This window comes from Podarcis pityusensis (genome assembly GCF_964106645.2).
Source record: "Podarcis pityusensis genome assembly, chromosome: W".
Classification (NCBI taxonomy): Eukaryota; Metazoa; Chordata; class Lepidosauria; order Squamata; family Lacertidae; genus Podarcis; species Podarcis pityusensis.
This window is the reverse complement of record NC_138045.1, coordinates 17,263,794-17,407,972: the sequence shown is the minus strand read 5'-3', so window position 1 is coordinate 17,407,972 and position 144,179 is coordinate 17,263,794. Positions and strand designations below refer to the sequence as shown.

At 46.1% G+C, this 144,179-nt stretch overlaps 2 long non-coding RNA genes across 2 annotated transcripts; both read left to right on the top strand.

The window, feature by feature from the left end:
* Positions 1–19,256: 19,256 nt before the first annotated feature.
* LOC308467844 lies at positions 19,257–28,454 on the top strand. Its single transcript, XR_013981339.1, has 2 exons — positions 19,257–19,457; positions 28,090–28,454. It is a non-coding gene; the product is annotated as an uncharacterized lncRNA (long non-coding RNA).
* A 28,370-nt stretch (positions 28,455–56,824) lies between these two features.
* Positions 56,825–119,709, top strand: LOC308467795. The gene is made up of 2 exons (XR_013981289.1): positions 56,825–56,947; positions 119,492–119,709. It is a non-coding gene; the product is annotated as an uncharacterized lncRNA (long non-coding RNA).
* Positions 119,710–144,179: the final 24,470 nt, after the last annotated feature.

Genomic DNA, 144,179 nt, shown 5'->3' with positions numbered 1-144,179 from the left:
ATTTTGAGAAATTGACCAATCTGAGACTTGCGCCTGATGGAGATGTTCAAGCGCACCTGACAGAAATGAAGTTTCTGCGTCAACAGATGGTGGAACGCAATTTCCGTCTTCAGGAGGAAGTGTTTTGCTTCATGATGATAAACAGCCTTAGCCGCACCTACAAGGTTGTTGCCAGTCAGCTTGGTTCCCTACCGGCCGCGCAGCTGACCGCGGAGAGAGTTTGTGCTGTGGTCCTGAATGAACACGACAGACTTGCTGCACTGGAAGAAAAGGACAGGGGGAGGGAAGAACAGAGTTCTAATTCCCCCACTGCTGATGCTACTGGGGAGCATGGTGTAGCATTGAGTGCTGTCCGATGCTACAATTGTGGACAGACTGGGCATCTACAGCGAAACTGTAAGAAGCCGCGCCAGTCAAGAGGAGCAAAGAGCAGCTCTACGAAGCCTCAGGCGTCAGGCAAAAGCCGTACCAAGTGCCAGGTGAAACCTGCAAAGGCTATGATGGCGAAAGGAACCACGCCAGATGTTGGGAACTCGTTCATAATTGACACGGGCGCAACGGTTCACATGTGCCCGCACAGAGGACTGTTTTCGACGTTGAAGAAGCAAAGCTTCACTGTGAAACAGGCCAACGGTCAGGAGTTGGAAGCGACTGGAATTGGGACTGTGTATCTTGAGAGTCTGAACTTGACTATAAGTGGTGTTTACCTGGTTCCAGAACTGAGATTTAATCTGCTGAGCGTGTCGCAGATTGCAAAGAAAGGACTGAAACTGTCCTATGATGCTAAAAGCTGCAAGATCTACAAAGATGGAGAACTGTTTCTTACTGCCAAAGAGAAAGATGGACTGTATTTGTTGACTTTTGATCAAAGTGATTACATGAAATGTAATTCTTCTGATTCTAACGAAATCTCTCTTGCAGGTGTGACCAGTGTGAGCACCAGGAAGGTGACTAAGACCAAGAAGGTCGACAGAGCATTTCAGCGGGTGTATGCTGATGTGATTGGTCCTCTAGATCCATCTAGAGGCGGTGCACGATTTTACCTTGTGTGTGTGGATTGTTTCACTAATTATTCTTGGGTTTATATGATGGAGAAACCGCAAGAAACTTTAGAAAAGTTTCAGGAGTTTTGTGACAAGGTTAAAAATATGCATGATGCTAACATTGATTGTCTTTTCACAGATGAGAAGCAAATTTTTCTGTTACAGAAGTTTCAGAAGTTCCTGGATGGAAAAGGGATAGACCACAAAGTTGCAGTCTCGCAAGAAGCGTGGAACAGGGGGGTCTGTGTGAGAGTGAACAAAGAATTGCAAAAGGGGATGAATGCGCAATTGCTGAGTTCACATTTGCCACATGAATATTGGGCCGAATCACTAGCGTCCTATCTTCATGTGTGGCTGAGAAAAGTCTCAACAGAGTTGGGATGTTCTCCTTTTGAGAAGCTGTTCAATAGAAAACCTTCTGTTGCCTATTTTAAGGTTTTCGGGTCTCATGTGAGAACAGAAGCTCCAGGTGGAGTAAAGAATGCCAGAGGCATTTTTGTGGGTTATGAAAAAGGTCTCTACAGAGTAATTTTGTCTGAATCTGGTCAGGTGATTCTCACAAAGTTCCTAGAGAGTGCTCCAAAGCAAGAGCGGGTTGTAGAACACACATTTCCCACAGGAAACGATTCAGATGATGATGATGATGATGAGTTTGATCTTATTGAGTTCAGTAGTACTGATGATGACAGCGATAGCTCAGACAGCTCAGTTGTCACAGTCATTGAGAGGAAATCTCACATAATGACTAGACCCTCAGAAGAGGAGGATGAACCATTGATTAAGCTTAGTACTGGTTCTCCAGAGAGTTCAGAGGCTGAACCAGAAAGCAGAGAAGAGCAGCAACTTTTACGTAGGTCTGAGAGAGCAACGAAGGGTGTACCACCCAAGAGGTATTCAAAGGAGTTTGCTAACCTTGCATATGTTGCTATTGTAAACGACCAAGGACAGATTGAAGCTGTGTCTGAGTCAGAGACAAAGGCACAACAGAGAGTTGTTAACCAAGGTAATGCGAAGTCACACAACCAGAGAGGTACATTGGTTAAACCAGTGGCGGGTAGTTCCAAGGGTGGAACTGAAACAACAGGGGAATGTTATAAATATAACAACTGTTTGTTTTCTTCTCTGGATGACGCTTTGCTCGCGGCACACATTGATACTTTAGGGGGAGTATGTTACCATAAAGCACCAATGCTGCAGCAAGCAAAGGCTCTAGCAGCTCAGCCAGCTGCTTGTGGCTGGAAAGCCAGACAGGATGTTTGTGACTGTTGCCATGGGAACAAAGGGGCAGTCCATTCTGTACTGAGCACCGGATGTTAGCTCAGTGTGTGTGTGTCATATGACCAGTACTGGATGTACTTGGGAGGAGTTTCTTCTTGCTGTTGTTGAGTGCAGACATGATTCTCTGTACTGATGTAAGAGGCAGAAATAAATGATGTAAATAGTTTTCTGTCTGCTTCTTTCCCCTCCCTGGGGACACCAAAGGGGGAGGGAAGAACGGTGTGTTCCTCTCATACATCTGAGAAGAATCGCCGGACCTCGCCTGCTTATCAGCAGAGTAGAGACGCGGGGAGGTCGACAGGAATATCTGCCGGTGCCTACGCTCTGGCACATTCCTCTGACCCAGGCAGAATTCCAACAGTGGTAGCAGAGGATGGTTGCGATTCATCGGACATCTGCATGAGAGGCTGGTGGATTGTCCTCCTCTGCTCCAAGGAGGAAGAGAAGCGTCTGATAGAAGCCAGAGGCTCCACAGACAGCTGGTGGAAAGAAGAGGTGTTTTCCAGAGCAACAAAGTTCAAGGTATGCTGCATTTCGGGCTAAAAGTGTGAACGCAGGAAGATTAATTCCCTGGTTCACGGAGCTGCGTTTCAAAGAAAACAAAAGCTCCGGAGGAAGAGGCCTGCAGCTTGAAGGCTGAAGCCTGCATTCCACAAATTTTTGTGGTAGATAAGAAGTCCTATTGAAATGCATTGTTGCTAGGTAACGGAAAGTTGTAAAGTTACTGGCAAAGGGGCTGGACTCTGCGTGTAAGCCTGGGAAAGCGAAACAAAGCCACAGAATGTTTTGGTTTCGATCCATCGGACATCTGCATGAGAGGCTGGTGGATTGTCCTCCTCTGCTCCAAGGAGGAAGAAAAGCCAGAGGCTCCACAGACAGCTGGTGGAAAGAAGAGGTGTTTTCCAAGCAACGGAGCTCAAGGTATGCTGCATTTCGGGCTAAAAGTGTGAACGCAGGAAGATTAATTCCCTGGTTCACGGAGCTGCGTTTCAAAGAAAACAAAAGCTCCGGAGGAAGAGGCCTGCATTCCACAAATTTTTGTGGTTAAGATAAGAAGTCCTATTGAAATGCATTGTTGCTAGGCAACGGAAAGTTGGAAAGTTACTGGCAAAGGGGCTGGACTGTGAGCCTGGGAAAGCGAAACAAAGCCACAGAATGTTTTGGCTACAAAGTTTACGAGCTCTTGGAAGGGACTTTCAATAGCAGCCAGAGTTTAGCTGCCAGGTGCTAAAAGAGCGTAAACAACTTGCAGTTTTGCCTGCCTGAAAAAGGAAAAAAACAACTGTTGGATTTTACAGTTTGTTTGACAGTGTGAGCTGGAGGCTTGGCTTCAAGATGGATGCCAAGAAGAGGGGGAGACTTGCCTGTTCATCTCCCCTGACCAGAGACAGTTATTCATCAGGGTCTGGATGGATAACTACCCCAGAAGGGGTGAGCCAAGATGATGCTGGCCAAGTTCCTAAGAGCTCAACGAAAGCTGAGGAGAGCTTTGACCCCAGAGGGGAGAGTGCAGGAACTGTGGCTGTTGGAACTGTTGGTGTTCCTGAACAAGGTGCAATGAGTGTTGCTGACAGGGGGAGGGAAGAACAGAGTTCAAACCTCCCCACTGATGATGCTACTGGGAAGCATGGAGTAGCATTGAGTGCTGTCCGATGCTACAAGTGTGGACAGACTGGGCATCTACAGCGAAACTGTAAGAAGCCGCGCCAGTCAAGAGGAGCAAAGAGCAGCTCTACGAAGCCTGAGGCGTCAGGCAAAAGCCGTTCCAAGTGCCAGGTGAAACCTGCAAAGGCTATGATGGCGAAAGGAACCACGCCAGATGTTGGGAACTCGTTCATAATTGACACGGGCGCAACGGTTCACATGTGCCCGCACAGAGGACTGTTTTCGACGTTGAAGAAGCAAAGCTTCACTGTGAAACAGGCCAACGGTCAAGAGTTGGAAGCGACTGGAATTGGGACTGTGTATCTTGAGAGTCTGAACTTGACTATAAGTGATGTTTACCTGATTCCAGAACTGAGATTTAATCTGCTGAGCGTGTCGCAGATTGCAAAGAAAGGACTGAAACTGTCCTATGATGCTAAAAGCTGCAAGATCTACAAAGATGGAGAGCTGTTTCTTACTGCCAAAGAGAAAGATGGACTGTATTTGTTGACTTATGATCAAAGTGATTACATGAAATGTAATTCTTCTGTTTCTAACGAAATCTCTCTTGCAGGTGTGACCAGTGTGAGCACCAAGACCAAGAAGGTCGACAGAGCATTTCAGCGGGTGTATGCTGATGTGATTGGTCCTCTAGAACCATCTAGAGGCGGTGCAAAGTTTTACCTTGTGTGTGTGGATTGTTTCACTAATTATTCTTGGGTTTATATGATGGAGAAACCGCAAGAAACTTTAGAAAAGTTTCAGGAGTTTTGTGACAAGGTTAAAAATATGCATGATGCTAACATTGATTGTCTTTTCACAGATGACAAGCAAGTTTTTCTTTTACAGAAGTTTCAGAAGTTCCTGGATGGAAAAGGGATAGACCACAAAGTGGCAGTTTCGCAAGAAGCGTGGAACAGGGGGGTCTGTGTGAGAGTGAACAAAGAATTGCAAAAGGGGATGAATGCGCAATTGCTGAGTTCACATTTGCCACATGAATATTGGGCCGAATCGCTAGCGTCCTATCTTCATGTGTGGCTGAGAAAAGTCTCAACAGAGTTGGGATGTTCTCCTTTTGAGAAGCTGTTCAATAGAAAACCTTCTGTTGCCTACTTTAAGGTTTTCGGGTCTCATGTGAGAACAGAAGCTCCAGGTGGAGTAAAGAATGCCAGAGGCATTTTTGTGGGTTATGAAAAGGGTCTCTACAGAGTAATTTTGTCTGAATCTGGTCAGGTGATTCTCACAAAGTTCCTAGAGAGTGCTCCAAAGCAAGAGCGGGTAGTACAGACATTTCCCACAGGAAACGGTTCAGATGATGATGATGATGAATTTGATCTTATTGAGTTCAGTAGTACTGATGATGACAGCGATAGCTCAGACAGCTCAGTTGTCACAGTCATTGAGAGGAAATCTCACATAATGACTAGACCCTCAGAAGAGGAGGATGAACCATTGATTAAGCTTAGTACTGGTTCTCCAGAGAGTTCAGAGGCTGAACCAGAAAGCAGAGAAGAGCAGCAACTTTTACGTAGGTCTGAGAGAGCAACGAAGGGTGTACCACCCAAGAGGTATTCAAAGGAGTTTGCTAACCTTGCATATGTTGCTATTGTAAACGACCAAGGACAGATTGAAGCTGTGTCTGAGTCAGAGACAAAGGCACAACAGAGAGTTGTTAACCAAGGTAATGCGAAGTCACACAACCAGAGAGGTACATTGGTTAAACCAGTGGCGGGTAGTTCCAAGGGTGGAACTGAAACAACAGGGGAATGTTATAAATATAACAACTGTTTGTTTTCTTCTCTGGATGACGCTTTGCTCGCGGCACACATTGATACTTTAGGGGGAGTATGTTACCATAAAGCACCAATGCTGCAGCAAGCAAAGGCTCTAGCAGCTCAGCCAGCTGCTTGTGGCTGGAAAGCCAGACAGGATGTTTGTGACTGTTGCCATGGGAACAAAGGGGCAGTCCATTCTGTACTGAGCACCGGATGTTAGCTCAGTGTGTGTGTGTCATATGACCAGTACTGGATGTACTTGGGAGGAGTTTCTTCTTGCTGTTGTTGAGTGCAGACATGATTCTCTGTACTGATGTAAGAGGCAGAAATAAATGATGTAAATAGTTTTCTGTCTGCTTCTTTCCCCTCCCTGGGGACACCAAAGGGGGAGGGAAGAACGGTGTGTTCCTCTCATACATCTGAGAAGAATCGCCGGACCTCGCCTGCTTATCAGCAGAGTAGAGACGCGGGGAGGTCGTCAGGAATATCTGCCGGTGCCTACGATGTGGCACATTCCTCTGACCCAGGCAGAATTCCAACAATGACAATCTGTCTTTAACCCTCGAAGCTATGCCCCCAGCGGATTTGACGATGCAGCATGTCTCAGGATGCTTGTGCAATGAGCAAGAACGTCGGCAGAGAGGGGCGAGCTGGCTCAGGTTATCCTGCTTCCAAGGGGGGGGGGCAGTAAAGGCAGAAGACACCGTGAAAGCTTTTTCTACACGTCGTTTTCATTGTGGTTCCGAAAACCACCTGCACCGAGATTGCCTGAAGGGAGCTGTGATGGCCTGGGAATCCGATTCAGAGGCTGAACCGGAGGAATCCCAGCCTGCACAGGAGTCCCCGCCTCCGGGGCCGGCTGAGCTGGGGCAGGGCCTTGACTCTGAAGCGCCTGCATCTGTGCCGGATCCTCAGGAGCAGGCACCAGGTGAATCCACTCTGGCTCCGGAGGCGATTGAGGACCCATTGCCTACAGGTGCGCCTCTCCCAGCCCTGTCAGGGGAAACTGAGTCTCCCCCTGGGTCCAATAACCCACCGGCCTCTCCTGAGCTGCAGAGGCTCAGGGCAGAGAGGCGGAGGGAACTGGTTTCTCCCAGGAGGAGTGCTCGCCTTAAGGCCAGGAGAGGCGGGTCACCTGGGGGCCGGGACCGCCCCTGGCCTCAGAGAAGATAAAGGCCAGTCAGCCCGGTCCCAGGTTGCGGGAGCAACGTCATTGAAGAGCTGTTTCAGCCAGACCCAGTCCTGTTCCCCCAGAGTTCCTGTCCTTGCCCGGCTCCTCGCTGTGGACCCCGCTTCGCCCGAGGAGGACTGTCTGCCGACCCTCGACTCAGGTCCTGGACCTCGCCCCACGGTAACCTCCCCCCTGGACCAGCACAGGAGCCAAGGAATCTGCACAGGTTGCCTCCAAGGCCGTTCCCCATGGCAACCAGATAAGAGGTGCAGCCCGGTGTGGGAATGCAAGGAAGTGACAGAGACAACACGTCACACCATCTTGCTGCGTCCATGGCAACAGTGAAAGACAGCAACAGTGAGGTCAGCGTGCTGTGTTGGATCATTGACAGTGGTGCCAGTCATCATCTGATGCCATCTAGTGGACAAATGCGGAACTGCAGAGCTGTTTATGAAGGCAAAGCTGTGACACTTGCCGATGGATCCAAGCATCAGCTGACCACGTCTGGCCATGTTTGTTTCTTTTTTTACAGGCAGAATTGGAAATATTTGTTTTGCCAGGAATGCAATGTTGTTTACTGTCTGTATCTTCTCTTGTCAGAAATGGGTTTGCTTTGAGAATAATGTGTGCTCTATTTCCAGGGGTGGGAAGCAACTGGTCAGTGTTGAATGTCAGAACAGGCTCTTTGTCCTGGAAACACCTCAAGCAGGTAAAGGTAACACTGAGACAGCGCAAGCACAGTGTGCAGACGTTCCCACACACAATTTGTGACAGCATCTGTAGCACAGAAGGATGTCACACAGCAATTGGGGGTATGTCAAGAAGCTTCCAGAATGCACTGAGGGATGCAAAATAAAGGCGTGTGATAAGTTCCTGGATTGCAGAGCCTGCAAGAAGGCAAAGGTACAAAGGTGCAGTTATCCTAGGTCTGACAGGGTAACCACAAAACCTTTTGAGTTGGTCCATGCAGACCTCTGTGGCCCTATGTCAGTTGCAAGTCTGGGTGGGGCTAGATTTGTGTTATCTCTGATTGATGATTTCTCTATAAATGGTTGGGTAATAACTCTTAAGGACAAGAGTAAAGCTGCCAACATGGTAAAAGAGTGGGTTACTGCAGCGGAGCTGCAATTTTCGCTGAAAGTGTGTAGCTTTTAATCAGATCATGGTGGGGTCTGGGTCTGTTTTGCAGGGTTTCTTTCACCAGAAAGGGATACGTCAGTAGCTGACAGTTGCACACTCACCACAGGAAAATGGGATGGCAAAACGTAGGAACCGAGCACTTCAAGAAGCCACAGAAGCCATGCTTTTTGACGCAGGGTTACCACAGCGCTTCTGGGCGGAAGCTTGGAAAACTGAGAGCTTCACACTGAATCATCCATACAGTTCTGTTGTAGGGGACACCCTATTTTCTGCTGCATGGTAAGAAGCCCAAGGTGCATTTCTTCCGTGTGTTTGGGTGAGAGGCTTGGGTTCTTGTGCCAAAGGCCCAATGCAGGAAAGGTGGCCCCAGGTCCCGGAAAATGATCTTTTGTGGGTATGAGCCAGGGACAAAAGGGTGTAGATTTGCCTATCCAGAGGGAAATCAGCCAAGGGTTCTAGTCAGCAGGAGTGCTGATTTCTGTGAGCAGAATAGGTGGACACGCATCCATGGGAATCCTGAAATTCTCTCAGACATTCTCTGTTTGACTCTGCTGAGGAGGGAGAGGTAGACACTGAACCTGCTGCTGAGGATCAGGTCCCTGACCAGGAGCAGGAACAGGAAAGGGCCTCTCCAAAGGCGGTAAAGTTAGAACAAAGGAGTGCACCTTCATCTCCCACCAGTCCAGTGCAGAAGTCCAGAAGACGCAGTAAGTCAGAGGGGGAGTCTTCTGATGACAAGGATGCACTAGCTGGCCCCAGTGGGTCAGAGGGGCACCTGAAGTAGTGCTCAGGCATTCAGCACGCACTACGAAAGGGAAGCCACCCGAAAGGTTTGAGGTCACTAGCGTGTGGGTTGGTTTGGCACAATGAGAACCACAGAGTTTTGAGGAAGTTCAGGAGTTGCCTGAAGCAGAAGCCAGGTGCATCACTTTGATGTGGATGTCGCTTATTTGAACTCAGACCTAAAGGAGGATCTGTACATGCTACCTCCTCCAGGGTTTGAGGGCAATGGGCCAGATGCAGTGTGGAAGTTGCACAAGTCCATTTATGGCCTGAAACAATCGGCCAGAAATTGGAACATGTGTCTGAATGATCCTTTGCAGAACATGGGTTTCAAGAGAAGTCTTGCTGATAGCTGCCTGTACCTGAAGGGGTCAGGACAGACACAGGAGCTAGTCTTGGTGTTTGTGGATGACATCATCCATGTGGCATGAACAGGGAAACAAGTGCAAGGTTTTGCAAAAGAGATTGGAAAGCATTTAAAGCTCAAAAACCTAGGTCCAGTGAAGGTTTACCTAGGTGTCCAAGTTGATAGAACTGAGGGCGGCAGCTTTTTGCTTAGTCAGAAAGGCAAGATTGAGCAGTTACTTGAGAAGTTCAGAATGGCTGAATGTGCAGGGGTCAGACCTCCATAGAAATGAGCTATGTGAAAGACAGTCAGCTCGGGGACCATTCTGAGTTCCAAAACCCTGAGGTTTTTCAGTCAGCGCTAGAGAGTCTGTTGTATCTCTCCCAGTGGAGCAGACCTGACATAGCGTTTGCTGTGAATCTGCTCAGCAGGGAGGCTGCAAAACCAAGTGTGACTACCTGGAATGGCATTAAGATTAATGGCATTAAGATTAATGGCTCAGGTATTTGCAGGATACCAAAGATTTCTGCCTCGAACTGTCAGCTGAGGGCGAAGCACAGCTCACGTGCTGGACTGACAGCAATTGGGAGAATCTTGGGAGACAGGAAATCAGTGTTTGGGATGGTAGTGAAGTTTGGAGAATCTCTAGTTGGGTGGAAGTCCCAAAAGCAAAGTCTCATTGCGCTTTCCTCTACTGAAGCTGAGTTCAGTGCATTGTCAGAGCTGTGTAGAAAACTAGAATTCTACCGGTGTTTGGTCCAAGAGATCTGTGGGGATTGTTGCTTGCCCATCACTGTTTGGGAGGACAGTCAACCCTGCTTGAAGTTGGCACAGTCTGGACAGTTTAAGTCCAGAACCAAACATTTGGACGTACATTTCCAGAAAGTGTGTCAGAGTGTCCAGACAGGCTTGGTGAAACTGAAGTACTGTCCCAGTCAGGAGAACCTAGCTGATGGGTTCACTAAACCTCTGAGCTTCCAAAGACATGAGGAGTTCTGTGAAGGTTTGTGTTTGGGGTAAGTGGTTATACTTACAGTTCCTCCAGTGTACAGGATGAGAGGGGGTGTGAGGAGAATCAGAGCTTACAGGGTTAACAGCTCAGAGTGTGCACCTTGCCCACTGGGGGGTGGTCCCACATAGGGGGATTGTTCTTTGTCTGTGAGATACTTTCGGTTTTGCTGACGACCGGGAACCAGCAATGTCTGCTTGGTCTCCCAGGAATGCTGATTTATTGTTGCTGTATAAATAAACACTTCTTAGATTAGGAGAAGCTGTGCATGGACTGTTATTTCTACACCCACACAAGGCATATACCATTGTTTGCGATACTCTGCTTGAAGCTGGGAAACGTCCAGAGGCACAAGGAAGTGTGCAGGATGGCCAGTTTATTTCACAATTTAAATCCTAAGCAGGAAACAAAGCAAACTGCCATTCAGCCCACCCACCCCCACTGCTCCCTCTGTGTCTTTCTGCTTTTGTTCCACTGTTAATGAGGCACCAGTTTTCAGCTTGCTTTGTTATTTGACAATAAGTTTACTTTGTGGGCATTTCTTTCTTGTTTACACAATGAGGTGCTGGAAGGCTTCTTTGGAGAGGTTTGGGACCTCTTTTCTTCCCCCAATATTTAGTAGAAATATTATGGCATTTTAAAACTTAGCACATTTAAACCCAATTAGTAAGTCTGACATCTCCTTGTTGTCCCATTGGCTGGGACAAGAAAACACTCTTGAGAGGACATGGGCACCCATCAAAGGAGAGGGGGAGGATGGTGCTTACATTAATCTTTTAATGTTTTAAGAGATTCTCAGATTCTGGATATTAAAAGGAAGGCCTGCAAAATGCACTGTTTACACAGTTAGTTTGCCACAATAAATGTGGCATCCCAGGTACCCAGAACCTTTCATGTAAAAGAATTTTGAAGGCTCGTGTGTACAGGCAGTACTGCCAGGGGGAAAAAAAAGTTATCTTGTGAATGGAAATTACTGCTCAAAAATAATGAATCCCAATCCCATTTGCTAGGATCTATTTCAGGGAGATCTATTTCAGTATAGAAATGGTTAGGATTATACTGTTAGGCCTGTTCTTGCGTGGCAATTCCCGCCCCCCACCAGTTGGAATAATAAAGACACAGGACACCAAAATTTTAGGTTAATGGGCGAAAAATGGCCACAACTTTATTGGTTACAGGTAAGAGCGGTATTGGCTTTAGGCATTGATCCTATCAGACTATCCGGCATGAGAACCAGAAGGGTTAACACCAGCAGGGGGAGCCCCTGAGATGCACATCCCTAGGCACTCCCCGAGGGGTCACCGCTCGGGGGCGCGCTTTAGGCCCTAGCCTCCATAGGTTTCGGACGAGGCAACGCCCCCCGGAATCCTTTATCAGACTACCCATAAATATTTGGGGGAGGTGATGGCACTCCTCCCCCCCAACTCATCAGCATAATAATACCCCTACGAATGCCTAACCGCCGCATGAGCCCAAGCTCGCCGCCAATACCCTCAGACCTGCAACCAATCCCTAATCCCAGTGCAAATATCATCAAGCCATATATCGTTACCAGCATCAGAAAGATGCACGCCACCCTCGCGGTAGGGGGCCTCTTTGCAAAACCGGATGCCAGGGTGGTCAATGACCCACCCCCCCAGTGCTGCCACTCTACGCACCACCGAGCGCTCCAGGATCTTCCTGGCCTTATTCACAGCTAAGGGGTTTTTGCAATCTCTCCCAGTGCGCCTTTCGAGCAATGATGACCAGATTATTGTTAAATTGGGGAAGGTAGCCCATAACTCCCCAAAATCGTCGAAAATATTCCACATTAAGTCCACCCCCTTCCAGTAGGCCAGGTCGTTCTCGCCCAGTTGGATAACCACTGCCTCCGGGGGACCCTCCAGGGCGGCTTTAGCTTTCATTGTGGGGAGGAATTCAGCCCAACGCATTCCGCGGTGCGCGATCCAGGATATTTCGACGTTGTTTGGGAGTTCTAGACCGTCACCCCAGCCCCTGGAGAAGTCCCGCCTTCTGGCCCAATGGACAATGCTGTGTCCGATGATCCACACACATACTACCCCGGCACCTGAAAGGGAAAGAGCAGGAAAGTTGGGTCAGGGGTGATGGGGACGATGGGAACGGGGATTTTTTAACGTGGATTGCAGATGTACCCTCTGCATGCGTTGGATTTCCAACTACCCAGATCCATTATCCTTTCTGACGGCAAACCCAGGTGTACAGCCATGGTGCTGCACCAATGCAAAATGAGTGTGCGGCATACTCCTCAGATGGAAGCCCAATGGCGGCAATTGCTTTGCGCATAACCCTTGTAAATTGATGTTTTGACAGGCGAGAGCTGTCCGCATGTATGAAAAAAGGGCCATGGGTGTTAGGTCTTAAATATAAATATCTTCTTGTGTCTTTTACAGGGTAAGGACCAGACTTTTGGGTAGCTTGCAAGCGAATCAGGGCCCCTCTCCCAAGCTGATCGGTTTTTGAACTGCAAATTTTTAAAATCATGTCTGAGCGGGACAAGGTCACGTCCTCCAAGAGGATCCCTCTGTTAGTTAAATCCGGCTGGTCTTCGCAGACCACCTCACCTATGCGTAAGGCACCAAAGAAGGCAAATGAATAAGCTGCTGAAAATAATCTGGCCTCGTACTTGGTCCAGCAGATGGCCCTGAGTTTCTTGTGTATTTGAAAGAGTATGTCATATGTTATAGGCCTTCTGCTATCGGAGCTAGGGGGCTGTAGTCTGTGCCAGCCCTCTAAAGACTTCCGCACAACGAAGTGCACATAAGGGTCGACTGAGAACATGGCTTTGCAGAAGAATGATATTTCTGCGGATTGAATATTGAGAGTCTTAGGTGCGCGCCCCAAATCATGAAGGTGCACGAGGTATTTTAAAACCTCTGACTTGGTAGGGGGTTTGCCCGGCCTATTCAGCCCCTTTTTCTGGTGGAATGCTGCGAAGTCCGGCCACGCCTTTTTATAAGATCTTAGGGTTGAGGGAGCGACTGATGCCAATACTCCCTTTAACACTTCTTGTTCCCAATGCTCCAGAGGTGCTCCGGAAACGGCTGAGGCAGTTGTTGCGCATCCGGCGCCAATAAGCGAAAGCGATCCATCTGGAAACGAGACAGAGCATCCGCAATGCTGTTATTAACGCCAGGTATAAATTTGGCCGAGACATACATATTTTGCTGCAGGCAGGAACGAACAAAGGACCGCAAAAGAGCCGCCACCCTGGAAGAGTGCGAGGATTGCTTATTCAAAACTGAAACCACTGCCTGGTTGTCCGTCCAAAAGCACACCCTATGGTCTTTGAACTGCTCGGCCCATAAATGAATTGCCACTACAATGGGGAAAAATTCTAAGAATGTTAAATCCCGCAATATAGGTTTACCCTGCCACAATGAAGGCCACCGCTGCGTGCACCACTGACCTCTGAAGTAGACGCCAAACCCCAAGGAACCTGCTGCGTCTGAGTGAACCTGAAAATTGGCCTGAAGAGCCATGCTATCTTGCCAAAGAGAGATGCCGTTATATTCTTCCAAAAATTCTAGCCAGACCCCAAGATCTGATTTCACTGCTTTAGAGAGACACACCCTATGGTGTGGTGCCCGTAAGCCTGCTGACAATTTCGCCAGGCGCCCGCAAAAGGGGCGGCCCGGGGAAACCACCCGACATGCAAAGTTAAGGTGACCTAGGAGGGATTGGATTTGCTTAAGGGTAACTTTCCTTAGGGGTAATAGCTGGGAAATAAGTTCTTTCAGAGTGGTAAGCTTCTCGGAAGGGAGGCGAGATGTTTGAGCAATTGTGTCAAGCTCAATGTCTAGGTAGGTCAAAGTAGTGACTGGGCCCTCGGTTTTTTCATTTGCCAAAGGGACACCCAGCTCCTTGGCCAAGGACTTGAAAGCCTGTAACAGGGCCAGGCAGTCTTGTGCATTACTTGTGACGAGAATAAAGTCGTCCAAATAATGCCCCACCCCCTCAGAACCGGTTCTAAATTTCAGCGCCCAGTCCAGGAATGTACTAAATGTCTCAAAAGCCGCACAGGCAATCGAGCAACCCATGGGCATGGCTTTATCTATAAAATAAGCCCCTTCAAATTTAAAACCCAACCAGCGATAATCCTCGGGGTGGACTGGAAGAAGGCGAAAGGTCAATTCAATGTCACACTTGGCCAAGAAGGCGCCCCTACCAAAACTGTGAACAAGCTTTACCGCCTGATCGAAAGATGCATATTTTACTGAGCACAGTTCCTGAGGGATTGCATCATTAACTGAGGCACCCTTAGGTTATGTATCATCCAGAATTCCCCAGGGGCCTTTTTGGGCACGATGCCTAGCGGTGAAATGTGAAGATGATCTATGGGGGGTTCAGAAAATGGGCCAGCTATCCTTCCCGCTGAGATTTCCTTTTGTATCTTTTTTATGGCAATGTCAGGCCTATCCATTACTGACTTTTGATTGGGGGGTTTTCCGGAATTGGGTGTGAATAAGACTGGTATTCTAAAACCGTGGGAAAACCCTTCCCATAGGAGAAGGGTGGCTTGCCTATTAGGATATAAATCTAGGAGAGTTTTTAGGGGTTGTAGTTTGATGGTGGAGTAGGCTAGCGTGGGGGACAAATTAGTAGTGATTGCCTGCTGTGCTCTGGGAGGGTCCAGGAGTACCTGCGGGGGCACCTCGGTTTCCCTAATGGAGGTGACCCCTGCCGCCCCGAAAGGGCTGCTGCTTACTCTTATAGCACGCTGTTGCTGGATGGCTACCTAAACACTTTTCGCATTCGTGCAGGTACTTACAAGATGGGCGTTGGCAGGCTCCCCTATTAAAATCCCAACATTGCTTACTACGTTTTGTGTCCACCTTACTGGATTTAGCAGGGTCCTGCGTTTTCTTTTCGATGTAGGGACCCACGTGCTCCATCCAGTAGTTCTGGTCCCTCAGGTCCCAGCGGGTGGTCGGTAACAAAGAGGCATTTCTACGAAAGTCCTCATCATACATTAGAGCAGCTTCCTCCCCCGCCAATTTACGGGCCCTTCTGACATGCGCCATGTAGGCAGCCAAATGTAACCCGCATTTGGCATAACATCCCACAACCACGCCCATGAAGACCTGGAACCTATTAAGCCAGTTCTCAAAGGTGCGCTCCGCCCGGGGTGACCTATGCCTTTTCTTCCCGTAATACCGCTTTTTCTCCCCTTTCCCCGTCATTTGGGCTGGTGGTAGCAATGTAAACATATCTATGTAGTCACCATTAAGTATCTTAGTCCTTTTCTTTTTCGAAAGGTGGTTACCCAAGATGAAATCAGTAGACAAGTTAGTAGAGATTTTAACATCTTCCACTAGCGCACCACCCTTCCACTCCAGGGTACCGTTAAAGGTTTTTCGGTGTGAATTGGCCCTCCTCTCGTGAATCCATAGGGGGACCCCAGTATCCTCTCTTTCCCCCCAGTAGCCCTCCATGGGGGCATCGCTATCACCCTCTGATGAAGAAGTACCTGTTTCATCCTCTGAATCAGACGGGTCGCTTCTCCTACTCTTCTTGGAGGTATGCTTCCTCTTAGCCTTTCTCTTTCCTCCCTTGGTACCGCTGCCCTCAGGGGCTGGGTCACCAGATGCCGATGTTGACTGTTGAGGAGGTACCTCGTCCTCTGAGGAGGACCCTGACACACCCTCGGAAGGAATGGGTTGAGATGGTGAATCCTGAAATACACTAGGAATATCGGTCACCTGCTGGTTAGAGTTAGAGCGGCCCTGTCTTGATGGTTTGGAGCCTGCCCTGGACGTGCTGGCCTTTGCAGCACCGGACTTCGACTTCTGAGCACGCGAAGATTGAGATCGTGTTTGAGGCCGATTGCCAGACCCGCCAGCAGCTTGTGCCATGCTGGGAGCAGAACCTGAAGATCCTGCACGAAGCCGCTCACTGGGAAGGGTGTCCGGGATAAAGTCCTGTGAGGCCGCCACTGATGAGGAAGCACCAGCAGCCGCTGGCCTGCATTGCAGATAAAAAGTTTCAATAGCAGAAAGAAATTGAGCTATAGCTTGAGGGTTGCAAGGTATGGCAGGAGTTTGAGCACCACTAGGCCCTGCCTGGGGAGCCTGAGAATTAGCCCTGTTAGCCATGCCTACACCACAGCTGGATGCAAAATAAATCACCGTAAACAGTGAAATGTATAAGCCGGTAACTCCTTTAAAAAGGCACAGCAACCCAGAGACAGGACCACTCAAACGTAAACAGTGAAATGTATACCATAAGCAGAACTGAATTGCTTTTAAGAATCCCTATGAGAACTTGACTGTAAAATAAACTTTAAATGAATTCAGAACACCCAAATAAACCTTATGAAATACCTTATAGATTACGAATTAAGCCTACACTTATGAATTACCCTTGTAAGATGGCACTGAATGGATAGCCTTGAATGAATTAATCAGTATTTTAAGGCGTCCTCTGAATTGCGGTGCGCAAGTTGTGCCTCCCGCGCCACCAGAATAACAAATGATGTTAAATCAAAAGCACTTTACCGTAGTTCAAATCAATTAAGTAGTTGGAATGAATTAAATGAATAAAAGTTGTAGGAATAAATTTTAAATGAAATGCAAATGACAGCAGTTGGAGCAAATTTCAATGAATTAAATGAATGAATTGGATGAATGGATTGAATAAAGTAGAAGGCTACAACCACGCAGCGATGCCGAAGAAGCTTAATCACAGCTGCACAGCTCCGAAAATAGGCACAAAGTATCCCCCAGTGGACACGACGCTGTAAGGGCAGATTGCCAGCGACGCTGGAAAGTGTAGCCCTAATCGCACACAAAGTAACTGTGGTGGCTAACACTATGTAACCCTTAAGGTTAAAGAAACAATCGAATGGCAGGCAGAGAGTTGCCTCACTTAAAATGGCCCCTATAGAGCGACCACGTGGTCCGTTCGAAATGGCGGCCGCAAGCATCTGCAACCTAGGCAACCGCCAGCGCTCCGCTCAGCACACACAACCCCTGAACGTTGCGACCACTAGAGCAACCAGTAAAAGAACCCCGGAAGCAAGGGAAAAAATTGAAAGCCACTTGTAAAAAGCCCCCTTTTGATCCCCGGCGTGTGTTTTTAAGCTCCTGCGTTACGCAGGGAAACCGAGATGTTACCGTAGCAGCACTAATCACAGCTGGCCTCACTCCCAGATAAGTGGAACCCCTTCAGCCACTAGCCAGCCCGATGGGCTAAAAGCTACCTAAGAGCGAGTGCGATCGGAAAAGCGCAGCACCTCCGCCAGCCCCCGGTGCGCCCCGGCGCCGTTTAAAACCGCACTAGGTCTTTCGAGCCCGTAGGCCCCCCCCCGCCGCTTGCTATCTTCGATCTTTCCAACCTTCCATGAGCGCTGCTGCAGCTCACGACCGTGGATCCAATGTTCGAGTCCTTGCAACTGGGAAGCGAGGTAGTAGGGCGATCCCAGGAGGGCAAAGGGGAACTCCAAGCAAGCCGCTGCAGAAAGGAGACTCGGCAGAGGCTTAGAACCCGAGCGAAGGCTGGCAAACGGTGCCCAAGGAGCCTCAGCGCTGGCGTACCCAGCAAAGCCTCAAGAATTGAAGATGATAAGAAAAAACCCGTCGGCACTCAGCAATAGGACCTCAGCAGAGCGCGATCCCTTTGGCGACCGGGAGAACAGCGCGCAAAGGGGACGAGCCGGCCGGCTTGAGCTCAACGTTTCGAGAGGCACCCACAGCTTCCAGACGGCAAGATGGATCCTCGCCAGAAAACCAGCAACAAAAACCTGCAAAATACAAGGCAAGATCAAATGCAACCACAAAACAGCAATGAAAACTAGCACAGAGAACTAAGAAGACCAATCCGCAGCTGTGGGCGAGGACACAAAGGGGAGATCCTGGGCCGCGCCGACCTTAAGTGACCCAGGCCCCGCCCCAGCAGCCAGCCAATTGGCTGGCCCTGGGGCTGATGCGGCCTGAGGATTCCCCAGATCACGCAGGGCCGAAGCCAGCCCCGCGCGGATGTTGGTGGGTGTGAACCCGCAACCCCCCCTTCCTTATTTCGGGAGTGGCTTTCTAATAAGTTTGGTATAATAGGCATATTTAACTGTGACTGCAGTACTTGCTGAAGCTGTGACACATATTGAGCGCTCTCTCTCTCACACACACAAGTATTTATAAATACTTACGGTTAGCCACTATTGCTGAGGCTGAGCCCCATTTATGTTTGTGGTGTCAAATTAAGAACTGCTATTAAAAATGTGTTATTAACAACGTGTCACTGATGTGAATTGTGTATTGGTTCATGTGTTTCAAAAAAATAAATAGAAAGTGCTGCTGCATGGCGGGGGGGGGGGGGGTGACTAGCCATTCTGCTTTTACCCCTGTAACCCAGCTTCCAGGAGCCATTTGGCTCCTAGCTTTTCTATCTCAGTTTCTAACACTGCTGGCTTACTAGTACTACGTGTGAATCAGATCTAGGGGTCTTAATGGACCACAAGCTTAACATGAGTCAACAGTGTAATGCAGCAGCAAAAAATGCTAATGCTACTCTAGGCTGCATCAACAGAAGTATAGTGTCCAGATCAAGTCATAGTACCACTCTATTCTGCTTTGGTCAGCCCAACCAGTTGATCAAGGGTCTAGAAACAAAGCCTTATGAGGAATGGTTGAAAGAATTGGTAAGTTTAGCCTGAATAAAAGGAGACTGAGGGGAGATATTATAACCATCTTCAAATATCTTAAGGGTTGTCACATGGAAGAGGGAACAAGTTTGTTTTATACAGCTCCAGAGGGTAGGACATGAATCAATGGCTTCAAGTTACAAGAAAAAAGACTCCGATTAAACATCAGAAAGAACTTTCTGACAGTAAGAGCTGTCTGACAATGGAATGGACTCCCTTGGGAGATGGTGGACTCTCCTTCCTTAGAGGTTTTAAAGCAGAGGTTGGATGGCCATCTGTCAGGGATGCTTTAGCTGAGATTTCTGCATTGTAGGGGGTTGAACTAGATGACCCTTGGGGTCCCTTCCAACTCTATGATTCTATAACTATTGCTCTACCATTGAGATTTTCCCCACCACCAAAGACTCTCCTCCTGCAAGAGAGGGGAGTGGTTGTGGTCGGGAGCCGGACTCCGCCTCAAGCAGGGGGCGTTAGCCCCCTGCCTCCCACTCACCTGGCTGGCCTACGCCCACGGGCAGGCACCCAACCAGGTGCCTGCGAGGGGGCGTGTTTAGCAGCCCAAATTGCTGCGGCACCAGCCTTCCGGCCTCACTTTTCATCGTCCCGTCGCGAGTCATCAGCTAGGAGTCATCACAGTCATCACAGGGAAGAGCCACGAGGTTTGGAGTCGGGGGGGGGGGTTGTCTGTGTGTGTGGAGGCTGCCTGGTTCCTGGCTTGCCTTTTAACTTTAGGAGGCTTGCGTGCGCTCATTGCTTTACTGCTTTTAAAAACCCAGGTATCCAGGTTTGCCTTGCTGTGTCCTCTTTTCCGTGTAAAAACCCACATTTAACCTTCTATTTCCCCCCACTCCTGGTGCTTGATTTGTTTGTGCGGTCTGAGTGCGAATTACCTTTCTTAAGCTGCAGCTTGTTCCCTTGCCCAGCACGTGCACCCCAGCGAGGTCTGAGTGTGAGTGTGGCTCTGTCTTTCTTTCTCCCTCGTCTCCTCGCTTTCCTTCCCCTGCCTCTGCCTCTGCCTTGGTGGCTGTGCATTTTTATTTAATTTTTGGCCAGGGTGCTTGTACGTTTTCCCCTCTATTGCCCTTGCCTGTCCAATTGCATGGCTGGTCTGGGTGACTGAGTGGGTTTGCCTTACATTTTAATTTGTTGGCCAGGGTGCTGGTGCGTTTTCCCCCTCCATTGTCCTTGAGAGCCTGGATAGCTCAGTTGGTTAGAGCATGGTGCTGATAATGCCAAGGTTGCAAGTTCGATCCCTGTATGGGACAGCTGAATATTTCTGCATTGCTTGGGTTAGACTAGATGATCCTCAGGGTTCCTTTTCCTGTTCCTCTCTAATTTTAAGTCGTGTGTGTGTGTGTGCTTGCAGCGTGTGTTTGTGCCTGCCGTTTATTGATTTATTACTCTTCTAGTGTGGGTTTAATTTACCCTGCCATCCCTTCCATTGGTACCACTTAAATCGGGAGCCCCCTGTAAAATTTTAAAGGCTGTCGGGGCTTGGAATAGACTGTGCACTTAAACCTCACCCCTCTTGGTTTCTCTAAGCCACCCCCCCCCTTCTCTTGATGTTTGGGGGAAGAAATAAGGCAGGGCTTGGGGTGGACAATTCAGGGTTTCTGATCAGGGAACCATTCCTCAGCACTGCACGTTTATACGTTTAGAACCTTTGAAGGTGTGCCTTTGCCTGGTTCTTGTCATTGGCTTCACTTGCCAGTACAGGCTCCCTAAAGAAAACCACTTTTAAACAACAACAACAAAAAAGGTTTCGGCTTATAGTACCTTACTGAAAAGTCCAGGTTAACCCACGGTTTATATTTCCACTTCATTTTGGCTCACTGTAAAGGACAGCTATTTTCCTTTTCTTCAAAAACTTTTCCTTGCCCGGCATGTTCATTTTACTCCCCCCACCCCTCCTCCCTCCCAACTCCCCCCCCCCACGCTTTCCTTCTCCTCCCCCCACCCGTCCTCCCTCCCTCCACCCCCCCACCCTTTCAGGAGATACATCGGTCTTTGGAGTTCCCTTTGCTTCTTGCCTGAGTCATCACAGTTACCAGACAGGTTTTTCAACTGCTGGGGCAGGCTTGATTGCTCTCTGAGTGACCGGCAGTTTGTGAGGCATTGTCTTTAAGCACCTGGCAGTTCAGCAGCTCTAGTTGCATTGTCAGTTTAACTAACCAGCAGTTTGACCAATTGCAGTCTTTTGTCTGTTTAAGCACCCTTATTTCCCTCAACTGGTCTTGAGCCGACCTTGTGGGCAAAGATTTACTTTTCTTTGTTTGGCAAAGTTTCCTTTGTTTGGTAGAAGTTTCCCCAGCAGTGAGATATTCCCCTTAAGAGCAACCTCACCCCTCCTTTTCAGAGGGCCGCTGGTGTGGGCCTGGAATCTTACTGATTTCCTTTTCTCTTAATTTGGCTGCAGCTTCTGAGCATCTCCTTGTAAGCAGTTATTTTCAATTCTGTTTGATTACTTGGCAATGCTTTGTGCCTAGATTTGCCTATCATTTAAAAGGGGCAACTTTTACTGTAGGCAATTATCTTCTAATTCTGTCTGACTGCAGTTGGGGTTGCTTTGTGTATGGGATTGTTCCTTGGAGCCAGGTGCTAATATGTAGCTGAGCGCTGCTGCTTGAACTCTTGCTGGGTTGTGATTTAATAAATATAAATAAATACAAGCGGTGCAGTTAAGTGACGTATAGCTTGTTCATTTTGTCAGCAGTTACGCGGAGCAATTGATAATAGTAATTCCTACTCATAGCTATAAATCCATTGGTTATTAATTGAGATACTATCGATTAATAATTAATTCATCAACAGTGCTCCGAACTTTATTGATGCACAATAATTGTATACTAACATTTAATTACAGTCAAGTTATTAATTGATTGGTGATATTAATACTAATTAAAAAATAACAACAACAATAATAAAATAAAATAAATTTGAAAAATAAATAAATAATAATTGATAATAATAATAAATAATTATAATTATAAATAATAATAATAATAAAATAATAATAATAATAATAATATTAAAAATATAAATAAATAAATGAAAAATAAATTTAAAATAAAATAATTAGTGACGAAATAAATAGTAGGCGCATTTTACTAGTGCACAGAGCAGCTCATGGCGCCCAAGAGGGAGCGCACGGGTGCAATACCAGCACACACTGCAGCTGGCAACCGTCGTAATAATAAACCCAAACCCATTTCGCAGTTCCTCAATGCCTTCAGATCATTCATTGTTGACTATGAACAGCGCTTTCTCTTAGCTATTCTTTAGTTCTATTTGCCTTGCGTTTCTTACTTCCTTGTTTCGCAAACCAGTGGCCAGCCTTTAAACTACCCAGGTGCAGGCCCAAGCCCTCAGACAGGAACGGTGGCTGTACAAACTAGGTCTCAGGCTTGCTCGCCGACTTTCAGAACCGCACCGGGGCGCCTGCGTGGAGGCTGCAGCTTATAACCCGGTTGCTTCCAGTTCTTCTAGTTCTTTGCAGAATAAGCAGCCCAGGGTCCAGCTTCCAGAATCAGGCACCTCATCAGCCGGTGATGATGAGTCAGAATGGCTTACGCCCTTTCTGGGGAGGCCGCCACTATTAGCATCTGGCAGTTAGCCCGTATGTCAAGAAGAAGCCATCAGAGGTGTGTCGCACTGGAAAGCTGGGCCTTAGAAAGGATTTAAAACGTAAGGTGTGCTGGTAATTCAATAAGGGGCAATGCCAAAGGCAGTCTTGTAAGTACCCGCACGAGTGTGAGAGATGTGCAGGGGCTCACCCAGCCACAGCGTGTTACAAAGGGAAGCGGCCCTTTTGGGGAGGTCGGGGCTTCCACCACTCTAGTTCCAGACGAGCCCCCGCAGCAGGGAACCATCGATAAAGTCCTTCTGGGTCTAGCATTTTCTCCAATTCAGCTTTCTCCTCTCCTCAACCTCTTGTCTATCCATCCGGACGGAAGTGCAGCATCCTATCTTTGGAAGGGTTTCTCAGAGGGTTTCAGAATCCCAGTAGTTGGCTCCTTAACCGCGAAGGACTCTCCTAATCAGAAGTCAGTAAGGGAAAGGACGCTCGCCTCACCCAACGGGTAGCTAGCCCCACCCCTGGGTGCACACTATGTGTGCCACTCCGGGTGCCAGAGCAGCTAGCTCTGCCTCTGGAGTCACACTATGGCATACAGCTAATTGGGATGAACCCAACAGGGCCGCCACTTAGCCCCTGCTTGGTCTCCAGGACAGAGGCACTCCTTCCCAGACCCACCCCCCTTTTGAGATTATTAGGCAACCAAATGTATCATTCCATAACACCTCCCACAGGAATTATTATCCCCCCCCCCCCGGGGAACCTGCCTTTTTCTCCCAGATCAACTACAAGAGCAAGACCACAGCTTTAACAAAATGACAGCCCAAACAGGAAGACACATGGGAGCAATGGTACTGGTTTGAAGTGTTCCAGATCCATTTCCTGTTCTCCCAATGAGCAGGGCAGCTGTGGGCAAAATTGCAAAGAAGTACAATAATGATTTAGTCCTTAGTCCTAGAATCTAGTAAGCCTTTAAGCCCAACAGTCGAAATCGCATAATTTCAATGCTTTAACTATATTAGGGAACATGTATAGTTAGTAAACAAATTGCTAGTTTGGTGAGAAATAACACTTCACTGAAGTGGATAACGCTTTGGCCAAGAGCTCACCTTTGGCAATCTTCTAGAACATGTTGCATATGTAGCAGTTCTTTTTCTAGCTAGAGTGAAACTGAAACCTGACATTTACAGTACCAGATAGAAGTATTCTGGAATGTCCTGGCTGTGTCTAGAATGTCCTGGCTGTGAACTTCCGGAGGTGGCGCCAACGGCAATGGCGGAATCCCTCTAATCCAGAGGGAGACCGCTCCACAGAAATCGGGTCTAAAACCGCTTCGGCGCAGCGGGGACCCTTTAAACCACAGGCGGGTGAAGCCTGTGACCCTGGGACTCGGCGGGCACTGTTTGCGCCCCCCCAATCTTCAAAGGAGCTCGGCAACGGGCTCCGGAACAGAGCGGGGAAGTGAAGGCGCTGTGCTGCGAGTCGTCTGCTTCTTTTGTGGAGTGAAGCCGCGTAGCTGTTGCCGGAGAGCGCTGCCTTTTTTCCTGGACAATTCGGACTTTAAAACAAATATCCGTGAGTACCCAGAATTTGAACAAATTGGGATATTAAATGAAGACTAGTGAAAAGGACAGAATTGGACTATAAAAAAAGGGAAAAAAAAGAAAAATTGATTGAATTTGGTACGGAGCGGTAAGGGCTAAACAGGAAGTCACCCTTCCGTTCTTTTGTAAATATAACAAAGCAAAGACAACTTATACTAGAGCTTTGAAAATTGCTTTTAAAAGAGTGGATTCCAACATTTCAAATTGGGAATATTTTTTTTATTGGACTATTTGAAGCAGTAAAAGGAAGTTATTTTCGTCCTGATCCTGGAGCGGGGAAGTCAGGACTGACGTGAACCAATCAAGGTATCTGTGTGTGACAGATAGCTAAAAGAAGAGAATTTTCGTGACTCTACTGTTCCCTTTCGCATTTTAAAGGAATATATATGGATAAAGTATTTTAAGTAACATGGAAATGTATCAGAAACAAATATAAGTCTTCTCCCTAGGGGGAGCCTTAGAAACTGTAACTAATGCCAAGGACTTGACAGCTGTTACAAAGAATCGTGGGAGAGTGCAACAATGTTTTCAGAAGTTGTGATTTGCCTGCTCAATAAAACAAATATTCTACTGGAAGAACTACATGATAAGGTGAACCAGATGGCCAAGTCGACTGGAAATCTCAGACTGGCAGTGGAAGGCGTTGATCAAACTGTGGGAATAAATGTGGAGTCTATTCAGGACTCAAACCAGGAGTGTGTTTTGACAGAACAGGGGTTTGTGGCATTAAATCAGGAGTGTGGCTTGACAGAACAGTCTCAACAGGAGCTTGATCCTTCGGATTTGATAATGGAACTTGGGGAAAATCAGATATGGGAAGGGAAAGTTTGGTGTGGTTTGGAAATGGGGGGCTGGATTGACCCCCCCTATGTTGGGATATCTGGACTCTTTAAATACAGTAACAGGCTGCGACATGTTTGGAATTGTGGGGGCCCACAACTTCGGAGGGCCCTTGAAGTATGTTCTTAAATACTACATGGAATGCAGCGATGAACAGGGAAAAGGATCTGATTTGATGAGAAGGGTTAAAAACACTATTAAGTTGTAGCTACTACGAGCAAGTGACTATAGCCACAAATATGAAGAAAAGCTGCGGAAGGGCCATGGAAGTGACTTGAGGGCCTCGGACATAAGGTCACCGGGTTAGATTGAGGAATAAGGACTGACAAATCCCGAAACCAGGAGGAAGGGACGTTGGATTAAGATTGGACTTGTTTATATGCTTTTTTCTCTTTTTTCGTTTTGTTTTTTTTTAACTAATAGAATGTTTTATAAAGTTGATGAATGATAGAATGATAGAAAAATGAATGATAGAAAAATGTTGGAAGAAATTACCTGGCTTTAGTAAAGATGTATAAAGAATTATGAAAGAACATTATGAATATAAGAAGCTGGTAAAGTTAAGATCTAAATTTTAAATTTTAAGGTTTATTTTATAATAGAAAGATGGAAAGGATTTGCTGGGATAATTAATAACTAGAATACAAAGGAAGGGAGGAGGAGGAGGTCTAATGTTTTTTCTTCTTTACTATTATTTTTCTTCTGTATTTTTTTACTTTCTCATATTTTTATTTTTTACTTTTGTATCTTTTTCTTATTGTGTGTAAGTTTTTGTATTTTCTATTTTTTGTTTTTGTGTAATTTTTGTATTTTTTTGTTTTTTTGAAATCTCAATAAATATTATTTAAAAAAAAAAATAGAATGTCCTGGCTGTGTCTGTAGTACAACAGTTTTGGAAATCTGTAGGAGAGCATCCCACCAATCTCTTGTCATACTAACAATCGTGTTATCAACTAACAATCAAAAGTGCAAAATTTTAGCTACATTGGCAACAGGATGTTGGCTAGAAGCAACTGGTTTTCTGAAGCTAAAACTTACAATTTTGTTCTAGGAGTTGCTTGATCACAATATAGAACTATTTGTTTATTCCTTATGAGTTTTACACCTGATGAAAACGTATACTCAAGCAGATATTTTATAATCACTGTACTATACTATGATACAGTGCATAATGAACATCCACATTCAGTTAGTCTGTGTGCCAGCCCCCCTTCAGATTCAGCACAGAGAGCACCAAGTGACTCAGAAACAAATCAGAAGTTTAAAAGTCATGATACAAAATGAGTCTTGGGGCCTATGTGCATACCTAACCTTAAAAATAAAATAAAATAACAAACAAACAAACAAACAAACCGCACCACAGGGTAAGACTCCCAAAATTGGTTAAGACAGACCTTGAGATCTGGATCACGTTTCTGGAACGCTACAATGGAGTCTCCTTATGGCAGGAAATCCTCAACCTGTCCTCAGATTTCCAGGTTCACTGATGCCGCTGGGTCCTTGGGCTTCAGTTTATTCTTTAGGGGATGCTGGTGTGCTCAACAATGGCCAGCAGAGTAGCAAGGCGAGGCTATCACGTGGGATCTCACTTTTCTGGAGTTTTTTCCCCTTAGTTGTGGCTGTTCACATTTGGACTGAGGAGTTCCAGAATCGCCGGGTGTGCTTCAGAACCGATAACCAGACAGTGGTCAACATACTGGCTAAACAGTCATCGCGTTCCGAGAGGGTGTCGCGCCTACTCCAATCATTCGTCCTCCAGTGCCTCGCTTCCGAGCATTAGCTCCCAGGGCTCAGCCACTGCCAGAACCCGTTTCGGAGCACCTGTGGAACCTTGGAGACGTGAAGTGATTAAGGGAGTATTAGCATCTGTCACACCCTCTACACTTAGATCATATAAGAAGGTCTGGTGTGATTTCATGGGGTTCAGGTCCAAAGTATCCTCCCTTTCCACTAATGTTACACCCTCCACAGAGAACATTCTGCAATACTTAACACACCTTCATGGCCTAGGTTGAGCCTTGAAAACTTTGAGGATACACATAGCCGCTATCACATTCTTTAGTAGACCCATGTTTTTCCACCGATTCGTGCTGTGACTTCATGGTCCGCAGGGCAATTGAAGGTTGGAGTTGACTGCAGCCTCCAAGTAACAAAGGCCACAAGCCTATTTCTTACGAGCTGCTGTCCCAAATCCGTATGAACTTAGGTCAATTTGCTGGTCCAAGTTCGAGGCCCGGGTGTTCTCTGCGGCATACGTTATAGCCTCCTTTAGGCCGGGCCCCCAAAACGTTAAAGATACACGTAGCCGCCATCAGCTTCTTTGTAAAGCCATGTTTTCCTCTGACCCGTGCAGTGACTTCCTGATCCGCAGAGCTATTGAAGGTTGGGGTAAGCTGCAACCCCCTAGAGCCGAGGGCCATAAGCCAATTTCTTACAGGCTGCTCTCTCAAATACGCATAAAGCTTAAGTCGATCTGTTGGACCAAGTTTGAGGCCCGCCTCTTTTCTGCAGCATATGCTAAGCCAATTCCTTACGGGCTGCTCTCTCAGATATGCACAAAGTTTAGGTCAATCTGCTGGACCAAGTTTGAGGCCCGCCTCCCCCCCCCCCCCGCTGCATATGCGATCGCCTTTTGGCTCCTTGAGGGGCGGTGAAGTAGTAGCCAAGGTTAATGAAACTGGGTCAACGCGCGGCCTCCTCACGGAGGGCGTGCAGTTGTCCGAAGCTAGCACGACGGTGTGGATACATCAATCCAAAACGGATCAGGCAGGTAGGGGTTGGGAAGAGCTTGTGCCATTGCTGAGGGAGAAAGTCGCCATGTTTGGCCCTCCCGACATCCTTATCCTTCAATTAGGGGGAAATGACCTTGTTAACAGAAGAAGTGCGGACTTGTCGTGGAACATAAAAAAAGATTTGGATGAGATTGCTGCCTTGTGTCCCGGAACAACGGTGTTCTGGTCCTCCTTCCTGAAGAGAATTGTTTGGCGCGGTGCGCAGAACTGTATGGCCATTGAAAAACCCAGGAAACTCTTAAATCGTACAATAGCCCGTTGGGTGCGCTTTATGAATGGCCGAGTCATTTTTCACGACCATATCCGGATTGGCGATCAGGCCTTGTACCGGAAGGATGGGGTTCATCTTTCAGACCAAGGGAATGACATTTGGTTAAATAGCATCAGCAGAAGCATCAGGGATTGGTTACAGCTGTGAGGGTATTGGCGGCGAGCCTTTTTGGGCTCGGGTGGCGGTTAGGCATTGGAATAATGTGTTGTGGTGTGTCGAAGGGCTAGGTGTGGCCATCGCCTATGCCTTCAATTTTTGGGTATTCCGTTAAAGGAATCTGGCGGTCGTGTATTCTGTCCGATGCCTGCTTGGCGGGAGGCCATGGCACGACCCTCGGTGACATCAGGGGAGAGCTTATAGTTGGATTAGCATCAACAGGCTCCACCTACTGGTGAATAAACCCCCCTGTTTTAGACTCACCCCTCTCTGAGGGGGTGGAGTCAGCTGACGTAATCCAATGCCTAAGCCAATACCTTTTCACTTGCTGTAATCAATAAAGTTGTGGCCTTTTCTTGCCCATTAACCTTATATCACGTGTCCTCGTGTTTTCACTCCACTACGCGGGGATCGGGTCCTCGGACCACAATATGTATGATGTATCTGCACCCATGGAGGCAGACCTCTGCTCAGTGAGTAGCTCTGACTGCTAAATTTAGCTTCTGTATTCAGGAGCAGTACACCTTTGATTACCAGGTGTTGAGGGCAAAGACTCATCTTGCTTTTGATTTCTCCCTATGAAGTTGGGTTGGTCACTGCTGAATATAGGAGATTGCTAAATGGACCATTGGATTCACCCATTTCTTAAGCTGAATAGGTTGGGTTGGCCCACCCAAGTAACTGACACCACAGCTCATTAGTACAGCACTACTTTGAAGCCATTTTACCCACTTACCTTTTTAGCTGACAAGGCTAACACATGGGTTTATAGAAGTCCCTGCCCCAGGCTTACAGTCTAAAAGACACAACACGAAAGAAAAATGGATAATAATAATAATAATAATTTATTTATACCCCGCCCTCCCCAGCCAAGGCCGGACTCAGGGCGGCTAACAACCAATAATAAAAACAAGTTGAATGAATACAACTTAGAAAACAAGATTAAAATACAACATTAAAACATTAAAACATTAAAATGCAGCCTCATCACAGGAGGAGAAAGGAAAAAAGAAAGAGGGGGAGGGAATCAAATTGACTCCAAGCCAAAGGCCAGGCGGAACAACTCTGTCTTACAGGCCCTGCGGAAAGAAATCGGATCCCGCAGGGCCCTGGTCTCACGAGACAGACTGTTCCACCAGGCCGGAGCCAGTGTTGAAAAAGCCCTGGCTCTGGTTGAGGCTAATCTAACTTCCTTAGGGCCCGGGACCTCTAGGGTGTTGCTATTTATGGAACTTAAGGTCCTCTGTGGGGCATAGCGGGAGAGGCGGTCCAGTAGGTACGAGGGTCCTAGGCCGTGAAGGGTTTTAAAGGTCAAAACCAGCACCTTAAATCTGACCCTGTACTCCACCGGGAGCCAGTGCAGCTGGAAAAGCACTGGGTGAATATGCTCCCATGGCAGAGACCCCGTGAGGAGCCTTGCTGCAGCATTCTGCACCCGCTGGAGTTTCTGGGACAGCTTCAAGGGCAGCCCCGCGTAGAGTGAATTAGAGTAGTCAAGCCTGGAGGTGACCGTCGCATGGATCACTGTGGCCAGGTCGGGGCGGGAAAGGTAAGGGACCAACTATTAGTTTCTTTTTGTGCCACTGTGCAGTTGCTTTGGAGTCACAAGGCTCTGTTTGCATTCCAGACATTCCAGACTGTCGGAAGTCTCATGGAAGATGGGAGACGGATGTGATGTTATTTTTTCCTGATCCTTTGTTTTCCAGTTGCTCTCTGCCTTTCACAGAGAGAGGATGTTTTCTTTTCTGTCTGCGTAGTTAGGAAAATAAAGCATAGCGATGTAGCTCATAAATCACGTCACTTCTGCTGCTTTGATTCTCTACTGAATGGGGAAATGTCCCTAGAGGCCCATCAGAGGCTCAGGTCGTAACACTGGTCAACAACAAATTTGTTGTCTGCGTTTTTTCAGTTGATTTAGGACGAATCTGATGCGCTGAATCCAAAAATCACATCGGTTTTCCTCAATCAGGTCAAGTTTTTGAGCTATGGCTACATGTCTTTTTTTTACGTTTTTGTTCACATGTACGCTTGTGTGGAGCATTTTAGAAGAAGTTGGTGGGGGTAAAATGCCATGTCGAATAATTGTTTTGATTGGAAATGATTATTTTAATGACAAGAAGTATTCAGGTCTTACTTGGCCCAGGGTGGTCTCCTATCATTAGAATGGCTGCCAGAGACTCCAAAATTTAAGCGCTTGTTGCTCAAGTTCGACTCTCCCAGGCTTCCTGCACTTTTGAGCAAACTTCAAAATCGTCTCAACTGGTTTGGAATCTTTCCACAAAGATGCTTCTTTAACAATTGTAGGGGCATTATTGGGAAAATCCCAAATTCAGCAAATTTGGTTAGCCGGCCTACAAGGAGGACTGAGGACCGGAATTCGCAGCAACGGACCCTTCCTACGAACCCCTCCCCACGATTTACTAGCCGACCATCTCACCAGCAAGAAGGGACTGCTTTAAGGGGTAGAGCTTTGACGGGTCCAGCTTTGGCCACTATAGATGCTTCTAAAGAATGGCAGACCATCTGGAGATAAGACCTACAGCCCTTAAATGGACCTCCAATTCGGCCCAGCAGCTGAATGAACTTCTCTGGTCTGATCAGCTCCAAATAAAAAGGGCTTCCCTTATGCAGGCGGATGACCCTCTACCAATGTATGACGATTTAGTAGAACTTCTAAAACCAACACTTGCTCGGTCCCCCACAAAGCATGGTAAACAGTTTTTCCACAAAAAATGGTTCGATGAGGAATGCAAAAACCTCAAGAATCATCTGTATAATGAATGGTTGGCATACAGAGCATCAAATGACCCCATGCCAAATAACCGTCTTATCACCCTCAGGAGAAGTTATAAAGCCCTACTAAAGGAAAAGAAGCTCGAGGCAGAAAGAAACAATTGGAACAACCTCTTGATAGCTGCAGAGAATAGAAATCCAGCCTCTTTTTGGCAGTTAATTTCCAGATACCTGGGTAGGCCGCTTGCAAGAATAGAACCCCACATCTCAGCGGACACTTGGGAAAGATACTTCGCCGATCTGTATGCAGCTCACGATGCCTGCGGAGATATGGTGGAGCCGGAAGCCCTGCCCGATTGGGACCCAGTTACATGCCCTGAAGTTGAAACTCTCATAGATCGATTTAAAGCAGGCAAGGCCCCCGGTGATGACCTTATATCCATTGATGTCATCAAAGCAAATAAAGATTGGTGGATCCCACTTTTAGCAGCACTCTACACGCATATAAACAAAACAGCAAAATTTCCCTCAAGCTGGAGCTCTGCGTTGATTGTATTAATACATAAGAAAGGACCACGTACAGAGCCGAGCAACTTTAGGCCAATCAGCTTGCTAAATGTCATTGGGAAGATTTACTTGGGATACCTGCTAAACAAACTATCGAAATGGATGGAGGACGACAATATCATTGCCGATGAACAGGCGGGCTTTCGCACTGGAAGATCTACCACAGACCAAATATTAACCTTGAATCACCTGGCGGAAAAGTATGCCGGCAAAGCCCCAAAGGTTCTTCATGTGGCCTTTATTGACCTTAAGCAGGCATTTGATCGAATCTCTAGAAAGCAGCTATGGACAAAACTGGCCGCTACAAAGATCGATCGCCGTCTCCTCCACCTGATTATCAGCCTCCATACAAACACCTTTCTGAGAATCAGGCTAGACAATAAAGGCCTAGTCTCCAACCCGGTTACCACCACTAGAGGGGTAAGACAGAGTTGTCTATTGGCCCCTGCATTATTTAATTTTTACATTAACTCACTGGTAACTCACATGGCCAATGATGCTTTCCACCCCCCCAAATTAGCAGGCCGATCTCTGAACGTTCTTCTGTATGCGGATGACGCCGCACTTCTTGCCAGATCCCCTATTGGACTGAGGAGAATGTTGCAAGCTCTACATGAATACTGTGATCAGCATGAGCTCCAACCCAACTATGTTAAGACCAAGATCATGGTCTTCTCTGCCCGACCGAGACTCCATCGATGGTCGATAAACGGGATCCCCCTAGAGCAGGTTAACTGCTTTAAATATCTGGGACAAGTAATACGGTCAAATAGGTCTTTTCTGGCCCATAGAGACTATATAACAACTAACGCATCTAAAGCAGCCATCCAGATTAGATCTCTATATGCTAAGAATCAGGCTCAATCAGTCAAGATAGCTTTGAGACTCTTTCAAATGAAAGTCCTCCCCCTTCTTTTGGTGGGCATCTCTTTAGGCTCCCGTAGGGATTTTTTGAAACTGGACTCTATCCAAACGCGATTCCTTAGAGCCATCCTTAGGATTCCCCCCTCGGTAGCGGGCGCGGTTATGACACTAGAGGTCGGCTGGCAAGCTCTACGGTATGTGGCCTTGAAGACGAAGCTCTGGCTATGGCTCAAGCTTTGTTTTAAACCAGTGGGTATTGCCCCCTTGATATTGAGGGACGATTTCCAATCATCGTGGGAAAGGGAGGTCATTAATGAGGTTCAATCCTGCGGATTGTCTCTCCTTTACTTTGAGTCCATGACGTACAATCATGCTAGAGCTGTGATCTCCCGGAGACTGAGTGACATTGCCAGACAAGAGGACATAGCCCAGGTAAAACCAGGGATGTTCCTAGGGGACCAGATTTATCGGACCATACCAGCCCCCTACCTTGCAGAAATCCACTATGTGGAATACCGTAGACTCCTTACAGCGGCTAGATTAAATGTCCTTGACTCTGCGATATTGTGGGGAAGGTACAGGGGAGTACCATACGCCCAGAGAACCTGTCATTGTGCCATGGGTGTGGTTGAGTCCACCGAACACATTCTCTTGACTTGCCCTTCTTATGCAGAGCTTAGACAAAATTTTATAGACCCACTCTTATGTCAATTCAGCTTCCTACCTGGAGAAAACCAGGTTTTACACTTGCTGAATAACGCCACTAGAGCTATACCTTCCTTGGTGGCCAAATTTCTCTTCTTAGCTTTTAAGCGTCGCAAGACTATAATTGACTGTATTGATATGGGGCTACCTGTTTAGCCCATTTTAGTGTTGACTAAGTTTTAAAATCTTCCTGGATGTTTTTAACTGTGTATTGACAAAATGTACTTTTTTCTGACTGACGGTCGAATAAAAAGGATGATGATGATTCAGGTCCGATAGTTCTGGGTGATTATGTCGAAAAGGGATCAGTTTGAAGTCATAAAACCTCGAAATCTTCCATAAATTGGTGTGGCTGGGATCAACAGAAAGAACTGGAGCAGCCTCAAGTATCCTGATCTTCAATCAGCACGTCGTCCTGTAGCTCATTGTGATGAAATTCCAGTGCCTATCTTCAGAGAACTTCCTGACATTAGTGACGAAGATGCCTCCAGTGTTGAAGGACATGAAGAAGAAGAAGAAGAAGTGGTTCTTGAAGATGATGCTCCACATCCATTTTCCCAAAAGGAGTTGAATGATCTAGTTCGCAACCTCAGCTTGTCAAAGGACTCTGCCGAACTGTTGGCATCCAGATTGAAGGAAAAAACCCTCCTCTCTGACAGTGCTCGCATCAGCTTCTTCCGCAACAGGCATTGTCAGCTAGCCAGCTGCATGCGTTGCTGCACTTAGCAGAAAAACACTCCCGGCAGCCAGCCATAAATTGCTTTCTTTATTTTCTTCTGACAAGATTACATGCAGAATAAACAAAGCATCCCGTCTCTCATGACGCGTTGCTCTAACTACTTTCTCTTTTCCCTCTCCCTCGAGACCAACAGAGCCAACGGCTCAGCCCCTTCCGTTTTCCCCTGTGACGTGGATCCCCCTCTCTCTGAAGCACCCCTTCCTCCCCAGACTCACTATCCTCTTCTCTGTCTTCTGAAGAGGACTCAGTACTGAGCAGTGGAGATCGTTCCCTGTATCCTCTAATTCTTTCCTCCCTCGCTGCCTGCAGTTCCCTGACATCCACCCCCTCCTCAAGGGCCCCCCTCACCTCCCTTTCCTGAGGAGAAGCCTCCCCCGATGCATTCTCCTCATGCTTCGCGGGGGTAAATCCTAGGAAAATCTCCTCCTCCTCCTCCTCCTCCTCTTCGGTATCATCAAAAACGTTACCCCAACCTCTAACTCCTGATGGACCCGGACGCTCTTCACTCACTCCTCCTCCCCCCTGTGTTTCCTCTTGGTCCGAGGCGGAGAACCCTTCAAAATCCTCTTCATCGTCCGTCAGCCCAAACGCCCTCTCAGCGAACCTCCCTGCTGGTTGTGGCTTATGTGGAAATAGCTCGTGGAACCTCCGTGACCCAATCTGACGGCACCCATGTGTTATCCGAGCTGGGAGCCCCCTCCCAAGCTACAAGATACTGCAGCTGATTACCCTTCCAACGCGAGTCCAATATTTCCTCTATCTGGTGTCCCCGCTCCCTTTCCTCGACTTCTGACAGTGGCACCTCCCCTCCTCTTCTGCCCGGCCGGTAAGCCGACAATAGCGACCAGTGGAACACTGGATGAATTTTCATGTTCTCTGGCAGCCTCAACCTAAAGGCCACCGGGTTGACTTGCTGTATGATTTCAAAGGGACCCACCCTCCTGGGTTTGAGTTTCTTACAACCCCCTTTCCAAGGCAAGCCTTGCGTTGATAACCACACCTTATCCCCCACCCGGAGGGTTTCCCCTTCCCTCCGATGCTTGTCTGCTTGCCTCTTGTATACCTCCTTGGCCCTTTCCAAGTTCAACTTCAGTTGTTGTTGAATTGCTTCCATTTCCTCCGCGAACTGTTCAGCGGCTGGCACACTCCACGATTCCTCCCCCCTCCCCGGGAAAGCCCTAGGATGGCACCCGTGATTTGCAAAAAATGGAGTCATCCCTGTGGACACATTCTCGGAGTTGTTGTATGCAAACTCCGCCAGCACTAATTTGTCCACCCAATCGTTCTGCCTCTCCCCCACATAACAACGCAGGTACTGCTGTAATACTGCATTGACCCTTTCCGCCTGCCCATTGCTTTCGGGATGTCTGGCGGTGGTGAAACTTACCTCAACTTGCAACAAACTCATGAGTTTGCGCCAGAACCTTGAGGTAAATTGTGTCCCCCTATCCAAAATGACCCTCGAAGGGACCCCATGCAACTTAAACATGTGCTCCACAAACAATTTGGCTGTCTCCTCCGCAGTTACCGCATGAGAACACGCCACAAAATGGCACATTTTGGTGAGTAGATCCACCACCACCAACACCGCCGTTTTCCCCCTGGACCGGGGCAGGTCAGTGATGAAGTCTACTGATACCACCTCCCATGGCCTCCCTGGTGTTGGCAGAGGCTCCAATAACCCTGCCGGAGCTGCCCTCTCCCCTTTGGCTCTCTGACAGGTCTCACACCCTCGCACATATTCCTTCACATCTTTCCGCACCTTAGGCCACCAAAATTCCCTGGTGACCAACAACATGGTCTTATGTTGCCCAAAGTGTCCTGCCGTCGAGCTGTCATGCAGTTGTCGGAGGATTCGGGCCCGGAGAGCTTCCCCTGGTACATACAAAGCCCCTCAATAAAACAGTAGCCCCCCTTTTCCTCAAAACCTCCCTCAGCCCCTCTCCCTTGCCCAAGTTCATCCAACTTTCCTCTGGCAAAAGCATCGTCCCGCATCAAGCGTAGCAGTTCGTCGTCCTTCACCAATGTTGCCCCGCAAGCCCACCTCTGCTCGGGGAACATGAACCGCGCTGTCGGCAGTCCTTCCTCTGCCAAATACTCCGGTTTACAGGACAAAGCGTTCGCCCTCACGTTCTGCTCACCCGGTACGTACTGAATCCTGAAGTTGAAGTTGGCAAAGAACTGTGCCCAGCGTATTTGCCTCTGGCACATCACTCTCGCCGTCCGCCAGTACTCCAAATTCTTGTGATCCGTGCACACCTGTATCTGATGCTTCGCTCCAATCAAAAAATGTCGCCATTGCTTGAACGCAGCCACAATAGCAAGCAATTCCTTATCATAAATACAATAGTTCACTTCTGATTTATTGAGCTTCCGGGGAAAAAAGGCACACGGACGCCATTCCCCCTCCCCATGAGAACCGCTCCAATCGCTCGATCAGACGCATCTGTCTCCACCTGTAGTGGTAGTTCAGGGTTGACATGCAGCAGTTGTTCCTCGGAGGCAAAGACTCTCTTTAGACTCTCAAAGGCCCTCTGCGCCTCATCCGTCCACTCAAACTTCTTCTTGCCACTGAGGCAATCCGTTATGGGGGTCGCCAGCCTTGCGAAGTCCTTGATGAATTTCCGGTAGAAGTTACTGAAGCCCAGGAACCGCTGAACATCCTTCCTCGTTTTGGGGCTTTTCCAATCCACCACCGCTTTGACCTTCTCCGGGTCTATTGCCAGACCCCTGTCCGACAGCCTATAGCCCAGGAACTCGACCTCTCTCGTGTGAAACTGACACTTCTCCAGTTTCACCCATAGGCGATGCTCCTTGAGCCGAGCTAGAACTTCCCGGACATCCTTAACGTGCTGTTCTTCGCCTGGAGAATAAATAAGTATGTCATCCAAAAATGCTGCGCAGTTTTTGTAGAGCAAAGGTCCCAACACGTGGTGCATGAAGGCTTGGAAGCACGGACTACCACACTGTAAACCGAAGGGCATAACAAGATATTCAAATGCCCCTAGTGGTGTGAACATGGTTGTCTTCCACTCGTCCCCCTCTCGCACCCTGATGAGATTGTAGGCTCCTCTCAAATCCAGTTTGGTGAAAATTTTCCCCTTTCGCACCCTCGCCAATACGTCATCAATTCTTGGCATTGGGAAGGCCATGGGGAGCGTCTGGGCGTTGATTCGCCTGAAGTCTATAATGAGACGTTTCTCTCGCGTTGCCTTTTTGTCCACAAAGAACACGGGGCTTCCGCCTACTGCCCTAGACTCCCTAATGAAACCTCTCCTTAAGTTCTTGTCTATAAATGCTCTTAAGTCCTCCATCTCCTGATCGGACATAGAGTACAGTTTTCCTGCCGGTAACTTGGCCCCCGGGATCAAGTTGATCTGACAATCGTAAGGCCTGTGCGGCGGCAGCGTGTCTGCCTCTCTTTCGCTGAAAACCTCTGCCAAGTCCATATATTCTGGAGGAATGCCGCCCTTCTCTCCTGCACACGTAGCTGCCACTCTGGCACTACCAACTCACGGCTCCTTTAACCCCAAACAGTTCTCCAAGCAATGCGCCGATCCAAACGCTGATGCCAGGAGACCACCGGATCGTGCATGGCCAACCAACTCATGCCCAAAATGATGGGTGGGCCCGCCAGCATGGCCACATGGAAAGCAATCGTTTCGGAATGCGTTGAAATCCTCATTCTCATGGGGGGGGTCTGATGGGTCACTTCCCCTCCCAAAAGTTCCCTCCCATCAATGGTGGTCACTTGTAACGGAAAGTCCAAAGGTAGTAAATGCAATTGGTGCTGCACAGCGAAGTCCCTGCTGAAGAAATTGGCACTCACTCCTGAGTCCAACAGGGCATGGACCTCCATAGCCTGTCCATTGGGGAGATCCAGCAACACCCTCACAATTATGCCTGGTTGGAGACGTCCTGGTCGGGGCTCTGGTTCAGTTTCCTTCCTCCCTGGCTGCTGCCCCGCTCCATTCCCAGCCAGGCACTGGGGTTTCCCTGCTTTTGGACTCCCCCCTCTCCCATCTGGAAGGAAGCCCCCACCATTCCCTGCCAGTTGCGATGTTCAGGACACACTCTGGCAAAGTGCCCTGGTTTCTGGCAGATAAAGCATTTCTTGGCAGCCTGCCCGTTTTCTGCCGCCTTGTGAGTTGGCCGTTGAGCTTTTAAATCCTCCCGCACGCGGGCAGAGTCAATTTCCCTCAGCTCCGAGCGAGAGTAACCTTGCTCTCCCTCACTTGGTATGCCAGGAATGCGATCACCATGGGAACGCTGGCCTTTACTCTCAGCCTTCTCTAGCTGCCTCAGCTCCTGCCTGCTGCCCACCGCCAGAGCAGCCTTAACGAGGGAATTCAAGTCCTGGTGTTGGGGGCCCCTGGCAAGCTCATCTTTCACCTGAGAATTCAGTCCGGCCTTAAACAGAGCTTGCACAGGTTGAGAGTCTAAGCTCCAATCAAGCTTGTGGACCAGCATCGCAAATTGGGACCAGTACTCCCTCACAGTTGAGTTCCCCTGCCGGAGATCCAATAGCTGCTGCTGAGTCACCTCCTCCTCAGATCCAAATGAAAACATAATGTCCATGGCTTCCCAGAATTGTTTGAGATCACTGAGCGCAGCATTGTGGATAGCAAGCAGTGGGCGTACCCAATCTCATGCTGCCCCGTCAAATGGCCTATAAAGTACCCCACCTTGTCAGCATCCCCAGCAAAAGCAGCTCCTTGTAGTTCCAGGGCATACTGCATGTCAGGTTTGAAGCCCGTGTATAATCTGGGGTCCCCATTGAATTTCCTTACCAGCGTCAAAGACCGGTTCAGTAAGCCCCCTCCAGAAGCTCCTTCAGATCTGGCCCTGGCTTCTTCCAAATGAATACTTAATTCCTGTGATGTAGCCAATAAATCATTCCTCTCTTTTTCCAACTGTGCAAGGCGAGCTTCCATCCTGCTTTCTCCTTGCCGACACTCTCCTCTCGAGTGCTCATTAGCTGGGTGTTTTGGAGTTAGAGCAAACTGTCAGCTAGCCAGCTGCATGCATTGCTGCACTTAGCAGAAAAACACTCACGGCAGCCAGCCATAAATTCCTTTCTTTATTTTCTTCTGACAAGATTACATGCAGAATAAACAAAGCGACCCGTCTCTCATGACGTGTTGCTCTAACTACTTTCTCTTTTCCCTCTCCCTCGAGACCAACAGAGCCAACGGCTCAGCCCCTTCCGTTTTCCCCTGTGACGTGGATCCCCCTCTCTCTGAAGCACCCCTTCCTCCCCAGACTCACTATCCTCTTCTCTGTCTTCTGAGGAGGACTCAGTACTGAGCAGTGGAGATCGTTCCCTGTATCCTCTAATTCTTTCCTCCCTCGCTGCCTGCAGTTCCCTGACAGGCATCAAGAGTACCTCTGTTTTTTCTCGGAAGAGAAGGACTTGGTGTACTGTACAGATATTGCGCAGCTTCTGCTCAAGCTTGGAGTGCCACAGTACGAACCCAAAGATTGGAGACTGTTCATTGACAGCAGCAAGCGATCACTGAAATGTGTTCTGCTACACAACGGCAACCAGTTTGCCTCTATACCCCTGGCTCACTCGACTACACTGAAGGAGAACTAGGAAGCGGTGAAGTATGTGCTGGAGAAAATTGGTTATGATCAGCATAAGTGGTTTATTTGTGTTGACCTGAAGATGGTGAACTTTTTGTTGGGACAACAGTCTGGCTTCACCAAGTACCCACGTTTTCTGTGCATGTGGGATAGTAGGGACCGTGCTCAGCATTACACGAAGAAGGACTGGCCTGTGTGGGAGGAATTGGTGCCTTACAAAGAAAGGAACGTCATCAACGACCCTCTGGTGGACAGAGACAGAATACTCTTCCCACCGCTGCACATCAAGCTTGGCTTAATCAAGCAGTTCACCAAGGCTCTGGACAAGGATGGTGACTGCTTCACTTACTTGTGCCAGGCTTTTCCAGGATTGACCATGGAGAAGTTGAAAGCTGGCATCTTTGACGGTCCTCAGATCCATCAGCTCATCAGAGATCCAGAGTTCAGAAACTCAATGAACGAAGTGGAACTGGAAGCGTGGAAGGCATTTGTTCTGGTAGTGAAGAACTTTCTTGGCAACAATAAGGCCAGAAACTACTCAGAACTTGTCAACCACATGCTGACTGCTTTCAGAAACCTGGGCTGCAACATGAGCGTCAAGTTGCACTACCTATTTTCACATATGGACCGGTTTCCTGAGAACCTGGGTTCAATGAGTGATGAGCAGGGGGAGAGATTCCATCAGGACATGAAAGAGATGGAGACCAGGTATCAGGGTCGCTGGGACGCAGTCATGATGGCTGACTACTGTTGGACTCTGAAGAGAGACCTCCCTGCTGCTGAGCATTCCAGGAGTTCCAAGAAATGGAAGTTCAAGCCCTGAAGTTTGAAAAAAGATGAAGCAACATGCAATTTACGTGTACTTACCTTTATCAATGCCCACCATTCAGTTTACAGAAAACCTGACCTGATGGAGAGAAACGGATGCCATTTCCTGATTCAGCAGTGCAAAAATACCCTAAATCAGTTGTAGAAATCTAGACAACATTCAAAAAGTAAAAAATTGTTACCTAGTGTATTGTCGGAGGCGATTCCGAAGGACTCGACCGGAGCATGAGCTTTATCAGCTCTGTTGTAGCGGAGGCTCTGACACCAACTGCTTGATGTGGCGAAGGTGGAAAATGTCGTCTTGGCTGTTGCTGTAACCTGTGCCTCCATGGAAAGGGAGGCGTCAAGGATTACACCCAAACTCTTAACAGAAGACAATGGCACTAATTGGGCCCCCGCAAGAGAAGGGAGTTGGTCCCTCATCTCCATACCATCCTGACTCAGCCAGAGGACCTCTGTCTTCGAAGGATTTAGTTTCAATCGGCTCCCACAAAACTATCCAGCCACAGCTTCCAAACATCTGGTCAGTGTGTTTGAGGCTGAGTCAGTGTGGCCATCCATCAGCAGATAGAGCTGAGTGTCATCAGCATATTGGTGACAACCAAGCCCGAAGCTCTGGACAATCTGGGCAAGGGGGCGCATAAAGATGTTAAAAGCATCGGGGAGAGGATTGCGCCCTGCGGCACTCCACACTCCAAGGAGTGGCGCAATGACATCTCCCTCCCTAGCGCCACCCTCTGTCCTGACCAGAGATAAAAGAGCACAGCCATTTACGGGCTATGCCCTGTATCCCCACGTCGGCGAGGCGGTGGTCCAGAAGATCATGATCGACCATGTCAAAGGGTGCTGATAAATCTAAAAGAATCAGCAGTCCCAACCCGCCTCGATCCAGTTGTCTATGGAGATCATCTGTTAGGGCAACCAGAGCCATCTCCATCCCGAAACCAGGACAGAACCCGGACTGAAATGGATCTAAAGCCAATGTTTCCTCCAGAAACCTACCAAGCTGTTCAGCAACCACTCACTCAATTACCTTACTCAGATATGGAAGATTTGAAACTGGGTGGTAATTGGATAGGTCTAAAGGATCTAGTGAAGTTTTCTTTAAGAGCGGACAGACCACTGCTTCCTTCAGCTCCCCTGGGAATGTCCCCATGCCAAGGGACAAATTGATAATTTCAAGCAGGGGGGTCCGCGCGACATCTGGGCACGCCCTAATCAGCCAAGATGGGCACGGATCGAGGAGGCAAGTGGTGGGCCTACCAGCTTGGAGGAATCTATAAACATCAGCAGGGAGTATCTGATCGAAATGGTCCAACACTGGACCCAAAGACAGTCGAGGGGCCTCCAGTTCTGTCACTGTATCTACCGTATTTTTTGCACCATAGGACGCACCGGACAATAGGACGCACCTTGTTTTAGAGGGGGGAGAACAAGAAAAAAAAAATCTCCCCCTCTCTGCCCAGCGCCCCTTCAGCGAAGCGGCAGGAGGTGCTGCGCAGAGAGGGGGAGAATTTCCCTCTCTTGTTTTCCCACTCTAAAACAAGGTGCCATTTAAGGTGCGTTCAGGCGGCTACCTTGGAAGCCTGGAGAGCGAGAGGGGTCGGTGCGCAACGACCCCTCTCGCTCTCCAGGCTTCAGGTTCCTTTCAACCTGCTCTTTGGGGCTGGCGGGGGGAAGCCCACCACCAGCCCCAAAGAGCAGGTCAGGGAGCAGCGGAAAGGCACAGCGGAGAGGCTGCTGCCATAGTCGCGCGTCACTTCTCCAGCTGGGAGAGAGTAAGCGGGGCTTCTTTAGCCAGGAGAGGGTCGCGGTGTTGAATGGTTTCTTTAAATGTAAAGGTTCATCATTGTTCCACCCGATGTGTATGTCTTTAAGGGGCCAGAGCAAGGGCCAGAGCAAGATAATGAGACCCAGCTTTACAGCTGTGAAACATAGCAGGTGCTGCTGAGTTTTATTGATTAAGCTGTGTTGGCAATTGGGTGTAGTATATAAGGAGCAGCACCTAGCTCTCCCATTACCCTGGGGGATGGGTTGGTGGTTGGGTCTGGTTTGGTTGTTGATGTATTTAGTGTATAAGGAGTTTTTGGTTTTGTAATTAAAACCTTATTTAAGTTATTTTTGAGTCCCTTTTTAATGCATGGTCTCCCCAGCAAGCTCTCTGCAGCGCTACCATACTGCAAATAGCCAACATCTTTGGTTATGGGCCCAGCTGCTGAGTGGATGACTGCATATTTTTGGACTCTGAGAAAGGTTTGAAAACTCCTTCTCCTGTTAGCGTAGTTCTGTGGGTCTGGAAGATTTCCAGAATGGTTGACCGGGTTCCTGAAGCTGAGAAGGCTCTGGTCTTCCCACAGCTGACAGATGAGAACTATAGTTTATGGTCTTTTCGGGTGGAGGCGCTTTTGACCTCTAGAGAAGTATGGACCTATGTAACTGATGACCCTCCTAACCCTGTAACTAATGCTTGGTCGAAAGGAGATGCAAAAGCCAGGGCAATAATTAATTTGGCAGTCAGCGACCAGCAAGTAGTCTATATAAGAAATAAGAAAACTGCCAAAGAAATGTGGGACAGTCTTGCAGCAGTGCATGTTAGAAAAGAGTCAGCTTCTGCACTGAAGTTTTTCAAGCAGTTGTACCAGACGAAGTTGCAGCCTGGTGGTGATTTGGCAGCACACTTGAGACGTCTGGAGGCGATACGCAGCGAATTAATTCGAAGGGACATGGAGATACCTGATATTCAGTATGTTTTTATCATCCTTTGTTCCCTTAATGAGGACTTTGATGGTATAGCTAGCCAGATATCTGCCGTTCCACCAGCACAATTAACTGTGGAAGGGGTAACGGCAAGATTAATGGGTGAGCTGGATAGAAGGGAGGCTTGTGCCATAAGCACTCCTATTTCCAGAAAGAATGAGGAACACCATATACAAACTGGTGGTGATACAACTGCATTTAAAGCTGCAAAGCGTTGTTGGTTCTGCAATAAGCAAGGACATTTTGCAAAGGACTGCAGAGCCAAAAGAAAGCAAAGAACTCCCAAGACTGTTTCTGTTCGTCAGTCACGGTTGTCAGCTCAGCAGCCGACATCGTACCGTAAAGACAGAAACGAGCCGCGAGCTTTTCACGCTAGCACAAGAGATCGTAAAAGAATTAAAGGTGCTTCCGGGGTGGCGCCATCGGTAATGGCGGACTCCCTCTGATCCGGAGGGACCAGCTCTACGGGAATCGGGTCTGTTCCGCTACGGCGAAGCGGGGACCCTTGAAAAAATCACAGGCGGGTGAAGCCTGTGACCGTGGGACTCGGCGGGCACCTTTTGCGCCCCCCCAATTTGCAAAGGAGCCCAATTACGGGTTCCGGAGTGAAGCGGGGAAGCGGCGCGGTGCTGTGAGTCAACTGCTTCTTCCGTGGAGCGAAGCCGCACAGCCATTACCGGAGAGCGCTACCTTTTTCCTGTGACAATTTGGCTACGAAACAACTATCCGTGAGTAGGTTAATTTGGGAAATAAAGGAGAACAAAGAAGTAATTTGATACCGAAGCGGAGAGGCACAAACAGGAAGTCTGCCTTCCGTTCTTTGTAAATAGAGTAAAGCAATGAACTTGTAAGCTGAAACCTTGAAAGACGCCTGAAAAGGACTATAATTCTAACATCAAAACAAGCGATTTCCCCCCTTGACTGCAGGAGAGGAGGGGGGAAAGGTCTGAACTATATTTCCCTGCAAAAAGAGAGAAAAGGAAGCTAAAATCCACCGCTTAAAACCTGGGAACGGGCTGCCAATGAATAATAAGAATGCCGTACTGTGAAATGCGCTGTTGGTGAAAGTACTTTTTGACAGCTAACTCTGCAAGTGAGATACAAGTGAGATACAATATTTCTGGCTGGCTTCTCCTGGTTTTAAAGTAACTAGAAAATAACTGAAATTGAAACTGTCGTCTTTTTTGTGAATTGGGGGATTAAAAGAAAAAAAGGTTATTTATTTTAAGGCAACAACTTCTGACTGCTATTGTGTCCCCCTAGAGGAAGTTTGAAATTGTTACAATAACAACTGGGCCAGGAGAATTTTCCACTTCAAAACAAATTCTGGTCGTGGGACTGACCTTGGGCCTTATCTAGAGTGTTATGGCAAATGGAAAAGAGAAAATAGATTTGCTTCAGGAAAAAACAACGAGGTCTGGTAGATCATTTCGCCCAGACGCTGGGCTGCAGCGAAGAGCATCAAAATCTGGCCCTTCTGGCTCATTAACAGGGGCTGCATTTGTACAATCCAAACCCAAAGGAATGGCATCCGAAGATGTTTTAGCTCAGGCATTAGGCAAAATTAATGAATCTTTGGAAAAACTAAGTAAACAAGTAGCTGAAGCATCAGTTAAAATTGATCAAAATACCACAAGTATCAACAATTTGGGACAGAAGGTAAATACTAACACAGAAACTATTGAGAAATTGCTACAGGAATCTACTTTGACCCGAAAGACAGCTGAAGAAGCAAAGGAAATAGCAGTTGCTGTAGAAGAGAAGATACCACCGATACATAGACAACTTGAAGACCACAGGTCAATATTGTCTATGATTGAATTGAAGGAGAAACAAACGAATTTGAGGATCAGGGCCATACCTGAACTTGAGAAAGACAACCTGACTGACTTTCTTATGCAGGAATTTGTAGACTTTTGGAACCCAGATTTGGAGAAGGAAAACTTTAAGATAGTGCTTTCAGGCTTGGAAGAGGAGGGAAGAAGAACAGGGTGAGAGACTGTTTGATTACCCTCTGAACAAAAGAGGAGAGAAACAAAATCTTGAGTCTGCACTTCCAGAAGACTTTGAAAATACATCAATCAAAAGTGGAGATATTTAAAGACATTCCGAAATATCTTTTGCACCTTAGGTCCAACTATAGAGATTTGGTTGCCCTGCTGAGAAGCAACAGAATCATCTTTAGGTGGGAATTCCCCCAAGGCCTATCCTTTAGCTTCAAAGGAAGAAAGATAAAAATAAGATCAGTGGACGACAAAGAAAGATTTTTGAGAGACCACGGAGAAGACCTGCAGAAAGAAGCTGGAGAAGAGTTAAGAGTACTAGAAAGAGGAATTTTAGACATAGTAAAACTACCTTTTGAATTAAAAGACTGCCTAGAGAAGGTGATACCACCGACAGAGCAGGAACAGGCACTTGGTGCAGTTGGAGGAGAAGTAAAGTAACTACATCATGGCTCTGCAACTATTAAGTTGGAATTGTAATGGTCTCAACTCCCCTCAGAAAAGGAAAACTGTGTTTCATTTATTAAAAAAGGAACAATTGGACTTGATTTGTTTACAGGAAACACATGTGACAAGGCTACACAGGAAAGTCTTGATCAATAAAAGACTGGGCCAGGAGTTTATTTCATCGGATAAAGTTAAAAAAAGAGGAGTAGTGATTTATGCAAAGGAGAGACTATTACCGAAATTTATCTTCAAAGATGACCAAGGAAGATTTGTGGCAATTGAAATTCAAATACAAGGAGAGAAATTCTTAATAGTAGGAGTTTACGCACCAAATGAGGGGAAATCTGAATTCTTTATAAAGTTGCATGAGACCTTGATGGACTATTTCGACTATAATGTGATTTTGATGGGAGATATGAACGGAGTGGTATCTACACATATGGACAAGGCACAAAGACAGGTAGTCACTAAGGACGGCAGACTACCGAAAACCTTTTTAGAGATGACAGACAACTTGGACTTAGTTGATATTTGGAGAACAAATAATCCCTTGGCTAGAGAGGGAACCTTCTTCTCTGAAGCCAAACTGACATGGACAAGAATTGACCAAATATGGGTAACTAGAGGAATGGCACCAAAGACAAGAAAAGTGGAAATGTGCCCAAAAACCTGCTCCGACCATAATGCTGTCAAGATGGAAATGAAACTAACACCAACTGGCTCCTTTAGATGGAGGATGAATGACACCTTATTTAGAGATGAAGAAGTGCTTTAAGAAGGCCCAAAAAACCTTGAGAGACTATTTTGAGATAAATATGAGCACCAATGTGGAAAAAAGAGTAATCTGGGACGCAAGCAAAGCGGTTATGAGAGGGTTCTTGATACAACAGAATGCATTAAAGAAGAGAATCCAAAATGAGAAGAAGGATAAAATATTGGAGAAAATAAAGGAAAGTGAAAAAAGATTGAGAACAAAACCAAAGTCTCAAGAGATTTTGAGAGAAATAAAGTTATATCAAGTGCAATATATGAAAATGATGAATCAGGAGATAGAATGGAAAATTAAACAAATGAGACAAAAGACATTCGAGTCGGCTAATAAATGTGGGAAATTGTTGGCTTGGCAAATGAAAAAAAGACAAAAATTAAATACAGTTACAAATTTAGAAGTGGAAGGAAGGAATATACAGAACCCAGCTGAGATTAGAAATTGTTTCCAGAGGTACTTTAAACAACTATATACACAAGGGCCATTGAAAGAAACTGATGTAGATCGATTTTTGAAAACAAATGGATTACAAAAAATCTCTCAAGAAAATAAATTAATGTTGAACTATAAAATAACTGAACAGGAGATAGAAGGTGCCATTCAAAACATGCAATTGGGTAAATCTCCAGGACCGGATGGACTGACTTCTAGATATTACAGATCTTTGAAAGAATGGCTAGTACAACCTTTGAAAGAGGTCTGTAATGAAATAATGGAGGGGAAAAGGGCACCAGAGTCGTGGAAAGAAGCTTATATCACACTTGTACCGAAAACAGAGACTGAAAAGACGCAGCTTAAGAACTACCGTCCCATATCATTACTTAATGTGGATTACAAATTTTTTGCAGACATTTTGGCTAAGAGATTGAAAAAAGTGTTGATGGAAGAGATTCACAAAGACCAAGCGGGCTTTCTCCCGGGAAGACACTTGTCTGACAATATGAGGAATATAATTGATATTTTGGAAAAACTAGAAGTGAACATAAATACTAAAGCAGTTTTGATATTTGTGGACGCGGAGAAAGCTTTTGACAACATTTCTTGGAGTTTTATGAAGAAGAACCTACAGGGTATGGGGGTAGTCCTGATCTCCCTCATAAATTTTCTCAGGGGGCCCTGCTAATGCCGAACCCACACTTCAACATAGTAACAGTCATAGTCCTCCTCCCCCTGGATTCCTGCGGGCGAGCCTGCCATGATAAATCTCTTTTTATAGCTGCGTCACAAAGGACTTACTTTCGTTTCCCGGTGCTCCCATAAGCCACGTCCTTGCATAGTAACTAATTTCCACACAGTTCTTATTTCTCCTGCTTGTGATCAGTAATTGCAACGATTCTTTTTTTTTGGGGGGGGGTTATTGGGTACGCACATAAGACAAAAAAAGAAGGTTTTTCTCCCCCCCTCCTTTTCAGTCTCGCTCCGACATACCGATCTTCTTGATTTATTCCACTTCTTGATTTATTATTTAGTCCAGCCCGTCGCTCCTCTTCCCAGAGATCCCTTTAGTTAGCAATCCTTATTCCCGATCATCGCTTGAAGTATGTGCGTTTGCTTCTGTTCCGATTGTTTATTTTGAGCTCCCGCAACTAGCTGCGCAGATCAGAGACTGCGTCCAGGAGAGCCGACCCACACGAGGGCTTTTGTGCCTAGTGCCCTCACCCCCTTTCGAATCTGGGGGTGAAATATGGGCACAGCAGGCAAGGCAGCGTTCCCCATTCTCTTGGGGTAACAAGGGAGGCTGCATACTCCCATTACAGCCTCTTAATTACCTCGTGTGAGCCGGAGAGATGGTATTGTCGGCCATCTTCCGATGCGCCCCCCTCCCAAGTCTGTTTCTGTTCGTCAATCACAGTCGTCAGCCCAGCAGCCGACATCGTATCGTAAAGGCAGAAATAAGCCACGAGCTTTTTACGCTCGGACAACAGATCGTAAAAGAATTAAAGGTGCCAAGTGGAATTCTTTTATTGTGGACTCTGGAGCATCCCAGCATATTTGCAACGATTGAAGCTTGTTTATTTCTTTCGAAGAGGAAATTGGTAATGTACATTTAGCCAGTTCACAAGTCTTGCAGTCGCTTGGCAGGGGTACTGTTAAACTTGACTCTTTAAACATTACAATAGCGAACTGCATTTACTGCCCATCAGTAGATAATTTATTGTCAGTAAGGTGTTCTGCTCGTCAAGGCATAACTGTGCGTTTCTTAAAGTCAGTGTGTGAATTTTTTGATGGGAACAAACGTCTATTGTATGCCCGGGACTCTGATGGTTTATATAGACTGTATTTTCGCACCTACTCACAATCGCCTATAAATTGCAGAGCAGCACAGTCAAGCCAGGGGTTGAGGAATGTAAGGCCACATTCCGGATGTGTCCATGAGGCACACAGACTTCTAGGACATCTGAATTTTGCTGATGTAATTAAGACAAAGAATATTGTTAATGGCCTCAACTTAAAACCATGTAAATTCTTTATGCAATGTCTATCCTGTTGCAAGAATAAGATTAAGGTTGCACGCAAGGGTAGGTGCTCAGATAGGAAAGTAACTGAGCCATTTGAGTGTGTACATTGTGATTTAGTTGGGCCATTCCCACCATCATTAGGAGTTTCTAAGTACTGGCTTACACTGATAGACCAATATAGTAGATATTGTTGGACTTGTGCAATAGCTGAAAAGTCACAAGCATTTGAGAAGTACAAAGTTTTTTTGCAGCTGGGTAAAAATGCATTTTAAGAAACCTATTAAGAACCTGTTTTCTGACCGGGGCAGGGAATTTGTTTCTGAGGATTTTGAGAAATTCCTGGAAGCGCAGGGGACTACTCATGAGTTATCTTGCCCCCGAAGTCCCTGGCAAAATGGGCTTGTTGAAGTTGTGCAGCGTGACTTGCAGGCAGGGGTTAAAACATATCTGCACGATGCTAATCTGCCCGAGGTTTTCTGGGCTGAAGCACTCAATGCTTTTTGCTATGTTAAAAATTGTAGTTATAATTCTGGTTTAGATGTCACCCCCTATGATATGTTGTTTAAAAAGCGCCCTAATCTGAAATACCTACGCATTTGGGGTTCAGATGTAATTATGCATTATCCCGCTAAGCAGAAACTGGGTGAGCGTAGTGTTCAGGGAAAATTAATGGGCTACCAGCAGGGGGCGTACAGAATTTACATACCAGCAACTGGCAAATTTCATATTACCAGAAGCATGATACAAACTGTAAATTGGAATGGAGTTGCTGTTTTCCAAGATACTAACGGTATAGATAATACTGAGGAAGAAGCAGCAGCAGCAGGGAATAATAATAATGATTCTGAATTAATGGAAGAAGACGAAAAGCCTGTTGAATCTGATAATTTGTTTGATGATTTAAAGTTACATACACCCGAGGGGAGGTTAAGTTCTCTTGAGTTTTCTGACCATGAGCTTAGCCTACAGGCATCTCTTCAGTCTGACAATAATGATTTACAACCTGAAACTAGTAGTTTACTTAGTCCCATTAAGTCTGAGGAATCTGACTCTCCTTCCGGACTGAGACGTTCAGAAAGAAAGAAACAGAAGCCACAACGTTTTGCAGATGAACATTTTAATACTGTGTATGCCAATAAGGTGGTTTTTGAACCAAAAAGCTACAATGATGTTCTGAATTTACGTAAGCAGCAAGCTGTAAATTGGTATAAAGCTATGAACTCTGAGATAGCTTCTTTAAAAGAGCATAACACTTGGTCTCTTGTACCACAAACCCCAGATATGAGACTTATAGATTCAAAATGGGTTTATAGAGTTAAAATGAATGACAAAAATGAAGTCGTAAGGTACAAGGCTAGATTAGTTGCTAGGGGTTTTCAACAAATTCCAGGCGAAGATTATGATTTGTGTTATTCACCAAGTGTAAAATATGAAACAGTTAAACTTTTGTTAAAAGATGCATCACAACGTGGACATTCTGTTTATCATTTAGATATAAAAACTGCATATTTGTTTGCAGGTTTAAAAGAACAATTTTTTATGCGTGTCCCTGAAGGCATAGACGCCGCTGAAGGTTTGGTATGCAAATTCAATAAATCCCTTTATGGTCTGCACCAAAGTGGAAGGAATTGGCACCAAACTTTAGCAAAAGAATTGCTGGATATTGTTTTTTCACAAGGAAAGGCAGACAATTGTGTGTTTATAAAGGAAAGGGCAAACTCTGTAACAAAAATATGTGTGTATGTAGATGACGTGTTACTTTCTACAAAAACTAAACAGGAATATGAACAGGTAGTATCACAGTTACAGAAGAAATTTGACGTGGTGGAATTAGGTAGCTAAAAATTACTTATCCATGCAAATTGAGAAAGGCAAAAATGGATCTTTTCTGGTTCATCAAACTGCAAAAATTGATGATCTTGTTGAAATGCTATGTTTAGAAAATGCAAATGGGAAGGAAACGCCTATGGCGTGTGGTTTCACCTTTACAGGTGAAGATAAGCCATTTCCTAACAAAACTTTGTATCGTTCTGCTATAGGCAAGCTAAATTTCATTCAAAGAATCTCGAGACCAGATATAACTTATGCTTTTCACTTTCTGGCAAAATTTGTGGAAAAGCCCACTATGCAATGTTTCTCTGCTCTTAAGAGAGTGGTAATGTACCTTAAACATACCAAACATTATAGGTTACAGTTTACGTCAAGTATCTGAAGAAGATTGATTTATTGCTCAGATAAATCCTGGCGTCCAGCCCGCTTCGGCTGCGTAGCTCTTGCCAGGCCTCTGCATTCCAAACTCCACATTCCGATGCTCTGAGCAAAAGCAGAGATCAGCAGCGGTAAGAGAAAGCTTCAAAACTCCAGTGCATTCTTCAGTGTGCTTAAATACAGTAAAGTCCACTCAGGATATTAGCAGCTAAAAGCAGTTTTATTTACAGCAGACTATCCATTATCTATCACAGCAAACAGCTACAATCCCCATAGATCTCTTGCACCAAGTATCTATAGAACTCTAGTTCCCGGCACAAATCTGACAGTGCACTGAATTCAGCCTCAGTGGGAGACAGCGCAATGAGACTTTGCTTCCGGGACTTCCACCCAACTAGTGACTTCCCAAACTTTACCACCAACCCAGACACAGACTTGCGGTCCTGCGAATTCGCCCAGTCACTGTCTGCATAGCATGTGAGCTTCGCCTCACCTTCAGCTGGCAGCTTAAGACAGAAGTCTTTGGTATGCTGCAGGTAGCGCAGTACCCGCTTGATACAGTGCCAAGCACTCACACTGGGCTTTGACGCTTCCCTACTTAGCAGGTTGGTAGCAAAGGCAATGTCTGGTCTGCTCCATTGGGACAGATACAACAGACTACCTAGAGCTGACTGAAAGAGCTCAACATTCTCGAACTCAGCACTTTCTGCTTGCTGGCTATCTTTCACGAAGTTCGTCTCCATGGGTGTCCGAACTCCTGCACAATCGGACATTCTGAACTTCTCAAGCAACTGCTCAATCTTGCCTTTCTGACTGAGCAAGAAGCTACCATCCTCAGTTCTCGCTATCTGGACGCCTAGGTAGATCTTTACTGCACCCAGGTTCTTGAGCTGAAACCCTTTCCCAAGCTCTTTGGCAAACTTCTGCACCTGTTTGTCTGCCTTTCCAACATGGATGATGTCATCAACGTAAAATAACACCAGTTCCTGTGAGTCTCCTGATCCTCTAAGGAACAGGCAACTGTCAGCAAGACTCTTCCTGAAACCTAGCTTCTCCAAAGCTTCATTCAGGCACAAGTTCCAATTCCTGGCCGATTGCTTCAGGCCGTAAATTGACTTGCGAAGTTTCCACACAGTACCTTGCTCATTGCCCTCAAACCCTGGAGGAGGAAGCATGTACAGATCCTCCTGGAGGTCTGAGTTCAAGTAAGCAACATCCACATCAAAGTGATGCACCAGCAAACCTCTTTGTGCAGCTACAGCCAAGACCAAGCGTAGAGATTCACTCCTAGAGGTGGGAGCATAAACTTCCGTATAATGCAACCCCCTGCGCTGCGTGAATCCTCTCGCCACTAATCTGGCCTTATACTGCGGTTCTCCTGTCGCTGTGGGCTTAAGACGGTAAACCCAGCGGCTACCCACGGCCTGTTTGCCCACCGGCAACTTCGTGAGGGAGAACACACCTAGAGACTCCATTGAGTTCATCTCCTTCTGCATCGCCTCATGCCATTTCCTGGCTTCTTCCTGAGGCAGTTTCTGAACATCCTCAAAACTCTCGGGTTCACACTCTGCCATTCCGACCCACACGCTAGTGACGGCAAACCTTTCAGGAGGTTTCCCCTTGGTCGTCCGAGTTGAACGGCGCAGCACTACTTCAGGAACCCCCTCTGACCCACTAGGGCCAGCCAGAACATCCTTGGCATCAGAGAGCTCCCCCTCTGACTTACTGCGCCTTCTGGACTTCTCAGCCGAACCTGTGGGGGAAGATGGAGCACTGCGTTGCTCAATCTTCACAGCCTTGGGAGAAGTTCTCCCCTCTGCCTGCACTGGGTCTGGACTCTGAGCCTCAGTAGCAGGTTCAACCTCTTCCTCTTCTTCATAAGCAGAGTCTAGCAGACTCTCTGACAGGATATCAGGGTTCCCATGTATCCTTGCCCAGCCACTCTGCTCACAGAAGTCAGCACTGTTGCTGAGCAGAATCCTGGACTGATTCCCTGACGGATACGCAAACCTCCACCCCTTGGTCCCTGGCTCATACCCACAAAAAGTCATCTTTTGGGACTTGGGTTCACCTTTCTTGCGTTTGGCCTTTGGTATGAGGACCCAAGCCTCACAGCCAAAAACGTGGAAGTAGTGCACTTTCGGCTTCTTTCCGTGCAGCAAGAAGTACGGTGTGTCACCTACCACTGAATTGAACGACCTGTTCAGAATAAAGTTGGCCGTTCGCCAAGCCTCCCCCCAAAAGCGCTGTGGGAGCCCGGCATCGAACAAAAGAGCTGCGGACATCTCCCCTAGCGTCCTGTTTCTGCGTTCCGCGATCCCATTCTGTGTGTGGAGAAGTCAACCTGTGTTGAATCCCCTTTTTGCGGAAGAAACTTTGCAGTGCAGACCCGGTGAACTCCCCACCGCGATGGCTCTGAAAGTTTTGCACCCGTGTGGAAAACTGCAGTTCCACAGCCGCAATCCAGTCTTTGATTAGCGGCGCAGCTTCATTTTTGTGTCGGAGCGTGAAGATCCAGGAGTTCCGCGTATGGTCATCAATCAGAACCAGCGCATATTTGGCTCCGCCCATGCTGGTCACAGACATCGGACCAGACAAATCTGCATGAATTAACTGAAAAGCCCTAGTGGTCACCCTCTCAGACCTTGGGTATGTGCACGTTTTCACCTTTGCGGACTTGCACGCTCTGCAATCTAGAAACTTAGCACATGATTTCATTTTGCACCCTTGCGTACACTCTGGGATCTTCATCACTGACCCCCAGGACACGTGTGCCATGCGTCGGTGCCATAAGTGAGCACACGCATCATGAACTGGAACATTGGCACACTGTGCTTGAGCCTCCTCCATGTCACCTGGACCTGCAAAAGAAGCATCTATCACAAACAACCTGTCTTTACATTCAACACTAACTAGCTGCTGTCCATTCTTAGAAATAGAACACTTATTGTTCTCAAAACACACACTGTAGTTCTCAGCAAGAAGTGCACTGACAGACAGCAATGCGCAGGACAGTCCTGGAACAACAAAAGCCTGGATTGAATCCTGTAAGAAAGAACAAAACAGTGAGCCAGTCTGCGTGAGTGGGTGTCGAGTCCCATCTGCTAAACAGACAGTCTTCCCAGAAGTTACAGAGGTGCAGTTCTCCAGGAACCCTGCAGATGGCACTAGATGATGCGACGCTCCACTGTCTATTACAAAAGCCAGCACAGCATCCTGTTGACAACTCTTGACTACAGCCATAGAGGCTGCCAAATGTTTATGTTCAGTGTCTCTGCCAGCTGCCTTCGGCTTGCCTTTCCCACGCTTTGAAGAAGAGCCCTTTATCTGGTCGCTATGGGAGACGGCCTTCGGCTGTTCCTGTGCCTCCACAGGACATTCTCTCACCAGATGGGAGGGGGAGCCACAGCGATAACAGCGGTGACGCGTAGCAACAGCTCTCACAGCTCCCTCTGCAGCCATTCCTTTGTTCCCAGCACCCCCACCTTTGGGTGCACAGCCTGGGCCTGCACGTTCCCCAGCACTCTGGTTGTAGGCCTCAACATCACACGGCCCCTCGGAGACAAAGCAGCTACTCCCAGCTGTAACTTCAGGAACATGGCCAGCAGCCCCCTCTGGGCTCTCGGCTTCCTCCCTGCTCTCGGCTTTCTCCCGGCCCTGGGCTCCTGCTGAGCTCTCACACAGACTCCTCAGCACCTGCCAGGCGGCCTGAGCCGACTCAACGCCCTCCAGGTGGGGCAACAGCATAGCGTCCACGCTTGCTCTCAACATGCAGAGCTCTCTTTGCATTCTCTGCTCTCTATCTTCCAGCAAAGCAGCCTCCAGGTCTGCTGCGCCATCTTGAGCAGCAACTGGCATGGGTGGGGCCGGCTCCTTCTGGGCTATACTCCAGAGCCCTGTGGCCAAAAACCACCCCCTTACTCTTCTAACCCAGATATCCCAGGACTGGGTTGTGAGCTTTTCAAACGGGACATCATAAAAGTCCTGGAGCTCAGCCATCTCCTCCCCCAGTGCTCCCATTGGGGCTTTGAAGTACTCACGCGTACCAGCCAGCTCCGAGGATAGGCCTCCGGCGTCCCTTTGCAGCACACAGCTTGCAGCCAGTCTCCCTGCTTTTCTCCCAGGCAAAGCCTCAAAGCAGGACTTTTTTCTTCCGGCAGCAAAAACAGCAGCTTGTCAACTTTCTCAGCCTTTTTAAGCACACAGCACTTCAAAGCAGGCTTCAAAGCAGCTTCCTCTAATTGCAGTAACTGTCGTCCATAACCTCTGAAGAAGATTGATTTATTGCTCAGATAAATCCTGGCATCCAGCCCGCTTCAGCTGCGTAGCTCTTGCCAGGCCTCTGCATTCCAAACTCCACATTCCGATGCTCTGAGCAAAAGCAGAGATCAGCAACGGTAAGAGAAAGCTTCAAAACTCCAGTGCATTCTTCAGTGTGCTTAAATACAGTAAAGTCCACTCAGGATATTAGCAGCTAAAAGCAGTTTTATTTACAGCAGACTATCCATTATCTATCACAGCGAACAGCATCGTGAAAAACACATCCTCTCTCCTCAAAAGCGAAAGTAGAGAGAAAAAAAGGCTGGAGGCTCTCGGAAATGACGCAGAAGTTCCCCCCTCCCAACAGTAGGCAGGGCGTACACTCTGAACTGTTTAACCCTGTAAGCTCAGGTTCTCCTCACAAAGTATTGACAAAGGTTTTGAAATTTTCTGTGATGCATCTCATGCAGTGGAACAAAATAATTGCAGGGGTGTGTCTGGTATGGTGTTTTGTTATAACGGGTGTCCATTTGAATGGAAGTCCCAGACACAAACCATTATTTGTCTCTCCACAACGGAGAGTGAATTATGTGCATGCATTCAGGCCACTCGTGATGTGGAATGGTATCTGCAAGTATTTGCAGATCTACAGATGCAAGTAACACTACCAGTAAAAGTTTACCTTGATTCCCAGAGCGGACTCGCTATCCTGTGTTCAGAGACCAATACGCAGCGCACTAGAGTCTTAAGATTATCTTTACAGTTTGTAAAGAAGCTAATTGCTGACAAAATAATTGTATTTCAATATGTTCCAGGTGACAATCAAATTGCCGACATTTTTACTAAAGCACTTCCAAAGGTTACACATGAAAGACATGTACAAAATATGCTTTATGTTTTTGTTCCACAATAATGAACCGCAGGGGAAATGTTGAATGGTCTCTTTAAATGTGAAGGTTCATTATTGTTCCACAAGATGTGTATGTCTTTAAGGGCCAGAGCAAATAACGAGACCCAGGTTTACAGCTGTGGAACAGTATAGCAGGTGCTGCTAAGTTGTGTTAATTAAGCTGTGTCAGTAATTGGGTATAGTATATAAAGAGCCGCACCTAGCTCTCTCAGTACCCTGGGGGAAGGGTTGGTGGTTGGGTCATGCTTGTTGATATATTTAGTGTAAAAGGAGTTTTTGTTTTTGTTATTAAAACCTTGTTAAAGTTATTTTTGAGTTCCTTTTAATGCGTGGTCTCCCCAGCAAGCTTTCTGCAGCACAACTAAACTGCAAATAGCCAACAATACTTGTTCTAGCCATCTGAGATCCCGCTTCATTTTCCAGAGCTCCTCAGTAAACCAAGGGGCCTGGTTTTGATGGGGTCGCAGAGGGTGCTTAGGCGTGATCTTATCGATGGCCGCCAAGAGCCGGTTATTCCAGTCCTCGGCAAGGTCATCTAATGAGTTGCCAGGAGGAGCAGGGTCCTGCAAAGCCTAACGGAATCTATCAGGATCCATCAGCCTTCGCAGGGGAGGAGTGGGAAGTCAATCTTGGCTTTCAGAGCATAGTGATCAGACCATGGCATTTCCACAGAGGGGAGCATGGTCACATCTATGCCAGCACCAAAGATCAGATCCAGCGTGTGGCCTGCTTGATGAGTGGGGCCCAAAACAAACTGGGAGAGCCCTAGTGTTGCCATGGAAGAGGTTGGAAAGAGGAAAAATAAGTAGATACACTCTTCTGGCTGTGTGTTATCCTTCAGCAGAAATGAATTTTAAGTGTCCAGTGTGTTGGAAAAACTTCTGAATTCAAGTGCCAGCTTTTGGCTGTGCTTTGCACTGAACCATAAGTCTCTCTTTCTGCCCCTTGCAGCCGGGTGGTTCGCAAATCCATTGCCAGAGTGCTGACAGTCATTAACCAGACCCAGAAGGAAAACCTCAGGAAGTTCTAAGTTCTACAAAGTGAGTTTGAAGTTTCTTTTAAATTTTACTTTTCTGTGGCCCACCCTTTTTCTTGCAGTTGTTTTTGGTGGATCAAGGGGGGGGGGGACTCCCAGTGAAAGTGTTGGCAGCATGTTCATAATGGGTTGCATCAAATGTTGGTCATACTCAAAAGAGCACATGTCAGGGATCGGTTTGCAAGGGAGGGGGGAGAGACAGGAATGTACAGAGAGCCTCCCCCTCTGCTGAGCAGCTGCACTTCGTCAGAGTCGGGGGAGGAGAAACTTTCAGGAGACATGGAAGATGAGAGAGAAAGAGAAGCCCAAAGGCTGCTACCAAAGAGAAAAGAGCAGTTTCTGTTGCTTAGTTTTCCACGTAAGGAAAAGAAGAGGGGGGCTTCTGGGGGTTTTCTGCTGGAGGGGGAACAGGCGAGGACCACTTCCGGATACTGCTAGCGATTGAGGCAGGCATGTTTTTAAACCTCTGCACTGTACATAAGTTTTGCACTCAATAAATCCTGTAAAAGACAGGCTGGGGTCCCGGGCTGTTATATTCGCAAGCATCCACATTCCGTTCTGACAGCTATTCAGAAGTCATTGCCGGCTGCTTGTGAGGGAGAGAGACAGTGGCGTGATGGATGAGGAGGCAAAGAGGCAGTTCACAGCTCAAAAGAAGAGGAACGAGGAGTTGGAACAGCACACGCAGGAATTGAGAATTAGACTGGAGGAGCACAGGAGCCAGGACCAGGAGGGGAGGACTGTTCCGGTGGGGAGAAAGGTACTTTCCTTGGTCAGTAGGTTCAATGGCAACCCCCAGAAGTATTTGGGCTTTAAAACTGAGATTAGATATGCCCTGGATTTGCAGAGAAATGAATTTGCCAGCAATGCACAGAGAATTGCTTTTGTGGTCAGTCACTTGGAAGGGGCGGCTAGAGAATGGGTGAGGCCCCTTATTGCCACCGATAAGGATGCACTCTGGGACCTGGGGAAGATTTATGAGGCTATGGATGCCATGTTTACTAATGAAAGCCAGACTGATGTGACTCAGCAGCAATTACCGGATTTGAAACAAGGCAGTTTGACTGTCTGCAATTACTGGTCGCAATTTGCGATGCTTGTGCACCAGCTGGGCTGGGACTTGAGCTCTGAACCAGTGCAGAAGCTTTTTCTTTTTTTTTTTTTTGAATAATTTTTTATTAAACTTTCCACCGTAATAACACAAACCACAAAGCAAAATGATGCACAAAAACAGAAAAGGAAAAAGAGGAGAGAAAAAAAGGGAGGGGGGAAAGGGGGGAACAATAAACAGACAATAATAACAAACTTAATTCTTCACAAATCCAACTTTTTAAACATCTTAATTGACTTCCTCAAATCCCTCCTATAATGGTATGGGGTTGCTCGTGCGTAAGTTGCCGCCTCTCATGGCTATGTTGCCTTGTTAAACCTTTCTGTCTGGACAGCCCTTCAATTCGTGGCTGCCTCAGTCGCTAGCAGAATCCGTCAGTGGGCGTTTCTTAAACCTTTTCCAACATAAAAGTTGTTTGACACCCAGTCTCCTCCTACTTTCTCTGCGCGGAAGTCTCCTGCACAGGGAGGGCATGGGTAGCGGAGGACCAGTGCTCTCCCCGCTGGTGTCCGGTGAAGAGTCTGGGAGCCCTCTCTCCGATTTCCCCCATCTGCCCCTCCTTATTCCTGGTGTTGCACTGAATTGCTTCCCCATCTGCTGAGCTGCCTCTCTCCCTGCTGGGCCCTTCTCCAGCATCATTAGAGAGCCTCCCCTCCACCTCTAGCTCCGATGTCAGTTCCCTGACACCTCCCTTCTGAGTTTCCTTGTAACTTAAAAGTAACAGCTTTCCAATATCATTATTAAACTAAAACAATTTCCAAGTATAGTCATCTTATTCACTTTTCTTGACATTCTGAATCCCATTTATTTAATTATAACTTAATTTGTCCTAGGCCTATTTGTTTCTTTCAAGTAATTTCTAAATTTTTATATTACAATATTTGTTCAAATAGTCCTTAAATTTCCTCCAGTCCTCTTGAAACTCCTCTTCTTTCTGGTCACGGATTCTTCCAGTCAGGTCAGCTAGCTCCAAAAAGTCCATCATCTTCATCTGCCAATCTTCCACTGTTGGTAGTTCTTGTGTTTTCCAATTTTTAGCAAGTAATATTCGAGCGACCGCTGTGGCATACAAAAATAATTTAACATCTTTCTTGGGCAATTCTAAACCTGTTATTCCAAGGAGAAAGGCCTCTGTTTTCTTAATAATAATAAAAATATTTCAACATTTTTTTCAGTTCATTATAAATCTTCTCCCAGAAGTGTTTCACCTTGGGACAAGTCCACCACATATGGAAAAAAGTACCTTCCATTTCTTTACATTTCCAACAAAGATTATCACTTTTGTGATAAAGCTTTGCTAGTTTTACAGGGGTCAAGTACCATCTATACATCATCTTCATAATGTTTTCCTTTAACATTGTACATGCAGTGAACTTAACCCCTTTCCTTCATAGCCTTTCCCAGTCCTCCAACATTATATTATTTCCCACATCTCTTGCCCAATCAATCATGACCGATTTAACTTGTTCATCCTTTGTATGCCACTCCAACAACAAACTGTACATTTTAGACATATTCTTATCATTAGTATCTAACAACTCCGTTTCCAATTTGGTTTTTTCTGTTGCAAAACCATTTCTCTTATCCATCTTACACAATTCGTTAATTTGATAATATTGCAACCAATTCACTTTATCTTTAATTTGTTCAAATGGTTTTAATTTAAAACCTTCCTGATTCTCTAACAACAAATCTGAATACCTCAACCATTTGTTTTCCATATTTAACTTTTTTTGGGCCTGTGCTTCCATTGGTGAAATCCATTTTGGTGTTTTTCTTACTATGAGATCTTTGTATCTAGTCCATACATTGTATAACGCCTTTCTAATTACATGATTCTTAAAACCACTGTGGGCCTTTACCTTGTCATACCATAAATATGCATGTCATCCAAATCGATTATCCAGTCCCTCCAAAATCTAACACATCATCATTCTCTAATTGAATCCAATCCTTGATCCAGCAGAATGCGGCAGCTTCAAAGTATATCTTCAAATCTGGCAGGGAAAAGTCCCCTTTTTCTTTTATATCTGTAAGCAATTTATATTTAATTCTAGGTTTTTCCCCCTGCCAGATAAATTTAGACAATACCTTCTGCCATTCTTTAAAACATTTAACATTATCAATGATTGGTAAAACTTGAAATAAGAACAACATCTTCGGCAATACATTCATCTTAACCACTGATATTCGGCCCATCAATGAGAGTTTTAGGTTTGACCATACCTCAAGATCTCTCTTGATTTCATTCCATAATTTTTCATAGTTATCTTTATAAAGATTCAAATTCTTTACCGATAAATTCACACCCAAATATTTAACTTTTTTTTCCGAAACAAGGCCTGTCCTTTCAAAAAGGTTTTTTCTTTCCTCATTATCTAAGTTTTTTTTCTAAAACTTTGGTTTTGCTCTTGTTTAATTTAAATCCTGCTACCTGCCCAAACTCTTGAATCAGCTCCAGTGCTTTTACTGCACTGGTTTCTGGATCTTGTAAAGTTAAAACCAAGTCATCAGCAAAGGCTTTTAATTTATATTGCTTGGATCCTACTACAATGCCTTTAACCTCCTCCTCTTTCCTCAACATGTTTAAGAAAACCTCCAGAACAGAAATAAATAGCAGAGGGGAAAGCGGGCACCCTTGCCTGGTTCGCTTCTCAATTCTGATTTCCTCTGAGACCACATTATTACCTATGATTTTTGCTTTTTGTTCAAAATAGCATTAATACCATTAAAAAATTCCTTGCCAACCTCAATTCTTTCTAGGTTTTTCATCATAAATAACCAAGAAACATTATCAAAGGCCTTTTCAGCATCAATAAACATTAACATTGCTTTACAATTTCTTTTCGCTTCCAACCTTTCTATTATATCAATTATATTTCTAATGTTATCTTTCATATGTCTCCCAGGCAGAAATCCTGCCTGGTCCTTATGTATATAATTTGATAGAACCTTTTTTAATCTATTGGCCAAAATGTTTGCGAAGATTTTATAATCCACATTACGTAATGAGATTGGTCTATAATTTTTTACATCGGATCTATCTTGATCTATTTTTGGAATCAGAGTGATAAATGCATCTTTCCAGGTTTCAGGAGCTTTGTCCCCTCTTAGAATCTTATTACACACATCTGCCAAAGGATGAATTAGCCAATATTTCAATATTTTATAATATTTTGGAGAAAGCCCATCCGGTCCCAGGGCTTTGCCTGACTGCATCTTATTTATTGCCATCTCAACCTCCTATCTTGTAATCATGCCATTTAGTAGGAACCTTTTATCCTCGGGAATTTTCTGCATTTCATTTGCCACAAGAAATTGCTCAGTTTTATCCTGATCTTCTTTACCTTTTTTATACAGCTGTTTAAAGTGTTTCTGAAAACATTTTCTTATATCTGCAGGGTTTTCCATAGATTTTCCATCAGATACAATGTTTGTAATAGTACTTTGCTTCTGTCTCTTTTTTAATTGCCAAGCCAACAATTTCCCACATTTATTCGCAGATTCAAAATTTCTCTGTTTCATCATTTTAATTTTCCATTCTATTTCCTGGTTAATAATTTGAGAAAATTGAATCTGCAATGCTTTAATTTCTTTTGGAATCTGTTGACTCTTCGGCATTAATCTTAAACTCTTCTCTTTATCTTTTATTTGAGACAGAATTTTCTCTTTTTTCTCATTCTGTATCTTTTTCCTTATCGAGTTCTGTTGTATGTGGAAACCTCTCATTACTGCCTTACTTGCATCCCAAATGACTCTTGTTTCAACCTCTGTGTTCATATTTAGTTCAAAATAGTCTTTTAGAGTCTTTTGGGCCTTACTAATCATCTGTTCATTCCTCAACAACTCATCATTCATCCTCCATCTAAAGGAACCCTGCAGGTATAATTTCATCTCCAAAACCACTGCATTATGATCTGAGCAAGTCTTAGGACAAATTTCTGTTTTAGTAACCTTAGGAACCAAGTCTCTGGATACCCATAAATAGTCAGTTCTCGAGAAAGATTGATTCGAATTTGAGAAAAAAGTGAATTCTCTCTCCATTGGATTTCGTAGCCTCCAAATGTCCGACAAATCGTATTTATCAGTCATATCAAAGAAAATCTTTGGTAGTCTGCCAGAACCTGGATTTTTCTGTCCCTGTGTTTTATCCATTAATGTTGATGCTACTCCATTCAGGTCTCCCATTAAAATCAATTTGTAATCCATATAATCCATGAGTTTTAAGTCCAGATTCTTAAAGAATTCCACTTTGCCATCATTTGGTGCATAAATTCCCAGCAAAAGAAATTTATCGCCTTGTGCCGTAATTTCAACTGCAATGTACCTCCCTTCCTCATCTTTAAACAACAATTTGGGGTTCCATTTTTCTTTAACGTAAAAAACCACGCCTCTTTTTTTCACTTTGTCGGATGAAATAAATTCCTGCCCAAGTTTCTTATTTTGGAGAATTTTCCTATGGAGTCTTATAACATGTGTTTCTTGTAAACAAATTATATCCAAATTCTGTCTTGCCAGTACATGATAAACTTGATTCCTCTTAAAACGTGAATTTAGACCATTCACATTCCAGGAGTAGATTTTCAAAGACATCCTGATTTGTTAGGGGCCCACTGCCCCTGCCCCTGATGGAGAACTTTCTAATCCAAGTTCTTTTGTGTTTTTCTCCAGAAATCTTTCTTTCCGACAGTTGTTATTCTTTGTTTCCTTCCTTGAAATTTAAAAGATAGTCCTTCCGGGAACTCCCACCTGAAGAATATGTTCTTTCTTCTTGGGGCACTGGCCAAATCTGTATAATTATTTCTCAGGGCCAAAAAGTATGTTGGAATATCTTTAAACAGAATTATTCCCTTCTCATCTATCTTTAAACTTTTTTTATAATGGTGGCCTAAGATAATGTCTCTCTGCTCTTTAGTTTTAAAAATCACCATTCAGTCATGTGTGATCTTAGTATCTTTTTAGGTCCAAATCTGTAGGCCTTGTCAATCCAGGAATTTAATTCTTCTTTTGAGAGGCCCCAGTACGCTGCAAATTCTTCAATTAACCAATCCTTCAAATTATCCCGCTCTATCTGGGGTACGCCCCTCAATCTCAGATTACATTCCCTCTGTTTAACTGAAGAGACGCAATTGAAATTTGAGATTGTCGCTGAATTGCCTCTAATTCAGCAATTCTCAGTTTCCAAATGCGCCAGTCTTGACTCATGTGCTGATACATCTGAATTAACTTGCGTCAAATCTTGTCTTAATTGAGCAAAGTCACTTTTTAATTCCTGTATAGACTTTTGATTTCCTCTTACTTCTGTTTTAATTTCCTGAAGCAATTGCAACACAGAATCCTCAAAAGATGGTGACTTAGAATCCCTCCTTGCTTTGGTTTTTGTTTTCTCTGCCCTCTCTCCTTTCTCTCCCCCATCCATAACTTGCAATTCTTTTGTTCAAGGTCAATCTCAAACACAAAGGGGAGATAAGGAGACAGACAGTTTCTCTTCTCAAGCCTCTCCACCAGTCTTAATATACAAGTCAGCAGTCTCTCTAACTTGTGATCCTTTCTTAATTCCCCAGAAGTTAATAACACAGTCACAATTTACAATTTATATCTGGGGGTAGGGGTACTGTTTAAAAGAGAAAGGGAAAAGAAAAACCTTTGAGTTCGGGCAACTGCAGTTACTTTTTCCCCCAAGTAGGAAAACGAAAGTTGAAAGTGTCCTTTCCTTTTCGACATCACAATGGAGTCTAGTTCTCCCCGACTGAGTAGTCCGCTTCCACAAAGAAAATACCTCGTAAATCCAAACTGTCCGCAAGGATGAAAAAAGTCTGAAAAGTATCTTCCCCCTGCTAGAAGGAGGAATACAAAGGTTAACTTGAAAGTCTTTAGAAAGTCGTAAATTTTAGATCGCGGCTTCGGCTAATGTAGCTGTTTTGTCTCTTAATCAGAGGAAGGGGCTGACCTCTGTGTGGTTTTTTTTTTAGACCCCTGTCCTTTAATAATAATAATAATAATAATAATAATAATAATAAATTTTATTTATACCCCGCCCTCCCCAGCCGAAGCTGGGCTCAGGGCGGCTAACAACAATCAAAATAATCCAACATTCTAAAAACCTTTCATTATAAAAATTAATTAAAATCAAATTGATGGCAACCATTAAGCAAAATTCTGTGCAGATTGCCAGAGGAGGGGGTCAGGCTGCGCCCTGACCAAAGGCCTGGTGGCCTTTGCTCTTTCTTACAGGCCCTGCGGAAAGATGTCAGGTCCCGCAGGGCCCTAGTCTCTTGTGACAGAGCGTTCCACCAGATTGGAGCCGCAGCCGAGAAAGCCCTGGCTCTAGTTGAGGCCAGCCTAACCTCTCAGTGGCCTGGGATCTTCAGGATGTTTTTATTTGCAGACCGTAAGTTCTTCTGTGGGACAGAACAGGAGAGGCGGTCCCGTAGGTACGGGGGCCTAGGCCGTATAGGGCTTTAAAGGTTAGCACCTTAAACCTGATCCTGTACTCCACCGGGAGCCGGTGCAGCTGGTATAGTACCGGATGAATGTGATCTCGCAGCAAAGACCCCATAAGGAGTCTCGCCGCGGCATTCGGCACCCGCTGGAGTTTCTGGGTCAGTCTCAAGGGCAGCCCCACGTAGAGCGAGTTACAATAATCCAGTCTGGAGGTGACCGTTGCGTGGATCACAGTGGCTAGGTCAGGGCGAGAGAGATAAGGAGCCAACTGCTTAGCTTGGCAGAGATGAGAAAATGCCGCCTTTGTTATAGCTGTAATCTGCACCTCCATAGAGAGGGAGGTATCGAAGATTACACCCAAACTCTTAACGGACGGTGCTGGCACTAATTGCACCCCCGAAGAGATGGGAGTTGACCCCCTCAATCCCATATCGCCCCGTCCCAGCCAGAGGACCTCTGTCTTCGAAGGATTTAACTTCAACCGGCTTCCACGTAACCATCCAGCCACAGCTTCCAGACATCTGGTCAGTGTGTCTGGGGCCGAGTCAGGATGGCCATCCATCAACAGATAGAGTTGGGTGTCATCGGCATACTGATGGCAACCCAGCCCAAAACTCCGGACATGCTGGGCGAGGGGGCGCATAAAGATGTTAAAAAGCATCGGGGAGAGAATCGCACCCTGAGGCACTCCACACACCAAGGAGTGGTGCGATGACAATTCCCCCCCAAGCGCCACCCTCTGTCCCCGACCAGAGAGAAACGAGCGCAGCCATTGAAGGACTGTGCCCTGGATCCCCACGTCGGCAAGGCGGTTGTCCAGGAGTTCGTGATTGACCATGTCGAAGGCTGCTGACAGGTCTAGAAGAATCAGCAGCCCCGACCTGCCTCGATCCAGCTGCCTGCGGAGATCATCTGTTAGGGCGACCAGAGCCGTCTCGGTCCCATGACCAGCGCGGAAGCCGGACTGGAATGGATCGAGAGCCGATGTTTCATCCAGAAACCTACCAAGCTGTTCAGCAACCGCTCTCTCAATCACCTTACCCAGGAATGGAAGATTCAAAACCGGTCGGTAATTGGATAGATCTAAGGGATCTAATGATGTTTTCTTTAAGAGTGGGCGCACCACTGCCTCCTTCAGTTCCCCTGGGAATATCCCAGTGCCAAGGGACAAATTGATGATATCCCCTAGGGGGGGCCCGCACCTCGTCTGGACACGCTCTAATCAGCCAAGACAGGCACGGGTCGAGAGGACAGGTGGTGGGCTTTCCAGCTCAGAGGAGTCTGTCCACATCAGCTGGGGATATCCGGTCAAAGTGGTCCAATACTGGACCCGAGGACAGTCGAGGGGCCTCCAGTTCCTTTATTGTATCCAAATTGGCAGGGAGGTCATGGCGGAGCAACAGGACCTTCTCCGCAGAAAAGCTCACAAATGCCTCACAGCTGTGTGTCAAACTGTTATTTAAATTTGGCTGTCCTTCAAGGGACGTTAAAACCTAATTATACTAAATAATTGCGCCGGGCGAGAGCTAGCGGAGGCAGTGGAGGCTGAGAAGTAAGACGACTTAGCGGCCTTCACTGCCATCTCGTAGGTTTTCATAAAAGCCCTATAAGATGTTCTTGAGGCTCCGCCACGGGCACCCCGCCATACTCGCTGTAGCCGTCTGAGGTCCTGCTTCATTTTCCAAAGCTCCTTGGTAAACCAGGGAGCCCGGTTTGGGCTCGCCACCTAAGCAGGGTGGGGGTGGAAAATCAATCCTGGCTTTCAGAGCATAGTGATCAGACCATGGCACCTTCATCGAAGGAGACATGATCACATCTATACTGACGCCAAAGATCAAATCCAGCGTGTGGCCTGCTTGATGTGTGGGGCCCGAAACAAACTGGGAGAGCCCTAGTGTCGCCATGGAAGACACCAGGTCCAGAGCCTGTGAGGAGGGAGTGGCATCAGAATGGATGCTGAAGTCCCCCAATACCAATAGGTTAGGGAACTCCAAGGCCCAGCCGGCCACCACCTCCAGTAGGCCTGACAGGGTGGCTGCTGGTGCGCTAGGTGGCCGGTACACCAGCCAGACAGCCAAGCTCACCTCAGAGCCCCACACTAGGCCAACACATTCAATGCCGGGGATCGATGGCGATGGTAGAGCCCTGAAAGGACAATCTTCCCGGATTAATAATGCCACCCCTCCTCCCGGCCCACAGTCCGCGACTGGTGGAGGACGGAGAAACCCGGGGGCGCCATCTCTCGTAAGGTAACTGTTGCCCCTTCGCGCACCCAGGTCTCCGTCACACAAGCCAGGTCGACCCCCTGCGAGGTAAAGAAATCTCGCACGGTGGCGGTTTTGTTGCCCATAGACCTGGCATTGCACAACACCAGTGACGGAGGTGAGTAATCCTTGCTCACCCTACCCTCGTCCCTCGGGATGGGGCGTAGATTGGAAGGGGTACATATCCGTATCTCGATCCCCTTCGCCTATGACATCTGCCCCCACCGCCATACCTCCCTCGCCCCACCACGGTAACAATCCCAAGCCTCATACCAACCTCCATTTACAAAACAGAAAAGCAAACCAAACCAAAAACAATTGTAGCAAACAAAACCAATCCCCACCCCACTCAATACCCAACCCCAAACCAAAATAAAACGGAACAAAATAAAAATACATCAATAAAAACCACCGTTCACGGTGGTACAACAAAGTAAAAAGTAAAAACCCCTTTAAAACACATTTGCTGCAGCAGCACCAGTGTCCTTAAAGCTGTAGCGGTGGTGAGTGTGGGCCCCGCCCCCTAGGCCTGGTGGAGTGGGCCTACAGGAGGGAGCGGCCTTCCCCAACACCCACGGTGCAGCAGCAGTGTCCCAGTGCCTCAATGAGGCCTCTTAAGCTGTGGCGGTGGTGAGTCAGTCTGGGCCCTGCCCCCTGGGCCAGGTGGAATTAGCCTGAGGAGGGAGCGGCCTTCCCCACTCACGGTGCAACAACAGCAGCAGTGTCCCAGTGCCTCAATGAGGCCTCTTAAGCTGTGGCGGTGGTGAGTCAGTCTGGGCCCCGCCCCCTGGGCCAGGTGGAATTAGCCTGAGGGGGGAGCGGCCTTCCCAACTGACGGTGCAGCAGCAGCAGCAGCAGCAGCAGCAGTGTCCCAGTGCCTCATGAGGCCTCTTAAGCTGTGGCGTTGGTGAGTCAGTCTGGGCCCCGCCCCCTGGGCCAGGTGGAATTAGCCTGAGGAGGGAGCGGCCTTCCCAACTCACGGTGCAACAACAGCAGCAGTGTCCCAGTGCCTCAATGAGGCCTCTTAAGCTGTGGCGGTGGTGAGTCAGTCTGGGCCCTGCCCCCTGGGCCAGGTGGAATTAGCCTGAGGAGGGAGCGGCCTTCCCCACTCACAGTGCAGCAGCAGCAGCCCAAATGGATGTCCAAATTTTTAATTTATTACTCACTCTTTTCCAATCAAAGTTGCTTGGAGAAATTGGCCGCTCACTATCGCCGGACTTGGAGCTTAATGCAATGAAGGAAGTGAGTCTATTCCCAAGTGCCTCCGTCTCCAACCCCACCCGCTCTCGGAGCCCTTATCAAGAGCTTACCAGGGGGTGAGGGAGTCGTTACAGGCACCCGCAGGAATACCAAGTCTTCGGAATGCTCAATCTGAGGTTTTTAAGGGGTACCGCGTCGCTCTAGTGGTTTTCCCAACCTTCAAAGCACCGGTGCTCTTCCAAGCGAAAGAGCGCACCCTTCCAGCAGAACGGGCAGCCAACACGGAAGTCAGTGCAGAATCTTTTTAAGGCAGGACTGAATTCAGACGTGAAGGATGAGCTTTCAAGGGGTCCCAGACCCAAGAATATGGACGAATTAACTAAGTCTGCCTTAGCCATGGGTGTGCATCAGGAAGCCCATGTGCTGGAGAGGAGGGAGAGCAGGGGGGGCGTTTCCATGGCAACTGAATTCCTGAGATGCCAGCAGGGGTTTCCCAAGGTCGTGCTCAGCCAGAGCCTATGGAAATCGATGCAGCCCGTGCACGGGAGCATCCATGGCCACACAATGGAGGTCCATGCTTTAACTGATTTGGGAGTGAGTGCCAATTTTTTCAGCAGGGCTTGACTTTCCTCTGCAAGTTACCATGATTGATGGTAGGGAGTTATGGGGGGGAGTCATGCATCAGGCCCCTCCCATGAGAATGTGGATCTCCACGCACTCCGAGACCATCACCTTTCACGTGGCCACCTTGGCAGGGCCACCCATTATTCTGGGGATGAGTTGGTTGGCCTTGCATGACCCAGTGGTGTCGTGGCACCAGCGATCCCTGACTTTCGGGTCAACCCACTGCCTAGAGCACTGTCTGGGAGGAAGGGAACCCTGGGAAAGGAAGGCCCAGGTGGCAACGATATGTCTGGGGGAGAAAGGCAAGATTCTTCCGCAATAAGTGGACTTTGAGGAGATGTTCAGTGAGAGAGAGGCCGACACGTTGCCGCCTCACTGGCCATACGGCTACCAGATCAGTTTGGTCCTGGGCGCCAAGCTACCAGTGGGTAAGCTGTACTCAATGTCCGATCAAGAGATACGGGATTTGAAGGAGTTTATTGACAAAAACTTGAGAAGGTTTTATCAGGGAGTCCAAGGCGGTGGGTGGTAGTCCTGTGTTCTTTGTGGACAAGGGGACTAAAGAGCGCTGCCTAGTGGTGGATTACAGAATTGTCAATTCCTTGACAGAACCACTGGCCTTCCCCATGCCGAGAATCAACGACATTTTGGCGAGAGCACGGAAGGGGAAAATTTTCACTAAACTGGACCTCAGGGGGGCGTACAATCTCATCAGGGTGCGAGAGGGAGACGAATGGAAGACCACCATGTTTACCCCCCTTGGGGCATTTGAATATCTCGCTATGCCTTTTAGATTACAAAGCAGGAGTCCATGTTTCTAGGCGTTCATGTACCCCGTGCTGGGGTCACTACTGTACCGTAACTGCACTTGCTTTTTGGATGACATCTTGATCTTCTCAGAGAACGAAAAGCAGCACGTGAAAGATGTGCGTCAAGTGTTGGGAAAGCATCGGTTGTGGGTGAAGCTGGAGAAGTGCCAGTTCCACACCGGGGAGGTCGAGTTCCTGGGGTACCGGCTGTCGGACACAGGTCTGGCCATGGATCCGGAGAAGGTGAAAGCAGTGTTAGACTGGAAGAGCCCCAAGACAAAGAAGGATGTGCAGTGGTTCCTGGGCTTCAGCAAATTCTACAGAAAGTTTATCAAGAACTTTGCTCTTTTGACGGCGCCCATAACTGATTGCCTCAGTGGGAAGAAGTTTCTGTGGACTGAGGAGGTACAAAGGGGATTTGAGAAACTGAAGAAGGTTTTTGCATTGGAGGGGCAGTTATTGCACATGGACCCCGACGAGCCGTTGCAAATGGAAACTGATGCTTCAGATCGGGCCATCGGAGAGGTCCTGTTGCAGCAGGATGTGGGGGGAGATTGGAGACCGTGCGCCTTTTTCTCCAGGAAACTGAACAAATCGGAGCAAAACTACAATATCTATGACAAGAAGTTGCTGGCGATTTTTGCAGCCTTTAAGGAGTGTGGAGGCACTTCCTGATTGGGGCGAAACATCAGATACAGGTGTGCACGGATCACAAGAACCTGGAGTACTGGCAGACTGCGCATGCGTTGTGCCAAAGGCAAATACACTAGGCGGAGTTTTTTGCCAGTTTTAACTTTAGGATTCAGTACGTCCCAGGAGAGCAGAACCTGAGGGCGGATGCACTATCACGCAAACCTGAGTACTGGGAGGAAGAGGGACCTCCCGTGGCCAGGCTCATGTTCCCGGAGGACAAATGGACTTGGGGGGGGACTGAACTAGTGCAACTTCTTGGGTTACAGTGGCGTCCAGCACACTTCCCTGTGCCTCTGAGCCTTAAAACTACTTCCTGGCTCCAAGCAGAGTTTCGCAGCAGCGGTGTGTGCCTTGTGTAGGTGCAATAAATCATAGTCTGTATGCAAGCTTCTTTCTAATCTAAAGAGACTTTAATCATGGTACAGCATAGCAAAATAAATCAGCCGGGAGATCAAGCAACCAATCCTCCCTGTTCATCAGTGAAAAGCGAAAGTAACTCTCACACAAAGAAAGATTCCAGTATGTGAAATAAACTACGCCTCAGTAGGCAGAGACGACACACAGAACTGTTTAACCCTGTAAGTTCTGATTCTCCATCCAGACACGATGCCTTTGCTCAGAGGAAGCTAAGCAAACTCAAGGAGGGTGTGGGAGCTGAGGGGGGCTTTGAGGAGAAAGGGGGGCTGTTGTTCTCCCGGGGGGCACTGTATGTGCCAGTGGAGTCCCTAAGGGCCAAAGTTCTCAAACAATTCCATGGCAACCCCACTGCAGGGCATTTCGGGAAACACAAGGCCATGCTGTTGGTTACAAGGGACTTTTGGTGGCCCAAAGTGAGGGAGGACATGCGGGAATATGTGTGAGGTTGTGACACATGTCAGAGGGCTAAAGGTGAGAGGGCGGCTTCGGCAGGGTTACTAGAACCTTTGCCCACACCCGGGAGGCCATGGGAGGTGGTGTCCATAGATTTCATATCAGACCTGCCCACATCCCGAGGTAAAACGGCAGTCGTAGTGGTGGTGGTGGTGGTGGTGGATTTACTGACCAAGATGTATCACTTTGTGGCATGTTCCCATGCAGTGACCATGGAGGAGACTGCCAAGTTGTTCGTGGAGCATGTGTTTCGACTGCATGGGGGTTCCTTCAAGGGTAATTTTGGACCGAGGGGTGCAGTTCACCTCACGTTTTTGGCGCAAGTTCATGAGTTTGTTGCAGGTAGAGGTGAGCTGCTCGACAGCGAGGCACCCCGAAACCAATGAACAAGCTGAGAGAGCAAATGGCATTTTACAGCAGTACTTGCGCTGTTATGTCAGCCAGCGACAGCATGATTGGGTGGAGAGGTTAGCACTGGCAGAGTTTACGTACAACAACACTGAACACGTGTCCACAGGGATGAGTCCCGTCCCTTGCCAATTATGTCACCCTAGGGCCTTCCCGGGGGCGGGGAGAGGAGACGTGGAGTGTGCCAGCCGCAGAGCAATTTGCGGAAGAAATGGAGGCCATACACCAGCAGCTCCAGTTGAACCTGGAGAGGGCCAAGGAGGTGTACAAGAGGGAGGCAGACAGGCATCGAAGACCAGGGAAGGTCATCCGGGTTTCTGTTTATGCCACTGTGTAGTGCTTTTGCATTCCAGACATTCCAGGCTGTTGGAAGTCTCACGGAAGACAGGAGACAGGTGTGATGTTACTGGTTTCCTGTTTCCTTGTTTCAGTTGCTCTCTGCCTTTCACAGAGAGAGGATTTATTTTCTGTCTGTGTAGTTAGAAATAAATCCTAGCAATGTAGCTAGTATTTCTTGTTTCTCTGCTGTGCTTTGATACTCTGCTGAATGGGGAATGTGCGTGGAGCCTTATCAAAGGCTCAGGTCATTAATCATGTGGGAGGACTCGACCGGAGGAGTAGCTCGGTTGTAACGTAGATCCCAGCATTTTTGGTTATGGGCCCAGAAGACACCCAGAAGAACGGAATGCAGCTTATCTTCTCTGCGTATCAAGAAGATTGATGGGAGTTATGTGCTCATTGCCCCGGGCAGCCTGCCAGTCCCTAATTAATTGGCAATAAGGGTGGACTTTGAACTTCAGCCAAAGCACTGACCGGCAGCAGCAGGAGAAAGCAAAAGCCTCAAGCAGTGTGCCGTTTGAAACGCAGCTGCTGGTAAACCCACAGAGCCTGCTTTAATGACACAGAAGCCCAACTTGTGATGGGGGTACCGAAGCTCTCAAAGGGGAACTACCAGGAGTGGGTGCAGTATGCAGAAGCCCTGCTACAAAAAGAGGGTCTGTTTAATGTGATAACAGACGCACCCCCCCCCCGAGCTCCAGTAACCTCAGAGTGGGAGGCTAAGGATTCAAAAGCAAGGGGAACTCTGACGCTTATTGTGTCCCCTGAAGAGTTATGTATTTTGCGTGACAAAGGGTCAGCCAAACAGATGTGGGACAGTCTCCAAGAGTCCCATTTAAGAACAGAGGCTGGAGCTTCTTTGTTCTTTTATGCCAAGTTGCATCATATGGCACTTGCTGAAGGAGCAGATGTACGTGCTCACCTCATGGAAATGCAGAATCTCAGGCATGAGTTGCAACAGCGTGGAATCACCTTGCCAGAGGCTGTGTATTCCTTCATGATTCTACATTCTTTGGGTTCAAGTTGGGAAGCGATTGCCAGCCAGCTTGCTGTTTTGCGTACTGCTCAGCTAACGGTAGTGCATGTCACTGCTGTGGTATAGAATGAAGCAGATTGGCATAGTGCTAGCTGCATCACTAAGGGGGAGTCCTCACAGATGTCATCCCAGAATGCAGTGCAACCTCTAAATGGCGCCAAAGCTTTGAAGGCAGTGAAATGCTACTCGTGTGGACATCTAGGCCACATGAAAAGGGATTGTAAACATCTGAAAGAAACAGAGCAGCGCAGTGAAAGCTCAACGCGTGGAAAAGGCAAAGGCAAAGGTCAGAAGTCCAGGACAATGCAACACAAAGCTATGGTCTCACGCTACACTCCAAAGGTCCAGAAGACGTCTAGATTTTTCTTCATCGTCGACTCGGGAGCCATCTGGCACATCTGCAAAAACAAACACCTGTTCGTATCCTTTACTCTGCAGGAAGGTGCGATTCACCAAACGGATGACCACACGATCTACAGTCAAGGCTATGGAACGGTTGTTCTTCACAGCTTGGATTCATCGATACATAACGTTCTTGTTCCAGATGCTGCACACAACCTATTGAGTGTCTCGCAGCTGACTGAACAGGACATAGACGTTTCCTTCAAGAAGAGGAAGAGCACCATTACCAAGAAAGGTGACTATGTATTGCATGCTGATTATGTTGAACGTTTATTTGTATTGCATTATGATGATTCTGTTGATGTTGTGCAGGATGAAACTTGTTGTATTGCAGATACTAACAAGGTTTTGCATGCAGGATGTATTCATGATTATCACAGGAAACTTGGTCATTTAATCTTTGAGGCAGTTTCCAAAATGCCTGCCTTAGTTGAAGGTATGACTATTAAACCCTGCAGGTACCACATGAAGTGTAAGGCATGCACAGCAAACAAGGTCAAAATGGCTGCAAAAGGTAAGGTATCTTGTAGACAAGCTACAGAACCATATCAGGTAGTGCATGCTGAACTCGTTGGTCCACTAGCACCCTCTTTGGGTGGAGCCAAGTACTTCATGGTTCTCATTGATTCATATTCCAGGTATAGTCATGTGTTCAATCTCAAGCAGAAATCAGAAGCATTCCCTAGGTTCAAGGAATTCTGTGCTTGGTTGAAAAATGTGCATGGTAGACAAGCGAAATGTATGTTTACAGATCAAGGGGGAGAATTCACTTCTCAGCAATTTGAAGCTTTTCTGACTGAGAAAGGAATTCAACATGACCTTTCAAGTCCACGGTCTCCTTGGATGATTGGACTTTGTGAAAGGGCAAGCCAAACTTTGCTTCAAGGCTTGAAAACCTTGCTGCATGATGCCAATCTTCCAGAGAGTTATTGGGCAGAAGCACTCAGCTGTTTTGTTTACACTTATAATCGGAGATTATCATCACCGATTGGTTGTACCCCCTATGAAAAGATGTTTGGCAAAAAACCATACATCAAGCACATGGGAATTTTTGGTTCTGACATGTGGGTTCACACACCACAAAGCTCCAAGTTAGGGAAACGTGGTTTGCATGGTATCTATCTAGGATATCAGAAAGGTTCTTATAGAGTAATGATGACTGACACTAATACAGTTAGGCTCACTAGAAGTGTTGAGTACAATGCCAAGTGGGGGGGAGAATGTGGGGATTTTCCAATGTTATCCTGATGACACTGAAGAGTCTGAGGATAAACAGCAGCAAAACCCCACACCCACTGATGAAAGTTCTGAATCTGAAACAGACTCAGATGATTCAGAGGATTTCAAGAGTGCTAAGGCCTCTCTGCGACCCTCTGAAGGCTGTGATCAAGAATTGGAGCAACCACTGTTCACTATAGGCCACTTTTCTCCTAAGAAAGAAGAGGAGAGCGCTGAAGACTTACGTTTGATTTGCAGGTCTGAAAGAGCCACAAAAGGTAAACCTCCAAAGAAATTTGCTGATGAATTTGCTAAAGCAGCAATAGCTGTAACTGCTGTGAATAGCTCCAATAAGGTATTTGAACCTTCAAACTTCCAGGAGATCCAAGCTTTGGACGCAAAGGTTGCTGAGCCATGGTTAACTGCCATGAAGGCTGAGCTTGATTCCTTAGAGAGGAACAAAACATGGGAGCTAGTTCCGACAGTTCCAGGGATGAAACTGCTTGACAGCAAATGGGTATTCAAAGCACAGACAGACCAAAATGGCAAGGTAGCCAGATTGGTTGCTAGAGGTTTTTCACAGGTACCAGGAGAAGACTATCATGAGACCTACTCACCCACCGTGAGATATGAGAGCATTAGGCTTGTGCTCAAACTTGCTGCAGAAGAGAATCTACACGTTTTTCATCACGTTGTGAATACAGAATTTTTGTACGGAACCTTAGGTGACTCACTTTACATGCTTCCACCTGATGGTGTACAGGTACAACAGGGATTTGTTTGTTCTCTGAAGAAGTCCCTATATGGTCTCAAGCAAAGTGCACTATGCTGGCACTCTAAACTCACTGAAGTGTTGTTTTCTCTAGGTTTTCAGCAAGGTAAAGCTGATCCATGTGTATTTGTCAAAGACGAAGGGCAAAAGAAGCTGTATTGCTTATTTTATGTTGATGATTCCACCAGGCCTAGGGGGCGGGGCCCACACTCACCATCATCACAGCTTTAAGGACACTGGTGCTGCTGTAGCAAATGTCAAAAATGTTTTTACATATTTTAAAATGTTTTAAAAGTATTTTTACTTTGTTGTACCACTGTGAACGGTGGTTTCTATTTATGGATTCTTATTTTATTTTGTTTTATTTTGTTTTGGGGTGGGATAAATGTTGAGTGGGGTGGGGATTAGTTTTATTTAGTATAATTGTTTTGGCTTGTTTGCTTTACTATTTTGTAAATGGAGGCTAGTTTGAGGCTTGGGATTGCTACCGTGGAGGGGCGAGGGAGGTATGGCGGTGGGAGCAGATGTCATAAGCGAAGGGGATCGAGATACGGGTATGCTCACAACTTCCGGGTCTGCGCCATTGGCAATGGCGGATTTCCTCTGAATCAGAGGAATCTGCTCCGTGGGAATCGGGTCTTGCCGCCGCGGCGAAGGCGGGGACCCTTCAAAAATCACAGGCGGGTGAAGCCTGTGAACGTGGGATTCGGCGGGCACCATCACCATCCTACTCGCGGGGAAACCCGTTTTCGGGAGTCTGGAGCGAAGTGGGGTGAGCGGCGCGGTGCTTTGAAGTGACTGCTACTTCCACGGAGTGAAGCCGCACAGCCGTTGCCGGAGAGTGCTGACTTTTTCCTGTTGACAATTGGATCTAAACGTAATCACCCGTGAGTAAAGTGAAGTATTGGAGCTTTAAAAAGTTGATTTTGGCAACGAACGGGGGAGGTTTAAAACAGGAAGTCTGCCTCCCTTTCTTGTAAATAGTAGGAAGCAAACAGGTTTAAACTAAAGCCTTGGAAAGTCTACTTTCAACGTTTAAATTACCGGCATTAAAAATAGCAAATCCCCCCTTTGGAAGCAGGAGAGGAAGGGGGAGAGTTTTTGGACAATATTTGCCTGCTAAAAGAGAGGGAAAGAAGCTAAATTTCCACTGCTCAGAACCTGGGAACGAGATAGCATTAAGACTGTTGTACTTTGGAGTTCTGCATAGACTGTGACTAGGCTGCTCACTGACAGCCAGTGAAACAAGAGTGATACATTGTTTTACCTATCCTCTTCTGACCAAATAAAAGGAACTGAGTAACAAATAGTTGAGATTTGATACTAAATATACTGGTGTAATTGTTCTGGGGGGAAAAGTGACATTTTGGACTAATATAATATAAAGAGTAACCACTTCCCTCTAGAGGAAGACTTTGAAACTGCTACAAGGTTTGGAATTTGCCAACACTAAAGATAAGACTCTGGGACTGGGAAATTGGCCTTGAAAGGATTAAGTGTTATGGCAGATGGAAAAGAAAAAATAGATCCGCCAAGTCAAGACAAAACAACAAGGTCTGGGAAGGTTTGGCGAAGAGCTTCCACATCTGGCCCCTCTGCTTCTTCTGTGACTGCATTAACTAAACCAAAGGCAATGATTGCAGATGAGGCCCTGGCTCTTGTTTTGAGCAAAATTAATGAATCTTTGGAACAAATGAACAAAAAATTAGACCAGAATACACAAAGTATAAATAGTCTGGGACAAAAAGTTAACTCAAATACAGAAGCCATTGAGAAATTGATCCAGGAGTCTAACTCAACTTGACAGATCTCAGAGGAAGCTAAGGAAAAAGTTGTGGCTGTGGAAGCAAAGGTAACTCAGTTGGAAACAGAGAGAGTCCCAGACCTTCAAAAACAACTTGAGGACCATAGGCTGGCGCTTTCTATGGTTGAGCTTAAGGAAAAACAGACAAATTTGAGAATTAGAGCTGTACCTGAATTGGAGAAAGACTCCCTGATAGTCTATCTTACGGAGCAATTTGCAGAAAATTGGGAGTTGGATCTGGAAAAAGAGGAATTTAAAATTGTGAGAGCCTTTAGACTGGGAAGAGGAGGGAAGAAGGAGAAGACCAGAATAAGAGATTGTTTGATTACCCTCCGGTCTAAAGAAGAGAGAGACAAAATCTTGGGCTGGCATTACGAGAAGACTTTGGTAATAAATCAATCAAGAGTGGAAATTTTTAAGGATATCCCAAAACATCTTATGGACCTCAGGTTCAACTTTGGAGATTTGGTTTCCTTTGGAGATCCTTTTCAGGTGGGAATTCCCTCAAGGCCTATCCTTCAGCTTCAAAGGAAGGAAATTAAAAATAAGATCAATAGAAGAAAAAACAAAATTTCTGTATAAACACGAAGAAGATTTACAGAAGGGAATTGGAAAAGTGCCAACAGCATTGGACAGAAGATCACCAGATAGAGGATCAGAGCAAAGAGCATTGGAGAAAAGATCACCAAACAGGGAAACATTGGACATAACAAGACTATCTTTTGGATTGGACCCCCCAGCGAATGTCCCAACATTACTACCAACAGAAGAGGAGCAAGTATTGGGGGCAGTTGGGGGGATACCAAAGTAACTACATGATGGGGCTGCAGGTCTTGAGCTGGAATGTGAATGGACTCAACAGCCCTGAAAAAAGGCTGAGAGTATTTCATTTATTGAAAAAAGAGCATTTGGACCTGATTTGTCTACAAGAAACACATGTGACAAGGTTACACAGGAAGCTACTGAATAATAAAAGATTAGGTCAAGAATTTATCTCATCGGATAAAGTAAAAAAAAGAGGAGTGGTCCTCTATGTAAAGGAGAGTTTATCACCAAAATTTGTCTTCAAAGATGATCAAGGAAGATTTATAGCAATTGAAATTCAAACGCAAGGAGAAAATTTTTTGATAATAGGTATTTATGCACCAAATGAAGGAAAGTCGGAATTTTTTAAGAAGCTACATGAGACTCTGATGGACTATATGGATTACAATATGATTTTGATGGGAGACATGAATGGCGTTGTGTCTACAAATATGGACAAGGCACAAAGACAGATAGTAACTAAGGATGGAAGACTACCAAAAACTTTCTTTGATATGACTGAAAATATGGACTTAGTTGATATCTGGAGAACGAAGAACCCTCTGGGAAGAGAGGGAACTTTCTTCTCCGAGGCCAAAATGACATGGACAAGAATTGACCAAATTTGGGTAACTAGAGGTCTGGCTCCGAAGATTAGTAAAGTTGAAATCTGCTCTAAGACCTGCTCCGACCATAATGCAGTGAAGATGGAGATGAAATTGATGCCAGTTGGTTCCTTTAGATGGAGGATGAATGAAACTTTGTTTAGGAATGAAGAATTTACTAAGAAGGCCCAAAAAACTTTGAGAGACTATTTTGAGATAAATATGAGCACTACTGTGGAAAAAAGAGTAATCTGGGATGCAAGTAAAGCGGTCATGAGAGGATTTTTGATACAACAGAATGCAATTAAGAAGAGAATGCAAAATGAGAAAAAAGATAAAATCTTGGAAAAAATAAAGGAACGGGAGAAGAAATTGAGGGCGAAACCAAAGTCCCAGGAGATTTTGAAAGAGGTAAAGTTATATCAAGTACAATACATGAAAATGATCAATCAGGAAATAGAATGGAAGATTAAACAGATGAGACAAAAGACACTTGAATCGGCAAATAAGTGAGGTAAATTGTTGGCTTGGCAAATGAAAAAAAGACAAAAACTTAATACTATTACGAATTTGGAAGTAGAAGGAAAGAACATACAAAATCCAGTGGAAATTAGAAAGTGCTTCCAGAGGGATTTTAAACAACTTTATACACAGGAGAAGCAGAAAGAAATGGACATTGACAATTTTTTGAAAATGAATGGACTACAAAAAATTTCTGAAGAAAATAAATTAATGTTGAACTACAAAATAACGGAACAGGAAGTGGAAGGGGCCATTCAGAATATGCAATTAGGTAAATCTCCAGGACCGGATGGACTGACCTCAAGATATTACAGATCTTTGAAAGAATGGGTAATACAACCTTTAAAGGAAGTTTGCAATGAAATACTGGAAGGGAAAAGGGCACCAGAGTCGTGGAAGGAAGCTTACATCACACTTAATACCGAAAACAGAGATTGAAAAGACACAACTTAAGAATTACCGCCCCATATCATTGCTTAATGTGGATTATAAAATTTTTGCAGATATTTTGGCTAAAAGATTAAAAAAGGTGTTAACGGAAGAAATTCATAAAGATCAAGCGGGCTTTCTCCCGGGCAGACACTTATCTGACAATACGAGGAATATAATTAATATTTTAGAAAAATTACAAGTGAAGATTAATACCAAAGCAGTTTTGATATTTGTGGATGCGGAGAAAGCTTTTGACAACATTTCTTGGAGTTTTATGAAGAAGAATTTATTGGGGATGGGGGTGGGTCAAGGTTTTGGAAACGGTATAAGTGCAATTTATTCAGAACAGAAGGCCAAATTAATTGTGAACAATGTAGTGACGGAAGAATTTAAGATTGAGAAAGGAACACGACAAGGTTGCCCAATCTCTCCATTGCTTTTTATATCGGTCTTGGAGGTTTTGTTAAATATGATTAGAAGGGACCAATTGGTAAAAGGTATACAAGTGGGAGCGAAACAGTATAAATTGAAGGCATTTGCTGATGATTTAGTATTGACTTTACAGGAGCCAGAATCTAGTACCAAAAGAGTATTAGAATTAATCCAAGAATTTGGTCAGGTGGCAGGTTTTAAGCTGAATAAGATGAAAACTAAGGTATTAGAAAAGAACTTAACAGAGATTGAGAGAGAGAAGTTTCAGAAGGAGACAGGACTGACACTGGTCAAGAAAGTGAAATATTTAGGGGTTAATATCACTGCTAAGAATGTGAATTTATTTAAGGAAAATTATGAAAAATGTTGGACTGAAGTGAAAAAAGATTTAGAAATATGGTCAAATTTGAAGCTATCGTTGTTAGGCCAAATTGCTGTGATAAAAATGAATGTATTGCCAAGAATGCTGTTTTTGTTTCAAACACTGCAAATTTTGGAAAAAATGGACTGTTTCAAGAAGTGGCAGAGAGATATCTCCAGATTTGTCTGGCAAGAAGCCTCGTATAAAATTTAAGATATTAACTGATGCTAAAGAAAGAGGTGGATTTGCCCTGCCAGACTTAAAACTTTATTATGAATCAGCCGCTTTTTGCTGGCTGAGAGAATGGCTGCTTCTTGAAAACACGGATGTTTTGGATTTGGAAGGTTTCAATAATGTATTTGGTTGGCATGCATATTTGTGGTATGATAAGGTCAAAACACACAAAGCGTTTAAAAACCATATTGTAAGAAAAGCACTGTTTAATGTTTGGATAAGATATAAGGATTTGTTAGAAAATAAAACCCCAAGATGGTTGTCACCAATGGAAGAAAAGGCTCAGAAAAAACTCAATATGGAGGCCAAATGGCCGAAGTATTGGGAAATTTTGGAACAAGAGGGTGACAGATTAAAACTGCAGAGTTTTGAAAAATTAAAAAACAGAGTACGAGATTGGCTCCATTACTATCAAATAATGGAGGTGTATAATTTGGATTAAAAAATTGGCTTCCAGATGGAAAAATCAAAGTTGGAAACAGAATTGTTAGACCCTAAAGTTAAGAATTTGTCAAGAATGTATAACTTGCTGTTGAAATGGAATACTCAAGATGAAATGGTGAAATCTGCGATGATTAAATGGGCACAAGATGTTGGACATAATATTATGATGGCTGACTGGGAACAGTTATGGACCACTGGTATGAAGTTTACGGCATGCAATGCCTTAAAAGAGAATTTAATGAAAATGATTTATAGGTGGTACATAACACCAGTCAAGCTTGCAAAAATCTATCATTTGCCCGGTAATAAATGTTGGAAATGTAATGAAACTGAAGGTACATTCTTTCACCTTTGGTGGACATGCCCAAAGATTAAGGCATTCTGGGAGATGATCTATAACGAAATGAAAAAGGTATATAAATATACCTTCCTGAAGAAACCAGAGGCCTTTCTCCTGGGCATGGTTGGCCAATTGGTGCCAAAGAAAGATAGAACTTTCTTTATGTACGCTACAACAGCAGCAAGAATACTCATTGCGAAATATTGGAAGACACAAGATCTACCTACCAGGGAAGAATGGCAGATGAAGTTGATGGACTATATGGAACTGGCGGAAATGACTGGCAGAATTTGAGACCAGGGAGAAGAGTCGGTGGAAGAAGATTGGAAAAAATTTAAAGTATACTTACAGAAACATTGTAAAATTAATGAGTGTTAGAAGGATGCGGGAATGAAGTTACATGGTTTTAGTAGAAATGCAACAAAGAATTAAGTAAAAGTTGATTGATAATGGGTTAAATTGAAAAAATTTAAGGTTAGACCGTTAAAACTATAGAATCAAAATTGAGAAAGATGGGAAGAACTTGCTGAAATAGTGAATTGAACTAGAATACAAAAAAAGGGAGGTGTGAGGAGGTCGATGAAACAAGTTAAGGAAAGGTAAAGACATGGAATGTTGGATGTGTTTTTTAGTTTCTTTTTTGTCTGTTTTTTTGCTGTATTGTTGTATGGTTTTTATGTTTTATATGTTTTGTTACTGTTTTTTTCTACTTTATTGTTATTTCTTTTTTCTTCTTTTTTCTGTGATTTTTAAACTTTTAATAAATATCATTTTTTTAAAAAAAGAGATACGGATATGCTCGTACCTCTTCCAATCTGCGCCCCATCCCGAGGGACGAGGGTAGGGTGAGCAAGGATTACTCACCTCCGTCACTGGTGCTGTGCAATGCCAGGTCTATAGGCAACAAAACCGCCACCCTGCGAGATTTCTTTACCTCGCAGGGGGTCGACCTGGCTTGTGTGACGGAGACCTGGGTGCGCGAAGGGGCAACAGTTACCTTACGAGAGATGGTGTCCCTGGGTTTCTCCGTCCTCCACCAGTCACGGACTGTGGGCCGGGGAGGAGGGGTGGCATTATTAATCCGGGAAGATTGTCCTTTCAGGGCTCTACCATCGCCATCGATCCCCGGCATTGAATGTGTTGGCCTAGTGTGGGGCTCCGAGGTGAGCTTGGCTGTCTGGCTGGTGTACCGGCCACCTAGCGCACCAGCAGCCACCCTGTCAGGCCTACTGGAGGCGGTGGCCGGCTGGGCCTTGGAGTTCCCTAATCTATTGGTATTGGGGGACTTCAACATCCATTCTGATGCCACTCCCTCCTCACAGGCTCTGGACCTGGTGTCTTCCATGGCGACAGTAGGGCTCTCCCAGTTTGTTTCGGGCCCCACACATGAAGCAGGCCACACGCTGGATTTGATATTTGGCGTCGGTATAGATGTGATCATGTCTCCTTCGATGAAGGTGCCATGGTCTGATCACTACGCTCTGAAAGCCAGGATTGACTTTCCACCCCCACCCTGCTTAGGTGGCGAGCCGATTTGGGCTCGCCCGCAGAGGCTGATGGACCCTGATAGATTCCATCAGGCCTTGCTCCCCCTGGTGACTCATTGATTGAGCTTATTGAGGGCTGGAATGTCCAGCTCCTAGCAGCCATCGATGGGATCGCACCTAGGCGCCCTCTGCGAACCCGCAGAAACTGGGCTCCCTGGTTTACCGAGGAGCTTCGGAAAATGAAGCGGGACCTCAGACGGCTAGAGCGAGTATGGCGGGGTGCCCGTGACGGAGCCTCAAGAACATCTTATAGGGTTTTTATGAAAACCTATGAGATGGCAGTGAAGGCCGCTAAGAAGTCTTACTTCTCGGCCTCGATTGCATCCGCTAGCTCTCCCCCGGCGCAATTATTAGTATAATTAGGTCTTTACCATCCCTCGAGGGACAGCCAAATTTAAATAATAATTTGACACACAGCTGTGAGGCATTTGTGAGCGTTTTTGCGGAGAAGGTCCTGTTGCTCCGCCATGACCTCCCTGCCAATTTGGATACAATAAAGGAACTGGAGGCCCCTTTACTGTCCTCAGTCCAGTATTGGACCACTTTGACCAGATATCGCCATCCGATGTGGACAGACTCCTCCGAGCTGGAAAGCCCACCACCTGTCCTCTTGACCCTTTCCCCCTCCTGGCTGATTAGAGCGTGTCCAGACGAGGTGCGGGCCCCCCTAGGGGATATCATCAATTTGTCCCTTGGCACCGGGACATTCCCAGGGGAACTGAAGGAGGCAGTGGTGCGCCCGCTCTTAAAGAAAACATCATTAGATCCGTTAGATCTATCCAATTTTACTGCCCGGTTTCAAATCTTCCATTCCTGGGTAAGGTGATTGAGAGAGTGGTTGCTGAACAGCTTGGTGGGTTTCTGGATGAAACATCGGCTCTCGATCCATTCCAGTCCGGCTTCCGCGCTGATCATGGGACCGAGACGGCTCTGGTCGCCCTAACAGATGATCTCCGCAGGCAGCTGGATCGAGGCGGGTCGGGGCTGCTGTTTCTTCTAGATCTGTCAGCAGCCTTTGACATGGTCAATCACGAACTCCTGGACCACCGCCTTGCTGACCTGGGGATCCAGCGCACAGTCCTTCAATGGCTGTGCTCCTTTCTCTCTGGTCGGGGACAGAGGGTGGCACTTGGGGGGAACTGTCATCGCGCCACTCCTTGGTGTGTGGAGTGCCTCAGGGTGCGATACTCTCCCCGATGCTTTTCAACATCTTTATGCGCCCCCTCGCCCAGCTTGTCTGGAGTTTTGGGCTGGGCTGCCATCAGTATGCCGATGACACCCAACTCTATCTGTTGATGGATGGCCATCCTGACTCGGCCCCAGACACACTGACCAGATCTCTAGAAGCTGTGGCTGGATGGTTACGTGGGAGCCGGTTGAAGTTAAATCCTTTGAAGACAGAGGTCCTTTGGTTGGGAAGGGACAATATGGGATTGGGGGGGCAACTCCCATCTCTTGCGGGGGTGCAATTAGTGCCAGCACCGTCCATTAAGAGTTTGGGTGTAATCTTCGACACCTCCCTTTCCATGGAGGCGCAGATTGCAGCTACAGCAAAGGCGGCATTTTTCCATCTCCACCAAGCTAAGCAGTTGGCTCCTTACCTCTCTCGCCCTGACCTAGCCACTGTGATCCACGTGACGGTCTCCTCCAGGATTATTGTAATTCGCTCTACATGGGGATGCCCTTGAGACTGACCCAGAAACTCCAGCAGGTGCAGAATGCAGCGGCGAGACTCCTTACGGGGTCCTCGCTGCGAGATCACATTCATCCGGTGCTATACCAGCTGCACTGGCTCCCAGTGGAGTACAGGATCAGGTTTAAGGTGCTGGTTTTAACCTTTAAAGCCCTATACGGCCTAGGACCCTCGTACCTACGGGACCGCCTCTCCTGGTATGTCCCACAGTGGAACTTACGGTCTTCAAACAAAAACATCCTGAAGGTCCCAGGCCACAAAGAGATTAGGCTGGCCTCAACTAGAGCCAGGGCTTTTTCAGCTGTGGCTCCAATCTGGTGGAACGCTCTGTCACAAGAGACTAGGGCCCTGCGGGACCTGACATCTTTCTGCAGGGCCTGCAAGACAGAGCTGTTCCACCAGGCCTTTGGTCAGGGCCCAGCCTGACTCCCTCCTTTGGCAATCTTCACAGAACTTTAGCCTAATGGTTGCCATCAATTTGAGTTGAATTAATTTTAATGAAATGATTTTAGAATGTTGTATTATTTTATTGTTGGTAGCCGCCCTGAGCCCAGCTTCGGCTGGGGCGGGCGGGATATAAATAAAATTATTATTATTATTATTATTATTATTATTATTATTATTATTATTATATTCTTTTCTTTCGGAAGGATGTCAAGATGTACAATAGTGCCCTAGCACAACTGAAGAAGCACTTTGACATTAAAGATCTTGTTGAGGTAACTAATTACCTATCTCTAGAAATAGAGAGAGACCAAGATGGTAATATTTTAGTACACCAGTTACAGAAAATTGCTGATGTGTTGACCAAACTGAACCTGATGGATGCTAACCCTGTAGGCACACCAATGACAACAGGTTATCAGGTAGATGATACTGAAGAAGCATTTTCTGACACTACACTGTACAGAAGTGTGCTAGGCAAACTAAACTTCATTGCCAGATGTCCAAGACCTGACATTGCAGTTAGCACTAATTTGCTAAGCAGACCTGTCAACAATTCTACTGTTAAGGATTGGAAAGCTCTGAAACGCATAGCACGCTATTTGAAAGGCACTATGCACTACAGACTGAGATTTACCAATCAGAAATCTGGTGGTCTTGAGATATTTGCTGATGCAAGTTTTGGAAGTGACACTACAGACAGGAAAAGCACGTCTGGAGTTTGCTACATGTACAACCAGGGTCTATTTGATTGGTCGTGCAGGAAGCAAACAACAGTAAGCTTAAGTTCTTGTGAAGCTGAACTTGTGGATTGTGAATGGTTGTTACAATTGTGTAAGGACATGTGAATTCCTGTAAAGTGTCCAATCCAGGTTTATCAGGACAACAAAGCATGTTTGGCTTTGCTGACTTCTGAAGGTTGTAAGCAAAGCATGAAGCACTTACATTTGAAGTTGCAACATGCTAGAGAATGTGTTCAGAAAGGACTCGTAACGGTGTCCTACATGCCAGGTAATGAAATTCCTGCTGATTTATTGTCCAAGGTTGTTCCGAAGGATCAACACTGTACCTATGTACAGAAATTGAGTTTGTACTGAGATTGTACTGACACACTGCCCAGTGGTGTTCACAGAAAGGGGGAGGATGTTGGTTTCTGTTTATGCCACTGTTCAGTGCTTGGAGTCACAAGACTGTTTTGCATTCCAGACATTCCAGGCTGTTGGAAGTCTCACGGAAGACGGGAGACGGAAGTGATGTTACTGGTTTCCTGTTTCCATGTTTCAGTTGCTCTCTGCCTTTCACAGAGAGAGGGTGTATTTTCTGTTTGCGTAGTTAGAAATAAATCCTAGCAATTTAGCTCATATTTCTTGTCTCTTTGCTGTGCTTTGATACTCTGCTGAATGGGGAACATGCCTGGAGCCTTATCAAAGGCTCAGGTCATTAATCACGTCGGAGGACTCGACCGGAGGAGTAGCTCGGTCGTAATGGAGATCCTGAAATGGTTGTCCACGCAGGGGCTGCCCTGGAGGGGTGGGTGCAAGAAGCTGAAGCCTAGGAGGGTGGGGCCCTTTGAGGTCATCCAACAGGTCAATCCCGTGGAGTTTAAGTTGAAGCTGCCAGACAATATGAGCATCCATCCAGTCTTCCACAGGTCACGGTTGTCGCCCTACAGGGAGGGGGGCAGCTGTCCGGGGAAGTGGTGCCCACAATACTGGATGTAGTGGAGAGGGAGAAATGCAATGAGGTGACAGAGATACTGGACTACCAGTGGAAAGGGGCAGCAACTAGAGTATTGGGCCAACCGAGGACGAGGGGGATTCCAAAGGTTTCTCACCCTCCGAGAGTGACGACTGGGCACGGGGGAGGGGCGGTCACCGAGAGCTTCACTGCAGAAGGCACCCCGAGGATCGCCCCAAGCTAAAGGGGTTGTGGGAGGGCTAGGAGGCTGTTTTCGAGGACACAGAAGAGGACAACGATGTCTTCCTAGGATTCTCCTCCTCGCCTCATGAGATCAGTAGAGAAGAGGTAGCCCTCAGTCCTGCGGACGGGGAGGGAGGTTTTGTGGGGGGGGTGGATGTCAGGGATCGGTTTGCAGGGGAGGGGGGAGAGACAGGAATGTACAGAGAGCCTCCCCCTCTGCTGAGCAGCTGCACTTCATCAGAGTCGGGGGAGGAGAAACTTTCAGGAGACACGGAAAATGAGAGAGAGAGAAGCCCAAAGGCTGCTACCAAAGAGAGAAAAGAGTGGAGCCACAGCCATGAAAAGAAGCGCAAGACTTCCAGAACAGCATGCTCAGTGTCAGGTCGGAGTTTGAGCTCTGAGCTGCTCGAGACAGGCTCGGCATCTGGAGAGGCGAAGCAGGAGCAATAGGAGGCGTAAGTTGCCCCTACTCAGGTGGATTTCCCGGGAGCAGAGGCTCAGCAGCGCCAAAAAGGGGTTTCCCCACACTAGAACTGGACTTTAAGACACTTTTAAAAAGAAAAAATTTAGGGGAGAACCTCTGCGCAAAGGAGCGACACCGCCCTCCGCTGCCTTCACCTCCAGGCCCCATGAGCTAGCGTTGGACTCTCCAGTAAGATATTGACACAAATTCAAGGAGCGTTCCCCCCCCCTAATTTATACAGTGAGAAAGGGGTTATCTAAGCCCCAACAATACATCAGAAACAAAAAAGGGGGGGAACTAACAAATAGTTAAAATTAAGAAGTTGCAAGTGGAATGCTAAAGGGGGTCATCCCTCACAACAGAAATTAATGCTGCAGAACCGGCAGTGCGGTAGAGATCTTGAGGGGCTTCTCTGCGCTCCCAAAAAACACAGTTAACCCAAGAAGTGTCACTGGTGTTTGGAGCGGGGGAACAGTTTAGACCAGCTAAACAGACAACAGAAATAAGGAGAGCTCTTTACCAGAGACTTGCGGAGATCTGGAGAGGCGAGGAGAAGGCTGGAGGAGTGAGTCAGCAGATTGAGTGAGGTGGGTGGCAGCCATTACTGAAAGACTACACTGGAAAAGTCTTTAAAGAGCCGCTTTAACACCAGAGAAAGATAGAGTGAGGAACGGCAGGAAGAGTGACATAGCGGCCACTAGTGGAAGTAAAAGACATAACAGCTAAGAGACATAATAGTCAAGAACCGTAGGAAGAGCTACACAGCGGCCACTAGTGGAAGAAGTAGTTGTTGTTATTTAGTCGTTTAGTCGTGTCCGACTCTTCGTGACCCCATGGACCAGAGCACGCCAGGCACTCCTATCTTCCACTGCCTCCCGCAGTTTGGTCAGACTCATGTTTGTGGCTTCGAGAACACTATCCAACCATCTCGTCCTCTGTCATCCCCTTCTCCTTGTGCCCTCCATCTTTCCCAACATCAGGGTCTTTTCCAGGGAGTCTTCTCTTCTCATGAGGTGGCCAAAGTATTGGAGCCTCAGCTTCATGATCTGTCCTTCCAGTGACCACTCAGGGCTGATTTCCTTAAGAATGGATAGGTTTGATCATCTTGCAGTCCATGGGACTCTCAAGAATCTCCTCCAGCACCCTAATTCTAAAGCATCAATTCTTCGGCGATCAGCCTTCTTTATGGTCCAGCTCTCACTTCCATACATCACTAGTGGGAAAACCATGGCTTTAACTATATGGACCTTTGTTGGCAGGGTGATGTCTCTGCATTTTAAGATGCTGTCTAGGTTTGCCATCGCCTTTCTCCTAAGGAGCAGGTGTCTTTTATTTCCGTGACTGCTTTCACCATCTGCAGTGATCATGGAGCCCAAGAAAGTAAAATCTCTCACTGCCTCCATTTCTTCCCCTTCTATTTGCCAGGAGGTGATGGGACCAGTGGCCATGATCTTCGTTTTTTTGATGTTGAGCTTCAGACCATATTTTGCGCTCTCCTCTTTCACCCTCATTAAAAGGTTCTTTAATTCCTCTTCACTTTCTGCCATCAAGGTTGTATCATCTGCATATCTGAGGTTGTTGATATTTCTTCCGGCGATCTTAATTCCGCCTTGGGATTCATCCAGCCCAGCCTTTCGCATGATGAATTCTGCATATAAGTTAAATAAGCAGGGAGACAATATACAGCCTTGCCGTACTCCTTTCCCAATTTTGAACCAATCACTTGTTCCATATCCAGTTCTAACTGTAGCTTCTTGTCCCACATAGAGATTTCTCAGGAGACAGGTGAGGTGATCAGGCACTCCCATTTCTTTAAGAACTTGCCATAGTTTGCTGTGGTCGACACAGTCAAAGGCTTTTGCATAGTCAATGAAGCAGAAGTAGATGTCTTTCTGGAACTCTCTAGCTTTCTCCATAATCCAGCGCATGTTTGCAATTTGGTCTCTGGTTCCTCTGCCCCTTCGAAATCCAGCTTGCACTTCTGGGAGTTCTCGGTCCACATACTGCTTAAGCCTGCCTTGTAGAATTTTAAGCATAACCTTGCTAGCGTGTGAAATGAGTGCAATTGTGCAGTAGTTAGAGCATTCTTTGACACTGCCCTTCTTGGGGATTGGGATGTAGACTGATCTTCTCCAATCCTCTGGCCACTGCTGAGTTTTCCAAATTTGCTGGCATATTGAGTGTAGCACCTTAACAGCATCATCTTTTAAAATTTTAAATAGTTCAGCTGGAATATCATCACTTCCACTGGCCTTGTTGTTAGCAGTGCTTTCTAAGGCCCATTTGACTTCACTCTCCAGGATGTCTGGCTCAAGGTCAGCAACCACACTACCTGGGGTATACGAGACATCCATTTCTTTCTGGTATAGTTCCTCTGTGTATTCTTGCCACCTCTTCTTGATGTCTTCTGCTTCTGTTAGGTCCTTTCCACTTTTGTATTTTATTATGGTAATCTTTGTACGAAATGTTCCTTTCATATCTCCAATTTTCTTGAACAGATCTCTGGTTTTTCCCATTCTATTGTTTTCCTCTATTTCTTTGCATTGCTCGTTTAAGGCCTTCTTGTCTTTCCTTGCTATTTTTTGGAAATCTGCATTCAATTTCCTGTATCTTTCACCGTCTCCCTCGCATTTTGCTTGCCTTCTCTCCCCCGCTATTTGTAAGGCCTCGTTGGACAGCCACTTTGCTTTCTTGCATTTCCTTTTCGTTGGGATGGTTTTAGTTGCTGCCTCCTGTATAATGTTACGAGCCTCCATCCATAGTTCTTCAGGCACTCTGTCCAGCAAATCTAAATCCTTAAACCTGTTCCTCACTTCCACTGTGTATTCATAAGGGATTTGACTTAGATTGTATCTTACCGGCCCAGTGCTTTTTCCTACTTTCTTCAGTTTAAGCTTGAATTTTGCTATAAGAAGCTGATGATCTGAGCCACAGTCAGCTCCAGGTCTTGTTTTTGCTGACTGTATAGAGCTTCTCCATCTTTGGCTGCAGAGAATATAATCAATCTGATTTCAATGCTGCCCATCTGGTGATGTCCATGTGTAGAGTCGTCTCTTGTGTTGTTGGAAAAGAGTGTTTGTGATGACCAGCTTGTTCTCTTGGCAGAACTCTATTAGCCTTTGCCCTGCTTCGTTTTGAACTCCAAGGCCAAACTTGCCAGTTGTTCCTTTTATCTCTTGACTCCCTACTTTAGCATTCCAATCCCCTATAATGAGAAGAACATCCTTCTTTGGTGTCATTTCTATAAGGTGTTGTAAGTCTTCATAGAATTGCTCAATTTCAGTTTCTTCAGCACCAGTGGTTGGTGCATAAACTTGGATTATTGTGATGTTAAAAGGTCTGCCTTGGATTCGTATCAAGATCATTCTATCATTTTTGAGATTGCATCCCAGTACAGCTTTCGCCACTCTTTTGTTGACTATGAGGGCCACTCCATTTCTTTTACAGGATTCTTGCCCACAGTAGTAGATATGATGGCCATCCGAACTGAATTCACCCATTCCCGTCCATTTTAGTTCACTGATGCCCAGGATGTCAATATTTATTCTTGCCATCTCATTTTTGACCACATCCAACTTACCCAGGTTCATGGTTCTTACATTCCAGGTTCCTATGCAATATTTTTCTTTGCAGCATTGGACTTTCCTTTCGCTTCCAGGCATATCCGCAACTGAGTGTCCTTTCTGCTTTGGCCCAGCCGCTTCATCAGCTCTGAATCTACTTATACTTGTCCTTCGTTCTTCCTCAGTAGCATGTTGGACGCCTTCCGACCTGAGGGGCTCATCTTCCAGTGTCATAACTTTCATATGCCTGTTGTCTTTGTCCATGGAGTTTTCTTGGCAGGGATACTGGAGTGGCTTGCCGGTTCCTGCTCCAGGTGGATCACATTTGGTCAAAACTCTCCACTATGACCTGCCCATCTTGGGTGGCCCTGCACGGCATAGCTCATAGCTTCTCTGAGTTATTCAAGCCCCTTCGCCACGGCAAGGCAGTGATCCATGAAGGGGAAGAAGAAGTTACAGCAGCCAAAAACGGTAGAAAGAGCTACACAGCGGCCACTAGCGGAGGAAGAAGACATAACAGCCAAGAGACATAATACTGAAGAATAGTAGGAAGAGCGACACAGCGGCCACTTGTGGAAGGAAAAGATACAACAGCCAAGAGGAAAAGTAATAGCCATATCCGCAACGCCAGTACTTGCTTAGAGGAACTGTAAAGCATAAACATCAGATATAAATAAAGGGGAAAATTAAAATTTCAAATATATCCAGCATAAAGATAAAATTAATTACCCATGAAAATTAGATCCAATTAAACTTCCCACAGGGGAACTCCCAATAGCTTTAATCTTTGGAGACTATATAGAATCTGAGGCGGAGAAGCGGAATCGAAAGACAAGTGAACTCAATCTCAAAACAACCAGCCATCCAAAAATACCCAAACACCCAAATGGGTTCAAAGAAAACGCAATCAACAATTGGCCAAACTTTAATTGCCAGCCAAGCAAGGAGAACTTCGGTGGCGGAAGGTGAAGCAAGTATGGATATAAAGGATTTGATTATTGCCATGCAGAAAGACTTAGGGGACAGAATAAACTCAGTAGGTGGAAATATATAATCACTGGAAGAGAAAGTAGTAACTATGGGCAATAAAATTGAAAAAAATTCAGTTATTATAATGGACCTTACACGTCAAATGAACCAATTGACAACGAAGAATAAAGAAATTGATAAGACAAGACGGTGCAAGAAGTGAAGGCAAAAACATTGAAGCAAGAGGAAATAACCAAAAAGATGGGGGCTGAGCAAAAAGAACGGAAAGAAACCCAAGACAAAAACAAGGGGGAAATAGAGGACCTAAGGAAGATGCAGGAGGAGATTTGGGACGAATTGGCAGTCCTTGAGTTGAGACAAAAGGAAATGATTCTCCGCCTGAGAGGAATACCAGAGAGCCAGGATGAGGACATTTCGACAAAATTATTAAAAGTCCTGGCAGACTGGTTGGGGGTTCAGGAGGAGGACTTATCACTTGATATTGATAAAATCTTCAGGATAAAACTGCATAAACCTAAAACCAAAAAAGGACCAGGAGACTGCCTGGTTTTCTTGAACTCAAGACTTCTTAAAGAAAAAAATATTACTGAAATGTAGACGTAATGCCTTATGTATAGATGACAAAGTCATAGAAATAATGAAAGAGGTCCCAACTCGCCTCCTGAAGAAAAGGGAAAACTACAAACCCCTGACAACTGCACTAAAGAAAAACAAAATTTTATTTAGATGGGAATTCCCCGAAGGGTTAACTTTTACCTATAAAGGAAGACGCAAGACCTTCAGATCGGCAGAAGAAGCAGACTCTTTTCGTAAAAAAAACCTGGAAGACTTGGGGGGGGGGGAGAAACCACAAGAAGCCGAAGAAGCAAGATTGTAACAGAACTGGAAAATAGGACTTTATTTCTAAATTTTAATTTTGAAAAGGTGACGTATGATCATTAAGACTTTATGGCACTAAAGTGCATTTCTTGGAACGTAAATGGGTTAAACAGTAAACTTAAAAGGAATAAAATAAATCATGTATTAAAGAGGAAAAAATGGGATATCATATGCCTACAAGAGACCCATATCTCTAAAAGTCATACAAGGGTCTTACAGAATAGAAACCTGGGTCTAGAGTTTATTGCATCAGGAACAGAGAGAAAGAGGGGTGTTGTGATTTATGTTAAAGCAAGCCTAGACCCCCAATTACTTTTTGTGGATGAAGAAGGTAGAACTGTAGGAGTGCGGATTACTATAGAAGGGGGGGGGGAATAATCATAGTGGGCATTTACACTCCGAACAATAATAAATCAGAGTTTTTTAAGGAGCTGGAAAAGACGTTATGGAATTATATTGGGGAGAATATTGTTCTTATGGGAGATTGGAATGGCGTAGTCTTGGTCGAATGGGATAGAACTTTTAGAGGGAAACTTACCAATGAAGGTAAATTACCGCTCTCCTTTTTCCAGATGGTGGACAATTTTGACCTCTATGACTCATGGAGAATTAAACACCCTAATGGGAAAGATATTACACACTTCTCGGAAGCTAAAAAATCAGGGGGGAGGTTAGATGCTATTTGGATTTCTAAAGGGCTGACCCTCTTCTTAGAAAAAGCAGAAATTCTGGGAAGGACTATATCAGACCATAATCCAGTAACAATACATATGGAAATTAAAAAGCAAACAAAGGGAAGGTGGAGGATGAACAATGAGATATGGAGAGACGACCAATGGGTGATGCAAGCAAAAATCAAGTTAGCAGAATTTTTCGAGATAAATGGGAAACAAAATACAGATATAAATGTAGTTTGGGACGCAAGTAAAGCGTACATGAGGGGTCTTGGAATACAACAAATGGCTAGGCTGAAGAAGACAAAAGACAATAATATCCAAGAGCTAACTAAACAGATAAGAATTAATGAAAAAGAGTTGATCAAAAATCCAAAAAGTCATGAAATATTACAAAAAATAAAGATATTGCAATCCCATATCTCTAGTATATTAAATAAGGAAGTAGAAAATAAAATTAAATGGGCAAAACAAAGGTACTTTGAGTCCGCCAATAAGCCCGGTAAGCTGTTAGCATGGATGATAAAGGAAAAGCAAACAAAAAAAGTTATAAATAAAATTTTGGACCAAGGGGAGGAAATAACAGACCCAGTAAAAATAAAAATAAAATTCTTAAACTTTTATAAAGATTTGTATAAACAAGAACAATTAGAGGTTAACAAAATGGAAGAGTATTTACAACAAAATAAATTACCAAGAATTGAAAAAGAAGAAGTTGAGGCCGTAAACTCCAATATAGATATAGATGAAATAGCACAAGTAGTAAAAAAAAGAAGAGTGGCAAATCGCCAGGTCTTGACGGAATCACATTAATGTACTATAAGAACCTGGAAGAAGTAATCCTCCCTATATTACAAAGAATAATGAATAATATACTGGGAGGGAAAGATATACCACAATCATGGAAAGAAGCACTGATCACTCTAATCCCGAAACAGGGAGTGGAGTTGACAGACATGAAAAATTATAGACCAATCTACCTGTTGAATACAGACTATAAAATCTATGCTGGGGTGATGGCTAATAGATTAAAAAAGACTCTAAACAAAATAATTAGCAGAGACCAGGCGGGCTTCTTACCAGATAGACATATAAAAGACAATACAAGAATAATAATTGACCTGTTGGAGTATGTGGAAATGAAACCAACTAAAAAGATGGCCATGTTATTGGTTGATGCAGAAAAAGCTTTTGATAGAGTATCATGGAATTTCCTATTGGAAACTTCCAAAGGTCTGGACATAGGGGAGAAAATAATTAATGGAATTAGGGCAATATATGATAACCAAAAAGCAAAATTGCTAATACAGTGGTGCCTCGCAAGACGAAATTAATTCGTTCCGCGAGTTTTTTCGTCTAGCGAATTTTTCGTCTTGCGAAGCACGAAATCCCATAGGAATGCATTGAAATTCAATTAATGCGTTCCTATGGTCAAAAAAAAGTCCAAACAAAGCCAAATTTGGTACAACAAGAGTTTATTAAGTGCTCTTTAAAGTCACACATACTGTAAAGAGCATTTCAAAAATTGAAGGAACAATAAATTAAGTTTCTAAACATGACAGAAAAACTTTTTTAAAAAAAAAAAACAAAAAACATGGCCCAATGGTCACAGAAAATCATAAAAATTAAAAAAAAAACCACACAAGCTCCCAGATTCTTGCAAACCCCTCCTCAACTGTTCCCCCAGCCACCCACCACACAGAAATTCAAACCCAGAATTTTTTTTTAAAAAAACAGCAGAGTGGCCCAATGGTCACAGAAAATCATAAAAATGCAGAAAAAAACCACACAAGCTTCCAGATTCTTGCAACCCCCCCCCCAACACCAAGTCCTTGAATTCCAAACACCCCAACCCAAAATCCAAAAACCCCCAAAAAAGTTTTAAAAGTTTAACTTACCAAATGGCTGCAAAAGAAGTTTTGGGAAAGCTTCAAAAATCAGCAAAGTCTTCAAAAACCTCAAAAAAGGCTACCACACCGAGTGCTATGAGTTGCTCCTCGAAGTCAAGTCGCAACTGCACCTCTTCAAGCAATGCACCCCGGGTATTAACGGTTTTACGAAAAAGGAAACAAACTTGCAAGACGTTTTCGTCTTGCGAAGCAAGCCCATAGGGAAATTCGTCTTGCGAAGCAGCTCAAAAAACACAAAACCCTTTCGTCTAGCGAGTTTTTCGTCTTACGAGGCATTCGTCTTGCGGGGCACCACTGTAAATAACGAGATCACCGAAGAGTTCAGCATCGAAAGGAAGACAAGACAGGGGTGCCCTCTCTCCCCACTTCTTTTTATTGCCACCTTGGAACCACTTTTAATAGCAATAAAAAAGGATAAAAAAAGAGGAATTAACCTAGGAACTTGATACAGTGGTGCCTCGCAAGGCGAAATTAATCCATTCCGCGAGTCTCTTCGTCTTTCGGTTTTTCCGTCTTGCGAAGCACGGCTATTAGCGGCTTAGCGGCTATTAGCGGCTTAGCAGCTATTAACGGCTTAGCGGCTTTAAGAAAAAGGAAACAAACTCGCAAGAACTCGCAAAAAGTTTCGTCTTGCGAAGCAAGCCCATAGGGAAATTCGTCTTGCGGAACGACTCAAAAAACTGAAAACTCCTTTGTCTTGCGCGTTTTTCATCTTGCGAGGCATTCGTCTTGCGAGGCACCACTGTACTACCAAATTAGAGCCTTTGCAGATGATGTAATCGTAACCACTGAAAACCCAGTGGAAAGTATCCAAAAAACGCTTGCACAACTGGAAGAATTTGGAAAGGTCTCTGGGTTCAAACTGAATAAAGGAAAATCCAAATTATTAACGGAAAAAATTATGTAAGTCGGAACAAGAGGAACTGGAAAATACAACAGGTTTAAAGGTAGCCAATAAGGTAAATTATTTGGGGGTTTGGATCACCAATAAGAATATAAACTTATATAGGTCGGACAGAAACAATACAAATTAAAAGCTTTTGCAGATGACCTGGTTTTGACCTTTATTTATTTATTTATTTATTTATTTACGGCTATTAGCCCATAAAGTATGTACAAACATAAAAGCACAGAGGCATAAAGACCGATATATTCGGCACCAGAAGGTGAACACCATGATGCAGGGGTGGGTCATTGAGCAGAGCCAGATAACAGCTTGGGGCCCGGAGAGCTCCAAGGGACGGATCCCAGAAAAAGGAAAACTGAAGACGAGATCCGACATGCACTCTCTTCAAAACTGTCCGATTAGTTTTTGATGTTGTTGTTTTTGGTGGTTTTTGTGTGTGAGATAACCGCATTCAGGAATCTCGCCACCTGCAGAGTTACAGAAGGATCTGTATCCTGCAAAAGTAGTGCGGCATGTGACTCAGCAGGCCTGCCAACCAAGCGCAGTAAAGCAGGACCCAGGAATTTAGTCCTGGCTATGCTATGTAGGGGACAGTTAAACATTATATGTGGGAGAGAATCAACAGTTTTCCCGTCACACACACATAGCGGAGACACCAAACCCTTGGAAAATCTGTGGCTCAGCAGGTTCGATGGAAGGACATTGAACCTTGCACGAATAAATGCAAGTCGGTGTGGTACAGATGAAAGAGATGACATGTATGATGGAAGGCCAAGTGGTGGGGTTATTCCGTGATACCTGGGGGAGCAGACACCCCCACCCCCGGCGAGGTTGTGTTGATTTTCAATGTCTGCTAATCTTTGCTCAATAAGTCTTTTGGCTGAGCGTAAGTTCATCTTTAAGGAGTCCGCTGGGGAAATTCCGATGCTCAGAAGTTTGGCATGGATTTTTCCTACCCACGGATTGACAAAGTCGTCCCGCCAGAGGCACTGAAAAAGGTAATGGTCGGGAAGCCTATGCCAGCTGGACAGCCAATAACCAAAGACTCGCTTCCAGATGACAGTCTCCAATGATGCAATCCTTAACTCCAGACGTATGGCTGCGTTGCTCACACACATGGGGAGTTTCAGGAGGCGACGGAGAAACTGATTCTGCAATGTCCCCAACGATGTTAAATTGGACCCTGGGGCCCAGAGCGGGGCAGCATAACAGAGGGTGGAAACCACTTTTGCATGGTACACCTTCAATGCAGAAGGGATGTGGGAGGCTCCGTCGGCCGCAAAAAATTGGAGTAGAGTATAAAGTATTGTTTTCCCTTTGTTTAGTAAATACTGTATCTGTGGCTTCCAGCTTAGGTTGTAGTGAAAAAAGACTCCCAGGTATTTAAATTTGAAAACCTGTTCTAATTGGACTCCATCTAACTTCCAGCTGTAAGTTTTCCGAGACCTGGTAAAGACCAGGACTTTAGATTTCCCATGATTAATTGTCAGATGGTTGAGTTTGCAATAAGCCGCAAAAATCTTTAGAGCTCTGCATAAACCGACTCTAGAGTAAGAAAGGATCGCTGCATCGTCGGCATATAGGAGCAGAGGGCAGCGAAAATCAGCTAGGCGGGGGGCATGAATGTTGGCTTGAGACTCATTCAGAAAGAGCTTCATATCGCTAATAAACAAGTTGAAGAGGAGTGGGGCCAAAATGCAGCCTTGGCGCACACCTCTATTTATTGGGACCTCGTTGGATAGGTTTCCCGCCGGTGTGAGTCTCACTCTAGCCGACGACCCATGGTGTAATTGGGTTATAAGCCATAACAGCCTTCTATCTATGCCCCATCTCTCTAATTTCTTCCATAGACAGTTTCTTGGGATACTGTCGAAGGCGGCCTTTAGGTCTATGAAAGCGACACATAGGCGCCCCCGACTCGGGGCAGAATATTTTCTGGCAAGATGATACATGATTACCATATGGTCAGTGGTCGAATAATTGTTCCTAAAGCCCGCTTGCTCGTGACCAATCAAATTTGAGTCGTTTGCCCAATGGGACAGCTTAGACAGCAAAAATTTTGCATAGATTTTCCCGATGATAGACAAAAGGCTGATGTTCCGATAGTTCTCCGGGTCAGCAGGGGGACCCTTTTTATGGACTGGCACGATCACGGCCTCCTTCCATGACCTAGGGATAAGCCCCGTAGAATTAATTGCATCAAAGACTTTGGCCAGGATTTCAGCCCACCACCTCGGTTGCGCAACAATAGCCTCAGCAGGGACTAGATCCGGCCCGGGGGCTTTGCCCATTTTCAGATCTAATATCAAGTCCATTATCAGGTCTGGGTCGGTAGAGGGCCACAAAGGTAGATGGTCGGCTCGGAATTCAGTGGATGAGTTGGATTCCTCTGCCAAGGAGAAATATTTACTCAAGAATTGTTCCCATATGGGCGCAGGGATAATCGTCAGTGGGTACTTCCTTCCTCTTTTGTTTATCAAAGTCCAAAATTCCTGTGGTCTGCGGGATCTAGAGGCCGCAATCAAGGCTCGCCAACGCTTTAGATACCACTCACGTTTGGCCAGCTTTAAAGTCTGTTTGTATGCTCTTTTGGCTTGTAAATAGGAGGATGGTAGAGCCTGGGCATTAGAGTTTTTGTATTCATTATAGATGGAACGAAGAAGGGATCTTGCTTGTTTGCAAGAGGTGTTAAACCAAGGGGCCCCAGCACTGCAATGCGCTACTTTCGCCTTTTGAGGAGGTGATGTAAAAAAAGTGGTAAGGTTTGTTGTAAGAAGGTTAAAAAGTTTCAAAACCGAATTGGAATCTTGTAAATCAGTAGTTATTTGAGGTAGATAGACAGTGATTTCCCTATGGAAAAAATCCTGGTATTTTTGGGCCACAGCCTCCGACCATTTGATCCCTCTTATTTTGGTCGCTGATGAGGTTTCCAGAGGGACTGAGTGTTTATAGTCCTTCTGGTACCGGAACAATGACAAAGTGGTCACTATTGGGAGGTGATCACTGAAATGTTGGTTTTCAACTTGGAAGGAAAGTACATTGACGGCCAAATTTGCGGAGATCAAGAAGTAATCGATAACACTGTTAGATGCTGGTCCCAGGTGAGTGAGGCTTGTAGAAGCCAGAGCCTAGTACGAAAAGAGTATTACAACTGATTAATGACTTTGGTCGGGTGGCTGGATTTAAATTAAATAAACAGAAAACTAAGGTTTTGGGGAAAAATTTGACAGATACAGAGTCAGAACGGTTTCAGAAAGAGACGGAACTTAATGTGGTTAAAAAAGTAAAATACCTAGGGGTAAACATAACAGCAAAAAACCTAAGTCTATTTAAGGATAATTATGAAAAATGCTGGGCAGAAATTAAGAGAGACTTAGATAGTTGGTCAAAATTGAAACTTTCTTTGTTAGGCCGAATTGCTGCTATCAAGATGAATGTATTGCCAAGGATGTTGTTTTTATTTCAAACACTTCAGGTTCTGGACAAGACGGAGTGCTTTCAGAAGTGGCAGAGAGATATTTCTAAGTTTGTCTGGCAGGGCAAAAAGCCCAGAATTAAGTTTAAGATATTAACTGATGCAAAACAAAGAGGGGGCTTTGCCCTGCCAGATTTAAAGTTGTATTATGAAGCCGCAGCGTTCTGCTGGCTAAAAGACTGGCTACTTCTTGAAGACACTGATGTGTTGGATTTGGAAGGGTTTAACAATGCTTTTGGATGGCATGCATATTTGTGGTATGACAAGGTTAAAGCAAATAAGGCCTTTAAGAACCATATTGTCAGAAAATCACTGTTTAATGTCTGGACAAAATATAAAGACTTGCTGGAAAATAAAACCCCAAGGTGGCTTTCACCTTTGGAAGCTAAGGCCCGAAAAAGACCCAATATGGAGGCCAAATGGCCAAAATATTGGGAAATTCTAGAAAAAGATGGAGACAATTGGAAACTGCAGAGTTTGGAGAAAATGAAGGATAAAGTGCGAGACTGGTTACATTACGCTCAGATTAAAGAAGTTTTTAAAAATGATAAGAAATTAGGGTTCCAGGTGGAGAAATCGAAAATAGAAACAGAATTGTTAGAACCTAAGAGTAAGGTACTTTCAAGGATGTATAACTTGCTGTTAAAATGGAACACACAAGACGAAATGGTTAAATCGGCTATGATAAGGTGGGCGTAGGACATTGGGCATAATATTATGTTTGAGGACTGGGAAAGGTTGTGGAGTACTGGATTGAAATTTACTGCATGTAACGCTTTGAAAGAAAATGTAATGAAAATGATATATAGATGGTATATGACCCCAGTCAAACTTGCAAAAATTTACCACCTGACTGACAATAAGTGTTGGAAATGTAAAGAGTGTGAAGGAACATTCTTCCACCTCTGGTGGACTTGCCCTAAAGTGAAGGCGTTCTGGGAAATGATTTATAATGAACTGAAAAAGGTATTTAAATATACCTTCACTAAGAAACCAGAGGCCTTTCTTTTGGGTATTGTCGGCCAAGGGGTGGTAAAGAAGGACCAGACATTTTTTATGTATGCAACAACAGCAGCAAGGATACTACTCGCAAAGCATTGGAAAACTCAAGATCTACCCACACTGGAAGAGTGGCAGGTGCAACTGATAGACTACATGGAACTGGCTGAGATGACCGGCAGAATTCGAGACCTGGGAGAAGAGAGGACTGAGGAGGATTGGAAGAAATTTAAGAATTATTTACAAAAACATTGCAATTTGAGTGAATGCTAAACAGGATGCTAGATCAATATAACTGAGCACCACTAAACTTAGATGACTTTAAGAAAATAAGTGAGATTGAGAAAATATAACTCTTTTTGAGAACTAGAAGATTATGAAGCATAGAAGGGATATAAGAATGCAAATAAGATAATAAATTGTTGACAAAATGCTATAACGATGAAAGTGGGAGCGGGAGATGCGAGGAAGTCCAAAGAAAATGTGAAATTATGTTAAGATATATGTTATATTGTTTATTATGTTTATTTCTATTGTAAAACCCAATAAATTTCTATAAAAAAAAAAAAGAATATAAACTTATATAAGAACAATTATGAGAAGAAGTGGAAGGAAATAAAAAAAGAATTAGAGACTTGGGGGAAATTGAATTTGTCCCTGTGGGGGAGAATATCCACATTTAAAATGATGGTATTGCCAAAGATGATTTTTATGTTCCAAACAATACCTATAATTAGAGGCGTAAAGTGTTTTAAAGAATGGCAGAAAGACCTTGCCAAGTTTATTTGGCAAGGGAAAAAGCCATGCATAAAATTTGAGCTACTAACAGCAGCAAGGATTATAGTGGCAAAACACTAGAAAGATAAAAATGCACCCACTAAAGAGGAATGGGTAGTCAAATTGTGCGAGTACTTGGAGCTCGCAAAGCTGACAGTTGCAATAAGAGGTAAACCTAAAAAATTGGTGAAAGAAGAATGGGAATGTTTAATAATAATAATAATAATAATAATAATAATTTATTTATATCCCGCCCGCCCCAGCCGAAGCCGGGCTCAGGGCGACTAACAACAATAAAACAGTACAACAGTACAACACAACACTCTAAAATCATTCATTATAAAATTAATTCAAATCAAACCAATGGCAACCATTGGGCCAGAGCTCCGCAAAGATTGCCAAAGGAGGAAGTCAGGCTGTGCACTGGCCAAAGCCCTGGTGGAACAACTTTGTCTTGCAGGCCCTGCGGAAAGATGTCAAGTCCCGCAGGGCCCTAGTCTCTTGTGACAGAGTGTTCCACCAAATCGGAGCCACAGCCGAAAAAGCCCTGGCTCTAGTTGAGGCCAGCCTAATCTCTTTGTGGCCTGGGACCTTCAAGATGTTTTTATTTGAAGACCGTAAGTTTCTCTGTGGGACATACCAGGAGAGGCAGTCCCGTAGGTACGAGGGTCCTAGGCCGTATAGGGCTTTAAAGGTTAAAACCAGCACCTTAAACCTGATCCTGTACTCCACCGGGAGCCAGTGCAGCTGGTATAGCACCGGATGAATGTGATCTCGCAGCGAGGACCCCGTAAGGAGTCTCGCCGCGGCATTCTGCACCTGCTGGAGTTTCTGGGTCAGTCTCAAGGGCAGTCCCACGTAGAGCAAGTTACAATAATCCAGTCTGGAGGTGACTGTCGCGTGGATCACAGTGGCTAGGTCAGGGCAAGAGAGGTAAGGAGCCAACTGCTTAGCTTGGCGGAGATGGAAAAATGCCGCCTTTGTTGTAGCTGCAATCTGTGCCTCCATGCAAAGGGAGGTGTCGAAGATTACACGCAAACTCTTAACGGATGGTGCTGGCACTAATTGCGCCCCCGCAAGAGATGGGAGTTGTCCCCCCAATCCCATATCGTCCCGTCCCAGCCACAGGACCTCTGTCTTCGAAGGATTTAGCTTCAACAGGCTCCCACGTAACCATCCAGCCACAGCTTCCAAACATCTGGTCAGTGTGTCTGGGGCCGAGTCAGGATGGCCATCCATCAACAGATAGAGTTGGGTGTCATCAGCATACTGATGGCAACCCAGCCCAAAACTCCGGACAAGCTGGGCGAGGGGGCGCATAAAGATGTTGAAAAGCATCGGGGAGAGTATCGCACCCTGAGGTACTCCACACACCAAGGAGTGGCGCGATGACAATTCCCCCCCAAGCGCCACCCTCTGTCCCCGACCAGAGAGAAACGAGCGCAGCCATTGAAGGACTGTGCCCTGGATCCCCACGTCGGCAAGGCGGTGGTCCAGGAGTTTGTGATCGACCATGTCGAAAGCTGCTGACAGGTCTAGAAGAATCAGCAGCCCCGACCCGCTTCGATCCAGCTGTCTACGAAGATAATCTGTTAGGGCAACCAGAGCCGTCTCGGTCCCATGACCAGCGCGGAAGCCGGACTGGAATGGATCTAGAGCCGATGTTTCATCCAGAAACCCACCAAGCTGTTCAGCAACCGCTCTCTCAATCACCTTACCCAGGAACGGAAGATTCGAAACCGGGCGGTAATTGGTTAGATCTAACGGATCTAATGATGTTTTCTTTAAGAGCGGGCGCACCACTGCCTCCTTCAGTTCCCCTGGGAATGTCCCCGTTTAAATAATTATTTAGGGGACAAGGGCTCAACAAGAAAGATCTGGCTATGTTTAGAATGATACCGCATAGAGAAATGTTCCCTGATACCAAGATGAGGGATTCCTTTGGAATGCAGAAAGAGATAATTGATAAGAATAATGATCTGTTGTGAGCTTGACGGAAGTGTACAATAGATGAGCTTTCCTGCTTTGGCTCATCTTCCTTTTTCTTTTTTTTCCCTTTTTTCCTTTTTTCTTTTCTTTTATCTTTCCCATAGTTGCTTATGTTCTGTGTCATGTACTTCGATATTTTTTTTTAGTTTTTTTTAGTTTTTTTTTCATTACTATTAAGGAATTTTCCTTTGTAATTTTGGTTGTCTATATTTATATGTACCTGTTTAATGCAAAATAAAAGTTTAAAAAAAGAAAGAAAGAAAGAAAAGAAGTGCGAGATAACCCTCTGGGGAGTCTCGAGCAGTGCGGGGGTTATTTGAGAGGTTTCGCGAAGGCTACGTGGACCTCGGAACCCCAGGAGGATATCCTGAGGGACGCGGTACCCAGCGGTACCCAGAAGTGCTCTCCCACTCCCAGGGTTTTAATAATAGACTCGGAGACAGGATTGAGCTGTGGGCACAAAGGGGAGCAGCTTTAAACCAGCACCGTGAAGTCTCAGGCTTCTTATGAAAGCGGCCAGCTTCCAAAACTAACAACGAATTTGGATTTACAATTGGCTTTTAACAACGAATTTGGATTTACAATTGGATTTGACCACTTTCTTAAAAATTTTGAACTATTTAAAATTCGGTGAGCTACAGGGTGTAAAAAGCGAGTCCGTCCCGGCAGCTGGGAGAAAATGGCGCACGACGGAAGGTTGGAGGAAGGAGAAGAGAAATAAAGTTTCTGCTGAGTGAGTGTTACTTTTTAAGTCCTCGAGCACGAAATACAAAGTGTCGAGGCAAAGCTACTATTGAAATAACTGTTGGGGGAAAAGAATTGGAGGTATCTCTTGGTCGGTTCTGGTCAGGTCCCTCTCTGTCTGAGGCTTATTACAAAGTGATTCATCTCACTCCTCCATTTTAAGTGAAGAGGATTATAGCCGCAGGATTTGGACTGTGGACTTAAAGTGAACCCTGTAGATATAAAAATCATGGTGAGGTGGCTTTATATTGATCTTTAACAGTTTTTTGGGGAGGCTAAGAACAGCTTTAAAGGAGCAGAGAAGGACAACGGGGAATTAACCCCCCCACACACTGCTATCGGGAGGAAGAAGAAGCCGGAAACTACACTTCGGGAGCCTGGGAATTTCATGCAACCCGCGGGCTGTTCAAAATAATTTGTGGATTGAGCCGACAAGCGGCGGAAGAAAGAAGAAAAGAAGAAACACATGTGGAATTACAAATACTCTCTTACCTTCTGCCTTTTGGGACAATTATTTGGGGTTTTTTGGGCTTGCTTTCTTGTTTCGTTGCTTTCTGTGTAGCGGAGGCTGCGGAGAGAGGGGAGACGAAAGTGCTCAAAGTGCTGGGAGTGATGAGGTAACCAGTTGACTAGGTGCTGCCACTGTGTGGGGAGCTAAAAAAATTGCACTTCAAAAATATAAAGGTAAAGGTAAAGGTACCCCTGCCCGTACGGGCCAGTCGTGTCCGACTCTAGGGTTGTGCGCCCATCTCACTTAAGAGGCCGGGGGCCAGCGCTGTCCGGAGACACTTCCGGGTCACGTGGCCAGCGTGACGAAGCTGCTCTGGCGAGCCGGCACCAGCGCAGCACACGGAAACGCCGTTTACCTTCCTGCTATAAAGCGGTCCCTATTTATCTACTTGCACTTAAGGGTGCTTTCGAACTGCTAGGTGGGCAGGAGCTGGGACCGAAAGACGGGAGCTCACCCCACCGCGGGGATTCGAACCGCCAACCATGCGATCGGCAAGCCCTAGGCGCTGAGGTTTTACCCACAGCGCCACCCGCGTCCCGAAATATAGAAGGCTGGAAATTGCGACCCCTGGAGGACTTCTGAAACATTGTACTGATTGATCTTTGATAATATATATTTTTGATACATATTTGATATATTTTGATATATATATTTAAGATGTCTGGGAAAAATGGGGAAAAGGGAATAGGGACTCCAGCAGAAAGACATCCATCTAGGCAAGAAAATGGAAAAGAAAGTAGAGAGTATGAGAATCTGCTGGGGGAAATAAGGAAATAATTTAAATAAAATGAGCAATATATATAGAGAAAACTATTGGAAGTCCAGGAAGCCTTAGATAAGAAATTGGAAGTGGTGGTGGGAGAGTTGACAGGGAAAGTAAAAGATTTGGAAATAAGAACCAAAGCCACAGAGGATTCAGCAAAACATACACAGAAATACTTAAAGGAAGTAAAAAGAGAGGCAGAACCAATTAGAGGAGAAGTCACAGAAATGAATAGAGTACAGGAAGAGATGTTGGATAATTTAGCTCTTTTGGAGATGAGACAAAAACAATTAAATTTGAAATTTAGGGGGATTCCTGAAGAGACAAATGAGAATATAGGAGCTAAAATAATAAGAGAGTTGGCAGGGTGGATGGACTTAAGAGGAGAAGAAATTGGATCAATGATGAAGAATGTTTTTAGAATAAAGGTAAGATCAGTGAAAGTAAGGGCCAAAAAACTTCCAGGGGACGTTCTGGTTATGTTTAACTCAATGGACGTAAGAAATGAAATATTGATATTATTAGGAGATTTTAATGGAGTGGTGGTACCTGATTTAGATAGATCAGCAAAGAGACGGGACACATATGAAGGTAAACTGCTGAAAGCACTTTTCGATGTGCTCAATACATTGGGGTTAATTGACATTTGGAGACTTAGGAACCCAACAATAAAACAATTTACATTTCATTTAGAACCAAATCAAAATTTCGGCAGAATAGATTATATCTGGACTTCTAAGAATTTAGTACCAAGAGTTTCTAGAATCGAGAGCCTCCCAAAAACCTTATCAGATCATAACCCGTTATATATGGAATTAAAAGGAAAAGACCCCTCAACATATAGATGGAGAATGAATGAGAGTTTATTTAATGACCAGAAGATAGTGGAAAGAGCAAAAGAGACAATAACAGATTACTTTAAATGGAATTTAAACAAAGAAACACCCATTGAAACAGTCTGGGATGCGAGCAAAGCAATGATGAGGGGCTTCCTGCTTCAAAGAAATAGTTTCCAGAAAAGAGGAAGGGAGAAGAAGAAAGAAGAAATCCTGGCCCAGCTCATGGCGAATGAGAGACTGCTAACAATAAAACCTAAAGTTGAAACAATAAAGCAAAACATTAAAATGTTGCAGACTCAGTTCTCCATGGTGGTGGGCCAGGAGGTGGAATGGAAAATAAAAGCCATGAAACAAAAGAATTTCGAGTGGGCCAATAAAGTTGGGAGATTCCTGGCATGGCAAATAAAGGCAAGACAAAAACAGAATACAATTTGTAAAATAAAAGATGGAGACAAAGTGATACAAGATCCGAAAGAAATTAGGAAAGTATTTCAGAGATTTTACAGAGATATTTATAGGAAAGAAAAAGAGGACAACAAGAAAATAGAAAATTACATCCAAGATCACCAACTACACCAAATCTCAGAAGAATAAAAAAGAATGCTTAACCAGAAAATAACAAAACAAGAAATCACGAAGGCAATAAAAAGAATGAAAATAGGGAAGGCCCCAGGACCAGACGGTATTTCAGCGAAATATTACAAAACATTAGCGGGACATTTAACACCAGTATTAAGTGAAGTAATGAATAAAGTTTTAAGAGAAGGAAGGATGCCAAACACCTGGAAAGAAGCCTATATTACATTGATCCCAAAGAAAGACGCTGATATATTAGATGTAAAAAGCTTCAGACCAATTTCATTACTGAATAACGATTAGAAGTTATTTGCGAATATACTGGCAGATAGACTAAAAATGGTGTTAAGCAAGGTAATTCATAAAGACCAAGCAGGCTTTCTGCCGGGGAGGCAACTGAGGGACAATGTAAGAAATTTGGTAAATATAATTGAGTATTTGGAGGTGAGAAATGAGAAACAGGCAGCACTAATGTTTGTAGATGCGGAAAAAGCGTTTGACAATGTATCTTGGCATTTCATGAAAGAAAATTTAAAAGTATTAGGAATTGGTGAAAAGTTTCTGAGAGGTATTGACACGATATATTCAGACCAAAAAGCAAAACTAATAATCAGTAATATGTCAGACAACTTTGAGATTACTAAGGGCACCAGGCAGGGGTGTCCTTTGTCCCCTTTGTTATTTATTACAGTTCTGGAGGTCCTAAATAAGAACCTAAGAGAGTCATCAGAGGTTAGAGGTATTAAGGTGGGACAAAAAGAATTTAAAGTAAGAGCCTTCGCAGATGACTTAGCCCTAACTTTGGAAGAACAAAAACAAAGTGTGAAAGAGGCGATAAAAAAGATGGAAGAGTTTGGGAAGGTATCAGGGTTTAGACTTAACAAAAATAAGACAAAAATCTTAGTAAAAAATATGAAGAAAGATGAGGCGGAAGAATTACAAGTAGACTCAGGAATTATGATAGCTAAAAAAGTAAAATATCTGGGAATTTGGTTGACAACGAAAAATATAAACTTGTATAAAGATAACTATGAGATTGTTTGGAAAGAAATTAAGAAGGACTTAGAGATATGGAGCAGATTAAAATTGTCATTCCTAGGCAGAATTTCTGTGATAAAAATGAATATTTTACCCAAATTGTTATTTTTATTCCAAGTAATACGGGTGATTAAAGGGACAAGACAACTCAGGGACTGGCAAAAAAATTTATCGAAATTTGTCTGGCAGGGGAAGAAGCCAAGGATAAAAATGAAGATATTAGTAGATAAGAAAGAGAGAGGAGGCTTCGACCTACTGGACCTGATCTTATATTACAAAGCCTCCTGTTTGGTATGGCTAAAAGAATGATTGACATTGGAAAACACCGACCTCTTAGATCTTGAGGGCCACAACAATAGATATGGTTGGCATTCATATCTATGGTATAATAAAGTAAAAGTTCATAAAGTCTTCTTAAATCGTGTCATCAGAAAATCATTATATGAAGTGTGGGACTGAAATAAAAACCTTTTGGAAAGAAAGACACCATGGTGGATATCACCAATTGAGGTGCTGACAACGGAAAAAGTAAATATGGAAGGGAAAAGAGTAACATATGAGGATATTACCAGGAAAACAGATCAGGGGGTAAAGCTCAAACCATATGAACAAATTCGAAAGATATTAACAGGGTGGTTACAATATCATCAGATTAATAACTTATTGAGCAAAGATAAAAGGAGAAACGGGTTTGAGGACAAAAAAATCAAAATTCCAAATTGAGTTAATAGAGTACAAAGGTAAAATATTATCTCGAATGTACGACCTACTGCTTGAATGGCACACAAAAGATGAAGAAGTAAAGGAATCGATGATAAAATGGGCGATTGATATTGGGCATAACATTGCATTGGAAGCGTGGAAAAAAATTATGGAAGGAGGGCTTAAGATTCACAGGATGTATGGCTTTGAAGGAAAACGTATTAAAAATGTTGTATAAATGGCATTTAACGCCAATAACATTGGCTAAAATGTATAGAGAGAGAGAAAGAAAGTGTTGGAAATGTAAGAAAGTAGATGGTGATTACTTTCATATGTGGTGGACCTGTGATAAGGTTTAAAAAAATTGGGAATCAATTTATAATGAACTTAAAAAAATATTCAGGTATACCTTTCCCAAAAGACTGGAAGCGTGCCTATTAGGTCTAATAGGAATGGAAATCAAAAGGGGAGACCAGAATTTATGTACGCTACGGCCGCCGCAAGAACCTTCCTGGCCCAAAGATGGAAAACACAAGATATACCAACCATCCAGGAGTGGCAGGTGAAGATGACAGAATTTGCAGAGCTTGCCAAAATGTCAGGGAGGATCCGAGACCAGGAAGACCAAAGATACAAGAATAACTGGAGTAAATTCACTGAATATCTAAAGGAGAACTGCAAAAATGTTAAGACACTAGCAGGATTAGCATAATACATTCAATGTATAATAGTATCAATGTAAGAATAATGTGCGCGAAGAAAAAAGGGGGTCGCCCGGTGCACTCGAAAGGTGAAACATTCCGATGGTCACTCCCTGGCTGCCGTTCAGGAATCCTCCTTCAGTCCAGGTGACCGGTCAAATAAGCAGCCTCTCTCTCATGAGGAAGCATACTAATTTCCCTTGCAAACATCAGAGGGAAAAGGCAGTCTTGTAGTTTCATTACTACATTTATTTACTGCAAAACAACAAACACAAAGGACTGCATGTCTGAGCAGTCAAGCCCTGGGTTTTGCCACACACCCAGCTCTCTCCTGAGAGTCGAAGAGAAGACTTAAAGAGACTCCTCCTCTCAGCACACAGTGAGAGTCACGCTGAGAACAGAATCTCACATCCTTTCTCACGCTGTGCCAAACCACATGATGTAAACAGCATCTGCTGTTTCCTGCCAGCGTGGCAATTGGTGGGGGCTAAAATCCCAACAGTTAAATATACCAGTTGTAGGGAGGGAGGGAGGGAGGGAGGGGAGTCAAGACTCGGCAGAGTCAAAGGGAATGTATGTTAATAATATGGATTGTTGGAACAAGAATATGTAGATAAAATAATAAAAAGTTACTCGCAAAAAAAAACACACAAAAAAACAAAGGCTGCTACCAAAGAGAGAAAAGAGCAGTTTCCATCTCGTAGTTTTCCACGTAAGGAAAAGAAAAGAAGAGGGGGGCTTCCAGGTTTTTTCTGCTGGAGGGGGAACAGGCAAGGACCACTTCCTGATACTGTTGCGTGGCGATACTGGGGAGTTGTGACGGTTTGCTACGAGGTAGGCGAAAACCAAGTGGCTGGTGCCAATCTGCCAATTGGGAAAATTCCTACCAGGCCCCTTGACGGTGACCAACCGAAGTCCATAGCAACGTCAGAGAGCCTAGCCTAATGGGTGGGAGGGGAGGGAAAACCTGGTCAGCTGCGGCGTGGGAAAGAGGGAGACCCTCGGCCGCGCCAGACCTTAGTAAGGCGAGGCCACACCCCCTGGGCCAGCCGATTGGCTGGCTCGGGGTATGATGCGTCCGAGGATTCCCTGGTATCGCGGGGGCTGAAGCCAGCCCCTGCGAGTGTGGGGAGGGGCGTGAAGCCCGCAACCCCACCTCTTCCCTAGCTCGGAAGTGGCTTTGCGTGGCGAGTTCCAGCCTCCCCCCTCAGAAATAAAGACACAAGACACAAGAATTCGAGTTAATGGGTCAAATTAGGCCACAACTTTATTGATTACAGGAATTGAGCGGTATTGGCTTAGGCACTGGTCCGAACAACTAACCGGCTTCAGCCTGCTTGCTTGAAGACTGGTAAGGGTTAACCACCAGTAGGGGGAGTCCCGCTGATGCACGTCAACTGGGATCTCCCCCAGGGTCACCGAGCGGGGGCGTGCCATGGGCCCACACCTCCATAGGCTTAGGACAAGTCCACGCCCCCCAGAATCCTTTACCGGACTACCCTTTGATTTGGGGGAAGGTGATGGCACTTCCTTCCCCCCTTCATCTGCATAACAATACAACAGTACCCCTACCAATGCCTAACCGCCAATTGAGCCCAAGCTCGCTGCCAATACCCTCAAGCCTGTAACCAATCCCTAATCCCTGACATAATATCGCTCAGCCAAACATCGTTTCCAGCATCCGAAAGATGCACGCCATCATCTCTGTAGAGGGCCACCTTGGCAAACTGGATATTGGGGTGGTCAAGGACCCATCCCCCCCCCAGAGCTGCCACTCTACGTGCCACAGTATGTTGCAGGATATTTCTGGCTCTGTTCACCGCAATAGGGCAGCGACAATCCCTCCAAGTCCACCTTTCCAACAATGATGACCATAGAATGTTAATTCTGGGATAAGAGGTAAGTAGCTCGTCAAAGTCTCTGAAAATGTTCCATTGTAAGTCTATGGCTTTTCGATAGGCTAAATCGTTTTCCCCCAGCTGGATAACTAAGGCATCTGGTGGGCCTTCGATCGAGGCTCTGTTCCTCACGACCAGCATAAACTCGGCCAGCGCATCCCCCTCCTAGCAATCCATGTCACATCTACATTTGGGGGTAAATTCAGCCCTCGCCCTAAGCCAGCCGCAACAGCCCGCCTTGCTGCCCAGTGAACGATACTGTGGCCCACAATCCAAATACGAATTCTCGCGTCTCCTAGAAGGGAAATGAAATGACAAGATATGATCAGGTCTGGCGTAATTAGTCATTGATTTTTTTCTAATATAGGTTTTATAAGCATCAGATTTCCAACGCCCCATGTCCTTAATCCTTTCTGCCGAGAGGCCCAGGTGTATGGCAATGGTGGCCGGAAGGAATGAGCTGCATTAAGGCCGCAAGCCGCAATTGCCAACCGCATCACCCGTGTGAATTGATGCCTAGTCAGAAGGGAGCCATCGTCATGAATTAGAAGGGGGCCAGACAAGTTAGGTCTCAAGTAAAGAAAACTCCTGGTGTCTTTTACCGGGCAAGGCCCTGTCTTCCTTGTTGCCAATAATCTAATAAGGGCCCCTTTTCCTTGCTGGTCGGACTTAGAACTGCGCACATGCAAAACCAAATCGAAGCGGGAAAGGGTCAGATCATTTAACAAAATACCCCGTTGAGCATTAACCTGGCCACCTTCGCATACAACTTCCCCTATCCGAAGCGCTCCAAAGAATGCAATGGAATAAGCTGCTGATAATAGGTGGGCTTCATATTTTGACCAACATATGGTTCTTAATTTTTTGTGAATTTGGCTTAGGATGTCAAATGTTATGGGTTTCCTTTTGTCATTGCTAGGGGGCTGCAACCTACGCCATCCCTCTAGCGCCTTGCGCACAACAAAGTCCGCGCAAGGGTCTGTGGAATAAGCCACCTTGCAAAAGAAGGATATTGCGGCTGACTGGATGTTTAGAGTCTTTGCAGCTCTGCCTAAGCTTTTCAGGTGCACTAAGTATTTTAGGACTTCGGACTTCGAGGGAGGGGATGTGATGTTAGTGTTGCATGCACTGTTAAGAAACTTTACAAAATCCGACCACGCCTTTTTGTATGATCTCAACATGGATGGAGCCACTGAGGCCAATACTCCCTTCATAACTTCATGTTCCCAAGGCTCCAAAGGTGCTCCGGGAAAGGCTGCGGCAATTGTTGCGCCTCTGGCGATAACGAGCGGAAGCGATCCATCTGGAAACGAGACAGAGCATCCGCGATATCATTACTAATGCCCGGCACAAACTTGGCAGAGTAATAGATGTTACGCTCAAGGCACAGGAGGACAAAGGAACGTAGGAGGTTACCCACCCTTGGGGAGCGCGATGACTGGGTTGAGAGAACTGATACTACCGCCTGATTGTCGGTCCAAAAGCACACCCTGTGGTTACTAAATACCTCACCCCATAAATGAACTGCCACTACGATGGGGAAGAATTCTAAAAAGGTAAGATCCCGGGTGATGGGCTTTCCTTGCCAGTCAGAGGGCCAGTGTTGTGCGCACCACTGCCCCTTGAAATAGACCCCGAACCCTAGAGAACCTGCCACATCGGATTGGACTTGAAAATCGGCATGGAGCAGCACGGTGTCTTGCCAAAGAGAAATGCCATTGTAGTTGTCCAAGAATTGGAGCCAAACTTCCAGGTCGGATTTAACCGCCTTGGAAAGACGAACCCTGTGTTGGGAAGCACGAAGGCCCGCCGACAATCTTGCCAGGTGGGCACAGAAAGGGCGGCCCGGGGATACTACTCAGCACGCAAAATTTAGATGACCTAATAAAGACTGAATTTGCCTGAGGTTAACCTTTTTTAATGGGAGGAGCTGTTGAATTTAGTCCCTAAGCGCCACTAGTTTTTCCCTTGGTAACCTGGAGGACTGGGCAATTGTGTCTAATTCTATGCCTAGATAAACCATGGTCGTTGCCGGGCCCTCGGTTTTATCTGCCGCCAGCGGAACGCCAAGTTCCTCTGCTAGGGAGATGAACGCCCTCAACAGGTCGGTGCACTGCTGTTCTGTAGCTGCAACGAGAATAAAGTCATTGAGGTAGTGTGAGACCCCGTTGGAACCTGTTTTGAATTGGAGCGCCCAGTCCAGGAATGTACTAAAGGATTCGAAGGCCACACATGCCACTGAGCAACCCATTGGCATTGTTTTGTCGATGAAGTATGATCCTTTGAACCTGAAGCCCATCCAACGAAAATCTTCAGGGTGCACTGGCAGGAGGCGAAAGGCCGATTCTATATCACATTTTGCAAGCAGCGCCCCTTTTCCAAATCTGCGTATCAGTTTTACGGCTTGGTCGAAAAAAGCTTATTTTACTGAACAAAGCTCTTGTGGTATGGCATCATTGACCGAGCCACCCCTTGGATGGGAAAGATTATGGATCATGCGGAATTCCCCGGGGGCTTTTTTAGGGACAATGCCCAGCGGGGAAATTTGCAAACCGTTGATAGGGGGCTGCTTAAAGAGGCCGGCCACCCTCCCAGCTGCAATTTCCTTTTGAATTTTCTTTCTCGCGATCTCTGGCATTTCCCTTACTGATTTCTGATTAGGAGGATCGCAAGGGTTGGGTGGGAAAGAAACCGGTATTCTAAAGCCTAAGGAAAACCCCTCCCAAAGGTATCTGGCTGCTTTTTTATCAGGGTAACTATCTAGCAGGGTTCATAAGGGATGTAATTTGATTGGAGTGAAGGCTAACCCAAGAGAGCTACTACTGGCGGTTCCCAGCAGTCCCATGGGGTTGTCTGGGGGTACCCCTTGTGCCCTGGTGTGAGTACTCCCTTCCACCCCGAAAGGGCTGCTTACCCTTAAAGCATGTGGAGGCCGGATTGTTGCTGAGGCACTTCTCACATTCGTGAGTATACTTACAGGCCGTACGAGAACAGACCCCCCTGTTGAAGTCCCAGCATTGGCATCGCCGCTTTGACTCCACCTTCCCGACATTAGAAGAGTCCTGCGATTTCTTTTCAACATAAGGGCCTACGTGCTCCATCCAATAATTCTGGTCCCTCAGGTCCCAGCGAGTGGATGGTAAGAGGGAAGCGTTTCTACGGAAATCTTCATCATAAGATAAAGCTGTGTTCTCCCCCGCTAGTGCAAATGCCCTTCTCACATGCGCCATGTGTGCAATGAGGTGCATCGCGCATTTGGGATAAGCTGCCGAAACTACCCCCATAAAAACCTGGTACCCCTCTAACCAATTCTCAAAAGTGCGCTCGGCTCGGGGGGTTCTATACCTCCGCTTCTCATATAAACATTTCTTTTCTCCTTTCCCTGTCATTTTAGTCGGGGGGAGGAGAGTAAATATATCAATGTAGTCCCCGTTAAGTATCTTAGTCCTCTTCTTTTGGGATAAGTGGTTTCCTAATATAAAGTCAGTGGACACATTGGTGGATGTTTTTACATCTTCCACCAATGACCCCCCTTTCCATTTTAGGGACCCGTTTAAGGACTTACGATGGGAGTTGGCCCTCCTCTCGTGCACCCACAACGGGAGCCTGGAAATGTCCTCGCCCAAACCCCAGTAATCTTCCATAGGGGCGTCACTATCTGAATCGGAAGAGGAGGTACCTGACTTGTCCTCGGAGTCTGACGTCCTGCTTTTCTTGCTTTTCTTCAACGTGTGTTTCTTCTTGGATTTCCTTTTTCCGCCCTGCTCCTCACTGGTAGTCGTGGTTGGGGCTGCAGCCGAGGGCACATCCTGGTGTCCTTGGTGTTCCTCATTGGAAGAGGACCCAGAATCCCCTACTGCAGTTGTGGGCTGTGGTGGTGGATCCTGAAAGATACTGGGCACATCTATGGCCTGCTGAGTGTTAGTACTGGTAGGCCCTTTGTGAGGCGCCCTACTGCCCGAGGAACCCGATTTTGACCTAAGGGAGCGAGAAGACTGGGAGCGTGTTAAGGGGCGGGAACCAGAGGTGGTTGCTGGTGGGGCGGTGCCAGGACCGGAGGCTGAGGTACTAGGGTGCTCTTGATTACTTGGAAGGGTGTCAGGTATGTAATCCTGGGATGCAGGAGGGGGAGCAGGAAGCGCCCTCACTCCCGGCCTGCACCGCATATCAAAGGTTTCGGAGGCTGAGAAAAATTGGGCAAATGCTTCAGGATCGCAGTATTGACTACGCTGGGCAATGACGTATGCATGCCGCGAAGAATTTAGTATATACCGACCGATATAAGCTCACAGTGAGCGCGTTAGACCAGTATTCCCCACAAAGGCTGGTACAATAGGCGCGAAGCACCCTAATTGGGTTGCAGTAACGCTTAGCTATCAAGCCTTATGCACCAGAGAAAAGAAGTGTCTTAGTGGGTTTTCTCTGCCACCACCTAAAAATGAAAGGACTAGAAGGCGAAACTAAAGGTGTGTTGCTAACCATAATAATAATAATAATAATAATAATAATAATAATAATAATTTGTTATTTGTACCCCGCCCATCTGGCTGGGCTTCCCCAGCCACTCTGGGCAGCTTCCAAAAAAAAAAAAATTAAAATCCTCTAATACATCAAACATTAAAAGCTTCCCTAAACAGGGCTGCCTTCAGATGTTTTCTAAAAGTCTGGTAGAAAGAAGCTGAACACTCCTGCAATGCCCCAACAACGTAGGCAGCAAGCTCCTTAAATTAAGGTTAGAATTGCAATGCAATGTTATAATACCAAAGCGTCCCCCTTAAACTCTTATAATCCTAGTTAGCAGCACTGGGTCCCCAGTCTGTGTAATTAGGTCCTGCCCCACACGCTTAAATTGCTCCTAATCGAAATTTGCCCTGAGTCAAGCGCTTGATTCACACCCAATTAAATTATTTGCCAAGCACTTGAATTCAAATCCGGCACCTAATACCAAATAATAGACCAATAGAGTCCTGCACCCAGGCCTAATATCAGCTAAGGGACCGGTAAATTCATGCACTGGGCACTTAAATTCCAGACTTGCTTGATTCCAATAAAATAGTCGTTATAATTTTGCACAAAGCACTTTACTATGGTCCTTATTCAAATCCACAAAATCTACAAAGTCAATTTAATTACGATGCTGGAATGAGCCTGAGAAGAACAGGCAGCGTGGGGTGTCAATCTGCTCCCGAGGCCCCTCCCCACAGCAGCGCAGGGATAAGCCGCTAGCCTTGGACGCTCCCCGCTCTTAACTGCTCTTGTTTTTCCGGACGCTTAATATAGAGCGCTAAACTCCCAGCAGGGAGGGATGATTATAAATACGCCAATTCCGATACTTCCTTTCAATTTGCAGAGGGGGTGATGCAGCCCTTTAAAATGTGAGTGAATTAAAAGTGAATTAAAAGGGGTAATGAATTAAAGAGAATGAATTAAAAGGGTAAGTGGCAGACCCGGGGTTAACACTAGGCAGAGAAACAGAAATCAGCAGAAACGCGGTGCCGGCAGCTGGCTGCCTCACCTAAAATGGCCGCAGTTCGGAACTACTGCTGCGAAACACGTGGGTTCCATAAAATGGCGGTGCTATGAATGGTAACCAAGGCGACTGGTAACGATCACCCTCGGTTCGGCTGCAAAGGACTCCACACGCGCTATTAACCCCTGCACGCCACGGACGATTAGTCTTTTTTAAGGGGACGGAGAATTGCGCACAATCAGGAAACACTAAGACGAGCAAGGAGCACAGAATGGGCTGCAATTGAGGCTGGGGTTGCCTCTCCTAAGATGGTGGCTGCTTATGGCTGCTGTCGGGTGGTCACGTGTGCCTCCCGACTGCGACGCTGCCCTAGTAACCCAGGCAACCCTGGAGAATAATTTTTGCCAGCCAACTAAGAACGAACCCCAGAGCGCCGCTATTCTCCCGCTCCTGCCACTAATAAATTCAAATAGCCCCAAGAAAATTCCCTTTCAATACATTACCACTCCTGGAACAGGGAAGCGAAGCGCTCGTGACGCGGAAAAGGCGGTCAGGAAAAGGACCCGTTGATCTAGAGCTTGGGAGGAAGAGGAGATCCCGGAGAGAGCAGCCCCTCAAAAGAGCAGCCCTTCTAGTGGCACCCGGAGCAACCGTGCCGGTCGGAACCAGCTGATCTGCTGACGCCAGCAACACGCAAATAGAAGAAAGCCTGTAAATTAAACCCTCCCCCAGTGATTCCAGCTCAATTTGTAGCGGTCGGCGATCGCAGGCAAGGAAAAGCCCCCAGCATGAAAGCTCTCTCTAAGGCTGGCGATGGACGGCAGTGGCGGTTGCTCCTGCACACAAGGCAATAAGGGGTCACCAAGCAAAAGGAATCCACAGCTAAACACAAAGGCTGAATGCTGCAGTAAGGAGCGAAAAACCTGATCAGCTGCGGCGCAGGAAAGAGGGAGACCCTCGGCAGCGCCAGACCTAAGTAAAGCGAGGCCACGCCCCCCGGGCCAGCCGATTGGCTGGCTCAGGGTATGACGCATCCAAGGATTCCTTGGTATTGCGGGGGCTGAAGCCAGCCCCCGCGAGTGTGGGGAGGGGTGTGAAGCCCGCAACCCCACCTCCTCCCTAGCTTGGAAGTGGTTCTAGCGATTGAGGCAGACATGCTTTTGAAACCTCTGTACCGTACATAAGTTTTGCACTCAATAAATCCTGTAAAAGACAGGCTGGAGTCCCAGGCTGTTATCTTTGCAAGCATCCACATTCCGTTCTTACAGCACAACCATTGAAATGAGTGCACATGTCTTAAGTTAGCCCCATTAATTCCAGTGGTTCTGTTATGAGTAGACCTTGGTTGGATGCAACCTATTAACTCTGGGAAGAGCCTTAAGTGGATTAAATATTAAGGCAGCTTGGATAATCTCAATATTGGGGGCGGGGGGGGGGCGTCTTTCCAAAGAGATTGCAAGGCCAACAACCAGCACTGCTCAAAACTCCATGGATGCAGTGTGAATCTTTACTTGCTAAAGCAGCCTCCTACTGGATAACTTTTGCTGGGCCATGTGGTCTAAGCAGTTGTCTAGTAGGTACACAATGCTCTGAGGGTGTCGTACTTATGAGCAATGGTCTGGGCCTCTGGGTAACCTTTCTATGGGCCGATGGCCAGTGATGCAGCTCTTCTGGAAATCTTTAACCGAAACACATTTTGGGTGGTGCGGAGATACGATTTTTGTAAGCAAAAATTTTTAAAACTAGACAAGAAACGTCATTAATTTTACTGTGTATGAGTATCTGAAGATTTTCAGGCCATAGCTCTTCAGATTATGCATGCAGAACATCTACTTTGCCTGCATAAGGTCCCTGGTTCAATCCCCTGCATCTCCAGGTATAGCTGGCAATGTTCCCATTTGAAACCCTGGACATCCACTCAGAGTAAACAATGCTGAGCTAGAGTTTGTTAGTATCTTCGGCTCACAGTCAGAGGTACCTGGCCTCCCCCGAGGCAATTGAGCGAGATACTGTGTTTACCGTCCGTCTGCAACCTCCGGCAGGCTAGGTAAACAAACCCGGCGATTCTTCTCATTAGTCGTGAGATAGAACACACCCTCTGCTTCTCTGCTTCTCTCTCCCTCCCTGCATTCTCCCAGGGAGGAGAAATGAGACAGACAGGAGTCCTTTCTACATGTTTTATTCCTGTCACTCAACAGTACATAGAAATGTGACTGCACCCTTCAGTCTCCATTAGAAGAGTCACAACTCCTCCCCTGTACTTCCAGCACAGGTCAGATGACACACTGAGCTAACATCCGGTGCTCAGTACAGAGAATAGGCTCCACCTTTTCTCCAACAGTACATCTGCAAACCATAACATCCTGTTTTGCATTCCAGCCATCTGGAGCTGGCTTTTGCCTTGGTGCTTTTTCCCAACAGAGTTATCATTGGACTGACTGAGTATAAGGCAGCTCTCTATGTGCCAGTTTGAGTTGACCAGGCATGAAGAACTTTTGGCCCTCCAGGTGCTGCTGAACTACAACTCCCATCATTCCCAGTGAACACAGCCAGTGGTCAGGTACAATGAGGGTTTTAGTTAAGCAACAGCTGGAGGACCCAAGGTTCTCCATCCCTGGATTAGACATGCACTGTTCTCCAGCAACTGGTATGGAGAGGCTTAGTGCCCTCTGATCCTGGAGGGAGCATATAGCCATTACAATGGCTAGTCCTTTTGTAGTGTTTGCATTTGCCACAGGCAGCCAGGCAAGTAGCCTTCACCAAGCCTTACTGACACAAAAGTGGTCACATTTTTGAGTACCCAGAATTTCAAACTGCAGCAGCCTCTGTTTTTGTTCATGAGGTCTCCCGTATCTCTTCTAAAAGTCCATTCTGAGCCTAGCTTCTCTGTTCTGCAAGCAGGGCAAGAAATACAAGCCTCTAGACTTGCGGCCTAAGAAGACTCATGCCATGCGGCGCAGGCTAAACAAACATGAAGAAGGTCTGAAGACCAAAAAGCAGCAGCGAAAAGAACGCCGGTACCCGCCTCGGAAATATGCTGTGAAGGCATGAGCCCTAACTCTGCAGCATTCTTATCCTCTGGCCAGCATTTTCCTATTAAAAGTGTTTTGGCTATAGTTGCATCTCGTTGTTTTGGCTATAGTTGCATCTCGTGGTTTCTTGCAGCTCTGGGAGGGTAACTGAGGGTTTTTTGAAAGATGGTCAGATTTCAAAGATATGCTTTTGAGGATAATACACTGCCAGTCAAAAAATAAGGTCACATCCACTCACATACATTTAAAGCACATGGCTTTCCCTAAAAACCCTCAGAACTGTAGTTTGCCCATTCATGGAGCTACAATTACCAGCACCCTTAACAGACCACAGTTCCCAATATTAAGGCAAGCCATGCGTTTTCACTGCTGCATGGATGTCTCTACAGCCACAGCAGGCACTGCAACCTTCCAAGAGTTTGACATCGCCCCCAAAGGCACAACAACAAGGATGTGATCTAAGTCTACCTAACAAGTCATGAATGAGACAAAGGGAGGAGAGAGAATTAAATATTCAAATTGACAATCAGTGTACGGTCCTAGAGAACTACAGCAAGCCCACAGTAAGTGAAGACATGACAATATCTAAGTAGATGTGTGGTTTAGAAGACAATATCAAGGCAATTTATATAGAGAAGCTTAGAAGAATTTAAGCTTAATGGTATCTGCAGTGCAAAGAGCCTGATTTTTGAAGGGGGCGGTGAAGGAAGTAGGTTGGAAGGTGGGTATGCTTCCCCCCTTTTTTTTACCAAAACTCCCAAGGAAAAGAAAATGTTCAGGAAAAAGAATGAGATTCATGGACAGGTTCCTATTTCACCATCCAAGCCCAAGGAATTTCCAATAGTGTTTTGGTGATGATCCAGCCAGAGAAGGGATAGTCCATCAAACCTAATGGCTAGTAAAAGGGTCTCAACTGAAACATTTAACACCCAGACTTGACACTTGAGCTGCAAACTCCCCCACCCCCCACCCCCGATGGGAAGAGAGACATAGGCTGTGGTGTGATGTCTCTTATCCATTTACACCACTAGGTTTTTCTATTAACAAATGATCTGTTGCCACAGTGAGGGTAAGTACTTTCCTGTGGAAGCAAATAACGCATATGAGGCAACCTGAGAGTGAGTCACCCCATAGGCCCATATACCCTGGGGATGGGCCAAGTTTCTAGACAGCCGCTCTCATCAGCTGTGACCATGGGCCATGCTGTCCTGGGCTGATTTTATAGTCCACAACATCTGGAGGAACCATGTTGACTGCTTGATCTGGGTCACTTGGCATTGTCTCCTTTGGTTGATGGTTGCTTGTGGAGGATCTTCCTCAGCTCCTTGAAACATCATCACTGGAGCCTGAATTGCTGGCACATGAATTTGTAGTTCATTTCCTTTATGTTATGAACTGCTGTGTGACTCCAGTCCTGTTTTATCAAAATTTTATCTTAAATTTCCAAAGGATCTGGTAAGGAACTCTACTTTTAAGTCAGGAAATTTGTGGTCCTCCAGCTGTTGAGATACCCACCTAATGTGCATGGTCTGTAACATCTGGAGGCCAGAGGTTCCTTGTCACAGCCTTTACCCCATTTACTATTCATCACATCAACTCACAACTGCACAGATATTTCTCATTTATAACCTCTATATCCCACCGTTCCTTTCAGGAACTTAAGGTGGCATATATAAGTTTTTCCTCCATTTTACTTTCAGAACAACCCTGTGAGGTGGTTAAATTATATTAATTTATTTGCTGCAATTATATCCCACCTTTTTCTCCAAGGAGCTCAAAGTAGCATACATGGTTCTCCCCTTCCTCATTTTATCCCCACAACAACCCTGTGAGGTAGGTCAGACCAAGAGCCCAAGTGACTGGCCCAAGGTCGCTGAGTGAGTTTCATGGCCGAGTGGGGATTTGATAGCAGAAGTAAAGGAAAATTGAAGCAACAGATGGACACCTGGTGGTTGAAAAAGAGAATGCAAAATGTCTCATGCATTTAAAAAACAGATGACTGGAACTGGAAGTCAACAGCAACAATTAAGAAGAAACTCAGGCTTGGAACAGGAAATGGAATTGAGAGAGCTTATCATAAGTTTGAAGGGGGACATTGGAGGAATGAGAAAAGATCTGGAGGAAAAAATCAAGACAATTGATGGAAAACTAGAAAAATTAGAAAACACAATGGAAAAAAATGAAAAAGAAAATGAAGAAATAAAGAAAAAATTAATAGAAGTCTTAGAAGGAATGAAGGAGACAGATAAGAAAGTACAAGAAATAAAGAATAAAAATCAACAAATGGTAGAGGTGGTGAAGAAAATTAGCAAAGAACAAAGGGAACAAAGAAAAGAAAAGAAATGGATAGATCAAAAAAAGAGATGGAGGAGCAAAAAGAAATACAGGAAACTACTGGGGACGCGCTAGCAATGACACAAATGCAGATTAAAGAGAAGACCTTGAGATTCAGAAATATTCCAGAAGAGGAGAGGGATAATATCTGGAAGAAGATGATTGAAATCTTAGCAACGTGGCTACATTTACAGGAAAAAGACATAATAGAACAGATGGAGAAAATCTTCAGAGTGAACTCAAGAAAGGCAAAAATGAACAAATGGCTGGCGGATTGCATCATTGTATTTACATCAAACTGGATGAAAGATAAGATTCTCCAAACAAAGAGTAAGAACAAGTTAACCATAGATGGAAAAGAAATAATAATTCTGAGAGAAATCCCACCAAAGTTAATAAAAAAGAGACAGCAATTCCAATTTCTAACAAAAGCATTAATGGCCAAATCAATATCCTTCAGATGGGAATACCCAGTGGGGATTTCCTTCAATTTCAAAAGAAAAAGAAGACAATTTGAGACATTTGAGGAAGCAGATATGTTTTGGAGGAAGTACCGAGGAGAATTAGGAGGAGGGGAAAGCAAAGTAAGAAATGAGGAAGGAAAAAAGGGAGAGCTATCGGACGAGGCGGAAGAAGAAGAAAGAGCCCAGCAAAGGGTGGAAGGATAAAGAACTACACCAGTGGTAATAATCAGACCAACAACTACTATAAAACTCTTCTCTTTTACCACCGCAGATAACTTAAACTCTTTCTACTAACTTTACAATTTTAAATTAATAAAGAATGAAATTTAAATTGTTATCTTGGAACGTGAATGGTTTAAACGATAGGAGGAAAAGGCAAAAAATAGAGTGTATCTTTGAGAGGCAGAAGTGGGACCTTGCTTGTTTACAAGAAACCCATGTTAATATTAAGCATAAAATATTATTGGTAAAACCAAAGTTAGGGGAAGAATTCATAGCATTTGATGTAAGAAAAAAGAGGGGGGTTGTAATGTATGTTAAAAGCAAATACGAACCAGAATTGCTATATGAAAATAAAGAGGGGAGGATTGTGATAGTCAAAATATTACTAGAGGGGGAACCAATTGTAGTAGCTGGAATCTATGGATCAAACAAAAGAAAATCAGAATTCTATGTGAAAGTAAGTTCATTATTAATGGAGTATATAGATATGAGAATTGTTGTGTTAGGGGATTTAAATGGAGTAATGGAACCAGAACTGGACAGATCGCAGAAGAAGAGAGGGAGAAATGAAGGGAAGCTGCCAAAAGGTTTTGTGGAAATGGTAAGGATTTTTGATTTAGTTGATATATGGAGATATAAATATCCTGTTCACTTATTTTTCAGAACCAAAGAATTTGTATAGCCAAATCAACAGTATATGGATCACTAAGGATATGACAATTAAAGCAGAAAAAGCTGAAATATTACCAAAAACACTTACAGATCATAATCCAGTATCATTAACTCTTAAAGGAAAAGAGGAGAAAGGGGGGGAAGCACAGTGGACCAACACCAGCTGATGACATGGCTCCCCAAATCAACACAGACTGTGGAAACTTCACACTGGACTTCAAGCATTGTGTGCCTCCCCATTCTTCCTCCAGACTCTGGGTCCTTGGTTTCCAAATGAGATGCAAAAGCTGCTCTCATCAGAAAAGAGATTTGGGGAGCCATGTCATCAGCTGGTGTTGGTCCACTGTGCTTCATTAAGTCCAGGGTCAACGCAGCCGTCTACCAGCAGATTTTGGAGCACTTCATGCTTCCTTCCACAGACGAGCTTTATGGGGATGCTGACTTCATTTTCCAGCAGGACTTTGGCACCTGCCCACACTGCCAAAAGTACCAAAACCTGGTTCAATGCCCATGGGATTACTGTGCTTGATTGGCCAGCAAACTCGCCTGACCTGAACCCCATAGAGAATCTATGGGGCATTGCCAAGAGAAAGATGAGAGACATGAGACCGAGCAATGCAGAAGAGCTGAAGGCTGCTATTGAAGCATCCTGGACTTCCATAACACCTCAGCAGTGCCACAGGCTGATAGCATCCATGCCACGCCGCATTGAGGCAGTAATTGATGCAAAGGGGGTCCAAACTAAGTACTGAGTACATATGCATGCTTCTACTTCTCAGAAGTCCAATATTGCTCTATTTGCAATCCATGTTTTGCTGATTTCATTTAATATTCTAATTTTCTGAGATTGTTAATTTGGGGTTTTCATCAGCTGTACGCCATAATCATCACAATTATAACAAATAAAGGCTTGACATATGTCGCTTTGCATGTCATGAGTCTATCTCATATATTAGTTTCACCTTTTAAGTTGAATTACTGAAATAAATGAACTTTTCCACGATATTCTAATTTTCCGACTTTCACCTGTATACAGTACATGTTTATTCATGGGGAAACTTGTTCAGATGGCAACCAAAAATTGTACAGATACTTTTATTCAATGGGGCATTCTTTGATTTTTTGAAATTGAAAATTCAACGTGAATGACTCAAGTTAATCACTAAGCCTGCTGTTTTGGTGACTAAAACAGTTTGATAAACAAACTACAGGTAAGTGCTATTGAATACAGCGGGTGATGCATTCCTTGGAGATTAGATCTGCTGCCCCTGTGGATCCTACTGCCTGAGGTGGTCATCCTACCTTAAGGTTACCAGATTGTTTTCAATGAATCCGGGGACACTTTTCAACTTCAGTAGGAATGATAGGATTTTGTATGGGGACTGATTTGTAAATTCGGGGACTGTTCCCAGGAAATGGGGACATCTGGTAACCTTACCCTACCTTGTCTCATGGATGGGCCAGCTCTGTATTGAATTCAGTGGGGCTTACTCCCAAATGGGGTTATGACTGCAGTATTAGAATTTGATGCTTTACATGCAATTATATTCTGGGTTGTCTCCAACCCAGTGGCTGGGGAAACTCAGCCAGATGGGCGGGGTATAAATAATAAATTATTATTATTATAACCAACTTTTACTCAGAATAGACTCACCTTGTCATATTCAATTATTTCAATAGGCCTACACTGAGTGGGACTAACATTGGATACAACCTTTAGTACTGAATACTTAAATATTAATGCTTTATTTTTTATAATAATCTATAATGTTTGATAGATGGCTTATAATGGCTTTTAATCCCACTCGCTGACCAGTGTTGAAGCAATGATTCTTCAACATCAACTTCATTGGACTGGTCATGTTGTGCAGATGCTTGATTATCATCTTCCAAAACAACTACTCTATTCCAAACTTAAAAATGGAAAGCGTCATGCTGGTGGTCAACAAAAGAGGTTTAAAGACTGTCTCAAGGCAAATCTAAAAAAATGTAGTATAAACACTGACAACTGGGAAGCACTGGCCTGCGAGCGCTCCAGTTGGAGAACAGCCTTTACCAAAGGTGTCATGGGCTTTGAAGACACTCGAACTCAGGACGCAAGGGAGAAACGTGCTAAGAGGAAGGCATGCTTGGCAAATCCACACTGTGCTCAACTCCCGCCTGGAAACCAATGTCCCCACTGTGGAAAGACATGTGGATCCAGAACTGGCCTCCACAGTCACTTACGGACTCATTGTTAAAACCGTATTTATGGAAGACAATCTTACTCAGCTACAAGTAATTGCCAAAGAAGAAGAAGAATGGTTTTCAATGCGAAATATGTGACATGTAATATATTACAGCTGGCATGCGATAGTATTTAATATTTGATAAATTACATGAAATAGTATCACACAGTATAGGAGAGGTTACATGCAGTAGTATTTAGAAGCTGATACCTGATATGACAGATGGCATGCAATGATATATAGTATTTTATATTTGACATGTAATGGTATTTGAAAATGGTGAATGAGAACTTATTACAGTTAATGGTTGATGTCTGCTGAAATTAAAACCGAGAGATACCAATGTCATAAGAAAAACTGCTCCCATTCCCTTATGGGGTATTCCAGAACCCCTATAGATTACTTAAGCGGGTTCCTTGTCTGTAGGAGAAAATAACAGAGGCCAACCAGAGTATATTGAGAGGCAAAGCGGCTGGTAAGCCTGACCTTTATTCAAGGAACTGTTGCAACAGGGTCCCCACTCACCACACGCAGGAGGCAGGAGAACCCCAAACTATGGTGTGCAAGCCCCTATAAAGAAATTGCTCACCCTGTAGCCCAAGACCACCCACAAAACATCATCCAGCAGAATTTTGAGAGTGTTGCTTCTTCTCTCCTGTCTGCCAGGATACCTGATAATGCCTTACTTGATTGTATTTTCTGGGTAGCCTGGCCATTCCTTTGAAATGGAAAATACTTAGTTCCTGAATCTCTTAGGCATATTGATAGTGTGCTCAGATTAACAGATCCTTGCCAGACTGTATTTGAAAAGGGAGGTGTGAGCCCCTACAGTCAAAAGACAATTGGAAAACCTTTCCCATTTCCTTCCTCCTCGCAGAGAAATATTTGAGGTTAATTTGGGAGAGTCAAAATAGCTTCAAGATTGTTCTCCTGTCCTATTTCAGTGGTTTATATAGTTATGTATGTGTTTGCCTTGTACATTTATGAACATGTATTTTATATTTGAGACCTTAGAATTCTTATAACACCAATAAACCCCAATAACTCACATTTTGTATTTAACCCACCACCCTCAGCACAGGCATTGCTTTCCACTCTCTCTGTGATCATTACTCCTTTGTTTTCAGAACAGGGACAGGAGCTGAATCATAGTTTGTTTTCTTACTGCAGATAGTGAGATGATCCTCAGTGAAAAAGAGGTGGAGACTCCCTCTCAGAAGAATAATGAGCTGAAAAGGAGTTCCCCTGCAAGAGGCAATGGCATCCTTTTCCAGAGACATGACAGGGAGTAGGAGTGTGCTCTGCTGGTTATGGCAGCAAAAGATCTAGCCAAAGTGCTGACGAAGGAGGAAGCCTCTTAAGCTGCCCATCATAACCCTTCAGCTGTCCATCATGACCCAGGGCACCCTAAGATTCAAGGCTCCAGCACTGCTGCAGGAGGTAAGCCAAATGGTAAGATCTTTAGCAGGCAAGCTGATATCCTCAGGGGCAAGAAACATTTCCCCGGCCTTGGCTCTTCACCAGTGAAATAAGCATAAAAATGGGGTCTCTTCAAGGGGTTCAGCTTCTTAAGAAGACTGGACCTTCAGAGACAGTGTACCTTTTAAGGCTCAAACCGGTCAGGAAATGAACAGAGACCAGACCAGGATATACAAAAGCAAAGCAGCCACAAACCTGATCTTTATTAAAGCTGTTGCAACAGGGTGCTCCCCCCCACACACAGAAGGGGGGGAGGGACCCCGGACAAAGGTGTGCAAGCTCTTATATAGACATTTAAAATTGCCCACCCTGGAGTCCAAGACCACCCCCAGAAACATCATGCATACATCACAGAAAGGGCGGTCTACAACAGAAATCTGAGTGTGTTGTTTTTTTCTCTTGTCTGCTAGGTTGCTTGATTAGATTACCTGGGCATCCTGGCCACTCTTTTGTTACTCAAATCCTGAATCCAGGTCACAGGCTCACACCCTATTCGTATCCTAAATGTGCCCTTAAGACAAGATTTGTGAAAGAGACAATGTGGAGATTTCCCATTTTCTTCAACCTTGCAGAGAAATACTTGAGGTCATTTTGGGAGAGAGAAAATGGTTTCAGGACTTTTCTGGGGGTTTTAGAGATGTGGTTTACATATTTGTATGTGTTTGCTTGGTACGTTTATGAACATCTATTTATATATAAAAGACCTTAAAATTCTTATAACACCAGGATCTCAAGAGTCACGCTGCTGAGAATTTTCGCCCTCCCTTCCCTACAGGTGGGCAGGGTTTGTGGCACCGAGTGGGGGCTCACCTGGACGGGTGCCTCCCACCTGCTTGGGTTGGCTTTTGACCCGCCAAAGAAAAGAGGCTGACCCTTTTGACCAAGCCTCACTTGGTTTTCTTCCTTCCAGGATCGATCACCTTCCAGATTGCAGGATGTGTGAGCAACCAGGTTGAGGTAAGTCTTTTGCGTTGTTTGTTACAGGCTGCTTGCCAGCCTTCCTTGATTGCTTTTCAGTGGCGCTGGCGCTGGGGAGGGGGTGTAAGGCCCCTCCGCTGCCGCTGCTCACTGGGGGGGCGTGTCGCCGGGCCCGAGAGGGTGGTGGGCACCCTGGCAGTGGGCCGCATGGCGGCTTTTGGTTCAGCAGGCAGCGGCCTCTTTTCAGCATTTGTGGCCTCTGCCCCTTTTCTCCCTGCAGAAGTGTGGTGTGGGTGCGTGGGCTCATCTGCCACACCGCTCGCCATGGGGGGGTGTGCTCCCAGCAGCTGTAGGCCGCATGGCGGCTTTCTTTCTGCTGCCGCCGCTCTCAACCGTAGGCCGCATGGCGGCCGTTCTTTTAGGAGGCTTGGGGGGCCATGTCTAGGCCACATTTGCAATGCTTGATATTTTGCGATCGCTCTGGCTACAGGCTTCATGTGCGGTGCGCTTTTAGGGTGGAAGTTGTTGCCCCCACCCCCCGTTATGGGGGTGGCACTATTCGATCCTTGGAGGGTCTACTCCACAGGATTCCAGAGCATATGGATGTGAGCTAACTTGTTACTCTCTTTTGCAGTTTTAGTATGTGTGCGCAGTTAGGTTGGCTGGTTCTGTCTTTACCCCCCTCCCATATTTTCTGATTGCAATCAAGTTACTCTTGTAGGAAAATAACCAATATAGTAGTATAATAAGTATTTTTTAAAAACAAAACACCTGCCCATCTTACTCAGGTCTGTAGTGGTTCGCTTCAAGGTGCATTATGTCTCTAGCCACGGCTGCTGAACAAAGGGAAGGCTCCCCTCACACTCATGAAGCCGTAGCGGTGGACACCCCTAAAGCCGCAGCGAAGGGCACCCCTAGCAACGCCGTAAAAGCAGCCAACAGGATTAAAAAATGGCCTTGTCTTCCGGCAGGAAGGAATTACTGCACCAGAACCACAGCCTGCGGCGTTGCCTGGCCTGGGCTGAGGAGCGTTTAGATAGGTCTAAGTCCCCTTGTTGATGCTCTCGAAAGGGTAGGAGTAGGCATAGGTCACCTGTTTCGAGTTCACCAGACAACTCCTCCAGCCTTGATTCGCGCAGAACACGACACAGGAAGAAGAGGTCGTGCAGATCAAGGAAGCATGGGTGTAAGTGCAAGAGGGACACTTAGGATTCTTCGGATCTTTCAGGTATGTGTGATTCCTCCTGTGGCGAGTTGGAAGAATGCTGTAAAGGGTACTACCCACAAGGCTCCTGGCCTTCCTAGTTGGATATGGGAACGTTGCACCCGGCATCATCGCCGCACCTTTGGGGCCAGGGAGCCATGTGGGGAGGATGGGCTGGATGCAAAAGGGAGGGTGCGGGCGTCAAACTTCAAGCGCACAGATCAGCCACCTGGCATCCGGCTTAAAAAGAATCTTCGCAATCGCATCCTAAATGAGGAATTTGTGGATATGTTTTCCCTGCTGTCCCTGGCTTCTTGTAGTTCCAAGTTTAAGCCGGAATCGCGTCGTAAGAAGGACAAGACAGTGGATGTTGATAGAACATTCGATAATTGGTGTCATGGGTCTGCTTTCAGGGGAGAGGGGAGAGACAGGAACGTACAGACAGCCTCCTCCTCTGTTGAGCAGCTGCACTTCGTCAGAGTCTGGGAGGGGGAGCTTTCAGGAGACATGGACGATGAAAGAAAGGGCGGTGAGGCAAAGGCTCAGTCATGCTGAGGGGAGCCAAAACACCACTCCCAGGGAAGTGGATGTGCCTCTTCCGTCGCATAGCTTTGGCCAGGGAATTTCACGTAAGGAAAAGAGGAGGAGAGGGGGTTTTCCCAGGCTTTTATGCTGGAGGGCAAACAGGAAGAAGGCAATTCCGGAATCTGCTAGCGATTAAGGCAGACATGGTTTTTGGACTTCTGCACTGTACATAAGTTTTGCACTCAATAAAACCTGTAGAGACATGCCAAAGTCCTGGCTGTTATCTTCGTGACCAACCACACTCCCTTCTGACAATTGGTTAACCGCTTACATAAAATTACATGGGGTTGGTGGTCGCTGCTTACCCCAACAAGGCATGACACTTGGCTAACTACCAAGGCATTATTTTAAAAGCCAGAAAAATGGTGGGGGACTTGGCAGCTTTAGCGTAAGATGAGGAGTTCTGTGAGAGGGCTGCTGAAGACCCCAAGGCGCGTTGGGACATTAAGGACAGTGACATCTGGTCCGAAGTAGTGGCACCACACTTCCAAAAAAGGGCTTTTGGGGAGAAGTCAGGCAAACCCCCCTCCAAAGTACAGAGGGTGGCTATGTCAACATGCTGGGAGTTTAATAATGGGTTGTGCAGCAGGGACAGATGTCGTTTCGACCATGTTCGCGAGTGCTGCGGTGGTTCACACTCACGAACTAAGTATTTTTGGGCTAAGCTTCCTTTTCGCTGTTTTCGAAAGTCAGGATCGGGGAGTGGATCCAAGGACACAAAGGGAGACTCAGGAGCGGACTTTGGCATACCTTTGGCTGCCGACAAGACCAAGGGCCCTTCTACGATCCTTTCCTACTTGGGTATTGAACTGGACATACATCAGCAATCATCACGCCTCCCGCAGACCAAGCTGGAATCCCTAAAAGCGTTGCTGAAAGCAATGCTGGGGGTTAAAAAGACTACCCTTTGCCAGGTTCAATCCCTATTGGGCCATCTCAATTTTGCATGTAGGGTAATTGTGCCAGGCCGTGCTTTCTGTGTCCGTTTGGCGCGGCTCACGGCCCAGGGGGGTAGCCCCCCACCATCACATCAGGGTGACAAAGCAGATAAAGGATGATGTGAAGATTTGGCTTGCATTCTTGCAGGATTATAATGGGGTCTCATTTTGGCAGAAAAGCCTTAACCCTGGGGTGGAGTTCCAGGTTCATTCTGATGCTCCTGGCCGCTATGGTTTTGGCGTGTTCTTCAGGGGCCATTGGTGTGCCCAACTGTGGCTATCTTCTTGGCATGTAGCAGGCATCACTTGTGATTTAACCTTTCTTGAGTTTTTCCCTATTCTAGTCGCCATTCGCATCTGGGGAACCCTCTTCTCGAATTCCAGGGTCTGTTTATGGTCTGACAATCAAGCGGTGGTAAGAGTTATATCCAGGCAGTCGGCAAAGTCTGATAGGGTGATAAGGGTGCTGCGCCTGTTCATGCTGGAGTGCCTGCACCACAATATTTCTTTCACAGCCCATTTCATACCTGGTCTTAATAATAATATTGCTGATGCATTATCTCGTTTCCAGATGGAGCGTTTCCGCGACCTGGCACCAGATGCAGCCCAGACCCCAGACGCCTTCCCAGACGATCTGTGGGAGATTGGAAGCGAGAAGTAAACCAGGGAGTATTGTCAGCATTAGCACCCTCCACTAGACGTTCTTATTCCAGGGCCTGGGACGCCTTCGGGCGTTTTCGTGGCTCCATAGCATGGCGTGCTTCCGAGGAGGAGGTGCTTCAATTCCTGGTGCTCCTAAAGCACAAGGGCCTTGCCATTAAAACTTTAATGCTTTACAGGGCAGCTATCTCATTCTTTTGTAAATTCCTTCGTTGGCCGGACCCCTGTGACAGCTTCCACGTCAAGAAGCTGCTGGCTGGGTGGCGTCGCATCATTCCCGCACATCAGGAAGCCTATCACTATCGACTCACTCATTCTAATTTGGAAAAAATTACCAGAGACCTGGTCAAATTTTGAAACTTGTCTCTTTTGGGCAGCATTCTCCCATGCCTTCCTTAGTGCCATGAGCATTGGGGAGTGTTTGGCAGCTGGGGCTCCTCAATCAGGGTTGGCAGACACCGACATTAAGTTCTCTGGGGATACTTTGAATGTCAGGATTCGGTCCTCAAAAACTGACCAATTGCGGAAAGGGGTCACGCTGGTGCTGTCCCTGATGGAACAGGATGGCCCCTGCCGATATCAGAATACACGCCGCTTCTTCAAGGTCCAGCCCAAGTGCAAGGGCCCTTTCTTCATACACGCAAACACGCATCCTTTGAAACGATCCCAATTCATGGCAGTCTTGCACAGAGTCATAGTGGCCTGTGGAGTTAATCCCCAAGAATATTCCGGGCACTCCTTCTGTACTGGGGCTGCCACTTCAGCGGCAGTCCAGGGTTGGGACCCCACCCGCATCAAGACACTGGGGCGCTGGCACTCGGCAACCTACAAAAGCTACATTCGTCCCAGCTCCTCCTCCTTATTGCTTGAAATTTAATTTTCTTACAGGTTTGCCCACCATGACGATCTGGGTTGTAGGGCATAGCATTGTCCATTGGGCAGCGGGTTATGCCTGGTCACACAATGGGGGCCGTAACCTTAACATCCACCCCAAGGTACGCATTTATTGGAAGGCCCGGCGGGGCATGCATTGGCCAAGCTTGATGCCCATGCTGCATAGTGCTGAGGCGGCACATGGCCCTCCGAGGGTCTTGATTTTACACTTGGGAGAGAAAGATCTAGTGGGACAAAAAGGCATTGCCCTGATCCTTGCTGCAAGGGCAGATATAGAATGCTTGCATGCCTTGTATCCAACAATGACCATTGGCTGGTCCAATCTCCTCCCCCACCTGCGCTGGAGAGGGGTTTCCAATCCCTCTCGCATCAATTATGCTGTGGGGAAAATCAACAGGGCCATGCACAATACGATGCGGCTAATTGGCGGATTCTCTATTCCACATCCCACCATCATGGCAGATAAGGCTGGCCTATTCAGGGAGGATGGAGTACACCTGACCCCACTTGGTAATGACCTCTGGCTGCACGACTTGCAACAAGTCCTCAGGGACTGGGTAGACAACAGGGTTTGATGGCAGAGCATGGATGATTGGTCATCGGTTGTGGGACTCTTGGAGGTGAGGCCCTTAGGGCCTCAGGTGGCAGTTTTAGGCCTTGGCAAGGAATCCTTTAGTCGATCATCAAGTTGGGGGAAATGCATTCATGCTCCCTTCCCAAGCGGCAGCGTTTGCAGGGCCAGTTAAAGGGCAAAAACCAGGAGTCCCTGGCCCTAGAGCAGCGGCATGTAGGTCAAACTCCCAGGCTGAGGTTAGTGGAAGGGCATGCTGTGTAAGTTTGTGCTTTGCAGTCCCCTCTCACTGTACCTCATCAGCCTGCATGTCCTCAGCCAGACGGGCTGAGAGGGTTACCTGCCAAGGCCTGTGCCAAGTTTCCCACTTCTGAAGCTCAATAAAGTTGCGGCCAATTTGAACCCATACTCTGGTCTCTTGTCTTGTTCTTTGGGGGGAAGGGGTAGGCACCACAAGACAGGGTTTAGCACATGTGCCCGCAAATGCTACCAGTGCATTGAGTGCAAGATGTGCTTTCGGCAGAGTCAGGTCCTCACCAAGCACCAGAGGATTCGCACAGGAGAGAAGCTGTACCAGTGCCAGGAGTGTGGGAAGACCTTCAGCCTGTGCTTGGATCTGTACAGGCGCCACTGGGGCCACTCTGGGAAGAAGCTGCTCAAGCGCTAGGAGTATGGGAAAGGCTTCACACAGAACTCTAGGTGAGCCCAGCAGCACTGACTCCAGAAACAATAGTGTTCAGAGCACAGACTGGAGTGAAACAACAGGGGAAATGGCCTGGGAGATGGGTAGCCATCATGTCTCATCCATTACTTCATGATGCAAAACACAGAAACCAACAGCAGGTGCGGAATTCAGTGTCCTGAGATTTTCATGCTCAAGTGTTCACTTACAACCCTTCCCAGGATGCTGGGAGGAACCATGGGTGGCCGTGTGGCTTCAATCGCCAGCGCCTCCTCCTCTGCCTCCTCCTGGTGCTGCCACCAACAAGAGGCTGCTTCCACCCTCTTTCCCCTCCACAGCAGCAGGAGGTGGAGAAGGAGCTGGCCGCTGGAGCCATGCTGCACTCAGCTCCATGCTTAGCTCCACACTCAGCCTCCTCAACATTGGGGCTCCCTGCAAAAGATACTGAGCTGGTGTACCTGCATGCTGGACTTTGGAACTTCTGGCCCATGGGTGAAATTACACCTTCAAGGCATCTTTCCAGCCCTTGGGACCTCCATAAGCCATGCCCCCTCCCCAGGCCACATTCCTTACTGCTCTGATGGTGCCTCTTGAGTGTCTGGAAGGAGACAGAAAGAGGTATGTGTTAGAAACCTATTGTACAAAAGTCACACTGATTGTCCATTTTTGCCTATAGCCCTGTCCACCACTGCCTTGCAGACCCCAAGAAGCTCCCCACAGGGGAGTGTGGCCCCCAGCCTGAATAAAGGTTCCCTCAACTCTGTTACAAAACAAGAATCTGCAGCAGGTTAATATTAAACTGAAGAAACTGTGGAAAGCCCTCCCATCAAATGTAAAGGAAATAAACAACTATCTTGACTATAAAATAAGACATTGGAAGGCAGCCCTGTATCGGGAAATTTTTAATGTCTGATGTGCTACAGTTTTTTATATATGCTGTAAGTTGCCCGCTGTCACTGCAGACCATCCAAACAATTCTGGCTTGAAAGCAAGCTAGTTAAAATTTTAAGCAGTACAGGTGGAAAGGCAAAAATTCAGTTGCTTCCTTCTGTTTGTATTCATTATGTAGGCTCTGTCTTTGTTCAGTTCCTCAGCTCCACAGCCTCTCACTTTACCCCTTCTGCACCCTGGCTATCTGCCTTGGTAGCAGAAATTAGTCCAGCGCATAAGGGGCCACCACCCAAAGGCCCTGTTGCTGCTACCCATCCACCTCACCACTGAAGGTGGAGGGATTCAGACTGGGGACTCCAATGATTATCTCAATGATCAGACAGATGTGAATGGGACTTAGAGGTTCTTCAGATGCTGCCTCATTCCTAGGCTGTCCAGGGTAGGTGGGGGGGGCACCTTTCAGCCTTGAGGGCTATATTCCATTCTGGGAAACCTTGGAGGGTAGCAGGGGCACTTAGAAGGTGGTTGAAAGAGCCAGAGGTGAAAGTGGGCAGAGCAATGAATGCAAATTTTACGCTTTGTAAAATAAGCTAGTTTCTGCACATTCATCCACACACCCCTCTTCATCCTCCATCCAGGCACGCAAGATACATTATCAGAATTCAAGGACACACTATAGTCAGGTAAAAGCACCCAAGATGTCTGCAAGCACCAGTGGGAGGCATGGAGGTGTGGTGTGGGGGAAACCCTGTGGCAGAACCTTGGAGGGCTGCATTTAACCTTCAGGCCCAAGGTTCTCCACCCCCTATTTAGGGGCTTTGACAATATTATCTTTAGCTAGCCAAAATGCAACTTCCAGCTTTTATTTAGAAATGTGGACCACCTTGCAAAGAAGCATTACTGTTTGATCTGCTAGCCTGTAGTAGGAACCCTGTCAAAGGAAAAAAGTATCCAGCCTCTGCTTGGTTCTTTGACATTCTCTATGCTAATCAGCCACCAACAAACTTGAAAGCCACATTATCACCTAATTCAGTTGTTGGAACAAGGAAAATCTATAATTCCCCTGTGTTGTCCCATGCCATTCCCCTCCCCTTCCATGTACACCACTGAACTCAATGTCGGATCCAGCTGGACAGGTTGGGCAAAGCTCAAGCATCTTTTTGCTCTTGGGTGCAAATCTATCTTGTTCAGCATCTTACGGTTGGCCCCACCCAGCAGGCAATAGGGAAAACATGCAAAGCTTCAGGGGCGCCGACTTATAAAAAATATTGGGGGGGCCCATACCGGGGTCCTGGGGGAGGGAGAACGCGAGAAGCAGCGCGAGCCTCTGAGAGAACGCGAGACCCCGCGCAGCTGCTGCTCCTGCCTCAAGGCAGCGGGTTGGCCGGGTAGGCGTCGGTTCCTTGCTTGAGCAGGACCCCCGTGCCTGCCTGCCTCCCTCCAGGTAGACCGGGTAGGAACCTGGCCCTTTGTATAGAAGCGACAGGCGGGCGGCAGGCAGGCAGGCAGGCAGGCAGGCAGGCAGGCAGGCAGGCAGCATGGCCGTCCCCTGCCTGCCTGCCTGCTTCCAGGTAGACCGGGTAAGAACCTGTACCTTCGTATAGAAGCGCCAGGCGGCCGCAGGCAGGCAGGAAGGCAGCAGGCCAGGGTGCGTGGACGTCCCATGCCTGCCTGCCTTCTTCCAGGTAGACCGGGTAAGAACCTGGACCTTGGTATAGAAGACAGGCTTGCAGGCAGGCAGGCGGCTGCTGCTGCTGTTCGGTCGGCGGCTCCTTTGCTTTGCTTGCTGCCGCCCAGGCCCCGGGAGCCACAGAGCCAGCGCCGCCTGAGGAGGAATATCCAGCCCATTCAGAGACGCTGCTGCTTCTCTCTCTCTCTCTCTCTCTCTCTCTCTCTCTCTCTCTCTCTCTTGTTGTTGTTCCGTTTGGATTCCCCCTCCCACCCGGCGGCTCCTCTGGCGCGTCCTGGCAGCAGCAGCGGCGGCGGCAGCAGCTCCTCCTGCAAAACACTTTCCCCTCTCCCTCGGTGTGTTTGTATTTGCGTGTGCGTGCGCGCGGCGAGCGAGTGCACCTCCTGCCTCTCTCTCCCTCTCTCTCTCCCCCGCCGTGCAATCTCCTCGGGACTCTCCAGTCCTTTTGATGTCGCCGCGGCCGCAGCACTGGCCCGCCAGACTTTACACGAAGGTTCGTGCACTAATAATTTTCTTAAATTATTGGGGGGGGCTCCGCCCCCTCAATCGAATTTTTGAGGGGGCTCGGGCCCCCTCAGGCCCCATGGAGTCGGCGCCTATGACTGTATGTTGCCTTTCTCCTACAGCCGGAGTCTAAGCCAGTTTCCAAATGGATGGATAGATAGATAGACAGACAGATAGCTAGATAGATCTAGCAAGCGCCTCAGTGTGTGAAACGCCTCAGTGTATGAAACTCCCATACCACCCCCTCTTTTAAAAGGGCCTGCCTATACCTTACCTTTCACTGTGTTTTCAGGGATATTTAATTTTTAAAACTGCAATGCAAATTTAATATTTTAAATGAGATTTTTAAATGTGACAAAGTTACAGCATGGCGTGCTCTCCTTCAAGGTGACAGCCAGCCAGCTGAGCTATGCCCTTTTCCAGGGTACACCATTACATCTCCTTCCCCTGTTTTTATTCTCTGCCTTCTAGCAGTCAGTCCACATTCTGGGCCAATGAGCAGGGTCAGTCCTCACTGATCAGCTTAGAAGGTTTCTTCCCTTAGTATCCCATCCACTAATGTTATTTGTACTTCTGCAAACTTGGGAGTTCCCCAAAGCCTGCCAGTTCCTCCCTCGTGCATGGCTGGTACTAGGCCTTGTCCACACGTTCTGCTGAACACCGATACAAGCTTAACCTACACACATCCAAGCCATTCCACACCGGTACACAGACTGCATTCTTATGGAATGTTACAGGTGAGTAATTGTACAAGCTTACAGTTCAACTATTTGTCTAGGCAGGCACACAAATTGTATATTCATTGAAAGTAACGTGTGAACACTCTCACACTTTTGATCACATCAGGACCCATGCTTACAGAGCTTGCTATTAGCATCAAAGTGCAGTATCTCCCTAATATGCATTTTAAAAAATCAAGTAAATAAATAGAAATACTTAACTAACTGACCAATCACGTCGCAGATAGCTCAGCACCAACATAAATCCTGTCTAAGCCCATGGTTATTACCATGTTGCAGCTGGTGGTTAGGCTGAGCTATAAGGGGGTGGGCTGAGGTATAAAGAGATGGTGTGTTTTTTTAGTCAGGTGTAAAGGCATTAGAAGTCAGCCAGGTGTGGGGGAAATGTGATTGGCAAAGGACCCGGCAGATAGGCAGGGTTGCCAAGTGGAGTGAGCCCTAGCAGGATGCATGTGGAGTTTGGTGGTTATAGGGTTAACCTTCTGTATGTCCTACATCTGGGGAGGAGCTTTCTACGTAAACAGAAGCTGAAGTTTCTTTGTCTGTGTGAGACACTTTCGCTTTTGACTGGGAGAGAGATACACGCAATGTCTCCAAGCTCCGGTGGAGTTCTTTGTTGTTTTACCTGCTTATGTAAATAAACGCTGTTTAGATAGAAGAAACAGTTTGCAGACTTTTACTTCTTCTCACACGAAAAGCCCTCGCTGCTCGCTCTGCTGCTGCCTGGAAGATTTATGCACAGAGGAAACGTGCCAGACACAGGCAGTAATTCCACAGGTTATGGAAGGCTCCAGCCTACGTTTTGTGCTGAGTGTGAGAAGGGAACAAAGCAAAGTCCAGCTCTGAGATCCTGCCTGAAGTTGAGGCAGTCGTGATTTCGCTGGTGAAAGCGGAGCTTGCTGCAGGAAGCATCTTTGAAGCACCGGCCGGCAGAAAGTGTGAGTAAGCTTATAGCCCTGGGAAGATGGCACAACAGCAGCAATCGCATGATGTGCCTTTTGAAAGGCTGACTGGCCCCAATTTGGAGGAGTGGTCCATAAGGATGAAGTACTGGCTGTTGGGACAACAGCTCTGGCAATGCATGCAAACCCCACCATCTCAGGCTGCTGAGAGTGCTGAGGCAGACGTGGCAGCTGCTCTGGAAAGGGATCAGAGAGTGTTGAGCATGATACGCTTGAGTGTGGACGCTTGAGTGTGGACGCTTGGCTGTTGCCTCACCTTGAGGGTATCAAGGAGGCCCGGGTCGCTTGGCAGGTACTGGAGAGGGCGTGCAAAGCCAAGGACCAAGAGGGGGCCGAAGGCCCAGTGGAGGCTGAAGGCCACGTTCCTGGAAGCTGTTTCTATGCTTTGACACATCCATGGGATGGACAGGAAAGGAGGCAGAGAGCTGAGAGGAAAGCAGACGCTGGCTATTCCTCTGGAGGCTGTGCACCCAGGAGTGGGGGTGCAGGGAGAAGCAATGAGAGCTCTGTAAAAGCCTTTGTTTCCAAACACTGTTTTCGCTGTGGGTCCAAGTCACATCTCATGAGAGATTGTCCTGCAGAGGCTCAGGAACCCAAGGTCAGCCGGAAAGGAATGCAGATTAGAGACGGTTCCCAGACACAGAGGCATGGGAAGACTGCCAAAGGCTCTAGTCGAGGCAAAAGTAAAGAGAAAACAACGCTGTATCATCTGGCTGCTTCAATGGCAGTAGTGAAATCCAAACAGGAAGACAGCCTCTCCTATATTGTTGACACAGGTGCCACGCACACTTTAGTGCCATCTGCTGGGCTTCTTTGGAACTGCAAGACTGTGCAGAGTGGAAGATTTGTGTCGCTGGCAGATGGAAGCAGATGCCCACTGACTCAGTCTGGGACTCTGTACTGTTCATTCTTGGACCATGAGGTTCAAGCTTTTGTGATTCCAGAAATGGCCAACTGTCTTTTATCCATATCTGCTTTGGTAGCTGACTGTTTCCATGTCTGTTTTGAAAATAACATGTGTTCTTTTTCCAGGGATGGGAAACACCTGTTCAGTGTTGAATGCAAGAATAGGCTGTTCGTGCTTGAGTTGCCTATTGCAGATGATGACCCCCCTGAGGTAACACAGGTGCAGTGCGCAAACGTCCCGCCACATGATGGGTGTATGCACTTATGGCATCGCAGACTGGCACATTCTTGTTGGAATTATGTCAAGAAGGCCCCAGAGTGTACAGAGGGGTGTAAAATAAAGGGATGTGATAAGTTTTTAGATTGCAGAGCCTGTAAGCAATCCAAGGTAAAAACATGCTCATATCCCAGGTCTAGCAGAGAAACAAGCAAGCCCTTTGAGCTAGTGCATGCAGATTTGTGTGGCCCAATGCCAGCAGCCAGTCTGCATGGGTCCAAATACGTTTTGCTTTTGGTGGATGCTTTTTTGAAGAACCCTTGGGTGTTTTCGATTAAACACAAAGGGGAAGCTGCTGCATTGATTAAAGACTGGATCACAGGAGTAAAATTGAAATATTCTACAAAATTGATTAGCTTCCAGAGCGATAGAGGGGCGGAGTTTACTGGGTCTGCGCTGCAGAATTTCTTCCACCAGAAGGGAATCAATCACAGGTTGACAGCACCACACAGTCCTCAACAGAATGGTACTGATGAACGTAAGAACAGAACACTGTAGGAGGCTGTGGCTGCCATGCTGTTTGATGCAGGACTCCCACAACGCTTTTGGAGTGAAACTTGGAAGGCTGCGACGTTCACGCAGAATCACGTGTTTAATTCTGCTGTAGGGGACACGCCCTATTTTCTGCTGCACGGTAAGAAGCCCAAAGTGCATTTCTTACGTGTTTTTGGCTGTTAGGCTTGGGTCCTCATCCCAAAGGCCAAACGCAGAAAGGGTGGCCCAAGGTCCAGGAAAATGATCTTTGTGGGATATGAACCAGGGACCAAAGGGTGGTGGTTTGCATATCCTGATGGCAAGCAGTCCTGGCTGCTTGTGAACAGCAGTGCTGAGTTCTGTGAGCAAAGTGGGTGGACACACACAAATGGTAACCCAGATGTTCTTTCAGAACAGTTTCTTGACTCAGATGAGGAGGAGGAGGTGGGAACTGATCCTGTTGCTGAGCAACAGAGTCCAGAGCAACAGAGTCCAGAGAAGGAGCGGCCCACAACCCCTCCAAAGGCCACTGTCAAGTCTGAGCCAAAGAGTGAGCCATCCTCGCCCCCACAGGTCCAGCTGTAAGGATCAAAAGATGCAGAAGGTCAGAGGGGGAGTTTTCTGACACTGGGGATGGTCTGGCAGGCCCTAGTGGGTCAAAGGGGGTACCAGAGCTCACGCTGAGGAGATCAACCCGAACCACGAAGGGTAAACTGCCTGACAGGTTTGAGGCCACAAGTGAGTGGGTTGGTGTGGCTCAATGTGAACCTGAAACCTTTGAGGATGTTCAGAAACTGCCTCAGGAAGAAGCCAGCAAATGGCATGAGGAGATGCAGAAGGAGATGAACTCAATGGAGTCTCTAGGTGTGTTCTCCCTCACAACGTTGTTGTTGTTGTTTAGCCGTTTAGTCGTGTCCGACTCTTCGTGACCCCATGGACCAGAGCACGCCAGGCACTTATGTCTTCCACTGCCTCCCGCAGTTTGGTCAAACTCATGCTGGAAGCTTCGAGAACACTATCCAACCATCTTGTCTTCTGTTGTCCCCTTTTCCTTGTGCCCTCCATCTTTCCCAACATCAGGGTCTTTTCCAGGGAGTCTTCTCTTCTCATGAGGTGGCCAAAGTATTGGAGCCTCGGCTTCACGATCTGTCCTTCCAGTGAGCACTCAGGGCTGATTTCCTTTAGAATGGATAGGTTTGTTCTTCTAGCAGTCCATGGGACTCTCAAGTGTCTCCTCCAGCACCCTAATTCTAAAGCATCAATTCTTCGGCGATCAGCCTTCTTTATGGTCCAGCTCTCACTTCCATACATCACTACTGGGAAAACCATAGCTTTTACTATATGGACCTTTGTTGGCAAGGTGATGTCTCTACTTTTTAAGATGCTGTCTAGGTTTGTCATTGCTTTTCTCCCAAGAAGCAGGCGTCTTTTAATTTCGTGGCTGCTGTCACCATCTGCAGTGATCATGGAGCCCAAGAAAGTAAAATATCTCACTGCCTCCGTTTCTTCCCCTTCTATTTGCCAGGAGGTGATGGGACCAGTGGCCATGATCTTCGTTTTTTTTGATGTTGAGCTTCAGACCATATTTTGCACTCTCCTCTTTCACCCTCAATAAAAGGTTTTTTAATTCCTCCTCGCTTTCTGCCATCAAGGTTGTGTCATCTGCATATCTGAGGTTGTTGATATTTCTTCCGGCAATCTTAATTCCGCCTTGGGATTCATCCAGCCCAGCCTTTCGCATGATGAATTCTGCATATAAGTTAAATAAGCAGGGAGACAATATACAGCCTTGTCGTACTCCTTTCCCAATTTTGAACCAATCACTTGTTCCATATCCAGTTCTAACGGTAGCTTCTTGTCCCACATAGAGATTTCTCGGGAGACAGATGAGGTGATCAGGCACTCCCATTTCTTTAAGAACTTGCCATAGTTTGCTGTGGTCGACACAGTCAAAGGCTTTTGCATAGTGAATGAAGCAGAAGTAGATGTCTTTCTGGAACTCTCTAGCTTTCTCCATAATCCAGTGCATGTTTGCAATTTTTTCTCTGGTTCCTCTGCCTCTTCTAAATCCAGATTGCACTTCTGGGAGTTCTCGGTCCACATACTGCTTGAGCCTTCCTTGTAGAATTTTAAGCATAACCTTGCTAGAGTGTGAAATGAGTGCAATTGTGTGGTAGTTGGAGCATTCTTTGGCACTGTTAGCAGCAGAAAATATCCAGGCATATGCTGCCTTGCGAGAGCTAATTGTAACTTCCTCATTCTTAGACCCAATGGACGTTACATTCCCCCCCCCCCCGCATCAATCTGCAAAGGTTCTAGCAAAACAGTTCAAGTTATGCCTCAGTCATTAGGTTAATCTTAGAGGCATGGAAGCACTGCAGTTATAGCAAATGGATGTGACATCTGTAACACATGTTAAGCCCTAATTCTGCGGTTCACGTCACCATAGATACCTTCTCTGGTTTTATCTGGGCTACCGCCAGCGATCTAAAACTGCAGCGAAGGGGAACTCAACAGGTCAAGCGATTGTGAAACGTTTCAATCACTCCCTGAAGGCAAAATAAGAAAAATCCTTCCAGTAGCACCTTTAAGACCAACTAAGTTAGTTCTTGGTATGAGCTTTCGTGTGCAAGCACACTTCTTCAGATACACTGAAACAGAAGTTGCCAGATCCTTCTATATAGTGAGAAGGTGGGGAGGGGTATTACTCAGAAGGGTGGTGGGAATGGGAGATTGGCAGATAGCTGAGATGAGCCTGCTGACGACTCTTAACGACTGTAATAGGTCTTACAGGAAAAGGCAAGGGGTGAGAAGGTGAGAAATGGCTTAGTCATGTATAATGGGATAAGAATCCAATGTCTTTGTTCAAACCAGGTCTCTCCATGGTTTTAAGTTTGGTAATGAGTTGCAATTCAGCAGCTTCTCTTTCCAGTCTATTTCTGAAATTCCTTTGTAGTAAAACAGCTACTTTGAGATCTTGTATAGAATGTCCTGGGAGATTGAAGTGTTCTCCTACTGGTTTCTCTGTTTTGTGATTCTTGATGTCAGATTTATGTCCATTTATTCTTTGGCGTAAGGTTTGGCCTGTTTGTCCAATATAGAGAGCTGAAGGACACTGTTGGCATTTGATGCCATACACAATGTTAGATGATGAGCAATTGAATAGTCCCGAGATGGTAACAGTAGCAGTAAGCTGACCCAAAGGTGACCGTCCGCTGATGCCATGCCACTACTGGATCATGTAGTGCCAGCCAGCTCATCCCTAATATTATTGGGGGTCCTGCCAGTGTGGCTACGTGAAAGGCAATGGTCTCCGTGTGCCTGGAAACCCTCATTCTCATTGGTGGGGTCTGGTGCGTCACTTCCCCTCCCAGAAGCTCCCTGCCATCAATGGTGGTCACTTGCAAGGGAAAATCCAGGGGCAGCAGGTGGAGCTGGTGCTCTAGGGCGAAGTCCTTGCTGAAGAAATTGCAGGAACTGCCTGAATCCAACAGCCCTTTCACCTTGACTGGGTGCCCATTTGGGAGTTCTAGCACCACTTCTATGGCTATAGCCGCCCTGGGGGGGTCTGGCTGGGGCACTTCTATTGGTTGCTGGCCTGGCTGCTGTGCCCGCTGAGTGGCAGCCAAGCGTTGGCGTTTCCCTGCTCCTGCCCCCTTTCCCCCTCCTCCTCACCTCCAGCAGCTCCCACCATCCCTTGCCAGGCCTTTCTTTGAGGGCAGACCCTGGCAAAATGTCCTGGCCGCTGGCAGAGGAAACACTTCTTGGTGGTTTTCCAATCCTTTCCCTCCCTCTTGCGATCTTCACTGGAGTTTGAAACCTCCCCCGCGCGCGCGCCATCTATTTCCATTGGCTCCGCCGGCGGGGAAGGCTGCCTCGGTATTTCCGGAATGCGGTAGTCATGGCAACGTTCCCCTCTCCCTTCGCGCTTCTCCTGAGCCCGCGCTTCCTGTCTTATGCCAATCGCAAGCACAGCCTTGGTCAGGTGATCCATCGACTGCGGGCGTGGTGCGCGGGAAAGCTCGTCCTTCACCGTTGGGGACAACCCCTCCTCAAACAACATCTGAATGGGTTCAGAGTCCAATTCCCACCCGAGTCGGTGGACTAACATTGCAAAGCGCGACCAGTAGTCTCTAACTGACTGGTTCCCCTGTTTACACCCCATCGGTTCCCGCCGAGTCACACTTTGCTGCACATCACTGGAATACATCGCATCCATCGCCTGGAAGAATTTCCTCAGGTCTTTCAAGGCGGCATTT